Below are 144,179 nucleotides of genomic sequence, written 5' to 3' on the forward strand. Positions count from 1 at the left end.
CAGAACATCTTTAACATCCCACCAGTCAGTGTTCCAGAACATCTTTAACATCCCACCAGTCAGTTACAGAACATCTTTAACATCCCACCAGCCAGTGTTCTAGAACATCTTTAACATCCCACCAACCAGTGTTACAGAACATCTTTAACATCCCACCAGCCAGTGTTCCAGAACATCTTTAACATCCCACCAGCCAGTGTTCCAGAACATCTTTAACATCCCACCAGCCAGTGTTCCAGAACATCTTTAACATCCCACCAGTCAGTGTTCCAGAACATCTTTAACATCCCACCAGTCAGTGTTCCAGAACATCTTTAACATCCCACCAGCCAGTGTTCCAGAACATCTTTAACATCCCACCAGTCAGTGTTCCAGAACATCTTTAACATCCCACCAGTCAGTGTTCCAGAACGTCTTTAACATCCCACCAGCCAGTGTTCCAGAACATCTTTAACATCCCACCAGTCAGTGTTACAGAACATCTTTAACATCCCACCAGCCAGTGTTCCAGAACGTCTTTAACATCCCACCAGCCAGTGTTCCAGAACATCTTTAACATCCCACCAGCCAGTGTTCCAGAACATCTTTAACATCCCACCAGTCAGTGTTCCAGAACATCTTTAACATCCCACCAGTCAGTTACAGAACATCTTTAACATCCCACCAGCCAGTGTTCTAGAACATCTTTAACATCCCACCAACCAGTGTTACAGAACATCTTTAACATCCCACCAGCCAGTGTTCCAGAACATCTTTAACATCCCACCAGTCAGTGTTCCAGAACATCTTTAACATCCCACCAGCCAGTGTTCCAGAACGTCTTTAACATCCCACCAGCCAGTGTTCCAGAACATCTTTAACATCCCACCAGTCAGTGTTACAGAACATCTTTAACATCCCACCAGTCAGTGTTCCAGAACATCTTTAACATCCCACCAGTCAGTGTTCCAGAACATCTTTAACATCCCACCAGCCAGTGTTCCAGAACATCTTTAACATCCCACCAGCCAGTGTTCCAGAACATCTTTAACATCCCACCAGCCAGTGTTATAGAACATCTTTAACATCCCACCAGCCAGTGTTCCAGAACATCTTTAACATCCCACCAGTCAGTGTTCCAGAACATCTTTAACATCCCACCAGCCAGTGTTCCAGAACATCTTTAACATCCCACCAGTCAGTGTTACAGAACATCTTTAACATCCCACCAGTCAGTGTTCCAGAACATCTTTAACATCCCACCAGTCAGTGTTCCAGAACATCTTTAACATCCCACCAGCCAGTGTTCCAGAACGTCTTTAACATCCCACCAGTCAGTGTTACAGAACATCTTTAACATCCCACCAGCCAGTGTTCCAGAACATCTTTAACATCCCACCAGTCAGTGTTCCAGAACATCTTTAACATCCCACCAGCCAGTGTTCCAGAACGTCTTTAACATCCCACCAGTCAGTGTTACAGAACATCTTTAACATCCCACCAGTCAGTGTTCCAGAACATCTTTAACATCCCACCAGTCAGTGTTCCAGAACATCTTTAACATCCCACCAGCCAGTGTTCCAGAACGTCTTTAACATCCCACCAGTCAGTGTTACAGAACATCTTTAACATCCCACCAGTCAGTGTTCCAGAACATCTTTAACATCCCACCAGTCAGTGTTACAGAACATCTTTAACATCCCACCAGCCAGTGTTCCAGAACATCTTTAACATCCCAACTGTCTACATCTCAGAAAAGAGAAAAGAGTTATGGTTTTAAAGCTGATATTGTTCAAATATATAGAAAAAAGAACGAGACGACTCACAGAGCAGAGCTTTCAGGAGGTTGCATCATCAGCTAGGAGAGGTAAGGTACTTGCTTTACAGTCTATATCGCACAGATAGGGGTAGAGAGCTTAGAGGGAACTGTCCTCGCTGTTCTATTTCACTATATATGTTCGTTATTATGTCATTAACATATCACACGTGTCATAAAAAAAATGCAAATATGTGCATTTCTGCATCAAAGCTACAATGCTTGGTTGGAAGCACCACAATATCCTAAATGTATGCATGATCTATTAACATGGTGGGGGGGGTATAGTACGTTGGGGATGGTGTGGTATGCATGATCTATTAACATGGTGGGGGGGGTATAGTACGTTGGGGATGGTGTGGTATGCATGATCTATTAACATGGTGGGGGGGGGGTATAGTACGTTGGGGATGGTGTGGTATGCATGATCTATTAACATGGTGGGGGGGGGGGGTATAGTACGTTGGGGATGGTGTAGTATGCATGATCTATTAACATGGTGGGGGGGGGGGTATAGTACGTTGGGGATGGTGTAGTATGCATGATCTATTAACATGGTGGGGGGGGGTATAGTACGTTGGGGATGGTGTGGTATGCATGATCTATTAACATGGTGGGGGGGGGGTATAGTACGTTGGGGATGGTGTGGTATGCATGATCTATTAACATGGTGGGGGGGTATAGTACGTTGGGGATGGTGTGGTATGCATGATCTATTGACATGGTGGGGGGGGGGGGGGGGTATAGTACGTTGGGGATGGTGTGGTATGCATGATCTATTGACATGCTGGGGGGGGGGGTATAGTACGTTGGGGATGGTGTGGTATGCATGATCTATTAACATGGTGGGGGGGGGGGGGTATAGTACGTTGGGGATGGTGTGGTATGCATGATCTATTAACATGGTGGGGGGGGGGTATAGTACGTTGGGGATGGTGTGGTATGCATGATCTATTAACATGGTGGGGGAGGGGGGGTATAGTACGTTGGGGATGGTGTGGTATGCATGATCTATTAACATGGTGGGGGGGTATAGTACGTTGGGGATGGTGTGATACGCATGATCTATTAACATGGTGGGGGGGGGGGTATAGTACGTTGGGGATGGTGTGGTATGCATGATCTATTAACATGGTGGGGGGGGTATAGTACGTTGGGGATGGTGTGATATGCATGATCTATTAACATGGTGGGGGGGGGGGGTATAGTACGTTGGGGATGGTGTGATATGCATGATCTATTAACATGGTGGGGGGGGGTATAGTACGTTGGGGATGGTGTGATATGCATGATCTATTAACATGGTGGGGGGGGGGGGTATAGTACGTTGGGGATGGTGTGATATGCATGATCTATTAACATGGTGGGGGGGGGGTATAGTACGTTGGGATGGTGTGGTATGCATGATCTATTAACATGGTGGGGGGGGGGTATAGTACGTTGGGGATGGTGTGGTATGCATGATCTATTAACATGGTGGGGGGGGGTATAGTACGTTGGGGATGGTGTGGTATGCATGATCTATTAACATGGGGGGGGGGGGGTATAGTACGTTGGGGATGGTGTGGTATGCATGATCTATTAACATGGGGGGGGGGGTATAGTACGTTGGGGATGGTGTGGTATGCATGATCTATTAACATGGTGGGGGGGGGTATAGTACGTTGGGGATGGTGTGGTATGCATGATCTATTAACATGGTGGGGGGGGGGGGGTATAGTACGTTGGGGATGGTGTGGTATGCATGATCTATTAACATGGTGGGGGGGGGTATAGTACGTTGGGGATGGTGTGATATGCATGATCTATTAACATGGTGGGGGGGGGGTATAGTACGTTGGGGATGGTGTGGTATGCATGATCTATTAACATGGTGGGGGGGGGGGTATAGTACGTTGGGGATGGTGTAGTATGCATGATCTATTAACATGGTGGGGGGGGGGGTATAGTACGTTGGGGATGGTGTAGTATGCATGATCTATTAACATGGTGGGGGGGGGTATAGTACGTTGGGGATGGTGTGGTATGCATGATCTATTAACATGGTGGGGGGGGGGTATAGTACGTTGGGGATGGTGTGGTATGCATGATCTATTAACATGGTGGGGGGGTATAGTACGTTGGGGATGGTGTGGTATGCATGATCTATTGACATGGTGGGGGGGGGGGGGTATAGTACGTTGGGGATGGTGTGGTATGCATGATCTATTGACATGCTGGGGGGGGGGGTATAGTACGTTGGGGATGGTGTGGTATGCATGATCTATTAACATGGTGGGGGGGGGGGGTATAGTACGTTGGGGATGGTGTGGTATGCATGATCTATTAACATGGTGGGGGGGGGGGGTATAGTACGTTGGGGATGGTGTGGTATGCATGATCTATTAACATGGTGGGGGAGGGGGGGTATAGTACGTTGGGGATGGTGTGGTATGCATGATCTATTAACATGGTGGGGGGGTATAGTACGTTGGGGATGGTGTGATACGCATGATCTATTAACATGGTGGGGGGGGGGGGGTATAGTACGTTGGGGATGGTGTGGTATGCATGATCTATTAACATGGTGGGGGGGGTATAGTACGTTGGGGATGGTGTGATATGCATGATCTATTAACATGGTGGGGGGGGGGGGGGTATAGTACGTTGGGGATGGTGTGATATGCATGATCTATTAACATGGTGGGGGGGGGTATAGTACGTTGGGGATGGTGTGATATGCATGATCTATTAACATGGTGGGGGGGGGGGGTATAGTACGTTGGGGATGGTGTGATATGCATGATCTATTAACATGGTGGGGGGGGGGTATAGTACGTTGGGATGGTGTGGTATGCATGATCTATTAACATGGTGGGGGGGGGGTATAGTACGTTGGGGATGGTGTGGTATGCATGATCTATTAACATGGTGGGGGGGGGTATAGTACGTTGGGGATGGTGTGGTATGCATGATCTATTAACATGGGGGGGGGGGTATAGTACGTTGGGGATGGTGTGGTATGCATGATCTATTAACATGGGGGGGGGGGGTATAGTACGTTGGGGATGGTGTGGTATGCATGATCTATTAACATGGTGGGGGGGGTATAGTACGTTGGGGATGGTGTGGTATGCATGATCTATTAACATGGTGGGGGGGGGGGGTATAGTACGTTGGGGATGGTGTGGTATGCATGATCTATTAACATGGTGGGGGGGGGTATAGTACGTTGGGGATGGTGTGGTATGCATGATCTATTAACATGGTGGGGGGGGTATAGTACGTTGGGGATGGTGTGGTATGCATGATCTATTAACATGGTGGGGGGGGGTATAGTACGTTGGGGATGGTGTGGTATGCATGATCTATTAACATGGTGGGGGGGGGGGGGGGTATAGTACGTTGGGGATGGTGTGGTATGCATGATCTATTAACATGGTGGGGGGGGGTATAGTACGTTGGGGATGGTGTGGTATGCATGATCTATTAACATGGTGGGGGGGGGGTATAGTACGTTGGGGATGGTGTGGTGTGCATGATCTACTAACATGGTGGGGGGGGTATAGTACGTTGGGGATGGTGTAGTATGCATGATCTATTAACATGGTGGGGGGGGGGGGTATAGTACGTTGGGGATGGTGTGGTATGCATGATCTATTAACATGGTGGGGGGGGGGGTATAGTACGTTGGGGATGGTGTGGTATGCATGATCTATTAACATGGTGGGGGGGGGGTATAGTACGTTGGGGAGGGTGTGGTATGCATGATCTATTAACATGGTGGGGGGGGGTATAGTACGTTGGGGATGGTGTGGTATGCATGATCTATTAACATGGTGGGGGGGGGGGGTATAGTACGTTGGGGATGGTGTGGTATGCATGATCTATTAACATGGTGGGGGGGGGGTATAGTACGTTGGGGATGGTGTGGTATGCATGATCTATTGACATGGTGGGGGGGGGGGGGTATAGTACGTTGGGGATGGTGTGGTATGCATGATCTATTAACATGGTGGGGGGGGGGGTATAGTACGTTGGGGATGGTGTGGTATGCATGATCTATTAACATGGTGGGGGGGGTATAGTACGTTGGGGATTGTGTGGTATGCATGATCTATTAACATGGTGGGGGGGGGGGGTATAGTACGTTGGGGATGGTGTGGTATGCATGATCTATTAACATGGTGGGGGGGTATAGTACGTTGGGGATGGTGTGGTATGCATGATCTATTAACATGGTGGGGGGGTATAGTACGTTGGGGATGGTGTGGTATGCATGATCTATTAACATGGTGAGGGGGTATAGTACGTTGGGGATGGTGTGGTATGCATGATCTATTAACATGGTGGGGGGGGGGGTATAGTACGTTGGGGATGGTGTGGTATGCATGATCTATTGACATGGTGGGGGGGGGGTATAGTACGTTGGGGATGGTGTGGTATGCATGATCTATTGACATGGTGGGGGGGGGGGTATAGTACGTTGGGGATGGTGTGGTATGCATGATCTATTGACATGGTGGGGGGGGGGGGGGTATAGTACGTTGGGGATGGTGTGGTATGCATGATCTATTGACATGGTGGGGGGGGGGTATAGTACATTGTTTGAGTGTGTATTAATGGGGACAAAGTCGTAAAATGTTGGCTTATCACCAGAGGTGTGGACTCGAGTCACAAATATGATGCCTCCCCAACCCTCCCCACGCCTCCCCAACCCTCCCCAAGCCTCCTCAACCCTCCCAAGCCTCCCCAAACCCTCCCCAAGCCTCCTCAAGCCTCCTCAACCCTCCCCAAGCCTCCCCAACCCTTCCCACGCCTCCCCAACCCTCCCCAACCCTTCCCACGCCTCCCCAACCCTCCCCACGCCTCCCCAACCCTCCCCAAGCCTCCCCACGCCTCCCCAAGCCTCCCCAACCCTCCCCAAGCCTCCCCAAGCCTCCCCAACCCTCCCCAAGCCTCCCCAACCCTCCCCGAGCCTCCCAAACCCTCCCCAAGCCTCCTCAAGCCTCCTCAACCCTCCCCAAGCCTCCCCAACCCTTCCCACGCCTCCCCAACCCTCCCCAACCCTTCCCACGCCTCCCCAACCCTCCCCACGCCTCCCCAACCCTCCCCAAGCCTCCCCACGCCTCCCCAAGCCTCCCCAACCCTCCCCAAGCCTCCCCAAGCCTCCCCAGCCCTCCCCAAGCCTCCCCAACCCTCCCCGAGCCCCAATATTAAATGATGCTATTAAAAAGTGTACAGGGCATCAAACTCTACATTTAACGGATTACAGTTTGAATCGGACAGCAGCCAATCAAATTGTGTCAGCTGAGAAAAAGTTGTGCGTGGCAGTGCAGAGGAACGTTGGAGCCCTTGGAAAGATGATACCCAAAATATTTATTTTCAGATATAAAGACAACAAGACAAAAAAGATCAACAAAAAACGGATTTGTTAAGGGAATTTTGATCAATAATGACTAATTATGTATACATTTCAATCAGGACTGACTAATCAGAATACTATTATGTTACTGTATCTGTACTAATCAGAATACTATTATGTTGCTGTATCTGTACTAATCAGAATACTATTATGTTACTGTATATGTACTAATCAGAATACTATTATGTTACTGTATATGTACTAATCAGAATACTATTATGTTACTGTATATGTACTAATCAGAATACTATTATGTTACTGTATATGTACTAATCAGAATACTATTATGTTACTGTATATGTACTAATCAGAATACTATTATGTTACTGTATATGTACTAATCAGAATACTATTATGTTGCTGTATATGTACTAATCAGAATACTATTATGTTACTGTATATGTACTAATCAGAATACTATTATGTTACTGTATATGTATGCATTTTCTTGTTAATCCTAGTACTGAATATAATGTGTGTAAATATAATCAAGAATTAGAACAATGACTGTCTGTTCCTTGGTAGAAATGAATGAACTATATAACTACACAGGCTGGTCTTGGCTCGGTCGTAAATGATCTAAATTAGGAGAGAGGATGTGGGAAGGCTTGAGATACTGCCTTTGTACCAGTGTCAAGAAGAGACGGGACAGTTAGAAAACTAATGGCGTCATTTTCAGTTTATAACCTGTGGTGTTAGGGTTACCCTAACCCTGTGGTAAACTGTATCATGTTCAGTACTCTCCAGAATAAACGCTAGTGCAGTTTATAACCTGTGGTGTTAGGGTTACCCTAACCCTGTGGTAAACTGTATCGTGTTCAGTACTCTCCAGAATAAACGCTAGTGCAGTTTATAACCTGTGGTGTTAGGGTTACCCTAACCCTGTGGTAAACTGTATCGTGTTCAGTACTCTGGAGAATAAACACTAGAGCAGTTTATAACCTGTGGTGTTAGGGTTACCCTAACCCTGTGGTAAACTGTATCGTGTTCAGTACTCTCCAGAATAAACGCTAGTGCAGTTTATAACCTGTGGTGTTAGGGTTACCCTAACCCTGTGGTAAACTGTATCGTGTTCAGTACTCTGGAGAATAAACACTAGAGCAGTTTATAACCTGTGGTGTTAGGGTTACCCTATCCCTGTGGTAAACTGTATTGTGTTCAGTACTCTCCAGAATAAACACTAGAGCAGTTTATAACCTGTGGTGTTAGGGTTACCCTAACCCTGTGGTAAACTGTATCATGTTCAGTACTCTCCAGAATAAACGCTAGTGCAGTTTATAACCTGTGGTGTTAGGGTTACCCTAACCCTGTGGTAAACCGTATCATGTTCAGTACTCTCCAGAATAAACACTAGAGCAGTTTATAACCTGTGGTGTTAGGGTTACCCTAACCCTGTGGTAAACTGTATAATGTTCAGTACTCTCCAGAATAAACACTAGAGCAGTTTATAACCTGTGGTGTTAGGGTTACCCTAACCCTGTGGTAAACTGTATCGTGTTCAGTACTCTCCAGAATAAACGCTAGTGCAGTTTATAACCTGTGGTGTTAGGGTTACCCTAACCCTGTGGTAAACTGTATAATGTTCAGTACTCTCCAGAATAAACACTAGAGCAGTTTATAACCTGTGGTGTTAGGGTTACCCTAACCCTGTGGTAAACTGTATCGTGTTCAGTACTCTCCAGAATAAACGCTAGTGCAGTTTATAACCTGTGGTGTTAGAGTTTCCCTAACCCTGTGGTAAACTGTATCGTGTTCAGTACTCTCCAGAATAAACGCTAGTGCAGTTTATAACCTGTGGTGTTAGGGTTACCCTAACCCTGTGGTAAACTGTATCGTGTTCAGTACTCTCCAGAATAAACACTAGAGCAGTTTATAACCTGTGGTGTTAGGGTTACCATAACCCTGTGGTAAACTGTATCGTGTTCAGTACTCTGGAGAATAAACACTAGAGCAGTTTATAACCTGTGGTGTTAGGGTTACCCTAACCCTGTGGTAAACTGTATCGTGTTCAGTACTCTCCAGAATAAACACTAGTTCAGTTTATAACCCTGTGGTAAACTGTATCGTGTTCAGTACTCTCCAGAATAAACACTAGTGCAGTTTATAACCTGTGGTGTTAGGGTTACCATAACCCTGTGGTAAACTGTATCGTGTTCAGTACTCTGGAGAATAAACACTGCTGGTTGATTTTGAGACTGGTCTCTGTCCATTTCATGCAAATAAGAGTCTCACCAATCCTTATGAATTGACAGTGTGTTTCATTTTAATTGGGTATTAAAACATATAGCAATTTAATTCCTGTAACAGGATTGCAACATGCAAAACATGCAGGAAGAAAATTACAGACGGAGGCGCAACAATTTCCAACTTTGTTCGACATTTGAAGCTGCACAAAGAATGGTAAGTCGTGATTAATACAGCCGACAGCTATATATTTTATTACTTTGCTAGTGTATCATGTAGGCTAACGTTAAATAACATTAAATCAATGAGCCTCAACACAGTCAGCCAATGCAGGAACGTGATCATTGCATCCAGATTGAGCTACAACTGGCTAGGCAGTTGGTAGCCTAAGTCCTGCCTGATGTTACTGCTGTTCCTAAAACCATTGACGTAAGTCAGCCTACTGTAACCACACACAGAGAGAAAGAGAGTGTGAGTGTGAGTGTGTGTGTGTGTGTGTGTGTGAAGGTTGGGCGATTTGTGTACAAGCCTACATCGCCCGATTGGGCCACATAGCGATCCTCGTTCACTTTCTCATGGCTTCCCATGGAAATATATTGTTTATTTGGAAAGTAATAAATATATAGATATTTTTAAAAGTATTCATGATTTGCGTAAATGTAATATACGATTACTCTTGTTGAAAATATGAAATGGTATTACATTTGGTGACACATTGTGACTTGTTTTCGGACTTGACTTGGGACTAAGACTAAGACTTGAGACTTACTTGTGACTTGTAAAACAATGACTTGGTCCCACCTCTGCTAATCATTGACTGCTGTGTGTGCTACAGACTAATCCTGCTACTGATGACCTTGACGCCAGCTTTAGGAGTACAGAGCCTGTAGACACATTAGATGAAAGCTTTCAGCCTGGAATCAAGATCAAGTTCAACATCATCTGACTTTGAAACCAGCCAGGAGAGTCGAAGGTACAAATTTATAGAAGCACAATACCCTCTTGAGAAAACAAAATCACAGTGGTGCGTGGGTAAAATCACAGGGGAAGCCAATCCAGAAAAAACAGCCACATTACAACCTGTGTGTTGTGATAATTGCGTTGTTTGCTCTATAAACCTTTAGTTCATATGCCTTGACAAAGTGATATACAGGCCTAAAGGCAGATACAATAAGGAGACAGTGATATATAGACCTAAAGGCCGAGACAATAAGACACAGTGATATATAGACCTAAAGGCAGAGACAATAAGACACAGTGATATACAGACCTAAAGGCAGAGACAATAAGACACAGTGATATATAGACCTAAAGGCAGAGACAATAAGACACAATGATATACAGGCCTAAAGGCAGAGACAATAAGAAGACACAGTGATATAGAGGCCTAAAGGCAGAGACGATAAGACACAGTGATATATAGACCTAAAGGCAGAGACAATAAGACACATTGATATACAGGCCTAAAGGCAGAGACAATAAGAAGACACAGTGATATAGAGGCCTAAAGGCAGAGACGATAAGACACAGTGATATACAGACCTAAAGGCAGAGACAATAAGACACAGTGGCAGAATGAAATTCAACCACACATTCGTTTCATTACAAAACTGTCTGTCCGGTGAAGTCTATAAAACAAATTGTCATGTAACAGCTACATGACCTACAGCATGGGTCAAGCAGGGTAATGTTAATGTATTACATCTAGCTAAATGTTGAACTGCCATCCTCTCAGACCAGGGACACAATGTATGAATTAACGGTTGGATCAGAATCACCGTTGTAATCTTTGGCCAGTACGGAGATTTAAATAAAACCACAAGTCCAAATCACTATCTAAGTCGATGGCTAATTTAGAAAAAGGGACAATTTTTAGCTAGCTAGTCACTAGAGGACAACAAAACAACAAGATGCAACAATTAAAGTTTTTTTTCTGTCAATAATGATGTTTGGCTTTTGATGTGATTGGTTCTGAAGCCAAATCTAAACTGGCTTCCCGTGGCACTTTTTTTTTTGTTGGTGCACCAGGACCAATCACAGCTGAGCTCCCTCAGTTTAGCTCAACGCTGATTGGCTATTATTATTTCAAAAATGTAATCAAGGGAGGCCAAATGCTCGCTGGCTTTCTTTGCAGTCAATGTCATACTCTTTCTGACCAGACAGCATCAGATAAATAAGCTACGTATACTGAGACAGAGGGGCGCTGGTTTCAGTCCCTCTGATTATTTCACCGCTGAGATACATTCAGCCTCTTGCGAATTGAAGGACATTTATGAGTGGCTGTTACGGTACTCTTTGCATGGGGAGAGTGGCTGTTACGGTACTCTTTGCATGGGGAGAGTGGCTGTTACGGTACTCTTTGCATGGGGAGAGTGGCTGTTACGGTACTCTTTGCATGGGGAGAGTGGCTATTACGGTACTCTTTGCATGGGGAGAGTGGCTATTACGGTACTCTTTGCATGGGGAGAGTGGCTATTACGGTACTCTTTGCATGGGGAGAGTGGCTATTACGGTACTCTTTGCATGGGGAGAGTGGCTATTACGGTACTCTTTGCATGGGGAGAGTGGCTATTACGGTACTCTTTGCATGGGGAGAGTGGCTGTTACGGTACTCTTTGCATGGGGAGAGTGGCTGTTACGGTACTCTTTGCATGGGGAGAGTGGCTGTTACGGTACTCTTTGCATGGGGAGAGTGGCTATTACGGTACTCTTTGCATGGGGAGAGTGGCTATTACGGTACTCGTTGCATGGGGAGAGTGGCTGTTACGGTACTCGTTGCATGGGGAGAGTGGCTGTTACGGTACTCTTTGCATGGGGAGAGTGGCTGTTACGGTACTCTTTGCATGGGGAGAGTGGCTGTTACGGTACTCTTTGCATGGGGAGAGTGGCTGTTACGGTACTCTTTGCATGGGGAGAGTGGCTGTTACGGTACTCTTTGCATGGGGAGAGTGGCTATTACGGTACTTGTCTACTCAATAGCACAACTACAAGTCAACCCCCCCCCCTCCTCAAACCTTTCACATCTTGGCTAACAGCCCATCTCAATGCCCCATTATGGACTCTGAGTGTAACCAAACACACCAGTCTACTGTGCCCTGACTGTGCATCTGATTACAGATGAACATGGCTTATTGCATGGTTAGACGTAATGTTATTCACATCCTCATGATCAGACTTCATGTTATTCACATCCTCATGATCAGACGTAATGTTATTCACATCCTCATGATCAGTCTTCATGTCTTTCCAGGAGACTTGCAGTACTAACAAATCTTCTGTAAGAGGTCGAAGCAGTTGGGGGTGAAGAAAGAGAGGCTTGTCCACCTGGCTGTGGAGTACAGAAAGTATCCCCCCCCCAAACCCAATATGTATATAACCATGTTATTGTCTACTTCCTGTATATAACCATGTTATTGACTTATCCCTGTATATAACCATGTTATTGACTTCTCCCTGTATATAACCATGTTATTGACTACTTCCTGTATATAACCATGTTATTGACTTCTCCCTGTATATAACCATGTTATTGACTACTTCCTGTATATAACCATGTTATTGACTACTTCCTGTATATAACCATGTTATTGACTTCTCCCTGTATATAACCATGTTATTGACTACTTCCTGTATATAACCATGTTATTGACTACTTCCTGCATATAACCATGTTATTGACTACTTCCTGTATATAACCATGTTATATTTTCTCCCTGTATATAACCATGTTATATTTTCTCCCTGTATATAACCATGTTATTGACTTCTCCCTGTATATAACCATGTTATTGACTACTTCCTGTATATAACCATGTTATTGACTTCTCCCTGTATATAACCATGTTATTGACTACTTCCTGTATATAACCATGTTATTGACTACTTCCTGCATGTAACCATGTTATTGACTACTCCCTGTATATAACCATGTTATTGACTACTTCCTGTATATAACCATGTTATTGACTACTTCCTGTATATAAAAAGTTATTGACTTCTCCCTGTATATAACCATGTTATTGACTACTCTCTGTATATAACCATGTTATTGACTTCTCCCTGTATATAACCATGTTATTGACTACTTCCTGTATATAACCATGTTATTGACTTCTCCCTGTATATAACCATGTTATTGACTACTTCCTGTATATAACCATGTTATTGACTTCTCCCTGTATATAACCATGTTATTGACTTCTCCCTGTATATAACCATGTTATTGACTACTTCCTGTATATAACCATGTTATTGACTACTCCCTGTATATAACCATGTTATCGACTACTTCCTGTATACAACCATGTTATTGACTACTTCCTGTATATAACCATGTTATTGACTTCTCCCTGTATATAACCATGTTATTGACTACTCCCTTTATATAACCATGTTATTGACTTCTCAAAGTATATAACCATGTTATTGACTACTTCCTGTATATAACCATGTTATCTTTTCTCCCTGTATATAACCATGTTATCTCTACTCCCTGTATATAACCATGTTATTGACTTCTCCCTGTATATAACCATGTTATTGACTACTTCCTGTATATAACCATGTTATTGACTACTTCCTGTATATAACCATGTTATTGTCTACTTCCTGTATATAGCCATGTTATTGACTTCTTCCTGTATATAACCATGTTATTGACTACTTCCTGTATATAACCATGTTATTGACTACTTCCTGTATATAACCATGTTATTGACTTCTCCCTGTATATAACCATGTTATTGACTACTCCCTGTATATAACCATGTTATTGACTACTTCCTGTATATAACCATGTTATTGACTTCTCCCTGTATATAACCATGTTATTGACTACTTCCTGTATATAACCATGTTATTGACTACTTCCTGTATATAACCATGTTATTGACTTCTCCCTGTATATAACCATGTTATTGACTTCTCCCTGTATATAACCATGTTATTGACTACTTCCTGTATATAACCATGTTATTGACTTCTCCCTGTATATAACCATGTTATTGACTTCTCCCTGTATATAACCATGTTATCTCTACTCCCTGTATATAACCATGTTATTGACTTTTCCCTGTATATAACCATGTTGTTGACTACTTCCTGTATATAACCCTGTTATTGAATACTCCCTGTATATAACCATGTTATTGACTACTTCCTGTATATAACCATGTTATTGACTTCTCTCTGTATATAACCATGTTATATTTTATCCCTGTATATAACCATGTTGTTGACTACTTCCTGTATATAACCATGTTATTGACTTCTCCCTGTATATAACCATGTTATTGACTACTTCCTGTATATAACCATGTTATTGACTTCTCTCTGTATATAACCATGTTATATTTTCTCCCTGTATATAACCATGTTATTGACTACTTCCTGTATATAACCATGTTATTGACTACTTCCTGTATATAACCATGTTATTGACTTCTCTCTGTACATAACCATGTTATATTTTCTCCCTGTATATAACCATGTTATTGACTACTTCCTGTATATAACCATGTTATTGACTTCTCCCTGTATATAACCATGTTATTGACTTCTCCCTGTATATAACCATGTTATTGACTTCTCCCTGTATATAACCATGTTATTGACTACTTCCTGTATATAACCATGTTATTGACTACTTCCTGTATATAACCATGTTATTGACTTCTCCCTGTATATAACCATGTTATTGACTTCTCCCTGTATATAACCATGTTATTGACTTCTCCCTGTATATAACCATGTTATTGACTACTTCCTGTATATAACCATGTTATTGACTACTCCCTGTATATAACCATGTTATCTCTACTCCCTGTATATAACCATGTTATTGACTACTTCCTGTATATAACCATGTTATTGACTACTTCCTGTATATAACCATGTTATTGACTTCTCCCTGTATATAACCATGTTATTGACTTCTCCCTGTATATAACCATGTTATTGACTTCTCCCTGTATATAACCATGTTATTGACTACTTCCTGTATATAACCATGTTATTGACTACTCCCTGTATATAACCATGTTATCTCTACTCCCTGTATATAACCATGTTATTGACTACTTCCTGTATATAACCATGTTATTGACTACTTCCTGTATATAACCATGTTATTGACTTCTCCCTGTATATAACCATGTTATTGACTTCTCCCTGTATATAACCATGTTATTGACTTCTCCCTGTATATAACCATGTTATTGACTTCTCCCTGTATATAACCATGTTATTGACTACTTCCTGTATATAACCATGTTATTGACTTCTCCCTGTATATAACCATGTTATTGACTACTTCCTGTATATAACCATGTTATTGACTACTTCCTGTATATAACCATGTTATTGACTACTTCCTGTATATAACCATGTTATTGACTTCTCCCTGTATATAACCATGTTATTGACTTCTCCCTGTATATAACCATGTTATTGACTTCTCCCTGTATATAACCATGTTATTGACTTCTCCCTGTATATAACCATGTTATTGACTACTTCCTGTATATAACCATGTTATTGACTACTTCCTGTATATAACCATGTTATCTATTTGCGTTTTAATGTTTCATCTTGAACTCTGTTGTAAATGGACCCATAAATCAGCAGCATTTCACTGTTAAATCTACATGTGTTGTCTATGAAGCATGTGACAAATACATTTAGATTTGAGATTATGCACCAAAAATATTTCAGGAATGGGCTTTTTAAGTTTAATAAAATAAAATAAAAAATAATTCGGGAGAAAAAAAATAAAGGGGATAAAAATAAATTAAACAACCCGTTTGCCATAATTCCCTCAATCCAATCAGGAAGGAGACGCAAAGGAAAACAAACCCTGTGATTAGTCGGGAGACCCCATGGTTTTCAGGCGCCCCGCCCTTACATTGTGGCTTGTGAATGAGGGGTAACTAGAAACCGACGTCACATCATCGTGTGCTCTTTTGTGTGCCACAGCTCCAACTTTGTAGTGTCCAGCAAGGCACCGCTATGGACAGTGTGCACGATAAGAAAACTGCAACTTTAATTTAACAATATTTAATACATTTACATGCGTAACGATCTCCAACACAAGCGAGGAGATGCGCGCTGTGGAACCTTCATTTTAACTAAGGAGACAGTGAATAACTTTTTACGCTGCTGATCCCGAGAAGGAAACGCAAAGGAGAACATTTTTCTAACTCAAATGAGTACCTTTTTCTACAGCTATTTACAAAGACCTGAGACCAAGAAGTCATGAGAATACGGAGACCATGCGCACGGTTTTGTGAACTTGTACAAGCAGTGTAGGCTCGAGACAGAAAAGCGAAAACCGTTTTATATGTAAGAGATCATTTTTCTGGTATATATGAATCTCGAGTTTTTGAAAAGGAGCATTTTTTACATTTAGGATTTTATTCAATGTTTTTTATTTTAACTATGGTGGAATCGGCTCATTGGGCAGGCACGGCGCGTTGTGCGCTGGTGATCTTGTGTGCGCTTTTCCCATTGTGTTCAGGCCAGTCCCACGGTGAGAAGGGCATCTCTATACCCGAACACGGCTTCTGCCAGCCCATCTCCATACCCCTCTGTACGGACATCGCCTATAACCAGACCATCATGCCGAATCTCCTCGGTCACACGAACCAGGAAGACGCCGGGCTTGAGGTGCACCAGTTCTACCCGCTCGTCAAGGTCCAGTGTTCCATGGACCTGAAGTTCTTCCTGTGTTCTATGTACGCGCCGGTCTGTACGGTGCTCGAGCAGGCTATCCCGCCGTGCAGGTCTCTGTGTGAGCGGGCGAGACAAGGCTGCGAGGCCCTGATGAATAAGTTCGGTTTCCAGTGGCCGGAGAGGCTCCGCTGTGAGAACTTCCCCGTCCACGGAGCGGGAGAGATCTGTGTGGGTCAAAACACCTCGGACACCGGTAGCGCCACCTCGTACCCAACACCCTACCTTCCTGAGCTCATGACTCTACCCCCCAATATGGGTCGACCGAGCCAGCAACAGGAGTTCTCCTGCCCGCTACAACTGCAGGTGCCCAACTATCTGAACTACTATTTTATGGGGGTTAAGGACTGCGGCGCGCCTTGCGAGCCCACCAAGATCAACGGGTTGATGTATTTTCGGGAGGAGGAGGTGAAGTTTGGCCGGCTCTGGGTCGGGATCTGGTCCATTCTGTGCTGTGTGAGCACCCTGTTCACAGTGCTGACCTATCTAGTGGACATGAGACGGTTCTGCTACCCGGAGAGGCCTATCATCTTCCTCTCCGGCTGTTACTTCATGGTGGCCACTGCCTACGCCGCCGGGTTCATCTTAGAGGAGAAAGTGGTATGTGTTGATAAATTCAAGGATACTGGTTATAAGACTGTAGCTCAGGGAACTAAGAAGGAGGGCTGTACAATTCTCTTTATGATTCTGTATTTCTTCGGCATGGCCAGCTCTATATGGTGGGTGATTCTGTCCTTCACATGGTTCCTCTCTGCCGGCATGAAGTGGGGGCATGAAGCCATTGAGGCCAACTCTCCGTATTTCCACCTCGCTGCCTGGGCTGTACCCGCTGTTAAAACGATTACCATCCTGGCCATGGGACAGGTGGATGGAGATCTACTCACAGGGGTGTGTTATGTGGGCATCAACAGTGTGGATTCCTTGCGTGGTTTTGTTCTGGCACCTCTTTTTGTCTACTTGTTTATAGGGACGTCGTTCCTTCTCGCAGGATTTGTCTCTCTGTTCCGGATCAGAACTATCATGAAACACGACGGAACCAAGACGGAGAAGCTGGAGAAGCTTATGGTTCGGATCGGAGTGTTCAGTGTCCTCTACACCGTTCCTGCCACGATCATCATAGCCTGTTACTTCTACGAGCAGGCGTTCCGTGAACAGTGGGAGAAAACTTGGCATACACAGATCTGTAAAAGGTTTGCTGTGCCTTGTCCACCAAACAATTTTGCGCTCATGACCCCAGACTTTACTGTCTTCATGATCAAGTATTTGATGACTTTGATTGTCGGCATCACCTCCGGGTTTTGGATATGGTCAGGCAAAACACTGCAGTCATGGCGCAGGTTCTATAAGAGACTGAGTACCAGCAACGAGGGAGAAACGACAGTATGAACATCAATGACAGACCGAGTACCAGCAACCAGGGAATGATAATATAATAGACTGTGTCCCAAATGGCACCCTACGCCCTATTTAGTGCACTACTTTTTGGCCAGGGCCCATATAGTAGTGCACTATTAAGGGAGTAGGGTGCCATTTGGGATCAGAACATAACGCATGGAATAAGACCTATGATGAGTTCAATACGGGGGTCCGTGGCTCGTGCAGCCCCTCCCGAACTGGACGATCAGAATCCTTTCGGGAGCCAATAAAAAGCCATTGTGGCTTCCCAGATCCCAGGGTTGTTGTTACGAAAACAAGCTCATACGGACACTATGTTGTGTAATGATCATCTGAAAACGGATCGTTCCTAACGTATCGTTACCGGCACGTAGGTCAAATTCTGAATCATGTAGAGCCCCTGGGTGTTTGTAAGAAAGTGTTTTTCATTTACAGAGGTGATCCTGTAACAATTGTATACAATGAATGAGCCTATTCACACTATAGAGCTACGACGACATCATATAACGAACGCTACTGGCTTCAGTTGAAGAAAGAACACGTTTGACCTGATGAATTTATACTGCATTCACAGCCAACCAGTGACAATCATGCATATTTTTTGTGGCACAGTAAGACTGACAGACATTGCATTTAGAAATAGGATAGAATATGCATGTGTGTAGCAGTGGAATTATGCAAGATACTGCAGTATACATAACTTGCAAAAACATATATTTTTTTTCTCCAAAAAATTAAATATATTTTGGATAAAAAAATCATGCAATTTTTTTACAAATGCTTTTTAATGCTGTAAACAGTTTGTAGGCTACCTGTACAATTTCACAGATTAAAATTATTATTATTATTATTTTAAATGTCTTGCTTTTGTGGTCAATGTGTAGCCTATGAGAATAGTTTATATTTAGAGGAATAAGTTATTGTAAGTCGATGATTTAAGGGATAGTTCACTCAAACCCTCACCCTGTAAGCAGTCTATGGAGGTAGGACAGCAATCCATGCTGTGGTTTAGTTTCCCTGGCACGGTTTACAAATGCTAACGTTTTAGCATTTCTGGACGCAAATCCCATTCAAGTCCTGGTACCGATATTAGCATTTTTTTCGCGCCTCACGTTCACAACATTGAAAAGTATTTCAAATTGATTGTGAAGCTCAACTAAGTCACTTATACATGGTGTTGAACATGATACGGGAAAAATGCAGTTATCCAACAATGTGTATGCCACCATTTTGGTCTATTTAAAATCTTCTCTCGTTGATTGAGACAGGTGGGTGTCCACTCCAAAGTCCCGCCCCCTGCAACGAGACGTGGGCGGTAGTGGTTAGAGGAGGCAGGTAGCCTAGTGGTTAGAGGAGGCAGGTAGCCTAGTGGTTAGAGGAGGCAGGTAGCCTAGTGGTTAGAGGAGGCAGGTAGTCTAGTGGTTAGAGGAGGGAGGTATCCTAGTAGTTAGAGGAGGCAGGTAGCCTAGTGGTTAGAGGAGGGAGGTATCCTAGTGGTTAGAGGAGGCAGGTAGCCTAGTGGTTAGAGGAGGCAGGTAGCCTAGTGGTTAGAGGAGGCAGGTAGCCTAGTGGTTAGAGGAGGCAGGTAGCCTAGTGGTTAGAGGAGGCAGGTAGCCTAGTGGTTAGAGGAGGCAGGTAGTCTAGTGGTTAGAGGAGGCAGTGTAGCCTAGTGGTTAGAGGAGGCAGGTAGCCTAGTGGTTAGAGGAGGCAGGTAGCCTAGTGGTTAGAGGAGACAGGTAGCCTAGTGGTTAGAGGAGGCAGGTAGTCTAGTGGTTAGAGGAGGCAGTGTAGCCTAGTGGTTAGAGGAGGCAGGTAGTCTAGTGGTTAGAGGAGGCAGTGTAGCCTAGTGGTTAGAGGAGGCAGGTAGCCTAGTGGTTAGAGGAGGCAGTGTAGCCTAGTGGTTAGAGGAGGCAGTGTAGCCTAGTGGTTAGAGGAGGCAGGTAGCCTAGTGGTTAGAGGAGGCAGGTAGCCTAGTGGTTAGAGGAGGCAGGTAGCCTAGTGGTTAGAGGAGGCAGTGTAGCCTAGTGGTTAGAGGAGGCAGGTAGCCTAGTGGTTAGAGGAGGGAGGCAGGTAGCCTAGTGGTTAGAGCGTTGGAATCCCCCAGCTGACAAGGTACAAATCTGTCATTGAAAATAAGAATTTGTTCTTAACTGACTTGCCTCGTTAGATAAAGGTACAATAAAACATAAATAAAAAAAGTTGTGTTTTGTTCCAAGTTGGGAGTTGAGGAGGTATGAATAATTAAAGGATGGTCAAAAATATTCTGTGCTAAGCTTTTTACATGACCTACTTAATAATGCCTATCAGCATCTTAATTAGAACAATCAGCCTATCAGCATCTTAATTAGAACAATCAGCCTATCAGCATCTTAATTAGAACAATCAGCCTATCAGCATCTTAATTAGAACAATCAGCCTATCAGCATCTTAATTAGAACAATCAGCCTATCAGCATCTTAATTAGAACAATCAGCCTATCAGCATCTTAATTAGAACAGCCTATCAGCATCTTAATTAGAACAATCAGCCTATCAGCATCTTAATTAGAACAATCAGCCTATCAGCATCTTAATTAGAACAATCAGCCTATCAGCATCTTAATTAGAACAATCAGCCTATCAGCATCTTAATTAGAACAATCAGCCTATCAGCATCTTCATTAGAACAATCAGCCTATCAGCATCTTAATTAGAACAATCAGCCTATCAGCATCTTAATTAGAACAATCAGCCTATCAGCATCTTAATTAGAACAATCAGCCTATCAGCATCTTAATTAGAACAATCAGCCTATCAGCATCTTCATTAGAACAATCAGCCTATCAGCATCTTAATTAGAACAATCAGCCTATCAGCATCTTAATTAGAACAATCAGCCTATCAGCATCTTAATTAGAACAATCAGCCTATCAGCCTGCAAGAACAGTAATGATGGTCTGTCTATGTGATATTTCTAATAGCTGAGTCTATTGTTCTCCCAACATACGATGTCAGAATATAAAAAGGTGAGCATAGGTTTGTTGGGCCGTGTCCAACATGGAAATGACCTGAAACAGTCCCATTGTCATGGTAGAAGCACAACCTACATAGGTTTGTTGGGCCGTGTCCAACATGGCCTGAAATGACCTGAAACAGTCCCATTGTCATGTTTGAAGCACAACCTACATGGGCATAGGGAACTTACATTTATGTAGATTAAATCTGTGCTGTGATTGACCTTTCCAATGCCATCTGTATTTTGTTTTGACCTTAAAATCAACATGGATTTTTGTCACTTCCTGATACGTTGCCGCCACCTATCTGCAGTTTGGCGTGTGTCAGATTTGACTACCAGCTAATAGAGTATTAAGAAAAACAAGATAAAAAAAAACTGACAGCTCAGGTATAAAATAAAAAATGTTTGTAAAGATCACAGTTATCTTATTCTTCAGTCCCACTGGCAGATACTGAAACGAAAATGAGATGCAATTTGTACGCTTCCTCTAAAACTGTCTGGACTTCTAAACAGGGCCTGTTCTGTTGGACTACAACTGTCTGGACTTCTAAACAGGGCCTGTTCTGTTGGACTACAACTGTCTGGACTTCTAAACGGGACCGGTTCTGTTGGACTACAACTGTCTGGACTTCTAAACAGGGCCTGTTCTGTTGGACTACAACTGTCTGGACTTCTAAACGGGGCCTGTTCTGTTGGACTACAACTGTCTGGACTTCTAAACAGGGCCTGTTCTGTTGGACTACAACTGTCTGGACTTCTAAACGGGGCCTGTTCTGTTGGACTACTGGACGAGTCATATAAATCAAATCAACGTTTATTTGTCACGTGCTGAATACAACAGGTGTAGTAGACCTTACAGTGAAATGCTGAATACAACAGGTGTAGTAGACCTTACAGTGAAATGCTGAATACAACAGGTGTAGTAGACCTTACAGTGAAATGCTGAATACAACAGGTGTAGTAGACTTTAACAGTGAAATGCTGAATACAACAGGTGTAGTAGACATCACAGTGAAATGCTGAATACAACAGGTGTAGTAGACCTCACAGTGAAATGCTGAATACAACAGGTGTAGTAGACCTCACAGTGAAATGCTGAATACAACAGGTGTAGTAGACCTTACAGTGAAATGCTGAATACAACAGGTGTAGTAGACTTTAACAGTGAAATGCTGAATACAACAGGTGTAGTAGACCTTACAGTGAAATGCTGAATACAACAGGTGTAGTAGACCTTACAGTGAAATGCTGAATTACAACAGGTGTAGTAGACCTTACAGTGAAATGCTGAATACAACAGGTGTAGTAGACCTTACAGTGAAATGCTGAATACAACAGGTGTAGTAGACTTTAACAGTGAAATGCTGAATACAACAGGTGTAGTAGACCTCACAGTGAAATGCTGAATACAACAGGTGTAGTAGACCTCACAGTGAAATGCTGAATACAACAGGTGTAGTAGACCTTACAGTGAAATGCTGAATACAACAGGTGTAGTAGACTTTAACAGTGAAATGCTGAATACAACAGGTGTAGTAGACCTTACAGTGAAATGCTGAATACAACAGGTGTAGTAGACCTTACAGTGAAATGCTGAATACAACAGGTGTAGTAGACCTTACAGTGAAATGCTGAATACAACAGGTGTAGTAGACCTTACAGTGAAATGCTGAATACAACAGGTGTAGTAGACCTGACAGTGAAATGCTGAATACAACAGGTGTAGTAGACCTTACAGTGAAATGCTGAATACAACAGGTGTAGTAGACTTTAACAGTGAAATGCTGAATACAACAGGTGTAGTAGACCTCAGTGAAATGCTGAATACAACAGGTGTAGTAGACCTGACAGTGAAATGCTGAATACAACAGGTGTAGTAGACCTTACAGTGAAATGCTGAATACAACAGGTGTAGTAGACCTTACAGTGAAATGTTGAATACAACAGGTGTAGTAGACCTCACAGTGAAATGCTGAATACAACAGGTGTAGTAGACCTTACAGTGAAATGCTGAATACAACAGGTGTAGTAGACCTTACAGTGAAATGCTGAATACAACAGGGGTAGTAGACCTCACAGTGAAATGCTGAATACAACAGGTGTAGTAGACCTTACAGTGAAATGCTGAATACAACAGGTGTAGTAGACCTTACAGTGAAATGCTGAATACAACAGGTGTAGTAGACCTTACAGTGAAATGCTGAATACAACAGGTGTAGTAGACCTTACAGTGAAATGCTGAATACAACAGGTGTAGTAGACCTTACAGTGAAATGCTGAATACAACAGGTGTAGTAGACCTTACAGTGAAATGCTGAATACAACAGGGGTAGTAGACCTCACAGTGAAATGCTGAATACAACAGGTGTAGTAGACCTTACAGTGAAATGCTGAATACAACAGGTGTAGTAGACCTTACAGTGAAATGCTGAATACAACAGGTGTAGTAGACCTTACAGTGAAATGCTGAATACAACAGGTGTAGTAGACCTTACAGTGAAATGCTGAATACAACAGGTGTAGTAGACCTTACAGTGAAATGCTGAATACAACAGGTGTAGTAGACCTTACAGTGAAATGCTGAATACAACAGGTGTAGTAGACCTCACAGTGAAATGCTGAATACAACAGGTGTAGTAGACCTCACAGTGAAATGCTGAATACAACAGGTGTAGTAGACTTTACAGTGAAATGCTGAATACAACAGGTGAGAGGCTATATACAGTAGAGGGGCTATATACAGTAGAGGGGCTATATACAGTAGAGAGACTATATACAGTAGAGAGGCTGTATACAGTAGAGAGGCTATATACAGTAGTTAGGCTATATACAGTAGCGAGGTTATATACAGTAGAACGACTATATACAGTAGAGGCTATAAAAGTAGCAAGGCTATAAAAGTAGCAAGGCTATAAAAGTAGCGAGGCTATAAAAGTAGCGAGGCTATATACAGTAGAGGCTATATACAGTAGAGAGGCTGTATACAGTAGAGGCTATAAAAGTAGCAAGGCTATAAAAGTAGCGAGGCTATATACAGTAGAGGCTCTATACAGTAGTGAGGCTATATACAGTAGAGAGGCTATATACAGTAGAGGCTATATACAGTAGAGAGGCTATATACAGTAGAGAGGCTCTATACAGTAGAGGGGCTATATACAGTAGAGAGGCTATATACAGTAGAGAGGCTCTATACAGTAGAGGGGCTATATACAGTAGAGAGGCTATATACAGTAGAGAGGTTATAACAGTAGAGGGGCTATATACAGTAGAGAGGCTACATACAGTAGTGAGGCTATATACAGTAGAGGCTATATACAGTAGAGAGGCTATATACAGTAGAGGGGCTATATACAGTAGAGAGGCTGTATACAGTAGAGGGGCTATATACAGTAGAGAGGCTATATACAGTAGAGAGGCTACATACAGTAGGGAGGCTATATACAGTAGAGGGGCTATATACAGTAGCGAGGTTATATACAGTAGGGAGGCTATATACAGTAGAGGGGCTATATACAGTAGAGAGGCTATATACAGTAGTGAGGCTATATACAATAGAGGCTATATACAGTAGCGAGGTTATAAACAGTAGGGAGGTTATATACAGTAGAGGGGCTATATACAGTAGTGAGGCTATATACAGTAGTGAGGCTATATATAGTAGAGACTATATACAGTAGAGGCTATATACAGTAGCGAGGTTATAAACAGTAGGGAGGTTATATACAGTAGAGGGGCTATATACAGTAGAGACTATATACAGTAGAGGCTATATACAGTAGCGAGGTTATAAACAGTAGGGAGGTTATATACAGTAGTGAGGCTATATACAGTAGTGAGGCTATATACAATAGAGGCTATATACAGTAGCGAGGTTATAAACAGTAGGGAGGTTATATACAGTAGAGGGGCTATATACAGTAGGGAGGCTATATACAGTAGTGAGGCTATATACAGTAGTGAGGCTATATACAGTAGAGACTATATACAGTAGCGAGGTTATATACAGTAGGGAGGCTATATACAGTAGTGAGGCTATATACAGTAGTGAGGCTATATACAGTAGAGGGGCTATATACAGTAGAGGGGCTATATACAGTAGAGGCTATATACAGTAGAGGCTATATACAGTAGCGAGGTTATAAACAGTAGGGAGGTTATATACAGTAGAGGGGCTATATACAGTAGTGAGGCTATATACAGTAGTGAGGCTATATACAGTAGAGACTATATACAGTAGCGAGGTTATATACAGTAGGGAGGCTATATACAGTAGAGGGGCTATATACAGTAGAGGCTATATACAGTAGTGAGGCTATATACAGTAGTGAGGCTATATACAGTAGAGGGGCTATATACAGTAGAGGCTATATACAGTAGAGGCTATATACAGTAGAGAGGCTATATACAGTAGAGGGGCTACATACAGTAGGGAGGCTATATACAGTAGAGGGGCTATATACAGTAGAGGGGCTATATACAGTAGAGGGGCTATATACAGTAGAGAGGCTATATACAGACACCGGTTAGTTGGCCCAATTGAGGTAGTTTGTACATGAATGTATAGTTAAAGTGACTATGCATATTTGATAAACAGAGAGTAGCAGCAGTGTAAAAGAGGGGTTGGGGGGGGACACACACAATGCAGATAGTCCGGGTCTTATGGTTTGGGGGTAAAAACGGTTGAGAAGCCTCCGGTACCGCTTGCCCTGCGGTAGGAGAGAGAACCATCTATGACTGGGGTCTTTGACAATTTTTAGGGCCTTCCTCTGACAATGCCTGGTATAGAGGTCCTGGAAGCTTGGCCCCAGTGATGTACTGGGCCGTATGCACTACCCTCTGTAGTGCCTTGTGGTCGGAGGCTGAGCAGTTGCTATACCAGGCAGTGATGCAACCAGTTAGGATGCTCTCGATGGTGCAACTGTATTTGGACCATGATAGTTTGTTGGTGATGTGGACACCAAGGAACTTGAAGCTCTCAACCTGCTCCACTACGGCCCCTTTGATGAGAATGGGGGCGTGCTCGGTCCTCCTTTCCCTGTAGTCCACAATCATCTCTTTAGTCTTCAGTTTAGAGGAAATTAACAAAACCGATGAAGAATACATACCGTTTATCAAAAAGGAACATTCACTCTGTTTACAGTAACAAGCAGTGACGGTCTGTTTACAGTAACAACTTAGTTAGGGTCTGTTTACAATAACAAGCGGTGACGGTCTTTTTACAGTAACAAGCAGTGACGGTCTGTTTACAGTAACAACTTAGTTAGGGTCTGTTTACAATAACAAGCAGTGACGGTCTTTTTACAGTAACAAGCAGTGACGGTCTGTTTACAGTAACAACTTAGTTAGGGTCTGTTTACAGTAACAAGCAGTGACGGTCTGTTTACAGTAACAAGCAGTGACGGTCTGTTTACAGTAACAACTTAGTTAGGGTCTGTTTACAGTAACAAGCAGTGACGGTCTGTTTACAGTAACAAGCAGTGACGGTCTGTTTACAATAACAAGCAGTGACGGTCTGTTTACAGTAACAAGCAGTGACGGTCTGTTTACAGTAACAAGCAGTGACGGTCTGTTTACAGTAACAAGCAGTGACGGTCTGTTTACAGTAACAACTTAGTTAGGGTCTGTTTACAGTAACAAGCAGTGACGGTCTGTTTACAGTAACAAGCAGTGACGGTCTGTTTACAATAACAAGCAGTGACGGTCTGTTTACAGTAACAAGCAGTGACGGTCTGTTTACAGTAACAAGCAGTGACGGTCTGTTTACAGTAACAAGCAGTGACGGTTGTTTACAGTAACAAGCAGTGACGGTCTGTTTACAATAACAAGCAGTGACGGTCTGTTTACAGTAACAAGCAGTGACGGTCTGTTTACAGTAACAAGCAGTTAGGGTCTGTTTACAGTAACAAGCAGTTAGGGTCTGTTTACAATAACAAGCAGTGACGGTCTGTTTACAGTAACAAGCAGTGACGGTCTGTTTACAGTAACAAGCAGTTAGGGTCTGTTTACAGTAACAAGCAGTGACGGTCTGTTTACAGTAACAAGCAGTGAGGCTCAGGGCCGGATTAAGAAATCCAGGGCTCCATTTTTTTTAGTAGCGCCTGTAGATAGATATATCTTAATTGATCCATCTATAACGAGTCTGGACTATAATCAATTAAGACATAACTACAACGAGTCTGGACTATAATCAATTAAGACATATCTATAACGAGTCTGGACTATAATCAATTAAGACATATCTATAACGAGTCTGGACTATAATCAATTAAGAAATAACTATAATGCGCTTGGACTATAATCAATTAAACCACATCTATAACCAGTCTGGACTATGATCAATTAAACCATATCAATGCATATCAGTGATAAATGATCAGATGGTTATGTACAAGTAGAGATATTGGTGTGCAAAAGAGCAGAAAAATAAATAAATAAAAACAGTATGGGGATGAGGTAGGTGAAAATGGGTGGGCTATTTACCAATAGACTATGTACAGCTGCAGCGATCGGTTAGCTGCTCAGATAGCAGATGTTTGAAGTTGGTGAGGGAGATAAAAGTCTCCAACTTCAGCGATTTTTGCAATTCGTTCCAATCACAGGCAGCAGAGAACTGGAACGAAAGGCGGCCAAATGAGGTGTTGGCTTTAGGGATGATCAGTGAGATACACCTGCTGGAGCGCGTGCTACGGATGGGTGTTGCCATCGTAACCAGTGAACTGAGATAAGGCGGAGCTTTACCTAGCATGGACTTGTAGATGACCTGGAGCCAGTGGGTCTGGCGACGAATATGTAGCGAGGGCCAGCCGACTAGAGCATACAAGTCGCAGTGGTGGGTGGTATAAGGTGCTTTAGTGACAAAACGGATGGCACTGTGATAAACTGCATCCAGTTTGCTGAGTAGAGTGTTGGAAGCAATTTTGTAGATGACATCGCCGAAGTCGAGGATCGGTAGGATAGTCAGTTTTACTAGGGTAAGTTTGGCGGCGTGAGTGAAGGAGGCTTTGTTGCGGAATAGAAAGCCGACTCTTGATTTGATTTTCGATTGGAGATGTTTGATATGGGTCTGGAAGGAGAGTTTAGAGTCTAGCCAGACACCTAGGTACTTATAGATGTCCACATATTCAAGGTCGGAACCATCCAGGGTGGTGATGCTGGTCAGGCGTGCGGGTGCAGGCAGCGAACGGTTGAAAAGCATGCATTTGGTTTTACTAGCGTTTAAGAGCAGTTGGAGGCCACGGAAGGAGTGCTGTATGGCATTGAAGCTCGTTTGGAGGTTAGATAGCACAGTGTCCAAGGACGGGCCGGAAGTATATAGAATGGTGTCGTCTGCGTAGAGGTGGATCAGGGAATCGCCCGCAGCATGAGAAACATCATTGATATATACAGAGAAAAGAGTCGGCCCGAGAATTGAACCCTGTGGCACCCCCATAGAGACTGCCAGAGGACTGCCAGAGGACCGGACAGCATGCCCTCCGATTTGACACACTGAACTCTGTCTGCAAAGTAATTGGTGAACCAGGCAAGGCAGTCATCCGAAAAACCGAGGCTACTGAGTCTGCCGATAAGAATACGGTGATTGACAGAGTCGAAAGCCTTGGCAAGGCTTATACCCTTTGTTGGCAATGACAGAGGTCAAACGTTTTCTGTAAGTCTTCACAAGGTTCACACACTGTTGCTGGTATTTTGGCCCACTCCTCCATGCAGATCTCCTCTAGAGCAGTGATGTTTTGGGGCTGTTGCTGGGCAACACGGACTTTCAACTCCCTCCAAAGATTTTCTATGGGGTTGAGATCTGGAGACTAGCTAGGCCACTCCAGGACCTTGAAATGCTTTTTACGAAGCCACTCCTTCGTTGCCCGGGCGGTGTGTTTGGGATCATTGTCATGCTGAAAGACCCAGCCACGTTTCATCTTCAATGCCCTTGTTGATGGAAGGAGGTTTTCACTCAAAATCTCACGATACATGGCCCCATTCATTCTTTCCTTTACACGGATCAGTCGTCCTGGTCCCTTTGCAGAAAAACAGCCCCAAATACAGGTAATGAGTGGAGGACAGAGGAGCCTCTTAAAGAAGAAGTTACAGATCTGTGGGAGCCAGAAGTCTTGCTTGTTTGTAGGTGACCAAATACTTACTCTCCTATACCACTTTGCCACAACATGTTATACCCCCCAGAGGTTACAAAATAAACCCTTAAGGTGATTATAACCGATTATTATCGGGCTGTGAAACCCACATCCGTATTATCGGGTTGTGAAACCCACATCCGTATTATCGGGCTGTGAAACCCACATCCGTATTATCGGGCTGTGAAAACCCGCATCCGTATTATCGGGCTGTGAAACCCACATCCGTATTATCGGGCTGTGAAACCCACATCCGTATTATCGGGCTGTGAAACCCACATCCGTATTATCGGGCTGTGAAACCCACATCTGTATTATCGGGCTGTGAAAACCCGCATCCGTATTATCGGGCTGTGAAACCCACATCCGTATTATCGGGCTGTAAAACCCACATCTGTATTATCGGGCTGTGAAAACCCACATCCGTATTATCGGGCTGTGAAAACCCACATCCGTATTATCGGGCTGTGAAAACCCACATCCGTATTATCGGGCTGTGAAAACCCACATCTGTATTATCGGGCTGTGAAACCCACATCTGTATTATCGGGCTGTGAAACCCACATCTGTATTATCGGGCTGTGAAACCCACATCCGTATTATCGGGCTGTGAAACCCACATCTGTATTATCGGGCTGTGAAAACCCACATCCGTATTATCTGGCTGTGAAACCCACATCCGTATTATCGGGCTGTGAAACCCACATCTGTATTATCGGGCTGTGAAAACCCACATCCGTATTATCTGGCTGTGAAAACCCACATCTGTATTATCGGGCTGTGAAAACCCACATCCGTATTATCGGGCTGTGAAAACCCACATCCGTATTATCGGGCTGTGAAAACCACAGCCGAATGGCTTCAGACTGAGCATTTCTCACCATTTATTGCATTGCTTTCTTCAGTGAAATACAGACTGTATAAAATGCCAAATATACCAAAAGCTAAATGAAGCACGACTATTTAACCGTGTTAATCATTACTGAAACATACAAACTACAAACATTTAACCAGTTAAACATAATGAATACATGACAACTAGATACAAACATTTTATAAAAAATAATTCATACAAAAAGTCAAGAGTTGGCTATAACATGAGTACAACAAAAGTGTGTGTTTGTGTACATTATAAATTCTCCATTCCCCAATCAAACACCTTCACCAAAAACCAAAAACAAACAAAAAAAATGTGTACTTTTTCTCCAATCTGGCAACCCATAAAATTCTACATAGCTTTGTATAAAATGCATAATGAAGAAAATGGTGTAGGTCATTTGAGGCTTGACCTCTGCTTTGCTTCAGCAGAGGAGAAGAGCATATATCTGAGTAGCTTTAGGTACGATCATCCACGTACGGCATACCCAAACGGATCATCCACGTACGGCATACCCAAACTGATCACCCACGTGCGGCATACCCAAACGGATCACCCACGTACGGCATACCCAAACGGATCATCCACGTGCGGCATACCCAAACGGATCATCCACGTGCGGCATACCCAAACGGATCACCCACGTACGGCATACCCAAACGGATCATCCACGTGCGGCATACCCAAACGGATCATCCACGTGCGGCATACCCAAACGGATCATCCACGTACGGCATACCCAAACTGATCACCCACGTGCGGCATACCCAAACGGATCATCCACGTACGGCATACACAAACGGATCATCCACGTACGGCATGCCCAAACGGATCATCCACGTACGGCATACCCAAACTGATCATCCACGTACGGCATACCCAAACTGATCATCCACGTACGGCATACCCAAACTGATCATCCACGTACGGCATACCCAAACTGATCATCCACGTACGGCATACCCAAACGGATCATCCACGTGCGGCATACCCAAACGGATCATCCACGTGCGGCATACCCAAACGGATCATCCACGTACGGCATACCCAAACTGATCACCCACGTACGGCATACCCAAACTGATCATCCACGTACGGCATACCCAAACGGATCATCCACGTACGGCATACCCAAACTGATCATCCACGTACGGCATACCCAAACTGATCATCCACGTACGGCATACCCAAACGGATCAACCACGTGCGGCATACCCAAACGGATCATCCACGTACGGCATACCCAAACGGATCATCCACGTACGGCATACCCAAACTGATCATTCACGTACAGCATACCCAAACTGATCATCCACGTACGGCATACCCAAACTGATCATCCACGTACAGCATACCCAAACTGATCATCCACGTACGGCATACCCAAACTGACAAACTGATCATCCAAGTACAGCATACCCAAACTGCCTATCGTAGTTTCCCCTCCTGAATTGAGACAACTAATAACATGAGATCCCGTGCAATAATACAATTAAAAAACTGTCTTACTCAAATAAAATATATTTTAAAAAGACGTATCCAAAATATACAAAGAGGGGTAACATTTGAATGAATGATTTTCTTTTAGAAAATAATCGAACTGTGTACGATGCTAACTTTTGCTATACAAGGTTTGTCAGAATTAAAACTGGGAACTCACGGCAGCCTTTATCCTGCCATGAATAAGTACAATAGTGATGGGCATTGTGGGATTGAAAGGTATGTCAATATGTTACATTTACCAGTCATTTTTTTTACAAAAATTAACATAGATGTAAGGCAATGTCAAAATCAGTTCAGGGTAACAATGGAGTAACTAACTGATTGGTTTTGAATTAAAAATGGTTAAAAAAAAAATCTAAAATCTTCTTTGCAAAGAGCAATTGCTCAAGCAAGAATTTTGCAAGGACTAGGAGTGGTCTGAGTGGAGGAGGGGAACCTAGCGGTTATTGGCACAGAGGGTCTGAGTGGGGCGGGAACCTAGCTGTTATTGGCACAGAGGGTCTGAGTGGAGGAGGGGAACCTAGCTGTTATTGGCAGAGAGGGTCTGAGTGGGGAGGGAACCTAGCTGTTATTGGCAGAGAGGGTCTGAGTGGGGAGGGAACCTAGCTGTTATTGGCAGAGAGGGTCTGAGTGGGGAGGGAACCTAGCTGTTATTGGCACAGAGGGTCTGAGTGGGGAGGGAACCTAGCTGTTATTGGTAGAGAGGGTCTGAGTGGGGAGGGAACCTAGCTGTTATTGGCAGAGAGGGTCTGAGTGGGGCGGGAACCTAGCTGTTATTGGCAGAGAGGGTCTGAGTGGGGAGGGAACCTAGCTGTTATTGGCAGAGAGGGTCTGAGTGGGGAGGGAACCTAGCTGTTATTGGCAGAGAGGGTCTGAGTGGGGAAGGGAACATTGAAAACTATTGGCAGAGGTTTGAAACTCTCATTTCAGGTCTAATAACTAATTTACTAGGTCAAAACTCCATCCCACCAAAACAAAAACAGGCTGGAATTTCAAGTGGGCGGTCTTTCCAATCAGCTCTGACACTAAAAGAGCATTATCTTCACAATATTAATACAGCCTCGGTGTGGAAATATATACACAGAACAAAGAAAAATCTGCACTGGGCCTTTAACGTGATCAATGTACAGTAATCAGTACTACAGAGTACTACACAGTTCAGATTAATGTACAGTAATCAGTACTACAGAGTACTACACAGTTCAGATTAATGTACAGTAATCAGTACTACACAGTTCAGATTAATGTACAGTAATCAGTACTACAGAGTACTACACAGTTCAGATTAATGTACAGTAATCAGTACTACAGAGTACTACAGAGTTCAGATTAATGTACAGTAATCAGTACTACAGAGTACTACACAGTTCAGATTAATGTACAGTAATCAGTACTACAGAGTACTACACAGTTCAGATGAATGTACAGTAATCAGTACTACAGAGTACTACACAGTTCAGATTAATGTACAGTAATCAGTACTACACAGTTCAGATGAATGTACAGTAATCAGTACTACAGAGTACTACACGGTTCAGATTAATGTACAGTAATCAGTACTACAGAGTGGGAACGTTGTCTTTATATTATGTAAAGCTGAACTTGGACGATGCAGATTGAACAGAGCACTTTAGTAAGGTATTTTACAAGTTCTCTAACAGAAAGAGACAGGCAGTGAATGAGAACTTGGTTATTAAATACCCCGGGTGTGTTACTGAAGACTGTGGACAAGCGTTTTGAATGAACCGAGGAGGAGACATTAGTGACGTCGTATTACATGCCACCTGTAAAGTAACAGCTGGGTAACACACAGACCTGAAGTCAGGAATTAACAGTGGCATGCTAGCTACAGGTAACTGCCAAAACACCTCCTGAGTAAACGAGGGGATACAAAGTATATTGAAAGCAGGTGCTTCCACACAGGTGTTGTTTCCAAATTAATTAAGCAATTAACATCCCATCATGCTTAGGGTCACGGGGGGAAAAAATGCTGAGCATGGCCATTATTTTGGCTACCATGACCATGCCCTCCATAGGATGACAATGAACCCATCCACAGGGCTTGAGATCATTTGAAGAGTATTAAAATGATAAAACCCATATACCACGACCATCTCAGGTCCCCAGATCTCAACCCGATGGAACACTTACGGGAGAATCTGGAGCGGCGCCCGAGACCACGTTTCCAGAGTCCCAGACACGTGTAGTATCTATGTCATGGTGCGTTGAAGCAGCTCTGGCTGGTGGTCACCCAACACCCTCTATTAAAGACACGGTGTTCGCGTTTCCTTTACTTTGGCCGTTACCTGGATGTTCAATAAACGGTGTGGATCTACAGCTAGTAAAAATATATACTGTGGAAATATGTATATGGGGACGGATACCAATCAACCAAACTGAAGCTAGGTGGGGGGGGGGGGGGGGGGGGGTCTGAAGAAAAACTATCATTCTGATGTCATCTATCCAACCAATGAGTCTTCTGATGGACCACATGGCTGGACCATGGTGGCCGTAAACATCAAGCAGTAGGAGTGCTGATCTAGGATCAGGTCACCCTTGTCCATGTGGTCAATGGGGCGGCAGGGTAGCCTAGTGGTTAGACCGAAAGGTTACTGGATCGAATCCCCGAGCTGACAAGGTAGAATTTTTTTTTATTTGTTGTTCTGCCCCTGAACAAGGCACCGTTTCCTGGTATGCCGTCGTTCGAAATAAGAATTTGTTCTTAACTGGCTTGCCTGGTTACATTTTTTTTTTTTTTTAAATACCCAAAACTGATCTCCGATCAGCACTCCTACTCTGAAATGCATTCAGACCCTGTTTGTGCTGTCTTGCCAGCTCCTACAGTCATTGTCACGCCTTCATACGAGTTTTCAAAACAGCACAAACAGACCAGGTAAGAGAACAGGAGATGTATCAGACAGTTATTCTCTCCTCTCTGGCAGAGATCTCTACCACTGAGAGGAACACAAAGCCAAAACAAATCACTCAGTAATTGTACAAATATAAAATACAATATTATCATCAACAACAAAAAAGTTAAATCCAGGAAGACTAATTATTCCGAAGTCCTCCAGTCTGTTCCTGATAGACCTCGATGACGTCCTCGTCTTCCATCCCCAGCTACAAGAGATAGGGAGGACAGAGATGTTTAGATGGAGACACAATAGCTGTGTTTACAAAGGCAGCCCAGTTCTGATCTTTTGCCCAATTATGTGATTGCTCTCAATACCAATAAATGGATGGAAATAATCAGTATCGGGCTCATATGGTGCAATTTTCACCCCCCCCCCCGGCCGAATTTCTGCCTGCTGGAACGGCTCAGATACACCAAGAAAACATGAAATCACCCCGGGATTTGATAGAACAGCACTTAGAGATGAACAACATAACATTTATAATGGGTGAATCTTTCCTTTAAACCAGAGGAGGCTTGATACCCAAACCACCAGGTCCTGCAAGGATATGGATCAGACAGAACACCACCAGGTCCTGCAAGGATATGGATCAGACAGAACACAACAGAACCCAACCAGGAAGAGGCTAAATGACGTGGCTATGGGTCAGACAGAACACAACAGAACCCAACCAGGAAGAGGCTAAATGACGTGGCTATGGATCAGACAGAACACCACCAGGTCCTGCAAGGATATGGATCAGACAGAACACAACAGAACCCAACCAGGAAGAGGCTAAATGATGTGGCTATGGGTCAGACAGAACACAACAGAACCCAACCAGGAAGAGGCTAAATGACGTGGCTATGGGTCAGACAGAACACAACAGAACCCAACCAGGAAGAGGCTAGATAAATGACGTGGTTATGGGTCAGACAGAACACAACAGAACCCAACCAGGAAGAGGCTAAATGACGTGGCTATGGGTCAGACAAAACACAACAGAACCCAACCAAGAAGAGGCTAAATGACGTGGCTATGGGTCAGACAGAACACAACAGAACCCAACCATGAAGAGGCTAAATGACGTGGCTATGGATCAGACAGAACACAACAGAACCCAACCATGAAGAGGCTAAATTATGTGGCTACGGGTCAGACAGAACAACGTGGCTACGGGTCAGACAGAACGACGTGGCTACGGGTCAGACAGAACGACGTGGCTACGGGTCAGACAGAACGACGTGGCTACGGGTCAGACAGAACGACGTGGCTACGGGTCAGACAGAACGACGTGGCTACGGGTCAGACAGAACGACGTGGCTACGGGTCAGACAGAACGACGTGGCTACGGGTCAGACAGAACGACGTGGTTACGGATCAGACAGAACTACGTGGTTACGGATCAGACAGACCGACGTGGTTACGGATCAGACAGAACGACGTGGTTACGGATCAGGCAGAACGACGTGGTTACGGATCAGGCAGAACGACGTGGTTACGGATCAGACAGAATGACGACGTGGTTATGGGTCAGACAGAATGACGACGTGGTTATGGATCAGACAGAACGACGACGTGGTTATGGATCAGACAGAACGACGACGTGGTTATGGATCAGACAGAACGACGACGTGGTTATGGATCAGACAGAATGACGACGTGGTTATGGATCAGACAGAATGACGACGTGGTTATGGGTCAGACAGAATGACGACGTGGTTATGGGTCAGACAGAACGACGACGTGGTTATGGATCAGACAGAACGACGACGTGGTTATGGATCAGACAGAATGACGACGTGGTTATGGATCAGACAGAATGACGACGTGGTTACGGATCAGACAGAACGACGTGGTTATGGATCAGACAGAATGACGACGTGGTTATGGATCAGACAGAATGACGACGTGGTTATGGATCAGACAGAACAACGTGGTTATGGATCAGACAGAATGACGACGTGGTTATGGATCAGACAGAATGACGACGTGGTTATGGATCAGACAGAACGACGTGGCTACGGATCAGACAGAACGACGTGGCTACGGATCAGACAGAACGACGTGGCTACGGATCAGACAGAACGACGTGGTTATGGATCAGACAGAACGACGTGGTTATGGATCAGACAGAACGACGTGGTTATGGATCAGACAGAATGACGTGGTTATGGATCAGACAGAACGACGTGGTTATGGATCAGACAGAACGACGTGGTTATGGATCAGACAGAACGACGTGGTTATGGAGCAGACAGAACGACGTGGCTATGGGTCAGACAGAACGACGTGGCTACGGGTCAGACAGAACGACGTGGCTACGGGTCAGACAGAATGACGACGCTATGGGTCAGACAGAAAAACAGAACCCAACCAGGAAGAGGCTAAATGACGTGGCTATCCGACAGAACGACGACGTGGTTATGGATCAGACAGAACGACGACGTGGTTATGGATCAGACAGAACGACGTGGTTATGGATCAGACAGAACGACGTGGTTATGGATCAGACAGAACGACGTGGCTACGGGTCAGACAGAACGACGTGGCTACGGGTCAGACAGAACGACGCGGCTATGGAGCAGACAGAATGACGTGGCTATGGGTCAGACAGAACGACGTGGCTACGGGTCAGACAGAACGACGCGGCTATGGAGCAGACAGAATGACGTGGCTATGGAGCAGACAGAATGACGTGGCTATGGAGCAGACAGAACGACGTGGCTATGGAGCAGACAGAACGACGTGGCTATGGGTCAGACAGAACGACGCGGCTACGGGTCAGACAGAACGACGTGGCTATGGGTCAGACAGAACGACGTGGCTACGGGTCAGACAGAACGACGTGGCTACGGGTCAGACAGAACGACGTGGCTACGGGTCAGACAGAACGACGCGGCTATGGAGCAGACAGAATGACGTGGCTACGGGTCAGACAGAACGACGTGGCTACGGGTCAGACAGAACGACGTGGCTACGGGTCAGACAGAACGACGTGGCTACGGGTCAGACAGAACGACGTGGCTACGGGTCAGACAGAACGACGTGGCTACGGGTCAGACAGAACGACGTGGCTACGGGTCAGACAGAACGACGTGGCTACGGGTCAGACAGAATGACGTGGCTACGGGTCAGACAGAACGACGTGGCTACGGGTCAGACAGAACGACGTGGCTACGGGTCAGACAGAACGACGTGGTTACGGGTCAGACAGAACGACGTGGTTACGGGTCAGACAGAACGACGTGGCTACGGGTCAGACAGAATGACGACGCTATGGGTCAGACAGAAAAACAGAACCCAACCAGGAAGAGGCTAAATGACGTGGCTATCCGACAGAACGACGACGTGGTTATGGATCAGACAGAATAACAGGAAGCATAGCTACCTCTTTTGGAGTGTGGTTGTCTGAGATTCTTTGTCCCTCAAATAGAAACCGTAAGGTACTCATATGAACACCCTACAGAGAGAGGAGGAAAGAAACGCTGAGTGAAAACACAGCTTTGGGTAAGGGGCACACAGCGTTGGGTAAGGGGCACACAGCGTTGGGTAAGGAACACAAAGCGTTGGGTAAGGAACACACAGCGTTGGGTAAGGAACACACAGCGTTGGGTAAGGAACACACAGCGTTGGGTAAGGAACACACAGCGTTGGGTAAGGAACACACAGCGTTGGGTAGGGAACACACAGCGTTGGGTAAGGAACACACAGCGTTGGGTAGGGAACACACAGCGTTGGGTAAGGAACACACAGCGTTGGGTAAGGAACACACAGCGTTGGGTAGGGAACACACAGCGTTGGGTAAGGAACACACAGCGTTGGGTAAGGAACACACAGCGTTGGGTAAGGAACACACAGCGTTGGGTAAGGAACACACAGCGTTGGGTAAGGAACACACAGCGTTGGGTAAGTGGCACACAGCGTTGGGTAAGGGGCACACAGAGTTGGGTAAGGGGCACACAGCGTTGGGTAAGGAACACACAGCGTTGGGTAAGGAACACACAGCGTTGGGTAAGGAACACACAGCGTTGGGTAAGGAACACACAGCGTTGGGTAAGGAACACACAGCGTTGGGTAAGGAACACACAGCGTTGGGTAGGGAACACACAGCGTTGGGTAAGGAACACACAGCGTTGGGTAAGGAACACAAAGCGTTGGGTAAGGGGCACACAGCGTTGGGTAGGGAACACACAGCGTTGGGTAAGGAACACACAGCGTTGGGTAAGTGGCACACAGCGTTGGGTAAGGGGCACACAGCGTTGGGTAAGGAACACACAGCGTTGGGTAAGGAACACACAGCGTTGGGTAAGGAACACACAGCGTTGGGTAAGGAACACACAGCGTTGGGTAGGGAACACACAGCGTTGGGTAAGGAACACACAGCGTTGGGTAGGGAACACACAGCGTTGGGTAGGGAACACACAGCGTTGGGTAGGGAACACACAGCGTTGGGTAAGGAACACACAGCGTTGGGTAAGGAACACACAGCGTTGGGTAAGGAACACACAGCGTTGGGTAAGGAACACACAGCGTTGGGTAAGGAACACACAGCGTAGGGTAAGGAACACACAGCGTTGGGTAAGGAGCACAAAGCGTTGGGTAAGGAGCACACAGCGTTAGGTAAGGAACACACAGCATTGGGTAGGGAACACACAGCGTTGGGTAAGGAACACACAGCGTTGGGTAAGGAGCACACAGCGTTGGGTAAGGAGCACACAGCGTTGGGTAAGGGGCACACAGCGTTGGGTAAGGGGCACACAGCGTTGGGTAAGGAACACACAGCGTTGGGTAGGGAACACACAGCGTTGGGTAGGGAACACACAGCGTTGGGTAAGGAGCACACAGCGTTGGGTAAGGAACACACAGCGTTGGGTAAGGAACACACAGCGTTGGGTAAGGAACACACAGCGTTGGGTAAGGGGCACACAGCGTTGGGTAAGGAACACACAGCGTTGGGTAAGGAACACACAGCATTGGGTAGGGAACACACAGCGTTGGGTAAGGAACACACAGCGTTGGGTAGGGAACACACAGCGTTGGGTAAGGGGCACACAGCGTTGGGTAAGGAACACACAGCGTTGGGTAGGGAACACACAGCGTTGGGTAAGGAACACACAGCGTTGGGTAAGGAACACACAGCGTTGGGTAAGGAACACACAGCGTTGGGTAAGGAACACACAGCGTTGGGTAGGGAACACACAGCGTTGGGTAAGGAACACACAGCGTTGGGTAGGGAACACACAGCGTTGGGTAAGGGGCACACAGCGTTGGGTAAGGGGCACACAGCGTTGGGTAGGGAACACACAGCGTTGGGTAAGGAACACACAGCGTTGGGTAAGGAACACACAGCGTTGGGTAAGGAACACACAGCGTTGCATAAGGAACACACAGCGTTGGGTAAGGAACACACAGCGTTGGGTAAGGAACACACAGCGTTGGGTAAGGAACACACAGCGTTGCATAAGGAACACACAGCGTAGGGTAAGGGGCACACAGCGTTGGGTAGGGAACACACAGCGTTGGGTAAGGAACACACATCGTTGGGTAAGGAACACACAGCGTTGGGTAAGGAACACACAGCGTTGGGTAAGGAACACACAGCGTTGGGTAAGGAACACACAGCGTTGGGTAAGGAGCACACAGCTTTGGGTAAGGAACACACAGCGTTGGGTAGGGAACACACAGCGTTGGGTAAGGGGCACACAGCGTTGGGTAAGGAACACACAGCGTTGGGTAGGGAACACACAGCGTTGGGTAGGGAACACACAGCGTTGGGTAAGTGGCACACAGCGTTGGGTAAGGAACACACAGCGTTGGGTAAGGAACACACAGCGTTGGGTAAGGAACACACAGCGTTGGGTAAGGAACACACAGCGTTGGGTAAGGGGCACACAGCGTTGGGTAAGGGGCACACAGCGTTGGGTAGGGAACACACAGCGTTGGGTAAGGAACACACAGCGTTGGGTAGGGAACACACAGCGTTGGGTAAGGAACACACAGCGTTGGGTAGGGAACACACAGCGTTGGGTAGGGAACACACAGCGTTGGGTAGGGAACACACAGCGTTGGGTAGGGAACACACAGCGTTGGGTAAGGAACACACAGCGTTGGGTAAGGAACACACAGCGTTGGGTAAGGAACACACAGCGTTGGGTAGGGAACACACAGCGTTGGGTAGGGAACACACAGCGTTGGGTAAGGAACACACAGCGTTGGGTAAGGAACACACAGCGTTGGGTAAGGAACACACAGCGTTGGGTAAGGGGCACACAGCGTTGGGTAAGGAACACACAGCGTTGGGTAAGGAACACACAGCGTTGGGTAAGGAACACACAGCGTTGGGTAAGGAACACACAGCGTTGGGTAAGGAACACACAGCGTTGGGTAAGGAACACACAGCGTAGGGTAAGGAACACACATTGTGAGTCCCAATTGGCACCCTATTCCCTATAGAGTGCACTACTTTATACTAGATGCCAAATGGCTCCCTATTCCCTAATAGTATCCCTATGGGCCCTGGTCTAAAGTAGTGCACTACATAGGGAATAGGGTTCCATTTGAGACTCACACACAAAAACTAGTTGCTCACTAAGAACGGCCAGAAAACCTCAAGTGAGGTTGCGAATGAGATGCGATTGTTACCTGTCTCTGGCTATAAGATTCCTTCAGCTTCTTCAGATGGGTCGTCATTTTCACTTTGAAGTGAATTTCACTGTTGTCCTGAGGTTGGAAAAGAATGAATAGATTCCAAGTTTAAACGTTTTCAAATTTGTAGGTCAACTGATATAAAAATCGGATAAATAATTGACTGTGATAAACCATCCTAGCTATGTAAACTCACAGAGCTACTTTTCACCAGCATCTTCACCATACTTTTCCTTCTCCAAACTTCTTCCTTACCTGACCGATCACTTTCAGTTTGATGTACTCTCCATCTTTTTGGTCTCCTCCATCCTGACCTGAAGGTTTCGTGTCCTTCAAGAGAAAGGACATGAAGCTGGGATTGTATTTTAACACAACGGTGACTGTTTTAGTTTGGTCTGCAGACGTTATCGCCCGATGGCTTTTGTTTCTATAATGGACCAGGTCATAAATCCTCAAATGAGCTCTTTCCTTTATAGGAAACATCATCACAGCATGTTGTTGACAGTTTGATAACATCATCTATCTCTGGGCAAAGGAGCGTTATGGGGAAGGGAATTACAGATAACATAGCTAGCTAATTAGTTTTTTTGGTCTGGTCTCCTTCATTCCTTCTGTGCACCTTCCTATTTATACACACAAGCTCCTCCCCTGCCCCACCCACACACACCAAGCCCCTCCCCCTAAAAGCATAATTAAAACATAAAAAATAAATGTTTTGTCATACCCATGGTATACGATCTCATTTAACACAGCTGTCAACCAATCATCATTCAGGGCTCGAACCACCCAGTTTCTAAAGGGAATTATGAACTAGGTGGTTGGAGCCCTGAATGCCTGACATATTTATATTTATTATTCCATTAGCTACAAGTCATCTTTCAGTTACATATCTTAAAAACATTACAATACATTCACAACAGATTTCAAAATATATTAAGTGTGTGCCCTCAGGCCTCTACTCTACTACCACATATCTATAACACAAAATCCATGTGTACGTGTGTGTATAGTCAGTATGTTATCGTGTGTTTGTACGCGTGTCTATGTTTGTGTTGTTTCACAGTCCCCGCTGTTCCATGAGGTGTGTTTTTATCTGTTTTTTCAATCTAATTTGACTGTTGGCATGAATTACTTGATGTGGAATAGAGTTCCATGTAGTCGTGGCTCTATGTAGTACTGTGGAATAGAGTTCCATGTAGTCATGGCTCTATGTAGTACTGTGGAATAGAGTTCCATGTAGTCATGGCTCTATGTAGTACTGTGGAATAGAGTTCCATGTAGTCATGGCTCTATGTAGTACTGTGGAATAGAGTTCCATGTAGTCATGGCTCTATGTAGTACTGTGGAATAGAGTTCCATGTAGTCATGGTTCTATGTAGTACTGTGGAATAGAGTTCCATGTAGTCATGGCTCTATGTAGTACTGTGGAATAGAGTTCCATGTAGTCATGGTTCTATGTAGTACTGTGGAATAGAGTTCCATGTAGTCATGGCTCTATGTAGTACTGTGGAATAGAGTTCCATGTAGTCATGGCTCTATTTTATTTTATTTATTTTTATTTCACCTTTATTTAACCAGGTAGGCAAGTTGAGAACAAGTTCTCATTTACAATTGCGACCTGGCCAAGATAAAGCAAAGCAGTTTGACAGATACAACGACAGAGTTACACATGGAGTAAAACAAACATACAGTCAATAATACAGTATAAACAAGTCTATATACAATGTGAGCAAATGAGGTGAGAAGGGAGGTAAAGGCAAAAAAGACCATGGTGGCAAGGTAAATACAATATAGCAAGTAAAACAGTGGAATGGTAGTTTTGCAATGGAAGAATGTGCAAAGTAGAAATAAAAATAATGGGGTGCAAAGGAGCAAAATAAATAAATTTATTAAATACAGTAGGGAAAGAGGTAGTTGTTTGGGCTAAATTATAGGTGGGCTATGTACAGGTGCAGTAATCTGTGAGCTGCTCTGACAGTTGGTGCTTAAAGCTAGTGAGGGAGATAAGTGTTTCCAGTTTCAGAGATTTTTGTAGTTCGTTCCAGTCATTGGCAGCAGAGAACTGGAAAGAGAGGCGGCCAAAGAAAGAATTGGTTTTGGGGGTGACTAGAGAGATATACCTGCTGGAGCGTGTGCTACAGGTGGGAGATGCTATGGTGACCAGCGAGCTGAGATAAGGGGGAACTTTACCTAGCAGGGTCTTGTAGATGACATGGAGCCAGTGGGTTTGGCGACGAGTATGAAGCGAGGGCCAGCCAACGAGAGCGTACAGGTCGCAATGGTGGGTAGTATATGGGGCTTTGGTGACAAAACGGATTGCACTGTGATAGACTGCATCCAATTTGTTGAGTAGGGTATTGGAGGCTATTTTGTAAATGACATCGCCAAAGTCGAGGATTGGTAGGATGGTCAGTTTTACAAGGGTATGTTTGGCAGCATGAGTGAAGGATGCTTTGTTGCGAAATAGGAAGCCAATTCTAGATTTAACTTTGGATTGGAGATGTTTGATATGGGTCTGGAAGGAGAGTTTACAGTCTAACCAGACACCTAAGTATTTGTAGTTATGTAGTACTGTGGAATAGAGTTCCATGTAGTCATGGCTCTATGTGGTACTGTGGAATAGAGTTCCATGTAGTCATGTCTCTATGTGGTACTGTGGAATAGAGTTCCATGTAGTCATGACTCTATGTGGTACTGTGGAATAGAGTTCCATGTAGTCATGGCTCTATGTAGTACTGTGGAATAGAGTTCCATGTAGTCATGGCTCTATGTAGTACTGTGCACCTCCCATAGTCTGTTCTGGACTCGGGGACTGTGAAGAGACCTCTGGTGGCATGTCTTGTGGGGTATGCATGGGTGTCTGAACTGTGTGCTAGTAATTTAGACAGACAGCTCTATGTATTCAACATGCCAATACAAGTAGTGATGAAGTCAATCTCTCCTCCACTTTGAGCCAGGAGAGATCGACATGCATATTATAAATATTAGATCTCTGTGTACATCTAAGGGCCAGCTGTGCTGCCCTGTTCTGAGACAATTGCAATTGTCCTACGTCCCTCTTTATGGCACCTGACTGAACAGTAGCCCAGGTGCAACAAAACTAGGGCCATATCAGACCGTATACCACAGATATGACCCAATTTTTTTGTTGTTGTTTTAATTAAGTTTGTAACCAGTTTATAATAGCAATAAGGCATCTCTGGGCGGTTGTGGTATATGGCCAATATATCGCAGCTAAGGGCTGTGTCCAGGCACATTGTGCTTAAGAACAGCCTTTAGCTAGGCATGGTATTTTGGCCCTATACCACACCCCCTCTGCCTGTACACTCTCGAATGCCCTTCAAGCCAATCAGATATGAGTATTCAACAATGCCATGGTATAAAGTACTTTAGAAACTGGGTTGTTCGAGCCCTGAATGCTAATTGGCTGACAGCCATGGTATCGGTAGGCCTTCATTGTAAATAAGAATGTGTTCTTAACTGACTTGCCTAGTTAAATATCAGACCATTTACCAGGTCTGATATATCATGGCAGGTTGCAGGCCTAAGAATAGCCTACATTATGAGATTATGGACAATAGAGCGATATTATTTTACATTTTTTTAAATGGCAGCCAAGCATCGATGATCAAGTCACCAGAATAAGACCCTCAATATTTATTGGAAAGAAGCAAAGTCATCACCTTGCACTTTCACCACCCCTTGAAGTTCATTATAACTTATTTAATCTGTAGCCTAATAAACTACACGCTTTCCGATCCACACAAAGTTAACTTAGGTTGTGTGATGGTTGTGTGAATATTTGCGCATAAAGGCGTTTCCACCTAAATTTATCACATAATTAATTTTACTGATGAAAAAAAGAATAATCTAATATTTTCTAACATATTTTGTTTTGTCGACATTTGGAAAGTTTACCAGGAAAAAACATGTAGTTTCCATCAGGCCCGTCAATACTTTTGTATCCGACATGCACTTTACTCTCGCATAAAAGGATTGGATGGAAACATGGTGATGCAACGATATGCATTACTAACAATGGACCTGCTGTCCCCTCTCAAAACTCTTCACTTCAGCCGAAACATATAGCTAAGTTGGGTATTTACGTCCTCTAGTTGAAAACTAACTTGGCTAACTAGCTAAAATCACAAAAACTATAATGAGCCCACCGCTTTAACTACCTAGTTAAAAGTTATCTAGCTACTATCGAACTAGCAGCAATGTATTTGTCTGACGCTAACGTTAGCTGCTAACACGACAGCTACCATGGTGGTTAAACAATGTTAGCGGTCTGTGCGAACTGCTATAAGTTTTGTGACTCACTCGTGGTGTAAATGTACTGTTTGGTTGATAAGTGGTATAGGTTAATAGTTATTATCACTTACTGTATCTGACATCTTGTTATTTTTTGTGAAATTAGCCAGGGCAGTGTAGAAACCCGTGTTGTTGACAACAATCTCTTCGCTTTTCTTCAAATAACCCCCCCCCCTTCCGCCTCCCAGAACGGTAGCTACGCGACGACGTCAGGAAGAGGAGGATCTCCCGGAAAAGGATATTACGTACACGCCTGGTGTCCAAATTGAAGACGTTTTGTCGCGCTGCGAGAGTCGAGTGGAGATGAACGGGTTCAGTCAGTCCTGATGGGGAGAGGCTAAATAGGCACACGCTTTGTAGTGGTGCGCAGGTCAGCTGTTTGTTCACCCGCAACCGACCACAATAGCTAATAACTTATCAGTAACCTTCCGACTATAGCCTATGTGATAAAGTGAAAATCCGAGGCCTACACACCACCCTAAACCGCTAATATAAAAAAATGCCCTGTAGTCTACAGTCAGAGAAGGCTAAACGAATTTTTTTCCCTGATTTAGATATGTTTATGTTAGTCAACTTGTCTGTAAAAGCCTTCTACAGGCCCATGTTGACTCCAATGGCTCCTCTGTACGCGAAAGAAACCCACACCTGTTTAGCCGAGGTGTTCACAGAACACTTGAAAAGAAAAAGAGAGCCACAAACTCTAGGAGCTCAAATGCAATAATTTAATGACCTAATAACTCTTTAATACTGTGCCGCTGTTCTGGACCTGGGGACTGTGAAGAGACCTCTGGTTGCATGTCTTGTTTTGTACTGAGTGTCTGAACTGTGTGCCAACTGCAGTACGGTACCTCCCAACACATCTACCATCACCAGACCAATAGCGATGCAGTCAATCTCTCCTCAACCTTGAGCCAGGAGAGATTGACATGAATGTCACTGATATTCACCCTCTGTGTACATCTAAATGCAGTACGTGCTGCTCTGTTCTGGACCAACTGCAGTTTACCTACAGTGTGTCCTTTGCCACACATGACAACACAGCCGGGCAGCAGTATGCCAGGTGCGACAAAACTAGGGCCTGTAGGACCTGTCTGGTCGACTGAGCTGTTCAGAAGGCAAAGCAAAGCTCAATCATGGACAAACCTCTTCCCATTTTAGCAACCATTGAGTATATATGTTTTGACCATGACAGCTTGCTATCTAGGGTTACACCCAGCAGTTTACTTCTCCACTTGCTCAATAGCCACATTATTCAATAATAGTTCAGCGTTGAGCGAGTGATTTGTTCCAAAAATGATGATTTAAGTTTTGGAGATATTTAGCATCAGTCTGTTTCTAGTTACCCATTCTAAAACTGACTGGAGCTCTATGTTAAGGCTGTTGGTTATTTTACTGTCGTAGTCGAGGTGAATACTGTTGAGTCATCAACGTACATAGACACGCAGGCTTTATTCAAGGGCAGTGGATGGTCATTTGTAAAAACAGGAAACAGTAATGGCCCTAGCCGGCTGCCCTGCGGTAAACCACACTCAACTGAATTTGCATTAAAGAGGATTCCATTAACGAAAACACTCAGTGTTCTAATAGATACAGTTGGAAGTTTACATACACTTTAGCCAAATACATTTAAACTCAGTTTTTCCACAATTCCTGACATTTAATCCTAGTAAAAAATTCCCTGTCTCACATCTGTTAGGATCATCACTTTATTTTAAGAATGTGAAATGTCAGAATAATAGTAGAGAGAATGATTTATTTCAGCTTTTATTTCTTTCATCACATTCCCAGTGGGTTAGACGTTTACATACACTCAATTAGTATTTGGTAGCATTGCCTTCAAATTGTTTAACTTGGGTCAAACATTTCGGGTAGCCTTACACAAGCTTCCTACAATAAGTTGGGTGCATTTTGGCCCATTCCTCCTGACAGAGCTGGTATAATATATATATATATATATACTCTGTGTTCTATTAGACAGGTATTATCTATTAGACAGGTAACTCTGTGTTCTATTAGATAGGTAACTCTCTGTGTTCTATTAGATAGGTAACTCTCTGTGTTCTATTAGATAGGTAACTCTCTGTGTTCTATTAGATAGGTAACCCTCTGTGTTCTATTAGATAGGTAACTCTGTGTTCTATTAGATAGGTAACTCAATAAACCTGCTGTGTTCTATTAGATAGGTAACTCTGTGTTCTATTAGATAGGTAACTCTCTGTGTTCTATTAGATGGGAAACCGGAAAGATCCAGACTGTTGATTGGGAAACCGGAAAGATCCAGACTGTTGATTGGGAAACCGGAAAGATCCAGACTGTTAATTTGGAAACCGGAAAGATCCAGACTGTTGATTGGGAAACCGGAAAGATCCAGACTGTTGATTGGGAAACCGGAAAGATCCAGACTGTTGATTGGGAAACCGGAAAGATCCAGACTGTTGATTGGGAAACCGGAAAGATCCAGACTGTTGATTGGGAAACCGGAAAGATCCAGACTGTTGATAGGGAAACCAGAAAGATCCAGACTGTTGATTGGGAAACCAGAAAGATCCAGACTCATCCACCGTGACAGAAGAGGAAGATCCAGACTCATCCACCGTGACAGAAGAGGAGGATCCAGATTCATCCACCTTGACAGAAGAGGAGGATCCAGACTCATCCACATTGACAGAAGAGGAGGATCCAGACTCATCCACATTGACAGAAGAGGAGGATCCAGACTCATCCACCTTGACAGAAGAGGATCCAGACTCATCCAGCATGAGAGAAGAGGAGGACCCAGACTCATCCACCATGACAGAATAGGAGGATCCAGACTCATCCACCTTGACAGAAGAGGAGGATCCAGACTCATCCACCTTGACAGAAGAGGAGGATCCAGACTCATCCAACTTGACAGAAGAGGAGGATCCAGACTCATCCAACTTGACAGAAGAGGAGGATCCAGACTCATCCAGCATGAGAGAGGAGGACCCAGACTCATCCACCATGACAGAAGAGGAGGACCCAGACTCATCCACCTTGACAGAAGAGGAGGATCCAGACTCATCCACCATGACAGAAGAGGAGGATCCAGACTCATCCACCATGACAGAAGAGGAGAAACCAGACTCATCCACCATATTAGAAGAGGAAGATCCAGACTCATCCACTGTGACAGAAGAGGAGGATCCAGACTCATCCACCATGACAGAATAGGAAGATCCAGACTCATCCACCTTGACAGAAGAGGAGGATCCAGACTCATCCACCTTGACAGAAGAGGAGGATCCAGACTCATCCACCTTGACAGAAGAGGAGGATCCAGACTCATCCACTGTGACAGAAGAGGGAGATCCAGACTCATCCACCTTGACAGAAGAGGAGGATCCAGACTCATCCACCGTGACAGAAGAGGAGGATCCAGACTCATCCACCATGACAGAAGAGGGAGATCCAGACTCATCCACCGTGACAGAAGAGGAGGATCCAGACTCATCCACTGTGACAGAAGAGGAGGATCCAGACTCATCAACCGTGACAGAGGAGGAGGATCCAGACTCATCCACCATGACAGAAGAGGGAGATCCCAACTCATCCACCATGACAGAAGAGGGAGATCAAGACTCATCCACCATGACAGAAGAGGAGGATCCAGACTCATCCACTGTGACAGAAGAGGAGGATCCAGACTCATCCACCGTGACAGAAGAGGCGGATCCAGACTCATCCACCATGACAGAAGAGGAGGATCCAGACTCATCCACTGTGACAGAAGAGGAGGATCCAGACTCATCAACCGTGACAGAGGAGGAGGATCCAGACTCATCCACCATGACAGAAGAGGGAGATCCCGACTCATCCACCATGACAGAAGAGGGAGATCAAGACTCATCCACCATGACAGAAGAGGAGGATCCAGACTCATCCACTGTGACAGAAGAGGAGGATCCAGACTCATCCACCGTGACAGAAGAGGCGGATCCAGACTCATCCACCATGACAGAAGAGGAGGATCCAGACTCATCCACCGTGACAGAAGAGGGAGACCCAGACTCATCCACCTTGACAGAAGAGGAAGATCCAGACTGTTGATTGGGAAACAAGAACAAACAATGAGTTATGAGGAAGGGTGTTGAGGGACCACCTGTCACATTCTCCAAGGTGTGTTTGTGTTATAATAAACAAATGCATTTTCTGTCCAGATAAAGGTGGTGATACGGCATTGGAAAAATACCCACCACTGACAGGAGCGTCTCCCTCAGGCCATCCGGTGCATGGACATCCTGTTCCAGTGGGATCCGAGCGCCAGCGTCCAGTTGTGGAGACAACAGGAGAACGAACCTGTGGACGGACAGGTCAGTTATCACGCCCTGATCTGTGTCACCGGTCTTTGTGATTGTGTCACGCCCTGATCTGTGTCACCTGTCTTTGTGATTGTCTCCACCCACTTCCAGGTGTCACGCCCTGATCTGTGTCACCTGTCTTTGTGATTGTCTCCACCCACTTCCAGGTGTCACGCCCTGATCTGTGTCACCTGTCTTTGTCTCCACCCACTTCCAGGTGTCACCAGTGTTCCTCATTAGTCCCTCTGTATTTATTCCCAGTTTGTCTGTTGCCACTTCGTCTTGTTTTTCCGTGCTGCTGCTGTTTCTTCTCTCTCTTTTGCTAGTTGTCCCGGTTTTGACCCTTGCCTGCTTCGACTCTGAACCCTTCCTGCCTGCCCTGACCTTCAGCCTGCCTGCCACTAATTTTCCACCATAATTTGCAAATAAATTCATTAAAAATCCTACAATGTGATTTTCTGGATTTTTTCCCCCTCATTTTGTCTGTCATAGTTGAAGTGTACCTTTGATGAAGATTACAGGCCTCTCATCTTTTTAAGTGGGAGAACTTGCACAATTGGTGGCTGACTAAATACTTTTTTGCCCCACTGTACGCCTTTCATACTTGAAATATAATCAAAGCTGGTGATAAATACTACAAGTTATTTATCATCACTTTATTTGACCAGTTTTAATAACTAGCGCCATGTTTACGGTTGTTACCGGCTTAAACTAGCAGCATTAAGGTATCACTAGCCACTTTAAACAATGCCACTTCATAATGTTTACATACCCTACATTACTCATCTCATATGTAAATACTGTACTCTATACCATCTACTGCATCTTGCCATCTTGATGTAATGTATCACTAGCCACTTTAACTATGCCACTTTAGATACTCTACTCATCTCATATGTATATACTGTACTCGACACCATCTACTGCATCTTGCCCATGCCGTTCTGTTGCATCACTCATTCATATATTTTTTAATGTACATATTCTTATTCATTCCTTTACACTTGTGTGTATAAGATAGTTGTGAAATTGTTAGATTTACTCGTTAGCTATTACTGCATTGTCGGAACTAGAAGCACAAGCATTTCGCTACACTCGCATTAACATCTGCTAACCATGTGTATGTGACCAATAACATCTGCTAACCATGTGTATGTGACCATTAACATCTGCTAACCATGTGTATGTGACCATTAACATCTGCTAACCATGTGTATGTGACCAATAACATCTGCTAACCATGTGTATGTGACCAATAACATCTGCTAACCATGTGTATGTGACCAATAACATCTGCTAACCATGTGTATGTGACCAATAACATCTGCTAACCATGTGTATGTGACCATTAACATCTGCTAACCATGTGTATGTGACCAATAACATCTGCTAACCATGTGTATGTGACCAATAACATCTGCTAACCATGTGTGTGACCAATAACATCTGCTAACCATGTGTATGTGACCATTAACATCTGCTAACCATGTGTATGTGACCATTAACATCTGCTAACCATGTGTATGTGACCAATAACCTGTGATTTGAAACTAGCGGAGAAGGGCTCTCAGGACTACTGACTGAACCGGCTCTATTCGTCATCCATTTGGGCACCAGGCGTGTCCGTATAACCAGCGTCTTACGGATCTCCAGTTTCCACTCGACACCAAAGCCACAAAGTCAACATGGGGCTTAATCGTGCAGGAATTTGTTGCCTTCATTTAAGTTTAAGGTTAGCAGTGTGGTTAAGGTTATCTTTAAAAATGCATTTGAAGAAGAGCAATTGTAGAAATTGGTGTATGACTTTGGCAACTAGTGAGGACCCGATCACGTTCGCGCAAAGCATCCTGGGTAAATCATTTGTAGCTGGTGGGGTTCTGTTCAAACACCTCGAAGTGGCGGATTTTCAGTCTTGCGGAATATACCCAAACTAGTGTTACATTTTGACCTTTTTTATTTTATGGGAATAAATTCAAAATCTGACTACTGTCCTTCTGGCAAAGTCCCACTAGAATGGATGGATCTGTATTGGCAAATGAACAGCATAGTCCGTAAACCACTTAAAACAATTGAATTAAGAAATAAACTTAAGGAATGAATTCATTTAAACAAATAAAATAAACATTTATTGAAGTACATGATCATCTCAGAAGACTATGCAACAGGGTTAATCTATTAAAAAGACATTTCCTACGCACTAATATATACACATGATATTAAGTTAATACATCCAGGGTTCTCCTAGTTGTCTTTTTTTATTTTTAAATCTGTAATTATACAATATTCGTTGGATTCCATGATTTTAAAGCGATAGCAAACAAGTTCCTCGTGATGATATCAGAAAGCATTAACAAGGAGAAAACACTGGATAAATTGCACTTTCAGTCAATTGTACAATAAACGTGATCAATAAACATGACCGTCCTGAGGTAAAACCAACCGCTCTTACAGTAAGTATATGGTAAAGATGGGATACACCCCTGTGAGGAATGAGATACACCCCTGTGAGGAACGAGATACACCCCTGTGAGGAATGAGATACACCCCTGTGAGGAATGAGATACACCCCTGTGAGGGCTGAAGTACACCCCTGTGAGGAACGAGATACACCCCAAGAATACACCCCTGTGAGGAATGAGATACACCACTGGAGCACAACCCTGGGGTACCTGGAGTACAACCCCTGTAGGTCCTGGTGTCAATCTACAGGGTTGACAGTGTCCTCCTCCGTCCTCATCTCCTCCTTGACCTCAACTGGACTGTTCAGAGCTGAGGAATAGAACACAGCAAACAGGAAGAGAAAAACAAGTTAGTATATCTTAGTTTTAATAGAAGTCTGTGATCTGTAGTGTACCAGTCACCATGGTTACCTACTCCTGAGACTCTCAGCCTGTGATCTGTAGTGTACCAGTCACCATGGTTACCTACTCCTGAGACTCTCAGCCTGTGATCTGTAGTGTACCAGTCACCATGGTTACCTACTCCTGAGACTCTCAGCCTGTGATCTGTAGTGTACCCAGTCACCATGGTTACCTACTCCTGAGACTCTCAGCCTGTGATCTGTAGTGTACCCAGTCACCATGGTTACCTACTCCTGAGACTCTCAGCCTGTGATCTGTAGTGTACCCAGTCACCATGGTTACCTACTCCTGAGACTCTCAGCCTGTGATCTGTAGTGTACCCAGTCACCATGGTTACCTACTCCTGAGACTCTCAGCCTGTGATCTGTAGTGTACCCAGTCACCATGGTTACCTACTCCTGAGACTCTCAGCCTGTGATCTGTAGTGTACCCAGTCACCATGGTTACCTACTCCTGAGACTCTCAGCCTGTGATCTGTAGTGTACCCAGTCACCATGGTTACCTACTCCTGAGACTCTCAGCCTGTGATCTGTAGTGTACCCAGTCACCATGGTTACCTACTCCTGAGACTCTCAGCCTGTGATCTGTAGTGTACCCAGTCACCATGGTTACCTACTCCTGAGACTCTCAGCCTGTGATCTGTAGTGTACCCAGTCACCATGGTTACCTACTCCTGAGACTCTCAGCCTGTGATCTGTAGTGTACCAGTCACCATGGTTACCTACTCCTGAGACTCTCAGCCTGTGATCTGTAGTGTACCCAGTCACCATGGTTACCTACTCCTGAGACTCTCAGCCTGTGATCTGTAGTGTACCAGTCACCATGGTTACCTACTCCTGAGACTCTCAGCCTGTGATCTGTAGTGTACCAGTCACCATGGCTACCTACTCCTGAGACTCTCAGCCTGTGATCTGTAGTGTACCCAGTCACCATGGTTACCTACTCCTGAGACTCTCAGCCTGTGATCTGTAGTGTACCAGTCACCATGGTTACCTACTCCTGAGACTCTCAGCCTGTGATCTGTAGTGTACCCAGTCACCATGGTTACCTACTCCTGAGACTCTCAGCCTGTGATCTGTAGTGTACCAGTCACCATGGTTACCTACTCCTGAGACTCTCAGCCTGTGATCTGTAGTGTACCCAGTCACCATGGTTACCTACTCCTGAGACTCTCAGCCTGTGATCTGTAGTGTACCAGTCACCATGGTTACCTACTCCTGAGACTCTCAGCCTGTGATCTGTAGTGTACCAGTCACCATGGTTACCTACTCCTGAGACTCTCAGCCTGTGATCTGTAGTGTACCAGTCACCATGGCTACCTACTCCTGAGACTCTCAGCCTGTGATCTGTAGTGTACCAGTCACCATGGTTACCTACTCCTGAGACTCTCAGCCTGTGATCTGTAGTGTACCCAGTCACCATGGTTACCTACTCCTGAGACTCTCAGCCTGTGATCTGTAGTGTACCAGTCACCATGGTTACCTACTCCTGAGACTCTCAGCCTGTGATCTGTAGTGTACCAGTCACCATGGTTACCTACTCCTGAGACTCTCAGCCTGTGATCTGTAGTGTACCAGTCACCATGGCTACCTACTCCTGAGACTCTCAGCCTGTGATCTGTAGTGTACCAGTCACCATGGCTACCTACTCCTGAGACTCTCAGCCTGTGATCTGTAGTGTACCAGTCACCATGGTTACCTACTCCTGAGACTCTCAGCCTGTGATCTGTAGTGTACCAGTCACCATGGTTACCTACTCCTGAGACTCTCAGCCTGTGATCTGTAGTGTACCCAGTCACCATGGCTACCTACTCCTGAGACTCTCAGCCTGTGATCTGTAGTGTACCAGTCACCATGGTTACCTACTCCTGAGACTCTCAGCCTGTGATCTGTAGTGTACCAGTCACCATGGTTACCTACTCCTGAGACTCTCAGCCTGTGATCTGTAGTGTACCAGTCACCATGGTTACCTACTCCTGAGACTCTCAGCCTGTGATCTGTAGTGTACCAGTCACCATGGTTACCTACTCCTGAGACTCTCAGCCTGTGATCTGTAGTGTACCAGTCACCATGGCTACCTACTCCTGAGACTCTCAGCCTGTGATCTGTAGTGTACCAGTCACCATGGTTACCTACTCCTGAGACTCTCAGCCTGTGATCTGTAGTGTACCCAGTCACCATGGCTACCTACTCCTGAGACTCTCAGCCTGTGATCTGTAGTGTACCAGTCACCATGGTTACCTACTCCTGAGACTCTCAGCCTGTGATCTGTAGTGTACCCAGTCACCATGGTTACCTACTCCTGAGACTCTCAGCCTGTGATCTGTAGTGTACCAGTCACCATGGTTACCTACTCCTGAGACTCTCAGCCTGTGATCTGTAGTGTACCAGTCACCATGGTTACCTACTCCTGAGACTCTCAGCCTGTGATCTGTAGTGTACCAGTCACCATGGTTACCTACTCCTGAGACTCTCAGCCTGTGATCTGTAGTGTACCAGTCACCATGGCTACCTACTCCTGAGACTCTCAGCCTGTGCTCTGTAGTGTACCCAGTCACCATGGTTACCTACTCCTGAGACTCTCAGCCTGTGATCTGTAGTGTACCAGTCACCATGGCTACCTACTCCTGAGACTCTCAGCCTGTGATCTGTAGTGTACCAGTCACCATGGCTACCTACTCCTGAGACTCTCAGCCTGTGATCTGTAGTGTACCAGTCACCATGGTTACCTACTCCTGAGACTCTCAGCCTGTGATCTGTAGTGTACCAGTCACCATGGTTACCTACTCCTGACTTTGCCCTGAGACTCCCTGCAACCCAAATGGAATCCTATTCCATATATAGTGCAATACTTTCGATCAGGGCTCTCATCAATAGTAGTGCACTATATAGGGAATAGGGTGCTATTTGGGACGCAACAGACACACCACAGGAAGTCAACAGACACACCACATGAAGTCAACAGACACACCACAGGAAGTCAACAGACACACCACAGGAAGTCAACAGCAGCAGTATCTCAGGTCAACTCCCGACTGTCTCACCAATATTAGCAGGAGCCACTATCTGGAAAGGGATGGTCTGTCCGTCCTCCAACAGTATCTGGTGTGTCCCCACGCTCTCGTCCCCTAGAGATGACACGCTGACCACCTGTCCGTCCCCTAACGATGACACCATGACCACCTGACCCATGCCCAGAACCACTGAGGGGTCAGCTAGGGTCATAGCTTCCCCCGGAGAGGGGCTGGACTGGAGGAACTGTGTGGGGCTGACCAGGAGGGGCTGTGGGGGGCTGGGCAGCTCCAGGAAGTCTGTAGTGACTGTAGACGACTGAGACAAACCTCCGTCAAAAGAACACAGGCCTGGTTGGAGCTGGATACCCTGGAAATGAAACAGACAGTTGGTTTGCCGAGTGCCTAAGAAAACAGACATATAACTCTGTCTGATTCAATTCAATTGGATAGGAATTCATCAGTGTGTAAGACACACGCAGAACATCAGACAGTAGTCCTCTCACCTGTAGCTGGGCAAAGATCTTAGGTTGCAGGGAGGTGAGAGAGCTGAAGAGCTGTACGGCCTCAGGAATGAACGTGTCAGTCCCCTCCAACACTCCTACTCTCTGGAAGGCACCCGAACAGACTGAATAAAGTTGGGGAAAAACAGAGCTAGTAAGATAACTATTGGAGCTGGACTTTCACGGTGACTAGAGGTGACCAGTCATTACCTTCAGCAGGGGCTGGCGTGAGGGTCAGAGTCACAGTCATTGGGTCCACTTCAGTCCACTGGAGGTGAAGCAGCGAACATCACACATGACAAGGAGAAAAACACGTTTTAGATGAAAGAGCTGGGAACACATAAGAAGCAGTGGTGACCTCCCCCCCCCACCCAGCCTGCTGGAAGGTCTTCCTAGTTACCTGTGTTATATCAGTGGTGACCCCCCCCCCCCCCCCCCAGCTGGAAGGTCTTCCTAGTTACCTGTGTTATATCAGTGGTGACCCCCCCCCCCCCCCACCCAGCCTGCTGGAAGGTCTTCCTAGTTACCTGTGTTATATCAGTGGTGACCCCCCCCCCCCAGCTGGAAGGTCTTCCTAGTTACCTGTGTTATATCAGTGGTGACCCCCCCCCCCAGCCAGCTGGAAGGTCTTCCTAGTTACCTGTGTTATATCAGTGGTGACCCCCCCCCCCCCCACCCAGCCTGCTGGAAGGTCTTCCTAGTTACCTGTGTTATATCAGTGGTGACCCCCCCCCCCAGCTGGAAGGTCTTCCTAGTTACCTGTGTTATATCAGTGGTGAACCCCCCCCAGCCCAGCCTGCTGGAAGGTCTTCCTAGTTACCTGTGTTATATCAGTGGTGACCCCCCCAGCTGGAAAGTCTTCCTAGTTACCTGTGTTATATCAGTGGTGACCCCCCCCCAGCTGGAAGGTCTTCCTAGTTACCTGTGTTATATCAGTGGTGCCCCCCCAGCCAGCTAGAAGGTCTTCCTAGTTACCTGTGTTATATCAGTGGTGACCCCCCCCAGCTGGAAAGTCTTCCTAGTTACCTGTGTTATATCAGTGGTGCCCCCCCCAGCCAGCTAGAAGGTCTTCCTAGTTACCTGTGTTATATCAGTGGTGCCCCCCCCCAGCTGGAAGGTCTTCCTAGTTACCTGTGTTATATCAGTGGTGACCCCCCCCCCCCAGCTGGAAGGTCTTCCTAGTTACCTGTGTTATATCAGTGGTGACCCCCCCCCAGCTGGAAGGTCTTCCTAGTTACCTGTGTTATATCAGTGGTGCCCCCCCCCAGCTGGAAGGTCTTCCTAGTTACCTGTGTTATATCAGTGGTGACCCCCCCCAGCTGGAAGGTCTTCCTAGTTACCTGTGTTATATCAGTGGTGCCCCCCCCAGCCAGCTAGAAGGTCTTCCTAGTTACCTGTGTTATATCAGTGGTGACCCCCCCCCCCCAACTGGAAGGTCTTCCTAGTTACCTGTGTTATATCAGTGGTGACCCCCCCCAGCTGGAAGGTCTTCCTAGTTACCTGTGTTATATCAGTGGTGACCCCCCTCAGCTGGAAGGTCTTCCTAGTTACCTGTGTTATATCAGTGGTGACCCCCCCAGCTGGAAAGTCTTTATTGTTACCTGTGTTATATCAGTGGTGACCCCCCCAGCTGGAAGGTCTTCCTAGTTACCTGTGTTATATCAGTGGTGACCCCCCCCCCCCCCCAGCTGGAAGGTCTTCCTAGTTACCTGTGTTATATCAGTGGTGACCCCCCCCCCAGCCAGCTGGAAGGTCTTCCTAGTTACCTGTGTTATATCAGTGGTGACCCCCCCCCCCCACCCAGCCTGCTGGAAGGTCTTCCTAGTTACCTGTGTTATATCAGTGGTGAACCCCCCCCAGCCCAGCCTGCTGGAAGGTCTTCCTAGTTACCTGTGTTATATCAGTGGTGACCCCCCCAGCTGGAAAGTCTTCCTAGTTACCTGTGTTATATCAGTGGTGAACCCCCCCCAGCCCAGCCTGCTGGAAGGTCTTCCTAGTTACCTGTGTTATATCAGTGGTGACCCCCCCAGCTGGAAAGTCTTCCTAGTTACCTGTGTTATATCAGTGGTGACCCCCCCCCCAGCTGGAAGGTCTTCCTAGTTACCTGTGTTATATCAGTGGTGCCCCCCCAGCCAGCTAGAAGGTCTTCCTAGTTACCTGTGTTATATCAGTGGTGACCCCCCCCAGCTGGAAAGTCTTCCTAGTTACCTGTGTTATATCAGTGGTGCCCCCCCCAGCCAGCTAGAAGGTCTTCCTAGTTACCTGTGTTATATCAGTGGTGCCCCCCCCCAGCTGGAAGGTCTTCCTAGTTACCTGTGTTATATCAGTGGTGACCCCCCCCCCCCAGCTGGAAGGTCTTCCTAGTTACCTGTGTTATATCAGTGGTGACCCCCCCCAGCTGGAAGGTCTTCCTAGTTACCTGTGTTATATCAGTGGTGACCCCCCCCAACTGGAAGGTCTTCCTAGTTACCTGTGTTATATCAGTGGTGACCCCCCCTCAGAAGGTCTTCCTAGTTACCTGTGTTGTATCAGTGGTGACCCCCCCTCAGAAGGTCTTCCTAGTTACCTGTGTTATATCAGTGGTGACCCCCCCTCAGAAGGTCTTCCTAGTTACCTGTGTTATATCAGTGGTGACCCCCCCCAGCTGGAAGGTCTTCCTAGTTACCTGTGTTATATCAGTGGTGACCCCCCCCAACTGGAAGGTCTTCCTAGTTACCTGTGTTATATCAGTGGTGACCCCCCCTCAGAAGGTCTTCCTAGTTACCTGTGTTATATCAGTGGTGACCCCCCCCAACTGGAAGGTCTTCCTAGTTACCTGTGTTATATCAGTGGTGACCCCCCCTCAGAAGGTCTTCCTAGTTACCTGTTTTATATCAGTGGTGACCCCCCCCCCAGCTGGAAGGTCTTCCTAGTTACCTGTGTTATATCAGTGGTGACCCCCCCCAGCTGGAAGGTCTTCCTAGTTACCTGTGTTATATCAGTGGTGCCCCCCCCCAACTGGAAGGTCTTCCTAGTTACCTGTGTTATATCAGTGGTGACCCCCCCCAACTGGAAGGTCTTCCTAGTTACCTGTGTTATATCAGTGGTGACCCCCCCTCAGAAGGTCTTCCTAGTTACCTGTGTTGTATCAGTGGTGACCCCCCCAGCCTGCTGGAAGGTCTTCTGGGCCTCGTGGATGTGGTTCTTTATGTCGTTGACGGTTGGGAAGTAGCAGAGGTTATGTCTCTCTGGGACCTCCTCTGATTTAAACATCTCCCGCTCCACAAACCGCCTGGCAGGACAGGAAACAAGACAGGAAGACAGGTTAACACCAGGGACAGTGGTAATACAGGAGACCATGATAGAGGTTAACACCAGGGACAGTGGTAATACTGGGGACCATGATAGAGGTTAACACCAGGGACAGTGGTAATACTGGGGACCATGATAGAGGTTAACACCAGGGACAGTGGTAATACAGGGGACCATGATAGAGGTTAACACCAGGGACAGTGGTAATACTGGGGACCATGATAGAGGTTAACACCAGGGACAGTGGTAATACAGGGGACCATGATAGAGGTTAACACCAGGGACAGTGGTAATACAGGAGACCATAATAGAGGTTAACACCAGGGACAGTGGTAATACTGGGGACCATGATAGAGGTTAACACCAGGGACAGTGGTAATACAGGGGACCATGATAGAGGTTAGCACCAGGGACAGTGGTAATACTGGGGACCATGATAGAGGTTAACACCAGGGACAGTGGTAATACTGGGGACCATAATATAGGTAATACAGGGGACCATGATAGAGGTTAACACAAGGGACAGTGGTAATACAGGGGACCATGATAGAGGTTAACACCAGGGACAGCGGTAATACTGGGGACCATGATAGAGGTTAGCACCAGGGACAGTGGTAATACTGGGTACCATGATAGAGGTTAGCACCAGGGACAGTGGTAATACTGGGTACCATGATAGAGGTTAACACCAGGGACAGTGGTAATACTGGGGACCATGATAGAGGTTAGCACCAGGGACAGTGGTAATACTGGGGACCATGATAGAGGTTAGCACCAGGGACAGTGGTAATACTGGGGACCATGATAGAGGTTAACACCAGGGACAGTGGTAATACTGGGGACCATGATAGAGGTTAACACAAGGGACAGTAGTAATACTGGGGACCATAATATAGGTAATACAGGGGACCATGATAGAGGTTAACACCAGGGATAGTGGTAATACTGGGGACCATGATAGAGGTAATACAGGGGACCATGATAGAGGTTAACACCAGGGACAGTGGTAATACTGGGGACCATGATAGAGGTTAACACCAGGGACAGTGGTAATACTGGGGACCATGATAGAGGTTAACACCAGGGACAGTGGTAATACTGGGGACCATGATAGAGGTTAGCACCAGGGACAGTGGTAATACTGGGGACCATGATAGAGGTTAGCACCAGGGACAGTGGTAATACTGGGGACCATGATAGAGGTTAACACCAGGGACAGTGGTAATACTGGGGACCATGATAGAGGTTAACACCAGGGACAGTAGTAATACTGGGGACCATAATATAGGTAATACAGGGGACCATGATAGAGGTTAACACCAGGGATAGTGGTAATACTGGGGACCATGATAGAGGTAATACAGGGGACCATGATAGAGGTTAACACCAGGGACAGTGGTAATACTGGGGACCATGATAGAGGTTAACACCAGGGACAGTGGTAATACTGGGGACCATGATAGACGTTAACACCAGGGACAGTGGTAATACTGGGGACCATGATAGAGGTTAACACCAGGGACAGTGGTAATACTGGGGACCATGATAGAGGTTAGCACCAGGGACAGTGGTAATACTGGGTACCATGATAGAGGTTAACACCAGGGACAGTGGTAATACTGGGGACCATGATAGAGGTTAACACCAGGGACAGTGGTAATACTGGGGACCATGATAGAGGTTAACACCAGGGACAGTGGTAATACTGGGGACCATGATAGAAGTTAGCACCAGGGACAGTGGTAATACTGGGGACCATGATAGAGGTTAACACCAGGGACAGTGGTAATACTGGGGACCATGATAGAGGTTTACACCAGGGACAGTGGTAATACTGGGGACCATGATAGAGGTAATACAGGGGACCATGATAGAGGTTAGCACCAGGGACAGTGGTAATACTGGGGACCATGATAGAGGTTAACACCAGGGACAGTGGTAATACTGGGGACCATGATAGAGGTTAGCACCAGGGACAGTGGTAATACTGGGGACCATGATAGAGGTTAACACCAGGGACAGTGGTAATACTGGGGATCATGATAGAGGTTAACACCAGGGACAGTAGTAATACTGGGGACCATAATATAGGTAATACAGGGGACCATGATAGAGGTTAACACCAGGGACAGTAGTAATACAGGGGACCATGATAGAGGTAATACAGGGGACCATGATAGAGGTTAACACAAGGGACAGTGGTAATACTGGGGACCATGATAGAGGTTAACAACAGGGACAGTGGTAATACTGGGGACCATGATAGAGGTTAACACCAGGGACAGTGGTAATACTGGGGACCATGATAGAGGTTAACACCAGGGACAGTGGTAATACTGGGGACCATGATAGAGGTTAACACCAGGGACAGTGGTAATACAGGGTACCATAATAGAGGTAATACAGGGGACCATGATAGAGGTTAACACCAGGGACAGTGGTAATACTGGGGACCATGATAGAGGTTAGCACCAGGGACAGTGGTAATACTGGGTACCATGATAGAGGTTAACACCAGGGACAGTGGTAATACTGGGGACCATGATAGAGGTTAGCACCAGGGACAGTGGTAATACTGGGTACCATGATAGAGGTTAACACCAGGGACAGTGGTAATACTGGGGACCATGATAGAGGTTAACACCAGGGACAGTGGTAATACTGGGGACCATGATAGAGGTTAGCACCAGGGACAGTGGTAATACTGGGGACCATGATAGAGGTTAACACCAGGGACAGTGGTAATACTGGGGACCATGATAGAGGTTAACACCAGGGACAGTAGTAATACTGGGGACCATAATATAGGTAATACAGGGGACCATGATAGAGGTTAACACCAGGGATAGTGGTAATACTGGGGACCATGATATAGGTAATACAGGGGACCATGATAGAGGTTAACACCAGGGACAGTGGTAATACTGGGGACCATGATAGAGGTTAACACCAGGGACAGTGGTAATACTGGGGACCATGATAGAGGTTAACACCAGGGACAGTGGTAATACTGGGGACCATGATAAGAGGTTAGCACCAGGGACAGTAGTAATACTGGGTACCATGATAGAGGTCAACACCAGGGACAGTGGTAACACTGGGGACCATGATAGAGGTTAGCACCAGGGACAGTGGTAATACTGGGGACCATGATAGAGGTTAGCACCAGGGACAGTGGTAATACTGGGGACCATGATAGAGGTTAACACCAGGGACAGTGGTAATACTGGGGACCATGATAGAGGTTTACACCAGGGACAGTGGTAATACTGGGGACCATGATAGAGGTAATACAGGGGACCATGATAGAGGTTAACACCAGGGACAGTGGTAATACTGGGGACCATGATAGAGGTTAGCACCAGGGACAGTGGTAATACTGGGGACCATGATAGAGGTTAGCACCAGGGACAGTGGTAATACTGGGGACCATGATAGAGGTTAACACCAGGGACAGTGGTAATACTGGGGACCATGATAGAGGTTAACACCAGGGACAGTGGTAATACAGGGGACCATGATAGAGGTTAACACCAGGGACAGTGGTAATACTGGGGACCATGATAGAGGTTAACACCAGGGACAGTAGTAATACTGGGGACCATAATATAGGTAATACTGGGGACCATGATAGAGGTTAACACCAGGGACAGTGGTAATACTGGGGACCATGATAGAGGTTAACAACAGGGACAGTAGTAATACAGGGGACTATGATAGAGGTAATACAGGGGACCATGATAGAGGTTAACACCAGGGACAGTGGTAATACTGGGGACCATGATAGAGGTTAACAACAGGGACAGTGGTAATACTGGGGACCATGATAGAGGTTAACACCAGGGACAGTGGTAATACTGGGGACCATGATAGAGGTTAACACCAGGGACAGTGGTAATACAGGGTACCATAATAGAGGTAATACAGGGGACCATGATAGAGGTTAACACCAGGGACAGTGGTAATACTGGGGACCATGATAGAGGTTAACACCAGGGATAGTGGTAATACTGGGGACCATGATAGAGGTAATACAGGGGACCATGATAGAGGTTAACACCAGGGACAGTGGTAATACTGGGGACCATGATAGAGGTTAACACCAGGGACAGTGGTAATACTGGGGACCATGATAGAGGTTAGCACCAGGGACAGTGGTAATACTGGGGACCATGATAGAGGTTAGCACCAGGGACAGTGGTAATACTGGGGACCATGATAGAGGTAATACAGGGGACCATGATAGAGGTTAACACCAGGGACAGTAGTAATACTGGGGACCATAATATAGGTAATACAGGGGACCATGATAGAGGTTAACACCAGGGATAGTGGTAATACTGGGGACCATGATAGAGGTAATACAGGGGACCATGATAGAGGTAATACAGGGGACCATGATAGAGGTTAACACCAGGGACAGTGGTAATACAGGGGACCATGATAGAGGTTAACACCAGGGACAGTGGTAATACTGGGGACCATGATAGAGGTTAACACCAGGGACAGTGGTAATACTGGGGACCATGATAGAGGTTAACACCAGGGACAGTGGTAATACTGGGGACCATGATAGAGGTTAACACCAGGGACAGTGGTAATACTGGGTACCATGATAGAGGTCAACACCAGGGACAGTGGTAATACTGGGGACCATGATAGAGGTTAACTGTTTGATATGGTCCCTGAGGGCCTCCTTACCTGAGCTGTTTGATACGACCCCTGAGGGCCTCCTTACCTGAGCTGTTTGATACGGCCCCTGAGGGCCTCCTACTCTGAGCTGTTTGATACGGCCCCTGAGGGCCTCCTACTCTGAGCTGTTTGATATGGTCCCTGAGGGCCTCCTACTCTGAACTGTTTGATACGGCCACTGAGGGCCTCCTACTCTGAGCTGTTTTATACGGCCCCTGAGGGCCTCCTACTCTGAGCTGTTTGATATGGTCCCTGAGGGCCTCCTACTCTGAACTGTTTGATACGGCCCCTGAGGGCCTCCTTACCTGAGCTGTTTGATACGGCCCCTGAGGGCCTCCTACTCTGAGCTGTTTGATACGGCCCCTGAGGGCCTCCTACTCTGAGCTGTTTGATATGGTCCCTGAGGGCCTCCTACTCTGAGGGCCTCCTTACCTGAGCTGTTTGATACGGCCCCTGAGGGCCTCCTACTCTGAGCTGTTTGATACGGCCCCTGAGGGCCTCCTTACCTGAGCTGTTTGATACGGCCCCTGAGGGCCTCCTACTCTGAGCTGTTTGATATGGTCCCTGAGGGCCTCCTTACCTGAGCTGTTTGATACGGCCCCTGAGGGCCTCCTACTCTGAGCTGTTTGATATGGTCCCTGAGGGCCTCCTTACCTGAGCTGTTTGCGGACCTGGTACACCTGATGGTACCCCTGCTCCACCAACTCCCTGATCTTCTCTGCCACCCTGGGGTGGAGACGAGATGGCATGGTTCCACCATCCTCCGCACCTTCATCACAGACACATCCCCTCTCCTCCTCCTCCTCCTCCTGCTTCACCTCCTCCTCCATGGGGAGGAAGAGGAGGTCTGGAGGAGGAGGCAGGAGGAGAGCCTCCATGTCATGATAGAGGTGAGCTTTCTGGGTGGGGAGCTGCATATAGTACCTGTTAACGGGAGAGAATAAACAAAGGAACCGATGTCAATCAACCACAAGGTTTACTTATTTAAACATTCAGTGTGTTATAAGCCCATACGGGCTGAGCATCCGCAAGGAACTTTAATAATATATATAAAATCCAAGTGTAAATAGCAGAATCCATCAATGCCTCAGGACTCCGCCCACGTCCCACAGGGTCTTCCGGAGGTTGAAGAAGGCTTTCTCCTGTTCCTGACGAACAACCCTCTTGTCTACGTTAGGATCCGTAGGCACCCGGTGCTGAGGAAACTTACACACCTTCTTGATATAGATCCTGAAGAATGAGAGCAATGTCAGAAAATACTAACTGAAAAACACACAGCTCTTATCTCCACAGAGTTGGTAGCATATTGTTCTGTTAGCATTGATAGATGGGGTTTGTGTGGATGCGTGTCTACCTGGCAGGGCATGTAGCTTTGTAATCAATGTTCGGACTGATGTTCTGCTCTGCAGTCTTCTTGGGCTGGAGGCCTTTCCTCCTTGGACCATACTGACATTCCATCACTATAGCTCTACTGCCTGGATACAGATGGAGAGAGTAGATGATTCCATCACTATAGCTCTACTGCCTGGATACAGATGGAGAGAGTAGATGATTCCATCACTATAGCTCTACTGCCTGGATACAGATGGAGAGAGTAGATGATTCCATCACTATAGCTCTACTGCCTGGATACAGATGGAGAGAGTAGATGATTCCATCACTATAGCTCTACTGCCTGGATACAGATGGAGAGAGTAGATGATTCCATCACTATAGCTCTACTGCCTGGATACAGATGGAGAAAGTAGATGATTCCATCATTATAGCTCTACTGCCTGGATACAGATGGAGAAAGTAGATGATTCCATCACTATAGCTCTACTGCCTGGATACAGATGGAGAAAGTAGATGATTCCATCACTATAGCTCTACTGCCTGGATACAGATGGAGAAAGGAGGATGATTCCATCACTATAGCTCTACTGCCTGGATACAGATGGAGAAAGTAGATATGACCTGGTTTCCATTATAACTCTGAATATGACCTGGTTTCCATTATAACTCTGAATATGACCTGAGAAACCATTATAACTCTGAATATGACCTGAGAAACCATTATAACTCTGAATATGACCTGGTTTCCATTATAACTCTGAATATGACCTAAGAAACCATTATAACTCTGAATATGACCTGAGAAACCATTATAACTCTGAATATGACCTGATAAACCATTATAACTCTGAATATGACCTGGTTTCCATTATAACTCTGAATATGACCTGGTTTCCATTATAACTCTGAATATGACCTGGTTTCCATTATAACTCTGAATATGACCTGGTTTCCATTATAACTCTGAATATGACCTGGTTTCCATTATAACTCTGAATATGGCCTGGTTTCCATTATAACTCTGAATATGACCTGGTTCCCATTATAACTCTGAATATATATTTACCTTTATTTAACTAGGCAAGTCAGATAAGAACGAATTCTTATTTTCAATGACGGCCTAGGAACAGTGGGTTAACTGCCTGTTCAGGGGCAGAACGACAGATTTGTACCTTGTCAGCTCGGGGATTTGAACTTGCAACCTTCCGGTTACTAGCCCAACGCTCTAACCACTAGGCTACCCTATCCGGCTACCCTCCATTATAACTCTGAATATGGTCTGACAAACCATTCATTCATATGATCTAGTTATTACATTGGTAACACTTTCCTGAAAGCCTGCAGGTATAAGGCTTTATTACTTGTTAAAAGCATGTATGAGTGTCCATCTCCTCTCTCTCTCTCTCTCCTCTCCTTCATTCCTCTAGCTACAGAATATCTCACCACTGTGAGTGTCCATCTCCCCCCTCTCTCTCTCTCTCTCTCTCTCTCTCTCTCTCTCTCTCTCTCTCTCTCTCTCCTTCATTCGTTTCTCGTACCAGAATAGGAAAAATATGGTTTCAATTTTAGTCATATAAGTTCAATTATATTGTTCTTCCTAGAAAATCATATAATATAAAATAATGGCAGAGGACTTATAAGCCTATCTAGTCAGATAACATACAGTATCTAGTCAGATAACATACAGTATCTAGTCAGATAACATACAGTATCTAGTCAGATAACATACATCTAGTCTACTAAATGAACAAGCCTACAGTCTATAGTCAGATAACATACAGTATCTAGTCTACTAAATGAACAAGCCTACAGTCTATAGCCAGATAACATACATCTAGTCTGATAAATGAACAAGCCTACAGTCTATAGTCAGATAACATACAGTATCTAGTCTACTAAATGAACAAGCCTACAGTCTATAGCCAGATAACATACAGTATCTAGTCTGATAAATGAACAAGCCTACAGTCTATAGCCAGATAACATACAGTATCTAGTCTGATAAATGAACAAGCCTACAGCCAGATAACATACAGTATCTAGTCTGATTATCATAGCCAGATAACATACAGTATCTAGTCTGATAAATGAACAAGCCTACAGTCTATAGCCAGATAACATACAGTATCTAGTCTACTAAATGAACAAGCCTACAGTCTATAGCCAGATAACATACAGTATCTAGTCTGATAAATGAACAAGCCTACAGTCTATAGCCAGATAACATACAGTATCTAGTCTGATAAATGAACAAGCCTACAGTCTATAGCCAGATAACATACAGTATCTAGTCTACTAAATGAACAAGCCTACAGTCTATAGCCAGATAACATACAGTATCTAGTCTGATAAATGAACAAGCCTACAGTCTATAGCCAGATAACATACAGTATCTAGTCTGATAAATGAACAAGCCTACAGTCTATAGCCAGATAACATACAGTATCTAGTCTACTAAATGAACAAGCCTACAGTCTATAGCCAGATAACATACAGTATCTAGTCTACTAAATGAACAAGCCTACAGTCTATAGCCAGATAACATACAGTATCTAGTCTGATAAATGAACAAGCCTACAGTCTATAGCCAGATAACATACAGTATCTAGTCTGATAAATGAACAAGCCTACAGTCTATAGCCAGATAACATACAGTATCTAGTCTGATAAATGAACAAGCCTACAGTCTATAGCCAGATAACATACAGTATCTAGTCTGATAAATGAACAAGCCTACAGTCTATAGCCAGATAACATACAGTATCTAGTCTGATAAATGAACAAGCCTACAGTCTATAGCCAGATAACATACAGTATCTAGTCTGATAAATGAACAAGCCTACAGTCTATAGTCTGAGAACATACAGTATCTAGTCTGATAAATGAACAAGCCTACAGTCTATAGCCAGATAACATACAGTATCTAGTCTACTAAATGAACAAGCCTACAGTCTATAGTCAGATAACATACAGTATCTAGTCTGATAAATGAACAAGCCTACAGTCTATAGCCAGATAACATACAGTATCTAGTCTGATAAATGAACAAGCCTACAGTCTATAGCCAGATAACATACAGTATCTAGTCTGATAAATGAACAAGCCTACAGTCTATAGCCAGATAACATACAGTATCTAGTCTGATAAATGAACAAGCCTACAGTCTATAGTCTGAGAACATACAGTATCTAGTCTGATAAATGAACAAGCCTACAGTCTATAGCCAGATAACATACAGTATCTAGTCTGATTATCATAGCCAGATAACATACAGTATCTAGTCTGATAAATTAACAAGTCTACAGTCTATAGCCAGATTACATACAGATTCTTACAGATATATATATACATGTTCATATCATGTTTCTTTATATCTGCCTAAAAGAAACCATGGCTTTATTGTGATGGTCTATATTCAATAGATGTATTAGACTTTAAATGTAGATGTTCCAAAGGCACGTATCAGAGGCCTGGAGATGCATACCAGGTTTATGTTCAGGGACGCCATCGTAGACTACTGAACCAGTACTGTGACTGTATACCTGCATTGACAAAAGGGACGCCATCGTAAGGTACGTATTGGGACTTCCACATCAGACGGCTGGCAGGCTTGGCAGGGGAGGGGGACTGGCGTGTCCCAAACACACTGTTGGTCTGCTGCTTGTGGAGCAGGAGGATGGTCTCCAGCTCTGTGTCGGTGTTACAGTAGCCACGGTATGAGTCACCTATCTTCTGCTCCAGGAGACACAGAGAGAGAGGGGATAGACAGAGACAGAGAGAGAAAAGGAGGACAAGAAGAAATCAAAGAGTCAACATGGAGGACTGTTGAGGCCCTTCCTTCCCAGAAATGTGCAAAGCTATAAGCCTGAGGACGCTAACTATCACAAGCCTTTCCTGTTAGCATCCTCAGGCAACAGAGCTGTGTCTTAGGGTGTCAATGTGTGTTAGGGTGTCAACGTGTCTTAGGGTGTCAACGTGTCTTAGGGTGTCAACATACCTTAAGGGAACATTTTGACATTTGCCATATGGTTAGTGAGAAAGTCCACATTGCAAATGTACGGTCCCTTACTAGACGTCCTCCAACGCTTCTAAAATTTGCGGACGGCGTCGGGCCGTGCGGCAGGGCAGGATCTTCCGGGAAGTCATCGAACGAAGTCTCTCTGACATTCGATTTCCGTTTTATAGAATTTTCAAATTTTTGTCATTTTTGATACGTTTTTGAATTTTTTCTCTCACATTTTCGACTTTTGACTTTCTATGAAATCATATTGCAAATGGACAAAACATATGCCTTATGGACAAGTAAAAAAAAAAATGATGATAATAAAATATGACTAAAGTATGTTGATACATGTGTAATTGACAAAAAAATCAAAAGAATTTCAAAAAACTGTCCAGAAAGCACTTTTTTAAGAGGGTGATAAGTTGACAAATAGTTCATATTTTAAAAATTTTACTCTTGGGTCTTTACTTGTGTTACATTTGCAATATGAAAAATTACGGTGGAGCGCAATTGCCATCTATTAGATTTTTGCAGTGTTACACTTGGCATTTGCCATATGGCATTTGCAATCAACTTTGAATGAAACAACGTCCAATTGAGTGGTATTGGACACCGTGTATATGGTTCGTACAGTGCCAATATGTTCCCATTAATTTTTGTACATTTCAGGGGGGTGGTCCCTTACTTCCTGAAGGGCCGCCCTCAGGTGGTGAGGTTAGGTAACAACACATCCTCAACACAAGGGATCCTCAACACAGGGGCCCCTCAGGGTTGTGTGCTTATTCCCCTCCTGTACTCCCTGTTCACCCATGACTGCATGGCCAGGCACGACTCCAACACCATCATTAAGTTTGCTGATGATACGAGACAGCCAATAGGGAGGAGGTCAGTGACCTGGCCGTGTGGTGGCAGGACAACAACCTCTCCCTCAATGTGATCAAGACAAAGGAGAGGACTACAGGAAAAGGAGCACCGAGCACAACCCCATTGTCATCGACGGGGCTGTAGTGGAGCAGGTTGAGAGCTTCAAGTTCCTTGGCGTCCACGTCACCAACAAACTAGAATGGTCCAAACACACCAAGACAGTCGTGAAGAGGGCAGGACAAACCTATTCCCCCTCAGGAGACTGAAAGGATTTGGCATTGGTCCTCAGATCCTCAAAAGGTTCTACAGCTGCACCATCGAGAGCATCCTGACTGCTTGCATCACTGCCTCGTATGGCAACTGCTCGGCCTCCGACCGCAAGGCACTACAGAGGGTAGTGCTAACGGCCCAGTACATCACTGGGGTCAAGCTTCCTGCCATCCAGGACTTCTATACCAGGCGGTGTCAGAGGAAGGCCCTAAAAATTGTCAAAGACTCCAGTTACCCAAGTCATAGACTGTTCTCTCTGCTACCGCACGGCAAGAGGTAGCGGAGCGCCAAGTCTAGGTCCAAAAGGCATCTGAACAGCTTCTACCCCCCAAGCCATAAGACTGCTGAACATCTAATCAAATGGCCACCGGACTATTTACATTGACCCCCCCCCGCCCCTTTTACACTGCTGCTACTCGCTGTTAATTATCTATGCATAGTCACTTTACCCCTACCTACATGTACAAATTACCTCGACTAACCTGTGTATAAAGTCTTGTTATTGTTATTTTATTGTTGCTCTATTTTTTTACTTTAGTTTATTAAGTACATCTGTTCTTAACTCTTATTTTTCATAAAACTGCATTGTTGGTTAAGGGCTTGTCAGTAAGCATTTCACGGTAAGGTCTACTGTTGTATTTGGCGCATGTGACAAATAAAATTAGATTTGATGTGTTAGAATGTGTTAGGTTGGGAGCAGTGTAATGCAGTTTAGTGTATGAAGCCTCAGGGCCCAGTTGGTAGACGTACCTCAGCATTATGAAGCCTCAGGGCCCAGTTGGTATCCGTACCTCAGCATTATGAAGCCTCAGGGCCCAGTTGGTATCCGTACCTCAGCATTATGAAGCCTCAGGGCCCAGTTGGTAGACGTACCTCAGCATTATGAAGCCTCAGGGCCCAGTTGGTAGACGTACCTCAGCATTATGAAGCCTCAGGGCCCAGTTGGTAGACGTACCTCAGCATTATGAAGCCTCAGGGCCCAGTTGGTATCCGTACCTCAGCATTATGAAGCCTCAGGGCCCAGTTGGTATCCATACCTCAGCATTATGAAGCCTCAAGGCCTAGTTGATAGACGTACCTCAGCATTATGAAGCCTCAGGGCCCAGTTGGTAGACGTACCTCAGCATTATGAAGCCTCAGGGCCCAGTTGGTAGACGTACCTCAGCATTATGAAGCCTCAGGACCCAGTTGGTAGACGTACCTAAGCATTATGAAGCCTCAGGGCCCAGTTGGTAGACGTACCTCAGCATTATGAAGCCTCAGGGCCCAGTTGGTATCCGTACCTCAGCATTATGAAGCCTCAGGGCCCAGTTGGTATCCGTACCTCAGCATCACGAAGCCTCAGGGCCCAGTTGGTAGACGTACCTCAGCATTATGAAGCCTCAGGGCCCAGTTGGTAGACATACCTCAGCATTATTGAAGCCTCAGGGCCCAGTTGGTATCCGTAACTCAGCATTATGAAGCCTCAGGGCCCAGTTGGTAGACATACCTCAGCATTATTGAAGCCTCAGGGCCCAGTTGGTATCCGTAACTCAGCATTATGAAGCCTCAGGGCCCAGTTGGTAGACGTACCTCAGCATTATGAAGCCTCAGGGCCCAGTTGGTATACGTACCTCAGCATTATGAAGCCTCAGGGCCCAGTTGGTAGACGTACCTCAGCATTATGAAGCCTCAGGGCCCAGTTGGTAGATGTACCTCAGCATTATGAAGCCTCAGGGCCCAGTTGGTAGACGTACCTCGGCATTATGAAGCCTCAGGGCCCAGTTGGTAGACGTACCTCAGCATTATGAAGCCTCAGGGCCCAGTTGGTAGACGTACCTCAGCATTATGAAGCCTCAGGGCCCAGTTGGTAGATGTACCTCAGCATTATGAAGCCTCAGGGCCCAGTTGGTAGACGTACCTCAGCATTATGAAGCCTCAGGGCCCAGTTGGTAGACGTACCTCAGCATTATGAAGCCTCAGGGCCCAGTTGGTAGACGTACCTCAGCATTATGAAGCCTCAGGGCCCAGTTGGTATACGTACCTCAGCATTATGAAGCCTCAGGGCCCAGTTGGTAGACGTACCTCAGCATTATGAAGCCTCAGGGCCCAGTTGGTAGACGTACCTCAGCATTATGAAGCCTCAGGGCCCAGTTGGTAGACGTACCTCAGCATTATGAAGCCTCAGGACCCAGTTGGTAGACGTACCTAAGCATTATGAAGCCTCAGGGCCCAGTTGGTAGACGTACCTCAGCATTATGAAGCCTCAGGGCCCAGTTGGTAGACGTACCTCAGCATTATGAAGCCTCAGGGCCCAGTTGGTAGATGTACCTCAGCATTATGAAGCCTCAGGGCCCAGTTGGTAGATGTACCTCAGCATTATGAAGCCTCAGGGCCCAGTTGGTAGACGTACCTCAGCATTATGAAGCCTCAGGGCCCAGTTGGTAGACGTACCTCAGCATTATGAAGCCTCAGGGCCCAGTTGGTATACGTACCTCAGCATTATGAAGCCTCAGGGCCCAGTTGGTAGACGGACCTCAGCATTATGAAGCCTCAGGGCCCAGTTGGTAGACGTACCTCAGCATTATGAAGCCTCAGGGCCCAGTTGGTAGACGTACCTCAGCATTATGAAGCCTCAGGGCCCAGTTGGTATACGTACCTCAGCATTATGAAGCCTCAGGGCCCAGTTGGTAGACGTACCTCAGCATTATGAAGCCTCAGGGCCCAGTTGGTAGACGTACCTCAGCATTATGAAGCCTCAGGGCCCAGTTGGTAGACGTACCTCAGCATTATGAAGCCTCAGGGCCCAGTTGGTAGACGTACCTCAGCATTATGAAGCCTCAGGGCCCAGTTGGTAGACGTACCTCAGCATTATGAAGCCTCAGGGCCCAGTTGGTAGACGTACCTCAGCATTATGAAGCCTCAGGACCCAGTTGGTAGACGTACCTAAGCATTATGAAGCCTCAGGGCCCAGTTGGTAGACGTACCTCAGCATTATGAAGCCTCAGGGCCCAGTTGGTAGACGTACCTCAGCATTATGAAGCCTCAGGGCCCAGTTGGTAGACGTACCTCAGCATTATGAAGCCTCAGGGCCCAGTTGGTAGATGTACCTCAGCATTATGAAGCCTCAGGGCCCAGTTGGTAGACGTACCTCAGCATTATGAAGCCTCAGGGCCCAGTTGGTAGACGTACCTCAGCATTATGAAGCCTCAGGGCCCAGTTGGTAGACGTACCTCAGCATTATGAAGCCTCAGGGCCCAGTTGGTAGACGGACCTCAGCATTATGAAGCCTCAGGGCCCAGTTGGTAGATGTACCTCAGCATTATGAAGCCTCAGGGCCCAGTTGGTAGACGTACCTCAGCATTATGAAGCCTCAGGGCCCAGTTGGTAGACGTACCTCAGCATTATGAAGCCTCAGGGCCCAGTTGGTAGACGTACCTCAGCATTATGAAGCCTCAGGGCCCAGTTGGTAGACGTACCTCAGCATTATGAAGCCTCAGGGCCCAGTTGGTATACGTACCTCAGCATTATGAAGCCTCAGGGCCCAGTTGGTAGACGTACCTCAGCATTATGAAGCCTCAGGGCCCAGTTGGTAGACGTACCTCAGCATTATGAAGCCTCAGGGCCCAGTTGGTAGACGTACCTCAGCATTATGAAGCCTCAGGGCCCAGTTGGTAGACGTACCTCAGCATTATGAAGCCTCAGGGCCCAGTTGGGGGCGTTGGCTGGGAGAGGTTTCAGAGAGGTGAAACAGACCTGAGAGCTACACACAACAGTAACATGGGAAGAGGGACAGTAACAGTTACATCTATTGTCAAATGAACCCAATAATCCTTAAACAGTTACCGAGTGTAACACTAAGAAGATGTGAGCCCACCTCTGTGCCGAGCTCTTAGCCGCAGCTACTGTAGTCAAACTGCCGCTGTCATCCGTAACAGCCGATGTTACTGTAGTCAAGCTGCCGCTGTCATCCGTAACAGTCGATGGTACTGTAGTCAAACTGCCGCTGTCATCCGTAACAGCCGATGTTACTGTAGTCAAACTGCCGCTGTCATCCGTAACAGCCGATGTTACTGTAGTCAAACTGCCGCTGTCATCCGTAACAGCCGATGTTACTGTAGTCAAACTGCCTCTGTCATCCGTAACAGTCGATGCTACTGTAGTCAAGCTGCCGCTGTCATCCGTAACAGCCGATGGTACTATAGTCAAACTGCCTCTGTCATCCGTAACAGCCGATGGTACTATAGTCAAACTGCCGCTGTCATCCGTAACAGCCGATGGTACTATAGTCAAACTGCCTCTGTCATCCGTAACAGCCGATGGTACTATAGTCAAACTGCCTCTGTCATCCGTAACAGCCGATGGTACTGTAGTCAAACTGCCGCTGTCATCCGTAACAGCTGTTAACGTGATGGTGTGAAGCTCTTTCTCATCAGCAGTCTTCTCCCCGCAGGATCCTAAACAGATCAGACAATCTCAGCTTCATACACCAAACTATAGAAAGCACAGGAGGCTGGTGGCACCTTAATTGGGGAGGACTGGCTCGTGGTAATGACTGGAGCGGAATTAGTGGAATGGGATCAAATACATCAAACACATTGGTCTCCATGGTTTCACATTGGTCTCCATGGTTTCACATTGGTCTCCATGGTTTCACATTGGTCTCCATGTGTTTGATGCCGTTCCATTTGCTCCGTTCCAGACATTATTATGAGCCTTCCTCCCCTCACCAGCCTCCTCTGATAGAGATAGTGTTCTATTCAATTCTGTAGCACCAAACACTGTACAAGGAATTTGAGCAATTTCTGTTAAAATTCCTTGACATTGTCTAACAAGAAATAGAATATAATAACTAATATATTTCCAGAGGGAACGTCAAAAATGCAGACTTCTGTTTGCCTGACGACTCATCCTGAATTTAATTCTGCTGCTCTGTCGATCGCCCCACACAACAGTCTGACCTGAAGTCATTTGTAGGCCAGCTCTGGTCAAAAGTAGTAATAGTAATACTATAATAGGGAATAGGGTGCACTATAATAGGGAATAGGGTGCTGGTATCTGTAGAAGCAGGTGAGTTCAGGTTAATAATACCTGTAGGGTCTATGATGTCCAGTAGGTGTCCTCTAGGAAGTAACACCTGAGCCCCTCCTAGCTGATTAGAGGGGATAACATACATCTCTCCGTTGTCTGACTGACTGGTCACTAGCACCTAGGGGAGCAAAGATGTTTAGGGTACACGAAGACCGTAAACCCAACAGTTCATAGCCTGTTTTTAAGAAGCATGGAACAAAAATGAATTGACTAGTCTAGCCTGATGCTGCCAGATGTGTTTGTGATGACTAGCCAACCAGGCTATAACAAGTTGGCTATTCAGCATAAACAGATCTGGGATCACCAGGGTACCATTTGGCAGCTGCCTGGACCTGTTTCTATGCTCTTGTGAAACCCTCTCTACTCACCATGCGTTCACACTGTAGGGGCTGTCCATTCTGATCAAGTATGATAAACTCATCTGTCTGTGATAATGTCTGTGTCTGTATCGCTGCCTGATTCTCTGTCTGTGACAGTATCAGCATTTCTGTCTTTGTCAGTTCCTCAAGTTTGATATCAGTGTGGACTGGTTCCCAGCTGTCTGGAGGAGCTAGGCTGTTGATAACAAGCAGCTCTGAGAACTGTGGCTTCGTCTCCTTCTCTTCAGGTGCAGGTTCCCTGGGCTCCTGGAACACAATGCATGTGATTATGCTAATTGCCATTGATTTGGTCTCCTGATATCTGCACTGTATTATTCTTTCTCATCACAAATCATTTAGAAACGTATAGGGTCAAGTCCCACTGACTCCTAGGGTCAAGTCCCACTGACTCCTAGGGTCAAGTCCCACTGACTCCTAGGGTCAAGTCCCACTGACTCCTAGGGTCAAGTCCCACCGACTCCTAGGGTCAAGTCCCACCGACTTCTAGGGTCAAGTCCCACCGACTCCTAGGGTCAAGTCCCAACGACTCCTAGGGTCAAGTCCCACCGACTCCTAGGGTCAAGTCCCACCGACTCATAGGGTCAAGTCCCACCGACTCTACATGATCTCCTGCCCACTCCACCACTCCACATGATCTCCTGCCCACTGCCCACTCCACATGATCTCCTGCCCAGACCATCCACTCCACCCACTTGAAGTGGATGAGTGGGTGGTCTGGAGATCTGGTGGAGTGGGTGGAGTCAAGTCTCGCCAACTCTCGCCGACTCATAGGGTCAAGTCTCGCCGACTCATAGGGTCAAGTCCCGCCGACTCATAGGGTCAAGTCCCGCCGACTCCTAGGGTCAAGTCCCACCGACTCATAGGGACAAGTCTCACCGACTCATAGGGTCAAGTCCCACCGACTCATAGGGTCAAGTCCCACCGACTCATAGGGTCAAGTCCCACCGACTCATAGGGTCAAGTCCCACCGACTCATAGGGTCAAGTCCCACCGACTCCTAGGGCCAAGTCCCACCGACTACTAGGGTCAAGTCCCACCGACTCATAGGGTCAAGTCTCACCGACTCATAGGGTCAAGTCCCGCCGACTCCTAGGGTCAAGTCCCGCCGACTCCTAGGGTCAAGTCCCACCGACTCATAGGGACAAGTCTCACCGACTCATAGGGTCAAGTCCCACCGACTCATAGGGTCAAGTCCCACCGACTCATAGGGTCAAGTCCCACCGACTCATAGGGTCAAGTCCCACCGACTCCTAGGGCCAAGTCCCACCGACTACTAGGGTCAAGTCCCACCGACTCATAGGGTCAAGTCTCACCGACTCATAGGGTCAAGTCCCGCCGACTCCTAGGGTCAAGTCCCGCCGACTCCTAGGGTCAAGTCTCATCGACTCATAGGGTCAAGTCTCACCGACTCATAGGGTCAAGTCCCACCGACTCATAGGGTCAAGTCCCACCGACTCATAGGGTCAAGTCCCACCGACTCATAGGGTCAAGTCCCACCGACTCCTAGGGCCAAGTCCCACCGACTCCTAGGGTCAAGTCCCACCGACTCATAGGGTCAAGTCTCACCGACTCATAGGGTCAAGTCTCACCGACTCCTAGGGTCAAGTCTCACCGACTCATAGGGTCAAGTCCCACCAACTCATATTTAAGTCCCACCTGTTGTGTTTCAGTGATATGAGACCCGTGGAGGACGGTGTGTTTGGGCTCATCCTCTTCAGTGGTCAGTGGAGGCTTTGAGTCCAGAGCATCCTCTTCCATAGCTCTCTCCTGCTCCTCCATCTCCCAAGCAGACAGACAGCTAACTAGCTACATACACAAACAAATATAACCCTATTAGAGTGACCAGGTACAGGTATTTAATTGGGTGCAAGTGTGTCGTCATCAATCAGTATTGTAATTGCAAATCCATTCATTGGCATTTTCAGAATGGTCACTGGATCTATAGATTGCTAGCTAGTTAACCATAAGGAAGACAGCTGGTGCACAGTAAGACGCTTTATTCAATGCTAGACTCTGGGGCCATTTCTACAAGAGTCGTTTGTGATTGTTTTGATGAATTGCAGGAGTAGAGTCTCCTAGTTACCCAAACAAATCATCATCCCTGATCTTGGTCATAAAACGTTCTTTAAAGCGCCATGTTGGATTAAAATGTCTGTATAGCAAGCTAGCTATCGTTAGCTTGTTTGGCTAGCTTAGCTAGTAAAGGAGAATTATCTGGTTGAGTCAAACAATTCTCATGATTTAGGGTAGTCTACCTCTTTACATAGCCCTCTCTAGTCTGACTGTGTAGCTACAGCGTTGTGGGTATAAGGGGGGACAAGGATTGGAAATTCAAAACGAGTCTACTCAACCTCGTCTTCGCCCAGACTTCTGCTCGCCTCGTTCTCAAACAACAAACGCGTTTTTTTTTCTTCTATTCATCCGCCATGAAACATTTTTGATCCTGGCAGGACACCGTGGAAGGCATATTTTACTTCTGGTATTTTATAGATTTTCACCACAGAGAGGCGCAATTTCCACCTCTTTCAGGAAGTGACGCCAGGGTTGCTGATTTCCACCTAAAGAACAGAGAATTAACTGGTGGTGATGGTTGGAAGGGATACCGATTTTTGTAAAAGTTACGTTAAAGTCCGGTTCACACACATCGAGTTTCTGTTTTACAGCAGACTGGACTTGATTTCCACGTAAATAATTTGCTAGTTAACGGAACCATTTGGGGAAAATCTTGCTACGCTACAATTCACCAATAAATATACTTTCTCCAGAGCACTACATTACATGATGTAAATACGAACATTAATTGTGTAATCAGCTAGTAATTTTGCTCCAGTGGAATTTAGAAGACAGCGGCCAATGGTCCATGTATGGAGGTTCTGAGTATTGATGTTTTTCTGTTCTACTTGATAATTATTGCACCCACCTGGTGTCACAGCTCTACCAGTCCGTGATGGGAAGAATGGAAATATTTTTTATCTTCTTTCTTTTCATAAACTAACTGGTCACCAGACTACAGAAACTATAGCAATGGAATAACTATAACGCTAACAATGGGAATATGGCATGAGAGATTACAAAAAGAACAAAGTCAAACGGCTGTTAAGATTGCATTTTTTAAAATGGTTTTCCTTTAAAAAAGCAAAAAACAACAAATAAGTGGAACTTTTAAGAGTGGAATCCTCTCTCACCTAATATAGAGTGGAATCCTCTCTCACCTAATATAGAGTGGAACCCTCTCTCACCTAATATAGAGTGGAATCCTCTCTCACCTAATATAGAGTGGAATCCTCTCTCACCTAATATAGAGTGGAATCCTCTCTCACCTAATATAGAGTGGAATCCTCTCTCACCTAATATAGAGTGGAACCCTCTCTCACCTAATATAGAGTGGAATCCTCTCTCACCTAATATAGAGTGGAATCCTCTCTCACCTAATATAGAGTGGAACCCTCTCTCACCTAATATAGAGTGGAATCCTCTCTCACCTAATATAGAGTGGAACCCTCTCTCACCTAATATAGAGTGGAACCCTCTCTCACCTAAATAGAGTGGAATCCTCGCTCACCTAATATAGAGTGGAATCCTCAATCACCTAATATAGAGTGGAATCCTCGCTCACCTAATATAGAGTGGAATCCTCGCTCACCTAATATAGAGTGGAATCCTCTCTCACCTAATATAGAGTGGAATCCTCTCTCACCTAATATAGAGTGGAATCCTCTCTCACCTAATATAGAGTGGAATCCTCTCTCACCTAATATAGAGTGGAATCCTCTCTCACCTAATATAGAGTGGAATCCTCGCTCACCTAATATAGAGTGGAATCCTCGCTCACCTAATATAGAGTGGAATCCTCGCTCACCTAATATAGAGTGGAATCCTCGCTCACCTAATATAAAGTGGAATCCTCTCTCACCTAATATAGAGTGGAACCCTCTCTCACCTAATATAGAGTGGAATCCTCTCTCACCTAATATAGAGTGGAACCCTCTCTCACCTAAATAGAGTGGAATCCTCGCTCACCTAATAGAGAGTGGAATCCTCAATCACCTAATATAGAGTGGAATCCTCGCTCACCTAATATAGAGTGGAATCCTCTCTCACCTAATATAGAGTGGAATCCTCTCTCACCTAATATAGAGTGGAACCCTCTCTCACCTAATATAGAGTGGAACCCTCTCTCACCTAATATAGAGTGGAACCCTCTCTCACCTAATATAGAGTGGAACCCTCTCTCACCTAATATAGAGTGGAATCCTCGCTCACCTAATATAAAGTGGAGTCCTCTCTCACCTAATATAGAGTGGAATCCTCGCTCACCTAATATAGAGTGGAATCCTCGCTCACCTAAATAGAGTGGAATCCTCGCTCAACTAATATAAAGTGGAATCCTCTCTCACCTAATATAAAGTGGAATCCTCTCTCACCTAATATAAAGTGGAATCCTCTCTCACCTAATATAGAGTGGAATCCTCGCTCACCTAATATAGAGTGGAATCCTCGCTCACCTAATATAGAGTGGAATCCTCTCTCACCTAATATAGAGTGGAATCCTCGCTCACCTAATATAGAGTGGAATCCTCGCTCACCTAATATAGAGTGGAACCCTCTCTCACCTAATATAGAGTGGAACCCTCTCTCACCTAATATAGAGTGGAATCCTCTCTCACCTAATATAGAGTGGAACCCTCTCTCACCTAATATAGAGTGGAATCCTCTCTCACCTAATATAGAGTGGAATCCTCTCTCACCTAATATAGAGTGGAATCCTCTCTCACCTAATATAGAGTGGAATCCTCTCTCACCTAATATAGAGTGGAATCCTCTCTCACCTAATATAGAGTGGAATCCTCTCTCACCTAATATAGAGTGGAATCCTCTCTCACCTAATATAGAGTGGAATCCTCTCTCACCTAATATAGAGTGGAATCCTCTCTCACCTAATATAGAGTGGAATCCTCGCTCACCTAATATAGAGTGGAACCCTCGCTCACCTAATATAGAGTGGAACCCTCTCTCACCTAATATAGAGTGGAACCCTCTCTCACCTAATATAGAGTGGAATCCTCGCTCACCTAATATAGAGTGGAATCCTCGCTCACCTAATATAGAGTGGAATCCTCGCTCACCTAATATAGAGTGGAATCCTCTCTCACCTAATATAGAGTGGAACCCTCTCTCACCTAATATAGAGTGGAATCCTCGCTCACCTAATATAGAGTGGAATCCTCGCTCACCTAATATAGAGTGGAATCCTCGCTCACCTAATATAGAGTGGAATCCTCGCTCACCTAATATAAAGTGGAACCCTCGCTCACCTAATATAAAGTGGAATCCTCTCTCACCTAATATAAAGTGGAATCCTCTCTCACCTAATATAAAGTGGAATCCTCTCTCACCTAATATAAAGTGGAACCCTCGCTCACCTAATATAAAGTGGAACCCTCGCTCACCTAATATAGAGTGGAATCCTCGCTCACCTAATATAAAGTGGAATCCTCTCTCACCTAATATAGAGTGGAATCCTCGCTCACCTAATATAGAGTGGAATCCTCGCTCACCTAATATAGAGTGGAATCCTCGCTCACCTAATATAGAGTGGAATCCTCTCTCACCTAATATAGAGTGGAACCCTCGCTCACCTAATATAGAGTGGAACCCTCTCTCACCTAATATAGAGTGGAATCCTCGCTCACCTAATATAGAGTGGAATCCTCTCTCACCTAATATAAAGTGGAATCCTCTCTCACCTAATATAGAGTGGAATCCTCGCTCACCTAAATAGAGTGGAATCCTCTCTCACCTAATATAGAGTGGAATCCTCTCTCACCTAATATAGAGTGGAATCCTCGCTCACCTAATATAAAGTGGAATCCTCTCTCACCTAATATAGAGTGGAATCCTCTCTCACCTAATATAAAGTGGAATCCTCTCTCACCTAATATAGAGTGGAATCCTCTCTCACCTAATATAAAGTGGAACCCTCGCTCACCTAATATAGAGTGGAACCCTCTCTCACCTAATATAGAGTGGAATCCTCTCTCACCTAATATAGAGTGGAATCCTCGCTCACCTAAATAGAGTGGAATCCTCTCTCACCTAATATAAAGTGGAATCCTCTCTCACCTAATATAGAGTGGAATCCTCTCTCACCTAATATAGAGTGGAACCCTCTCTCACCTAATATAGAGTGGAATCCTCGCTCACCTAATATAAAGTGGAATCCTCTCTCACCTAATATAGAGTGGAATCCTCGCTCACCTAATATAAAGTGGAATCCTCTCTCACCTAATATAGAGTGGAACCCTCTCTCACCTAATATAAAGTGGAATCCTCTCTCACCTAATATAAAGTGGAATCCTCTCTCACCTAATATAAAGTGGAACCCTCTCTCACCTAATATAGAGTGGAATCCTCGCTCACCTAATATAGAGTGGAATCCTCGCTCACCTAATATAGAGTGGAACCCTCTCTCACCTAATATAGAGTGGAATCCTCTCTCACCTAATATAGAGTGGAATCCTCTCTCACCTAATATAGAGTGGAACCCTCTCTCACCTAATATAGAGTGGAATCCTCGCTCACCTAATATAGAGTGGAATCCTCGCTCACCTAATATAAAGTGGAACCCTCTCCCTTTGTCCTTTTCTCTCTGTCTCAATATTCCTTTACAATGATCTGTAGCAAATAGAGAGGACAAATACCCATCACATCTAACCCTATGATAATGAAGTCCCCATTTTGGGTCTGGGTTGGGAAGGTGTGAAACGCAGCTATTGCTTTCCTCATGCTTTTGAGCTATTGCACTCCTCGTGCCATGAAGGAGAAAACAATACCAACATTAAACTTGCATTCGTTCATTGAACTATATTAATAATGCATTTCTATCATGACGGTCATATGATGGAAAACTGAAGACAATTCAGATTCACGTTAAATCTTAGCACTTGTCACACATCAGGCCTGAACAAAACATAGAAAACAGAGCAGGAAACAAACAATAGGAACAGTCAGACAGATACCTTTCCTACCCTCCTATCCCACGCCACCACACACCTGCCCATATGAGGAGTTGCTCATAATAGTGATAACCCTTGGGATGAAACTATTCCCGAAGCGCCATTCAGATTTCTGATTTCTCCGACCTGATGGCTGATCAAAGCAGTGGTGGAGTGGTCTGGAGATCTGGTGGAGTGGGTGGTCTGGAGATCTGGTGGAGTGGGTGGTCTGGAGATCTGGTGGAGTGGGTGGTCTGGAGATCTGGTGGAGTGGGTGGTCTGGAGATCTGGTGGAGTGGGTGGTCTGGAGATCTGGTGGAGTGGTGGAGTGGTGGAGTGGATGGAGTGGTGGAGTGGTGGAGTGGTGGAGTGGTGGTCTGGAGATCTGGTGGAGTGGTGGAGTGGATGGAGTGGTGGAGTGGATGGAGTGGTGGAGTGGTGGAGTGGTGGAGTGGATGGAGTGGGTGGTCTGGAGATCTGGTGGAGTGGGTGGTCTGGAGATCTGGTGGAGTGGTGGAGTGGTGGAGTGGTGGAGTGGGTGGTCTGGAGATCTGGTGGAGTGGTGGAGTGGTGGAGTGGTGGAGTGGGTGGTCTGGAGATCTGGTGGAGTGGGTGGTCTGGAGATCTGGTGGAGTGGTGGAGTGGTGGAGTGGTGGAGTGGTGGAGTGGGTGGTCTGGAGATCTGGTGGAGTGGTGGAGTGGTGGAGTGGTGGAGTGGTGGAGTGGATGGAGTGGGTGGTCTGGAGATCTGGTGGAGTGGGTGGTCTGGAGATCTGGTGGAGTGGGTGGTCTGGAGATCTGGTGGAGTGGGTGGTCTGGAGATCTGGTGGAGTGGTGGAGTGGTGGAGTGGTGGAGTGGATGGAGTGGGTGGTCTGGATATCTGGTGGAGTGGTGGAGTGGGTGGTCTGGAGATCTGGTGGAGTGGTGGAGTGGGTGGTCTGGAGATCTGGTGGAGTGGTGGAGTGGGTGGTCTGGAGATCTGGTGGAGTGGTGGAGTGGGTGGTCTGGAGATCTGGTGGAGTGGTGGAGTGGTGGAGTGGGTGGTCTGGAGATCTGGTGGAGTGGTGGAGTGGGTGGTCTGGAGATCTGGTGGAGTGGTGGAGTGGGTGGTCTGGAGATCTGGTGGAGTGGTGGAGTGGGTGGTCTGGAGATCATGTGGAGTGGTGGAGTGGGTGGTCTGGAGATCTGGTGGAGTGGTGGAGTGGGTGGTCTGGAGATCTGGTGGAGTGGTGGAGTGGGTGGTCTGGAGATCTGGTGGAGTGGTGGAGTGGGTGGTCTGGAGATCTGGTGGAGTGGTGGAGTGGGTGGTCTGGAGATCTGGTGGAGTGGTGGAGTGGATGGTCTGGGTGGTCTGGAGATCTGGTGGAGTGGGTGGTCTGGAGATCTGGTGGAGTGGGTGGTCTGGAGATCTGGTGGAGTGGGTGGTCTGGAGATCTGGTGGAGTGGGTGGTCTGGAGATCTGGTGGAGTGGTGGAGTGGTGGAGTGGTGGAGTGGATGGAGTGGGTGGTCTGGAGATCTGGTGGAGTGGGTGGTCTGGAGATCTGGTGGAGTGGGTGGTCTGGAGATCTGGTGGAGTGGGTGGTCTGGAGATCTGGTGGAGTGGTGGAGTGGTGGAGTGGTGGAGTGGATGGAGTGGGTGGTCTGGAGATCTGGTGGAGTGGGTGGTCTGGAGATCTGGTGGAGTGGGTGGTCTGGAGATCTGGTGGAGTGGGTGGTCTGGAGATCTGGTGGAGTGGTGGAGTGGTGGAGTGGTGGAGTGGATGGAGTGGGTGGTCTGGATATCTGGTGGAGTGGTGGAGTGGGTGGTCTGGAGATCTGGTGGAGTGGTGGAGTGGGTGGTCTGGAGATCTGGTGGAGTGGTGGAGTGGGTGGTCTGGAGATCTGGTGGAGTGGTGGAGTGGGTGGTCTGGAGATCTGGTGGAGTGGTGGAGTGGTGGAGTGGGTGGTCTGGAGATCTGGTGGAGTGGTGGAGTGGGTGGTCTGGAGATCTGGTGGAGTGGTGGAGTGGGTGGTCTGGAGATCTGGTGGAGTGGTGGAGTGGGTGGTCTGGAGATCATGTGGAGTGGTGGAGTGGGTGGTCTGGAGATCTGGTGGAGTGGTGGAGTGGGTGGTCTGGAGATCTGGTGGAGTGGTGGAGTGGATGGTCTGGAGATCTGGTGGAGTGGTGGAGTGGGCAGGAGATCCTGTGGAGTGGTGGAGTGGGCAGGAGATCCTGTGGAGTGGTGGAGTGGTGGAGTGGGCAGGAGATCCTGTGGAGTGGTGGAGTGGTGGAGTGGGCAGGAGATCCTGTGGAGTGGTGGAGTGGTGGAGTGGGCAGGAGATCCTGTGGAGTGGTGGAGTGGATGGTCTGGAGATCTGGTGGAGTGGTGGAGTGGATGGTCTGGAGATCTGGTGGAGTGGTGGAGTGGGTGGTCTGGAGATCTGGTGGAGTGGTGGAGTGGGTGGTCTGGAGATCTGGTGGAGTGGTGGAGTGGGTGGTCTGGAGATCTGGTGGAGTGGTGGAGTGGATGGTCTGGAGATCTGGTGGAGTGGTGGAGTGGGTGGTCTGGAGATCTGGTGGAGTGGTGGAGTGGGTGGTCTGGAGATCTGGTGGAGTGGTGGAGTGGGTGGTCTGGAGATCTGGTGGAGTGGTGGAGTGGGTGGTCTGGAGATCTGGTGGAGTGGTGGAGCGGGCTGGAGATCACGTGGAGTGGTGGAGTGGTGGAGTGGTGGAGTGGTGGAGTGGGTGGTCTGGAGATCTGGTGGAGTGGGTGGTCTGGAGATCTGGTGGAGTGGTGGAGTGGGTGGTCTGGAGATCTGGTGGAGTGGTGGAGTGGGTGGTCTGGAGATCTGGTGGAGTGGTGGAGTGGGTGGTCTGGAGATCTGGTGGAGTGGTGGAGTGGATGGTCTGGAGATCTGGTGGAGTGGTGGAGTGGGTGGTCTGGAGATCTGGCGGAGTGGTGGAGTGGGTGGTCTGGAGATCTGGTGGAGTGGTGGAGTGGGTGGTCTGGAGATCTGGCGGAGTGGTGGAGTGGGTGGTCTGGAGATCTGGTGGAGTGGTGGAGTGGGTGGTCTGGAGATCTGGTGGAGTGGTGGAGTGGGTGGTCTGGAGATCTGGTGGAGTGGTGGAGTGGGTGGTCTGGAGATCTGGTGGAGTGGTGGAGTGGGTGGTCTGGAGATCTGGTGGAGTGGTGGAGTGGGTGGTCTGGAGATCTGGTGGAGTGGGTGGTCTGGAGATCTGGTGGAGTGGTGGAGTGGGTGGTCTGGAGATCTGGTGGAGTGGTGGAGTGGGTGGTCTGGAGATCTGGTGGAGTGGTGGAGTGGGTGGTCTGGAGATCTGGTGGAGTGGTGGAGTGGGTGGTCTGGAGATCTGGTGGAGTGGTGGAGTGGGTGGTCTGGAGATCTGGTGGAGTGGTGGAGTGGGTGGTCTGGAGATCTGGCGGAGTGGTGGAGTGGATGGTCTGGAGATCTGGTGGAGTGGTGGAGTGGGTGGTCTGGAGATCTGGCGGAGTGGTGGAGTGGATGGTCTGGAGATCTGGTGGAGTGGTGGAGTGGATGGTCTGGAGATTTGGTGGAGTGGTGGAGTGGATGGTCTGGGCAGGAGATCATGTGGAGTGGTGGAGTGGGCAGGAGATCATGTCGAGTGGTGGAGTGGATGGTCTGGGCAGGAGATCATGTAGAGTGGTGGAGTGGGCAGGAGATCATGTGGAGTGGGTGGTCTGGGCAGGAGATCATGTGGAGTGGGTGGTCTGGGCAGGAGATCATGTGGAGTGGTGGAGTGGGCAGGAGATCATGTAGAGTGGTGGAGTGGGTGGTCTGGAGATCTGGCGGAGTGGTGGAGTGGATGGTCTGGAGATCTGGTGGAGTGGTGGAGTGGGTGGTCTGGAGATCTGGCGGAGTGGTGGAGTGGATGGTCTGGAGATCTGGTGGAGTGGTGGAGTGGATGGTCTGGGCAGGAGATCATGTGGAGTGGTGGAGTGGGCAGGAGATCATGTCGAGTGGTGGAGTGGATGGTCTGGGCAGGAGATCATGTAGAGTGGTGGAGTGGGCAGGAGATCATGTGGAGTGGGTGGTCTGGGCAGGAGATCATGTGGAGTGGGTGGTCTGGGCAGGAGATGATGTGGAGTGGTGGAGTGGGCAGGAGATCATGTAGAGTGGTGGAGTGGGCAGGAGATCATGTAGAGTGGGTGGTCTGGGCAGGAGATCATGTGGAGTGGGTGGTCTGGGCAGGATATCATGTAGAGTGGGTGGTCTGGGCTGGAGATCATGAGGAGTGGTGGAGTGGGTGGTCTGGAGATCCTGTGGAGTGGGTGGTCTGGAGATCATGTGGAGTGGGTGGTCTGGGCAGGAGATCCTGTGGAGTGGGCGGTCTGGGCTGGAGATCATGTGGAGTGGGTGGTCTGGGCAGGAGATCCTGTGGAGTGGGTGGAGTGGATGGTCTGGAGATCATGTGGAGTGGGTTGTCTGGGCAGGAGATCCTGCGGAGTGGGTGGTCTGGGCTGGAGATCATGTGGAGTGGCTGGTCTGGGCAGGAGATCCTGTGGAGTGGGTGGTCTGGGCAGTCGATCATGTGGAGTGGGTGGTCTGGAGATCATGTGGAGTCGGTGGTCTGGAGATCATGTGGAGTGGGTGGTCTGGAGATCATGTGGAGTGGCTGGTCTGGACAGGAGATCATGTGGAGTGGGTGGAGTGGATGGTCTGGTCAGGAGATCCTGTGGAGTGGGTGGTCTGGGCAGGAGATCATGTGGAGTGGGTGGTCTGGAGATCATGTGGAGTGGTGGAGTGGGTGGTCTGGAGATCATGTAGAGTGGTGGAGCGGGTGGTCTGGGCTGGAGATCCTGTGGAGTGGGTGGTCTGGAGATCATGTGGAGTGGTGGAGTGGGTGGTCTGGAGACCATGTAGAGTGGTGGAGCGGGTGGTCTGGGCTAGAGATCCTGTGGAGTGGGTGGTCTGGGCTGGAGATCCTGTGGAGTGGGTGATCTGGAGATCATGTGGAGTGGTGGAGTGGGTGGTCTGGGCTGGAGATCCTGTGGAGTGGGTGGTCTGGGCAGGAGATCATGTGGAGTGGGTGGTCTGGAGATCATGTGGAGTGGTGGAGTGGGTGGTCTGGGCAGGAGATCATGTGGAGTGGGTGGTCTGGGCTGGAAATCCTGTGGAGTGGTGGAGTGGGTGGTCTGGAGGTCATGTGGAATGGGTGGTCTGGGCTGGAGATCACGTGGAGTGGTGGAGTGGGTGGTCTGGGCAGGAGATCATGTGGAGTGGGTGGTCTGGAGATCATGTGGCGTGGGTGGTCTGGGCTGGAGATCACGTGGAGTGGTGGAGTGGGTGGTCTGGGCAGGAGATCATGTGGAGTGGGTGGTCTGGAGATCATGTGGAGTGGTGGAGTGGGTGGTCTGGAGATCATGTGGAGTGGTGGAGTGGGTGGTCTGGGCAGGAGATCATGTGGAGTGGTGGAGTGGGTGGTCTGGGCTGGAGATCACGTGGAGTGGGTGGTCTCGAGATCATGTGGAGTGGTGGAGTGGGTGGTCTGGAGATCATGTGGAGTGGTGGAGTGGGTGGTCTGGCTGGAGATCATGTTGAGTGGGTGGTCTGGGCTGGAGATCACGTGGAGTGGGTGGTCTGGGCTGGAGATCCTGTGGAGTGGGTGGTCTGGGCAGGAGATCATGTGGAGTGGGTGGTCTGGGCTGGAGATCACGTGGAGTGGATGGTCTGGGCTGGAGATCACGTGGAGTGGGTGGTCTGGGCTGGAGATCACGTGGAGTGGGTGGTCTGGCTGGAGATCATGTGGATTGGGTGGTCTGGGCAGGAGATCATGTGGAGTGGTGGAGTGGGTGGTCTGGAGATCATGTGGATTGGTGGAGTGCGTGGTCTGGGCTGGAGATCATGTGGAGTAGGTGGTCTGGAGATCATGTGGAGTGGGCTGGAGATCATGTGGAGTGGTGGAGTGGGTGGTCTGGGCTGGAGATCATGTGGAGTGGGTGGTCTGGAGATCATGTGGAGTGGGCTGGAGATCATGTGGAGTGGGTGGTCTGGAGATCATGTGGAGTGGGCTGGAGATCATGTGGATTGGGAGGTCTGGGCAGGAGATCATGTGGAGTGGTGGAGTGGGTGGTCTGGAGATCATGTGGAGTGGTGGAGTGGGTGGTCTGGCTGGAGATCATGTGGAGTGGGTGGTCTGGAGATCATGTGGAGTGGGCTGGAGATCATGTGGAGTGTTGGAGTGGGTGGTCTGGGCTGGAGATCATGTGGAGTGGGTGGTCTGGAGATCATGTGGAGTGGGCTGGAGATCATGTGGAGTGGGTGGTCTGGAGATCATGTGGAGTGGGCTGGAGATCATGTGGAGTGGTGGAGAGGGTGGTCTGGGCTGGAGATCACGTGGCAGGCTTTGCGCTGTAGTGCACTCCTTCAGAAGGTTAAGGGGATCCAATCAGTTTAGATGCCATAAAAACAATGAAATATAGGCCTCAACTTGTCTACAAGTAGGATGAGCCCCCCCAAAATTGGTTTTACTTGCCCATGCACACAATCATGTGCACACACACAGAAATCAGTACTATGATATTTAACAACATTGATTGTACTAAATTGTTTTTGGTATCTTTAAGTTTGTTTTCAGTGTATTCATCTAAGCATATATAGCCTTGTTGATTTGTCGTCTAGACAGTGCTCCTGTCGTCTAGACAGTGCTCCTGTCGTCTAGACAGTGCTAATGTCGTCTAGACAGTGCTCCTGTCGTCTAGACAGTGCTCCTGTCGTCTAGACAGTGCTAATGTCGTCTAGACAGTGCTCCTGTCGTCTAGACAGTGCTCCTGTCGTCTAGACAGTGCTAATGTCGTCTAGACAGTGCTCCTGTCGTCTAGACAGTGCTCCTGTCGTCTAGACAGTACTCCTGTCATCTAGACAGTGCTCCTGTCATCTAGACAGTGCTCCTGTCATCTAGACAGTGCTTGTGTCGTCTTTGTGCTTACTTTCTGCATTTTTCCAAAACACCCAATAAATCACCATTAATTTCCCCGTAGGCTTTGTCCAACGAACCGAAGTGGAGTTAGTAGCTACAAAAAGACGCCATTACTAATGTTATCGATATGGCTGAACCAATAGAGTCAGAGCCTGTTATGCATGTTTATATTCATTTGAGACCGAGCAAACTAAATTCCCATTAACAGCCGTCAGATAGAGGAGATATGGATGATTGTCGAAGGGGACGTGTTGTTTTATTGTTGTCTCCAGTCCCCATGGCTGTCCCTCTCCCCATGGCTGTCCCTCTCCCCATGGCTGTCCCTCTACCCATGGCTGTCCCTCTCCCCAATGTCCCTCTCCCCATGGCTGTCCCTCTCCCCATGGCTGTCCCTCTCCCCATGGCTGTCCCTCTCCCCATGGCTGTCCCTCTCCCCATGGCTGTCCCTCTACCCATGGCTGTCCCTCTCCCCAATGTCCCTCTCCCCATGGCTGTCCCTCTCCCCATGGCTGTCCCTCTCCCCATGGCTGTCCTTCTCCCCATGGCTGTCCCTCTCCCCACTGTCCCTCTCCCCATGGCTGTCCCTCTCCCCATGGCTGTCCTTCTCCCCATGGCTGTCCCTCTCCCCATGGCTGTCCCTCTCCCCATTGCTGTCCCTCTCTCCATGGCTGTCCCTCTCCCCACTGTCCCTCTCCCTATGGCTGTCCCTCTCCCCACTGTCCCTCTCCCTATGGCTGTCCCTCTCCCCATGGCTGTCCCTCTCCCCATGGCTGTCCTTCTCCCCATGGCTGTCCCTCTCCCCATGGCTGTCCCTCTCCCCATGGCTGTCCCTCTCTCCATGGCTGTCCCTCTCCCTATGGCTGTCCCTCTCCCCATGGCTGTCCCTCTCCCCATGGCTGTCCCTCTCCCCATGGCTGTCCCTCTCTCCATGGCTGTCCCTCTCCCCAATGTCCCTCTCCCCATGGCTGTCCCTCTCCCCATGGCTGTCCCTCTCCCCATGGCTGTCCCTCTCCCCATGGCTGTCCTTCTCCCCATGGCTGTCCCTCTCCCCACTGTCCCTCTCCCCATGGCTGTCCCTCTCCCCATGGCTGTCCTTCTCCCCATGGCTGTCCCTCTCCCCATGGCTGTCCCTCTCCCCATGGCTGTCCCTCTCTCCATGGCTGTCCCTCTCCCCACTGTCCCTCTCCCTATGGCTGTCCCTCTCCCCATGGCTGTCCCTCTCCCCATGGCTGTCCCTCTCCCCATGGCTGTCCCTCTCCCCATGGCTGTCCTTCTCCCCATGGCTGTCCCTCTCCCCATGGCTGTCCCTCTCCCCATGGCTGTCCCTCTCCCCATGCCTGTCCCTCTCCCCACTGTCCCTCTCCCCATGGCTGTCCCTCTCCCCATAGCTGTCCCTCTCCCCATGGCTGTCCCTCTCCCCATGGCTGTCCTTCTCCCCATGGCTGTCCTTCTCCCCATGGCTGTCCCTCTCCCCACTGTCCCTCTCCCCATGGCTGTCCCTCTCCCCATGGCTGTCCCTCTCCCCACTGTCCCTCTCCCCATGGCTGTCCCTCTCCCCATGGCTGTCCCTCTCCCCACTGTCCCTCTCCCCATGGCTGTCCCTCTCCCCATGGCTGTTCCTCTCCCCATGCCTGTCCCTCTCCCCATGGCTGTCCCTCTCCCCACTGTCCCTCTCCCCATGGCTGTCCCTCTCCCCATGGCTGTCCCTCTCCCCATGGCTGTCCCTCTCCCCATGCCTGTCCCTCTCCCCATGGCTGTCCCTCTCCCCATGGCTGTCCCTCTCCCCATGGCTGTCCCTCTCCCCACTGTCCCTCTCCCCATGGCTGTCCCTCTCCCCATGGCTGTCCCTCTCCCCACTGTCCCTCTCCCCATGGCTGTCCCTCTCCCCATGGCTGTCCCTCTCCCCATAGCTGTCCCTCTCCCCATGGCTGTCCTTCTCCCCATGGCTGTCCCTCTCCCCATGGCTGTCCCTCTCCCCATGGCTGTCCCTCTCTCCATGGCTGTCCCTCTCCCCACTGTCCCTCTCCCTATGGCTGTCCCTCTCCCCATGGCTGTCCCTCTCCCCATGGCTGTCCTTCTCCCCATGGCTGCCCCTCTCCCCATGGCTGTCCCTCTCCCCATGGCTGTCCCTCTCTCCATGGCTGTCCCTCTCCCCACTGTCCCTCTCCCTATGGCTGTCCCTCTCCCCATGGCTGTCCCTCTCCCTATGGCTGTCCCTCTCCCCATGGCTGTCCCTCTCCCCATGGCTGTCCCTCTCCCCATGGCTGTCCCTCTCTCCATGGCTGTCCCTCTCCCCACTGTCCCTCTCCCTATGGCTGTCCCTCTCCCCATGGCTGTCCCTCTCCCCATGGCTGTCCTTCTCCCCATGGCTGTCCCTCTCCCCATGGCTGTCCCTCTCTGCATGGCTGTCCCTCTCCCCAATGTCCCTCTCCCCATGGCTGTCCCTCTCCCCATGGCTGTCCCTCTCCCCATGGCTGTCCCTCTCCCCATGGCTGTCCTTCTCCCCATGGCTGTCCCTCTCCCCACTGTCCCTCTCCCCATGGCTGTCCCTCTCCCCATGGCTGTCCTTCTCCCCATGGCTGTCCCTCTCCCCATGGCTGTCCCTCTCCCCATGGCTGTCCCTCTCTCCATGGCTGTCCCTCTCCCCATGGCTGTCCCTCTCCCCATGGCTGTCCCTCTCTCCATGGCTGTCCCTCTCCCCACTGTCCCTCTCCCTATGGCTGTCCCTCTCCCCATGGCTGTCCCTCTCCCCATGGCTGTCCTTCTCCCCATGGCTGTCCCTCTCCCCATGGCTGTCCCTCTCCCCATGGCTGTCCCTCTCTCCATGGCTGTCCCTCTCCCCACTGTCCCTCTCCCTATGGCTGTCCCTCTCCCCATGGCTGTCCCTCTCCCTATGGCTGTCCCTCTCCCCATGGCTGTCCCTCTCCCCATGGCTGTCCCTCTCCCCATGGCTGTCCCTCTCTCCATGGCTGTCCCTCTCCACACTGTCCCTCTCCCTATGGCTGTCCCTCTCCCCATGGCTGTCCCTCTCCCCATGGCTGTCCTTCTCCCCATGGCTGTCCCTCTCCCCATGGCTGTCCCTCTCCCCATGGCTGTCCCTCTCTCCATGGCTGTCCCTCTCCCCACTGTCCCTCTCCCTATGGCTGTCCCTCTCCCCATGGCTGTCCCTCTCCCCATGGCTGTCCTTCTCCCCATGGCTGTCCCTCTCCCCATGGCTGTCCCTCTCCCCATGGCTGTCCCTCTCCCCATGCCTGTCCCTCTCCCCACTGTCCCTCTCCCCATGGCTGTCCCTCTCCCCATAGCTGTCCCTCTCCCCATGGCTGTCCCTCTCCCCATGGCTGTCCTTCTCCCCATGGCTGTCCTTCTCCCTATGGCTGTCCCTCTCCCCACTGTCCCTCTCCCCATGGCTGTTCCTCTCCCCATGGCTGTCCCTCTCCCCACTGTCCCTCTCCCCATGGCTGTCCCTCTCCCCATGGCTGTTCCTCTCCCCATGCCTGTACCTCTCCCCATGGCTGTCCCTCTCCCCACTGTCCCTCTCCCCATGGCTGTCCCTCTCCCCATGGCTGTCCCTCTCCCCATGGCTGTCCCTCTCCCCATGGCTGTCCCTCTCCCCATGGCTGTCCCTCTCCCCATGGCTGTCCCTCTCCCCATGGCTGTCCCTCTCCCCACTGTCCCTCTCCCCATGGCTGTCCCTCTCCCCATGGCTGTCCCTCTCCCCAATGTCCCTCTCCCCATGGCTGTCCCTCTCCCCATGGCTGTCCCTCTCCCCATAGCTGTCCCTCTCCCCATGGCTGTCCTTCTCCCCATGGCTGTCCCTCTCCCCATGGCTGTCCCTCTCCCCATGGCTGTCCCTCTCTCCATGGCTGTCCCTCTCCCCACTGTCCCTCTCCCTATGGCTGTCCCTCTCCGCATGGCTGTCCCTCTCCCCATGGCTGTCCTTCTCCCCATGGCTGTCCCTCTCTCCATGGCTGTCCCTCTCCACACTGTCCCTCTCCCTATGGCTGTCCCTCTCCCCATGGCTGTCCCTCTCCCCATGGCTGTCCTTCTCCCCATGGCTGTCCCTCTCCCCATGGCTGTCCCTCTCCCCATGGCTGTCCCTCTCTCCATGGCTGTCCCTCTCCCCACTGTCCCTCTCCCTATGGCTGTCCCTCTCCCCATGGCTGTCCCTCTCCCCATGGCTGTCCTTCTCCCCATGGCTGTCCCTCTCCCCATGGCTGTCCCTCTCCCCATGGCTGTCCCTCTCCCCATGCCTGTCCCTCTCCCCACTGTCCCTCTCCCCATGGCTGTCCCTCTCCCCATAGCTGTCCCTCTCCCCATGGCTGTCCCTCTCCCCATGGCTGTCCTTCTCCCCATGGCTGTCCTTCTCCCTATGGCTGTCCCTCTCCCCACTGTCCCTCTCCCCATGGCTGTTCCTCTCCCCATGGCTGTCCCTCTCCCCACTGTCCCTCTCCCCATGGCTGTCCCTCTCCCCATGGCTGTTCCTCTCCCCATGCCTGTACCTCTCCCCATGGCTGTCCCTCTCCCCACTGTCCCTCTCCCCATGGCTGTCCCTCTCCCCATGGCTGTCCCTCTCCCCATGGCTGTCCCTCTCCCCATGCCTGTCCCTCTCCCCATGGCTGTCCCTCTCCCCATGGCTGTCCCTCTCCCCATGACTGTCCCTCTCCCCACTGTCCCTCTCCCCATGGCTGTCCCTCTCCCCATGGCTGTCCCTCTCCCCAATGTCCCTCTCCCCATGGCTGTCCCTCTCCCCATGGCTGTCCCTCTCCCCATAGCTGTCCCTCTCCCCATGGCTGTCCTTCTCCCCATGGCTGTCCCTCTCCCCATGGCTGTCCCTCTCCCCATGGCTGTCCCTCTCTCCATGGCTGTCCCTCTCCCCACTGTCCCTCTCCCTATGGCTGTCCCTCTCCGCATGGCTGTCCCTCTCCCCATGGCTGTCCTTCTCCCCATGGCTGTCCCTCTCCCCATGGCTGTCCCTCTCCCCATGGCTGTCCCTCTCTCCATGGCTGTCCCTCTCCCCAATGTCCCTCTCCCTATGGCTGTCCCTCTCCCCATGGCTGTCCCTCTCCCCATGGCTGTCCCTCTCCCCATGGCTGTCCCTCTCCCCATGGCTGTCCTTCTCCCCATGGCTGTCCCTCTCCCCATGGCTGTCCCTCTCCCCATGCCTGTCCCTCTCCCCACTGTCCCTCTCCCCATGGCTGTCCCTCTCCCCATAGCTGTCCCTCTCCCCATGGCTGTCCCTCTCCCCATGGCTGTCCTTCTCCCCATGGCTGTCCTTCTCCCCATGGCTGTCCCTCTCCCCACTGTCCCTCTCCCCATGGCTGTCCCTCTCCCCATGGCTGTCCCTCTCCCCACTGTCCCTCTCCCCATGGCTGTCCCTCTCCCCATGGCTGTTCCTCTCCCCATGCCTGTCCCTCTCCCCATGGCTGTCCCTCTCCCCACTGTCCCTCTCCCCATGGCTGTCCCTCTCCCAATGGCTGTCCCTCTCCCCATGGCTGTCCCTCTCCCCATGCCTGTCCCTCTCCCCATGGCTGTCCCTCTCCCCATGGCTGTCCCTCTCCCCATGGCTGTCCCTCTCCCCACTGTCCCTCTCCCCATGGCTGTCCCTCTCCCCATGGCTGTCCCTCTCCCCATAGCTGTCCCTCTCCCCATGGCTGTCCCTCTCCCCATGCCTGTCCCTCTCCCCATGGCTGTCCCTCTCCCCATGGCTGTCCCTCTCCCCACTGTCCCTCCCCCCATGGCTGTTCCTCTCTAATGACCCTTCAGTCATATGTTATTCTGTGTGCAGTGAAAGCTCTCTGGCCCAGCACTTATCTCCTGTAAGGAAAACAGGAACAGCTCAGTGGATGCCTGGACCTGGTGGAGAGAGTTCTGTACGACATACTAGGTCCCTCCCAAATGCACCCTATTCCCTTCATTGTGCACTACTAGCACTATGGGTCCTCGTGGAAACAGTAGTGCACTGTATAGGGGGGGGGGGGGGGGGGGGGGTCATTTGGGACACACACACTGTGTTGAACCAGCTGATCCTTTTGTGCGGTCTAAACCAACTGCACTTTATCTGAGCTGAGCCGCTAACAATGAGACACGCTAGGGTGCACGGAAGAGAGGAATCTGAGAGCTGCGATCCCATGGGCTGGGGGGTAAAGGTCTGTCTGTCCCTGACTGACCCAGCAGGCAGCCACAGAGATTAGGCAAACAAAATTAGGCTTAATATCAAACAGAACCTACCCAGAACGTGGTTGCCACCTGAGTGGCCTGGCTTTTTTGGCACAATAGACCAAACCACCTGCTGGGCTAAACACATGCTGGGCTAAACACATGCTGGGCTAAACACATGCTGGGCTAAACACATGCTGGGCTAAACACATGCTGGGCTAACCACCTGCTGGGCTAACCACCTGCTGGGCTAACCACCTGCTGGGCTAACCACCTGCTGGGCTAACCACATGCTGGGCTAAACACATGCTGGGCTAACCACATGCTGGGCTAACCACCTGCTGGGCTAAACACATGCTGGGCTAAACACATGCTGGGCTAAACACATGCTGGGCTAAACACCGCAGGGAAGGAGGGTATCAGGCAGCAGGGTAGCAAGGAGGATGGTAGAAGGGTATCAGGCAGCAGGGTAGAGGGTATCAGGCAGCAAGGTAGAAGGGTATCAGGCAGCAGGGTAGCAGTCAGCAAGGTAGCAGGCAGCAGGGTAGAATGGTATCAGTCAGCAGGTTCGAAGGGTATCAGGCAGCAGGGTATCAGGCAGCAGGGTAGCAGTCAGCAGGGTAGAAGGGTATCAGTCAGCAGGGTAGAGGTGTAACCTGTTGTGTTTTTGGACACAACAGCTGGTCTAGCTGGTCTGTTGATAGGGGAATCTAGCTGGTCTGTCGATAGGGGACTCTAGCTGGTCTGTTGATAGGGGACTCTAGCTGGTCTGTTGATAGGGGACTCTAGCTGGTCTGTTGATAGGGGACTCTAGCTGGTCTGTTGATAGGAGACTCTAGCTGGTCTGTCGGTACGGGACTCTAGCTGGTCTGTCGATAGGGGACTCTAGCTGGTCTGTCGATAGGGGACTCTAGCTGGTCTGTCGATAGGGGACTCTAGCTGGTCTGTCGATAGGGGACTCTAGCTGGTCTGTTGGTAGGGGACTCTAGCTGGTCTGTTGATAGGGGACTCTAGCTGGTCTGTTGGTAGGGGACTCTAACTGGTCTGTTGGTAGGGGACTCTAGCTGGTCTGTTGATAGGGGACTCTAGCTGGTCTGTTGATAGGGGACTCTAGCTGGTTTGTTGGTAGGGGACTCTAGCTGGTCTGTTTATAGGGGACTCTAGCTGGTCTGTTGGTAGGGGACTCTAGCTGGTCTGTTTATAGGGGACTCTAGCTGGTTTGTTGGTAGGGGACTCTAGCTGGTCTGTCGATAGGGGACTCTAGCTGGTCTGTTGGTACGGGACTCTAGCTGGTCTGTTGATAGGGGACTCTAGCTGGTCTGTCGATAGGGGACTCTAGCTGGTCTGTCGATAGGGGACTAGCTGGTCTGTTGATAGGGGACTCTAGCTGGTTTGTTGGTAGGGGACTCTAGCTGGTCTGTTGATAGGGGACTCTGACTGATCTATTGATTCTGTTTCTTCGTGACAGAGTCGGCACAGAGCTGACTGATCTATTGATTCTGTTTCTTCGTGGCAGAGTCTGCACAGGGCTGACTGATCTATTGATTCTGTTTCTTCGTGACAGAGTCGGCACAGGGCTGACTGATCTATTGATTCTGTTTCTTCGTGACAGAGTCGGCACAGGGCTGACTGATCTATTGATTCTGTTTCTTCGTGACAGAGTCTGCACAGGGCTGACTGATCAATGACCCACAAATGTACCCTTGTTTTTGTATCACGTACTTTATATAATAACTTAATTTGAAAAGAACGAATTGATGCGTCACGCGTTTTGTTTATCAGTTCATAAACCCGTTGCCATGGTATTGGGACATGAACAATCTGTTCCAACTATCCTGAATTCTATGTGGTACAGTTGTCAAACCTCTCAACCTCTCGTGAAGCTGATCCATTTTACAATTTATACTAGTCATTTTAAGCCATGCATGGTTTTGATTGGCAGCAGACAAACACATTCATTCCTTTGTCTTTTGAGTAATTGTCTATTGAGTAATTGTCTATTGAGTAATTGTCTATTGAGTAATTGACTATTGAGTAATTGTCTATTGAGTAATTGACTATTGAGTAATTGTCTATTGAGTAATTGTCTATTGAGTAATTGTCTATTGAGTAATTGTCTATTGAGTAATTGTCTATTGAGTAATTGACTATTGAGTAATTGTCTATTGAGTAATTGACTATTGAGTAATTGTCTATTGAGTAATTGCCTATTGAGTAATTGACTATTGAGTAATTGACTATTGAGTAATTGTCTATTGAGTAATTGTCTATTGAGTAATTGTCTATTGAGTAATTGACTATTGAGTAATTGACTATTGAGTAATTGTCTATTGAGTAATTGTCTATTGAGTAATTGTCTATTGAGTAATTGACTATTGAGTAATTGACTATTGAGTAATTGTCTATTGAGTAATTGACTATTGAGTAATTGTCTATTGAGTAATTGTCTATTGAGTAATTGTCTATTGAGTAATTGACTATTGAGTAATTGACTATTGAGTAATTGTCTATTGAGTAATTGTCTATTGAGTAATTGTCTATTGAGTAATTGACTATTGAGTAATTGTCTATTGAGTAATTGTCTATTGAGTAATTGACTATTGAGTAATTGTCTATTGAGTAATTGTCTATTGAGTAATTGACTATTGAGTAATTGACTATTGAGTAATTGTCTATTGAGTAATTGACTATTGAGTAATTGTCTATTGAGTAATTGACTATTGAGTAATTGTCTATTGAGTAATTGTCTATTGAGTAATTGTCTATTGAGTAATTGTCTATTGAGTAATTGTCTATTGAGTAATTGACTATTGAGTAATTGTCTATTGAGTAATTGACTATTGAGTAATTGTCTATTGAGTAATTGACTATTGAGTAATTGTCTATTGAGTAATTGTCTATTGAGTAATTGTCTATTGAGTAATTGTCTATTGAGTAATTGTCTATTGAGTAATTGACTATTGAGTAATTGTCTATTGAGTAATTGTCTATTGAGTAATTGTCTATTGAGTAATTGTCTTTTGAGTAATTGTCTATTGAGTAATTGTCTATTGAGTAATTGTCTATTGAGTAATTGACTATTGAGTAATTGTCTATTGAGTAATTGTCTATTGAGTAATTGACTATTGAGTAATTGTCTATTGAGTAATTGACTATTGAGTAATTGTCTATTGAGTAATTGACTATTGAGTAATTGTCTATTGAGTAATTGTCTATTGAGTAATTGACTATTGAGTAATTGTCTATTGAGTAATTGTCTATTGAGTAATTGTCTATTGAGTAATTGACTATTGAGTAATTGACTATTGAGTAATTGTCTATTGAGTAATTGACTATTGAGTAATTGTCTATTGAGTAATTGTCTATTGAGTAATTGACTATTGAGTAATTGACTATTGAGTAATTGACTATTGAGTAATTGTCTATTGAGTAATTGACTATTGAGTAATTGTCTATTGAGTAATTGTCTATTGAGTAATTGTCTATTGAGTAATTGTCTATTGAGTAATTGTCTATTGAGTAATTGTCTATTGAGTAATTGACTATTGAGTAATTGTCTATTGAGTAATTGTCTATTGAGTAATTGTCTATTGAGTAATTGACTATTGAGTAATTGTCTATTGAGTAATTGCCTATTGAGTAATTGTCAATTGAGTAATTGACTATTGAGTAATTGACTATTGAGTAATTGTCTATTGAGTAATTGTCTATTGAGTAATTGTCTATTGAGTAATTGACTATTGAGTAATTGTCTATTGAGTAATTGTCTATTGAGTAATTGACTATTGAGTAATTGTCTATTGAGTAATTGTCTATTGAGTATTTGACTATTGAGTAATTGTCTATTGAGTAATTTACTATTGAGTAATTGTCTATTGAGTAATTGACTATTGAGTAATTGTCTATTGAGTAATTGTCTATTGAGTAATTGACTATTGAGTAATTGTCTATTGAATAATTGTCTATTGAGTAATTGTCTATTGAGTAATTGTCTATTGAGTAATTGTCTATTGAGTAATTGACTATTGAGTAATTGTCTATTGAGTAATTGTCTATTGAGTAATTGTCTATTGAGTAATTGTCTATTGAGTAATTGACTATTGAGTAATTGTCTATTGAGTAATTGTCTATTGAGTAATTGACTATTGAGTAATTGTCTATTGAGTAATTGACTATTGAGTAATTGACTATTGAGTAATTGACTATTGAGTAATTGTCTATTGAGTAATTGTCTATTGAGTAATTGTCTATTGAGTAATTGTCTATTGAGTAATTGACTATTGAGTAATTGTCTATTGAGTAATTGTCTATTGAGTAATTGTCTATTGAGTAATTGTCTATTGAGTAATTGTCTATTGAGTAATTGACTATTGAGTAATTGACTATTGAGTAATTGACTATTGAGTAATTGTCTATTGAGTAATTGACTATTGAGTAATTGTCTATTGAGTAATTGTCTATTGAGTAATTGACTATTGAGTAATTGACTATTGAGTAATTGTCTATTGAGTAATTGTCTATTGAGTAATTGTCTATTGAGTAATTGTCTATTGAGTAATTGTCTATTGAGTAATTGTCTATTGAGTAATTGACTATTGAGTAATTGTCTATTGAGTAATTGTCTATTGAGTAATTGACTATTGAGTAATTGCCTCTTCCATTTTTATGGCAGAGTATTGTATTCGTTACATACACCAGAATGGTGTAGGGTGAAGTTTCTCCTTGATGCTGATCTTGGAGTTTCCCCCACAGACTGGTTAAGGTTAGGATTAAGGTTAGGATTAAGGTGAGGGGAAGCTGATCCTAGATCTGTACATAGGGGGAACTTCATCCTGGAGGCATTGGAATCTGGTTAGTTAGAGCAACAACAGCCACATGTCCTGTTAAATCTAATTGGTTACTTATCATACAAATTGTTACGGCTGAACCATATTCTATATTCTTTATTTCTCCAAGGCAGGCTTTCTCTCGTTGTGTGGAGGTACCTTCCATTCCTTCCTTTATTTTCTATTCCCTGTTAGATCAACAGAAGAAACGTGTGGAGTTCTATGCTGCTCTGCTACTCCCCATCTCTTTCTTTGTTCCCTGATGTATCTGAAAGGTCAGCATGCGTCATGAATGGAGCACTATTCCCTATACGGTGCACTCCCCTATGGGCTCTCGTCAAAAGTAGTGCACTACATAGGGAATAGGGTACCGTCCAGCACGGTGACACTGGTTGTGTGTCCAACAGATAAGACAGACACTATTCAAACAACTGGGTTCCTCTCCCTGTCCACAGACAGACAGACAGACAGGCAGACAGGCAGACAGACAGACAGACAGACAGACAGACAGGCAGACAGACATACAGACAGACAGACAGACAGACAGACAGACACTATTCAAACAACTGGGTTCTTCTCCCTGTCCACAGACAGACAGACAGACAGACAGACAGACAAGAGATGAGGCTAAGGACATTGTAGACTCTTGACCCTGATGAGCCAGGTTGGAAAACAGGCACATTCACTTTCCTCTTTACTTCTCTTGGAAGTTTGTAGAACACTTGGAACTCTTGAAAGGTTCTAGAACTCTTGGAACTCTTGAAAGGTTCTAAAACTCTTGGAACTCTTGAAAGGTTCTAAAACTCTTGGAACTCTTGAAAGGTTCTAGAACTCTTGGAAAGTTATGGAACCACCTCCACCACATAATATGCCCCTCTGCATCTGAGTCACTGAGGAGATCTAGGACCTTTGTCAACCTGAGAGCATTGTGATCGTAACCAGGTCTCTTGGTCTCACTGAGAACTGAACTGGGAAAAATCATTGTTTGTTTATTACACGCATTACATAAAAATACATTTCTGATAAAAAGCTCCACTGCAAAAAAATATGACAAAATACAGACTACTTATTTTCTTTCCAGGAAAGATGCAGATGGATACTACCACTGTCACAGGTAAACATGAATGGGGTACGGAAACAATCTTTAGGTTTAGATTCATCTCTGAGATCAATGAGAATCTCGGTTGTTGAGATCAGTTCACTTCAAACCACTGGCTGTGGGGTGTCCATTTTGTCTGCTCCCTACGAGGAGTGAGAAGGGAGAGGAGTGGCAGGGCCATGCGTCCGCTGTCCTGTCAACACTCAGAGGTTACAGGGTCAGAGGTTATAGGGTGGTAGTAGTAAACATATCTAACTCTATATCAACTACAAAGCTGCAGAGGTCCAGGAGGAGCATTTCAAAAGACATGTTATTCTGCCATATGATTAGAAAAGGATCCGCTGGGAGTTTGTGCACCGGGATTCTGGTGGTTCTGATCTGAAGGGGTCTGGTGTTCATTTGTTGTTGTGGTTGTCTGCTGGTTATTGTGGGGCTGGTTTGGGGCCTGTAGTTATGGTGGACTCTAGCTGGTTTGTTGGTAGGGACTCTAGCTGGTCTGTTGATAGGGACTCTAGCTGGTCTGTTGGTCCAGGGTCAGGGGAGAAAGGCTGAGGGAAGCCCCAGTAAGAGGTGTGCTGAGGGGGGACAAGGTAAGGTTTGGCCCGGCCACGGGGCTCTTCAGGCTGAGCTCCTGGGTGGTCGTGGGGAGGACGGGCTCGAGGTTTCGTTCCTGTATGGTCGTGGGTAGGAGGGGCTTGAGGATGCTGACGAGGCAGAAGGCAGAGCCACTGTTGGGGATGAAGTTGACCTTGTTCCTGTCTGGACCTGTGAGGAACTGAGGGACCTGCTGGGGAGGCTTGGACCTGGGGGAGGGGAGGGGAAAGAACAGGAGAGGAGAGGAGGGGAGGGGAGAGGAAAAGAGAGGAGAGGAGGGTAGAAGAGAGGAGAGGGGAGAGGAAAAGAGAGGGGAGAGGAAAAGAGAGGGGAGAGGAAAAGAGAGGAGAGGAAAAGAGGAGAGGAGAGGAAAAGAGGAGAGGAGGGTAGAAGAGAGGAGAGTAGAAGAGAGGAGGGGGGGTAGAAGAGAGGAGGGGAGAGGAGGGGAGAAGAGAGGAGAGGAGGGTAGAAGAGAGGAGAGTAGGGTAGAAGAGAGGAGAGGGGGGTAGAAGAGAGGAGGGGAGAGGAGGGGAGAGGAGGGGAGAGGAGAGGAGAGGAGGGGAGAGGGGAGGAGAGGACGAGAGGAGGAGGGGAGAGGGGAGGAGAGGACGAGAGGAGGGGAGGAGAGGAGAGGAGGAGAGGAGGAGAGGAGAGGAGGGGAGAGGAGAGGAGAGGAGAGGAGAGGAGAGGAGAGGAGAGGAGAGGAGAGGAGAGGAGTGGAGAAGAGGGGAGAGGAGGGGAGAAGGGAGGAGGGGGGAGAGGAGGGGAGGGGAGGAGGGGGGAGAAGAGGGGAGGAGGGGGAGAAGAGGGGAGAAGGGGGGAGAAGAGAGGAGAGGAGGGGAGGAGAGGAGAGGAGGGTAGAAGAGAGGAGAGGGGGAGAGGAGGAGAGAGGAGAGGGGGGAGAAGAGAGGAGGACAACCGCGAACACACAGAGAGAACAGAAGTGTCACTAAACATAACAGCACATTCTGACTCAGCTAGTCTGGGGTCATTATCATCATCTCAAGGTTTAATGCTCTGCACTCTCAGGCAGAGAGATAAAGGCAGAACAAGAGGAGAAGGATGTTAAGAAACAACAACATGATCATTGATATGAGAGTAAAAAGTACTGACTGTGTTTCCTCAGTGAAGACCTTGACTCTCTCGCAGCCCTCAGGAGGCTCTCGTTTGAACATGTAGCTGTTGTTGGGTTTAGGAGAGGAGGCGTATTTAGGGAGCGGAGAGCTGGGCCCGAGGTCTGGGAAAAGTCATTATTATTATGAGTAATTATTGTTACGGTGCGTGAATGAGGACCCAAAAGCGAATTAACTTAAACAGAGCTTCTTTAATTACCAAACATAGGTAGGCTCAGACGGACCGGCAGATTCCGACAGGACAAGACAAGGTTACAGCAAACATGACGACAGTCTGGTTCAGGCATGAAACACAACAAACAAGAATCCGACAAGGACAGGAGCAGAAACAGAGAGAGATATAGGGACCTAATCAGAGGGAAAAAGGGAACAGGTGGGAAAAGGGGTGACGAGGTGGTTAGGAGGAGACAAGGCACAGCTGGGGGAAAGAGGGGGAGAAAAGGTAACCTAACAACGACCAGCAGAGGGAGACAGGGTGAAGGGAAAGGACAGAGACAAGACACAACATGACAGTACATGACAGTACCCCCCCACTCACCGAGCGCCTCCTGGCGCACTCGAGGAGGAAACCTGGCGGCAACGGAGGAAATCCTCGATCAGCGCACGGTCCAGCACGTCCCGAGAGGGAACCCAACTCCTCTCCTCAGGACCGTACCCCTCCCAATCTACGAGGTACTGGTGACCACGGCCCCGAGGACGCATGTCCAAAATTCTACGGACCCTGTAGATGGGTGCGCCCTCGACAAGGATGGGGGGGGGGGGGGGGGAAGACGAGCGGGGGCGCGAAGGACGGGCTTGATGCAGGAGACATGGAAGACCGGGTGGACGCGACGAAGGTATCGCGGAATAAGAAGTCGAACTGCGACAGGATTAATGACCCGAGAAATACGGAACGGACCAATGAACCGCGGGGTCAACTTGCGAGAAGCCGTCTTAAGGGGAAGGTTCTGAGTGGAGAGCCAAACTCTCTGACCGCGACAATATCTAGGACTCTTAGTTCTACGCTTATTAGCAGCCCTCACAGTCTGCGTCCTATAACGGCAAAGTGCAGACCTGACCCTCTTCCAGGTGCGCTCGCAACGTTGGACAAAAGCCTGAGCGGAGGGGACGCTGGACTCGGCGAACTGAGATGAGAACAGCGGAGGCTGGTACCCGAGGCTACTCTGAAAAGGAGATAGCCCGGTCGCAGACGAAGGAAGCGAGTTGTGGGCGTATTCTGCCCAGGGGAGCTGTTCTGACCAAGACGCAGGGTTGCGAAAAGAAAGACTGCGTAAGATGCGACCAATAGTCTGATTGGCCCGTTCTGCTTGACCGTTAGACTGGGGGTGAAAGCCGGAAGAGAGACTGACGGAAGCCCCAATCAAACGGCAAAACTCCCTCCAAAATTGAGACGTGAATTGCGGACCTCTGTCCGAAACGACGTCTGACGGAAGGCCATGAATTCTGAAAACATTCTCGATGATGATTTGTGCCGTCTCTTTAGCAGAAGGAAGCTTAGCAAGGGGAATGAAATGAGCCGCCTTAGAGAACCTATCGACAACCGTAAGAATAACAGTCTTCCCCGCTGACGAAGGCAGTCCGGTGACAAAATCTAAGGCGATGTGAGACCACGGTCGAGAGGGAATAGGAAGCGGCCTGAGACGGCCGGCAGGAGGAGAGTTACCGGACTTAGTCTGCGCGCAGACCGAACAAGCAGCCACGAAACGACGCGTGTCATGCTCCCGGGTGGGCCACCAAAAACGCTGGCGAATGGAAGCAAGCGTACCCCGAACGCCAGGGTGGCCGGCTAACTTGGCAGAGTGAGCCCACTGAAGAACGGCCAGACGAGTAGGAACGGGAACGAAAAGAAGGTTCCTAGGACAAGCGCGCGGCGACGGAGTGTGAGTGAGCGCTTGCTTTACCTGCCTCTCAATTCCCCAGACAGTCAACCCGACAACACGCCCCTCAGGGAGAATCCCCTCGGGGTCAGTGGAGGCTACTGAAGAACTGAAGAGACGAGACAAAGCATCAGGCTTGGTGTTCTTAGAGCCCGGACGATAAGAAATCACGAACTCGAAACGAGCGAAAAACAGCGCCCAACGCGCCTGACGCGCATTAAGTCGTTTGGCAGAACGGATGTACTCAAGGTTCCTATGGTCAGTCCAAACGACAAAAGGAACGGTCGCCCCCTCCAACCACTGTCGCCATTCGCCTAGGGCTAACCGGATGGCGAGCAGTTCGCGGTTACCCACATCATAGTTACGTTCCGACGGCGACAGGCGATGAGAAAAATACGCGCATGGGTGGACCTTGTCGTCAGAGAGGGAGCGCTGAGAAAGAATGGCTCCCACGCCCACCTCTGACGCGTCAACCTCGACAACGAACTGTCTAGAGACGTCAGGTGTAACAAGGATAGGAGCGGATGTAAAACGATTCTTGAGGAGATCAAAAGCTCCCTGGGCGGAAACTGACCACTTAAAGCACGTCTTGACAGAAGTAAGGGCTGTGAGAGGAGCTGCCACCTGACCGAAATTACGGATGAAACGACGATAGAAGTTCGCGAAGCCGAGAAAGCGCTGCAGCTCGACGCGTGACTTAGGGACGGGCCAATCAATGACAGCTTGGACCTTAGCGGGATCCATCTTAATGCCTTCAGCGGAAATAACAGAACCGAGAAATGTGACGGAGGAGGCATGAAAAGTGCACTTCTCAGCCTTCACAAAAAGACAATTCTCTAAAAGGCGCTGGAGGACACGTCGACCGTGCTGAACATGAATCTGGAGTGACGGTGAAAAAATCAGGATATCGTCAAGGTAAACGAAAACAAAGATGTTCAGCATGTCTCTCAGGACATCATTGACTAATGCCTGAAAGACAGCTGGAGCGTTAGCGAGGCCGAAAGGAAGAACCCGGTATTCAAAGTGCCCTAACGGAGTGTTAAACGCCGTCTTCCACTCGTCCCCCTCCCTGATGCGCACGAGATGGTAAGCGTTACGAAGGTCCAACTTAGTGAAAAACCTGGCTCCCTGCAGGATCTCGAAGGCTGAAGACATAAGAGGAAGCGGATAACGATTCTTCACTGTTATGTCATTCAGCCCTCGATAATCTATGCAGGGGCGCAGAGACCCGTCCTTCTTCTTGACAAAAAAAAACCCCGCGCCGGCGGAAGAGGAGGAGGGGACTATGGTACCGGCGTCAAGAGCTACAGACAAATAATCTTCGAGAGCCTTACGTTCGGGAGCCGACAGAGAGTATAGTCTACCCCGGGGGGGGGTGGTTCCCGGAAGGAGATCAATACTACAATCATACGACCGGTGTGGAGGAAGAGAGGTGGCCCTGGACCGACTGAACACCGTGCGCAGATCGTGATATTCCTCCGGCACCCCTGTCAAATCACCCGGCTCCTCCTGTGAAGAAGAGACAGAGGAAACAGGAGGGATAGCAGACATTAAACATTTCACATGACAAGAGACGTTCCAGGAGAGGATAGAATTACTAGACCAATTAATGGAAGGATTATGACAAACTAGCCAGGGATGGCCCAAAACAACAGGTGTAAAAGGTGAACGAAAAATTAAAAAAGAAATGGTTTCACTATGATTACCAGAAACAGTGAGGGTTAAAGGTAGCGTCTCACGCTGAATCCTGGGGAGAGGACTACCATCCAGGGCGAACAAGGCCGTGGGCTCCTTTAACTGTCTGAGAGGAATGTCATGTTCCCGAGCCCAGGTCTCGTCCATAAAACAGCCCTCCGCCCCAGAGTCTATTAAGGCACTGCAGGAAGCTGACGAACCGGTCCAGCGTAGATGGACCGACAAGGTAGTGCAGGATCTTGAAGGAGAGACAGGAGTAGTAGCGCTCACCAGTAGCCCTCCGCTTACTGATGAGCTCTGGCCTTTTACTGGACATGAAGTGACAAAATGACCAGCGGAACCGCAATAGAGACAGAGGCGGTTGGTGATTCTCCGTTCCCTCTCCTTAGTCGAGATGCGGATACCTCCCAGCTGCATGGGCTCAGCACCCGAGCCGGCAGAGGAAGATGGTAGTGATGCGGAGAGGGGGGCAACGGAGAACGCGAGCTCCTTTCCACGAGCTCGGTGACGAAGATCAACCCGTCGCTCAATGCGAATAGCGAGTTCAATCAAGGAATCCACGCTGGAAGGAACCTCCCGGGAGAGAATCTCATCCTTTACCTCTGCGCGGAGACCCTCCAGAAAACGAGCGAGCAAAGCCGGCTCGTTCCAGCCACTGGAGGCAGCAAGAGTGCGAAACTCAATAGAGTAGTCTGTTATGGATCGATTACCTTGACATAGGGAAGACAGGGCCCTGGAAGCCTCCTCCCCAAAAACAGATCGATCAAAAACCCGTATCATCTCCTCCTTAAAGTCCTGATACTGGTTAGTACACTCAGCCCTTGCCTCCCAGATTGCCGTGCCCCACTCACGAGCCCGTCCAATAAGGAGAGATATGACGTAGGCGACACGAGCAGTGCTCCTGGAGAAAGTGTAGGGCTGGAGAGAAAACACAATATCACACTGGGTGAGGAACGAGCGGCATTCAGTGGGCTCCCCAGAGTAACACGGCGGGTTATTGATTCTGGGCTCCGGAGATTCGAAAGCCCTGGAAGTGGCCGGTGGATCGAGGCGGAGATGGTGAACCTGTTCTGTGAGGTTGGAGACTTGGGTGGCCAGGGTCTCAACGGCATGTCGAGCAGCAGACAATTCCTGCTCGTGTCTGCCTAGCATCGCTCCCTGGATCCCGACGGCTGAGTGGAGAGGATCCGAAGTCGCTGGGTCCATTCTTGGTCGGATTCTTCTGTTACGGTGCGTGAATGAGGACCCAAAAGCGAATTAACTTAAACAGAGCTTCTTTAATTACCAAACATAGGTAGGCTCAGACGGACCGGCAGATTCCGACAGGACAAGACAAGGTTACAGCAAACATGACGACAGTCTGGTTCAGGCATGAAACACAACAAACAAGAATCCGACAAGGACAGGAGCAGAAACAGAGAGAGATATAGGGACCTAATCAGAGGGAAAAAGGGAACAGGTGGGAAAAGGGGTGACGAGGTGGTTAGGAGGAGACAAGGCACAGCTGGGGGAAAGAGGGGGAGAAAAGGTAACCTAACAACGACCAGCAGAGGGAGACAGGGTGAAGGGAAAGGACAGAGACAAGACACAACATGACAGTACATGACAATTATAACACACATGATCAGTTATCAGCCTGGGCGGCACAGTGTTTTCCATAATAAATAATAATAATAAATAAATAAACCATAATTTGCAAATAAATTCATTAAAAATCCTACAATGTGATTTTCTGGATTTTTTCCCCCTCATTTTGTCTGTCATAGTTGAAGTGTACATATGATGAAAATTACAGGCCTCTCTCATGTTTTAAAGTGGGAGAACTTGCACAATTGGTGGCTGACTAAATACTTTTTTGCCCCACTGTAGATACTTTTGTACCGGTTTCCTCCAGCATCTCCACAAGGCCCTCAGCATATGAAACAGATTAAATACAATAAATGAATGTGCCATTAAAACAAAACTAAGTGGATTTCGACTTGTTACCACATTACGGAGTACCACAATATGAGTCTTAATTTGAACGCTAGGTTTTATGGGTACTATGAAACCTCCACCGTGGGGCTCTATACGCGACGTTCAAATTGACTCACAGGGACGTGGAAGGAGCATCTCTCCCTCATGTAAAGACATTTGACTGGTACCACAGCGCACGCAACACAAATACCCAGGTACCAGGAGGCGGGACACGCAGCAGACTGTCAAACCAGTAGTAGTTCCCTGTCATTACTCACTTTATGAATGACAGGTGGCTGACCTATCAATAGATTGCTAAAGATGCAAATCGTTCATTCTAGTGTAGCCTATGCAAGTTCGCAAGAAATGGCTAACATCCGGATTTCAGGGACACAGTATTTCCAACCAAAGTTTCCCTGAAAAACGGTTGTATGTTTTTTTTATGCCTACTACGTCTGGTTCATTCTAGTGGAAGAGGGCTCACCTGCTACGTCTGGCTCATTCTAGTGGAAGAGGGCTCACCTGCTACGTCTGGCTCATTCTAGTGGAAGAGGGCTCACCTGCTACGTCTGGCTCATTCTAGTGGAAGAGGGCTCACCTGCTACGTCTGGCTCACTCTAGTGGAAGAGGGCTCACCTGCTACGTCTGGCTCATTCTAGTGGAAGAGGGCTCACCTGCTACGTCTGGCTCATTCTAGTGGAAGAGGGCTCACCTGCTACGTCTGGCTCATTCTAGTGGAAGAGGACTCACCTGCTACGTCTGGCTCATTCTAGTGGAAGAGGGCTCACCTGCTACGTCTGGCTCATTCTAGTGGAAGAGGACTCACCTGCTACGTCTGGCTCATTCTAGTGGAAGAGGGCTCACCTGCTACGTCTGGCTCATTCTAGTGGAAGAGGGCTCACCTGCTACGTCTGGCTCATTCTAGTGGAAGAGGGCTCACCTGCTACGTCTGGTTCATTCTAGTGGAAGAGGACTCACCTGCTACGTCTGGCTCATTCTAGTGGAAGAGGACTCACCTGCTACGTCTGGCTCATTCTAGTGGAAGAGGGCTCACCTGCTACGTCTGGCTCATTCTAGTGGAAGAGGACTTGGCTAACTAGTCTGGTTCATTCTAGTGGAAGAGGGCTCACCTGCTACGTCTGGCTCATTCTAGTGGTAGAGGACTCGGCTAACTAGTCTGGTTCATTCTAGTGGTAGAGGACTCGGCTAACTAGTCTGGTTCATTCTAGTGGAAGAGGACTCGGCTGACTAGTCTGGTTCATTCTAGTGGTAGAGGACTCGGCTAACTAGTCTGGTTCATTCTAGTGGTAGAGGACTCGGCTAACTAGTCTGGTTCATTCTAGTGGAAGAGGACTCGGCTAACTAGTCTGGTTCATTCTAGTGGAAGAGGACTCGGCTAACTAGTCTGGTTCATTCTAGTGGTAGAGGACTCGGCTAACTAGTCTGGTTCATTCTAGTGGAAGAGGACTCGGCTAACTAGTCTGGTTCATTCTAGTGGTAGAGGACTCGGCTAACTAGTCTGGTTCATTCTAGTGGAAGAGGACTCGGCTAACTAGTCTGGTTCATTCTAGTGGAAGAGGACTCGGCTAACTAGTCTGGTTCATTCTAGTGGAAGAGTGCTCACCTGCTACGTCTGGCTCATTCTAGTGGTAGAGGACTCGGCTAACTAGTCTGGTTCATTCTAGTGGTAGAGGACTCGGCTAACTAGTCTGGTTCATTCTAGTGGAAGAGGACTCGGCTGACTAGTCTGGTTCATTCTAGTGGTAGAGGACTCGGCTAACTAGTCTGGTTCATTCTAGTGGTAGAGGACTCGGCTAACTAGTCTGGTTCATTCTAGTGGAAGAGGACTCGGCTGACTAGTCTGGTTCATTCTAGTGGTAGAGGACTCGGCTAACTAGTCTGGTTCATTCTAGTGGAAGAGGACTCGGCTGACTAGTCTGGTTCATTCTAGTGGTAGAGGACTCGGCTAACTAGTCTGGTTCATTCTAGTGGAAGAGGACTCGGCTAACTAGTCTGGTTCATTCTAGTGGAAGAGGACTCGGCTAACTAGTCTGGTTCATTCTAGTGGTAGAGGACTCGGCTAACTAGTCTGGTTAATTCTAGTGGAAGAGGACTCGGCTAACTAGTCTGGTTCATTCTAGTGGTAGAGGACTCGGCTAACTAGTCTGGTTCATTCTAGTGGAAGAGGACTCGGCTAACTAGTCTGGTTCATTCTAGTGGTAGAGGACTCGGCTAACTAGTCTGGTTCATTCTAGTGGAAGAGGACTCGGCTAACTAGTCTGGTTCATAAAAAAAAAAAATCTGTATAAATACAATTGTATTTATTGACCAGTAGGGAGGTAGGGAGAGAGGGAGGGTCTCTGCTATGTATCTGATGTTCCCTAGGGCAGTCCTCACCTTTTTCTCTGCAGTCCGTTAGCAGCTCATCACTATTAGGCAAGGGGCTCTCTCCCACTCCGTCTCCCCCTCTCTCCCCCGTCATCTCTGTGTCGGTGGGGACAGTCAGGAAAGAGGGGGAGACGGACTCGGAGCGGCTGCTGTTACTGACCGCGCCACCTCCACAGGCCCCTCTCCCACCCTGGGGTGTCTGGGTGTTGATGCTGCGGAAAGCAGAGCTACTGTAGCACTGTGATATGATTGAAGGAGAGGAGGGGCGTTGGGACAGCGGAGGGGGGGCACGGCGTCCGTCTGGGACATGGTGGGGGTCGTCCCTCTCTCCTGCGTCACAGATGATGATCCTCTCTATTTCTTGGTTCAGCCCTTCCACACTGTTCCGGAACCGAGACACATAGGACTTGATGGGAATCAGGACAGTCTTTGGGATTGGAGCCTGGAGAGAGAGTTGAGTGAGAGTGAGTGAGTGAGTGAGTGAGTGAGTGAGTGAGTGAGTGAGTGAGTGAGAGAGAGAGACAGAGACAGAGAGAGTGTGAGAGATAGACAGAGAGAAAGAGAGAGTGTGAGAGAGAGAGAGAGTGTGAGAGAGAGAGAGAGAGAGAGAGGAAAGTGTTGGTGGTTTAGGAGGGCAACTCCAAAGGGCTTGACAAGGAGGACCTGAATCCCCTTTATAACACACATTCTTCTCTTCGACATCAGAAACCTCAACAACCACTTATCCCTTAACACTCAACATGAAGCAGCAACACAACTCCACTGAACTATTCCTGCTGCTCTCTCTCTGTGTGTGTGTGTGTGTGTGTGTGTGTGTGTGTGTGTGTGTCTGTGTGTGTGTGTGTGTGTGTGTGTGTGTGTGTGTGTAGTCTAAATACAAGTCAACCACACACTCACCTTGTAAATTGACTTACGCAAATACCACTCATAGACAGTGTCTAAACACAGACAGATGTTTAATCAACAATACCAATAAGAAGGTCTTTAACAACAAAGTAATAAAACCCAACTCTGAGGTCTAGTGACCTTGGGATCAACAGCATCTCAGTTGGAGGAGATAAATTAGGTGCAAAGTCAATCCCATCCAGCCCAGTCTCTCTGGGGAGGAACGGCCCCATCCAGCCCTGTCTCTCTGGGGAGGAACGGCCCCATCCAGCCCAGTCTCTCTGGGGAGGAACGGCCCCATCCAGTCTCTCTGGGGAGGAACGGCCCCATCCAGTGTCTCTGGGGAGGAACGGCCCCATCCAGCCCTGTCTCTCTGGGGAGGAACAGCCCCATCCAGCCCTGTCTCTCTGGGGAGGAACGGCCCCATCCAGTCTCTCTGGGGAGGAACAGCCCCATCCAGTCTCTCTGGGGAGGAACGGCCCCATCCAGTCTCTCTGGGGAGGAACGGCCCCATCCAGCCCAGTCTCTCTGGGGAGGAACGGCCCGATCCAGCCCTGTCTCTCTGGGGAGGAACGGCCCCATCCAGCCCAGTCTCTCTGGGGAGGAACGGCCCCATCCAGCCCAGTCTCTCTGGGGAGGAACGGCCCCATCCAGCCCAGTCTCTCTGGGGAGGAACGGCCCCATCCAGCCCAGTCTCTCTGGGGAGGAACGGCCCCATCCAGCCCAGTCTCTCTGGGGAGGAACGGCCCCATCCAGCCCAATCTCTCTGGGGAGGAACGGCCCCATCCAGCCCCTCTGGGGAGGAACGGCCCCATCCAGCCCAGTCTCTCTGGGGAGGAACGGCCCCATCCAGTCTCTCTGTGGAGGAACGGCCCCATCCAGCCCAGTCTCTCTGGGGAGGAACGGCCCCATCCAGCCCTGTCTCTCTGGGGAGGAACGGCCCCATCCAGCCCAGTCTCTCTGGGGAGGAACGGCCCCATCCAGTCTCTCTGGGGAGGAACGGCCCCATCCAGTCTCTCTGGGGAGGAACAGCCCCATCCAGCCCAGTCTCTCTGGGGAGGAATGGCCCCATCCAGCCCTGTCTCTCTGGGGAGGAACGGCCCCATCCAGCCCTGTCTCTCTGTGGAGGAACGGCCCCATCCTGTCTCTCTGGGGAGGAACAGCCCCATCCAGCCTCTCTGGGGAGGAACAGCCCCATCCAGTCTCTCTGGGGAGGAACGGCCCCATCCAGCCTGGTCTCTCTGGGGAGGAACGTCCCCATCCAGTCTCTCTGGGGAAGAACGGCCCCATCCTGTCTCTCTGGGGAGGAACGGCCCCATCCTGTCTCTCCGGGGAGGAACAGCCCCATCCAGTCTCTCTGGGGAGGAACGGCCCCATCCAGCCCGGTCTCTCTGGGGAGGAACGTCCCCATCCAGTCTCTCTGGGGAGGAACGTCCCCATCCAGTCTCTCTGGGGAGGAACGGCCCCATCCAGTCTCTCTGGGGAGGAACGGCCCCATCCAGCCCAGTCTCTCTGGGGAGGAACGGCCCCATCCAGTCTCTCTGGGGAGGAACGGCCCCATCCAGCCCAGTCTCTCTGGGGAGGAACGGCCCCATCCAGTCTCTCTGGGGAGGAACGGCCCCATCCAGCCCAGTCTCTCTGGGGAGGAACGGCCCCATCCAGCCCAGTCTCTCTGGGGAGGAACGGCCCCATCCAGTCTCTCTGGGGAGGAACGGCCCCATCCAGTCTCTCTGGGGAGGAACGGCCCCATCCAGCCCAGTCTCTCTGGGGAGGAACGGCCCCATCCAGCCTCTCTGGGGAGGAACGGCCCCATCCAGCCCTGTCTCTCTGAGGAGGAACGGCCCCATCCAGCCCAGTCTCTCTAGATCGTGTGTTATTCCTTGTCTCTTTTTAGAAGCAAACAACTGCTTTTTTTACAACAAAAAAACACGATTCACAACACGGGGGACCACACTGGTCTGGAGAGGCTGTTTGTTAATGCAATATTGGCAACAAAATTGTGCGACTGGGTTTGACTGGTTCTCTCAAATGTTATTTTCTCGTTGGCTGGCCCTCGCTTCATACTTGTCGCCAAACCCACTGGCTCCAGGTCATCTACAAGTCTTTGCTAAGTAAAGCCCCGCCTTATCACAGCTCACTGGTCACCATAGCAGCACCCACCCGTAGCACGCGCTCCAGCAGGTATATCTCACTTGTCATCTCCAAAGCAACATCCTCCTTTGGTCGTCTTTCCTTCCAGTTCTCTGCTGCCAATGACTGGAACAAACTGCAAAAATCACTGGAGCTGTATACTCATATCTCCCTCACTAACTTTAAGCACCAGCTGTCAGAGCAGCTCACAGATCACTGCACCTGTACATAGCCTATCTGTAAATAGCCCATCCAACTACCTCATCCCCATACTGTTATTTATTTATCTTGCTCTTTTGCACCCCAGTATCTCTACTTGCACATTCATCTTCTGCACATCTATCACTCCAGTGTTTAATTGGTATATTGTAATTACTTCACCACTATTGGCCTATTTTATTGTCTTACTTCATTTGCACACACTGTATATATATTTTTTTCTACTGTGTTATTGACTGTACGTTTGTTTATTCCATGTGTAACTCTGTGTTGTCTGTTCACACTGCTATGCTTTATCTTGGCCAGGTCGCAGTTGCAAATGAGAACTTGTTCTCAACTAGCCTACCTGGTTAAATAAAGGTGAAATAAATATATTAATCATTTTAAAAAAGATCAGAGGGTCCTTCACTGACAAAATCGTATTTTCAACTCTACTGATGGTTTTGTCACAAAGTGTTGAGTTATACGTATACGCAAACGTGCCCACTCTGGTCTTGGCACTGGCGCTCTAGCCAACAGCTCACAGATACGATACAACGGGGGGGGGGGGGCTAGGATATCTACAATAATGAGATTATTATGGGTAACAGCGATATTATTTTGTATTTGTCAAACTGCAGCCAAGCATCAATCGTCATGTCACCAGAATAAGACCCTTGATATTGATTAGAAAGGACTGGATCATTAAGCTCATCGCCGTGCTCTTTCACCACCCTGTGAAGTTCATCAGAATTTTCACTTCCTAGGGCTTCCAGTAGATGTCAACCGTCTTTAGAAACTTGAATGAGGCTTCTACTATGTTGTGGGACTGAATAAGAGCTGAATGAGTCAGGTCACTGGCAGAGAGCCATTTCCTGGTCATGCGCATTCCACATGATATCGCCCTGCGTTCCGTTGCTCCTGTAGACACAAAGGATTTTTCCAGATGGAACTTTATTGAAGATTTATGATAAAAACATCCTAATGATTCATTCTATACTTAGTTTGAAATGTTTCTTAATATATATATATTTTTTCAATTTAAAGTTTTATTAAGTTTTCTTGTTTTTCAATCAACCAACAAAACACATTCCACATTCACAGATGTGACAGGCTTAATATAACTTTTTAACGTTTTTTGTCAGAAGTAATGCACGAGCGTTTAGATATGTGTACCTAACGCTAACAAAAGTAGCTACTTGGACATACAGTGCCTTGCGAAAGTATTCGGCCCCCTTGAACTTTGCGACCTTTTGCCACATTTCAGGCTTCAAACATAAAGATATAAAACTGTATTTTTTTGTGAAGAATCAACAACAAGTGGGACACAATCATGAAGTGGAACGACATTTATTGGATATTTCAAACTTTTTTAACAAATCAAAAACTGAAAAATTGGGCGTGCAAAATTATTCAGCCCCCTTAAGTTAATACTTTGTAGCGCCACCTTTTGCTGCGATTACAGCTGTAAGTCGCTTGGGGTATGTCTCTATCAGTTTTACACATCGAGAGACTGAATTTTTTTCCCATTCCTCCTTGCAAAACAGCTCGAGCTCAGTGAGGTTGGATGGAGAGCATTTGTGAACAGCAGTTTTCAGTTCTTTCCACAGATTCTCGATTGGATTCAGGTCTGGACTTTGACTTGGCCATTCTAACACCTGGATATGTTTATTTTTGAACCATTCCATTGTAGATTTTGCTTTATGTTTTGGATCATTGTCTTGTTGGAAGACAAATCTCCGTCCCAGTCTCAGGTCTTTTGCAGACTCCATCAGGTTTTCTTCCAGAATGGTCCTGTATTTGGCTTCATCCATCTTCCCATCAATTTTAACCATCTTCCCTGTCCCTGCTGAAGACAAGCAGGCCCAAACCATGATGCTGCCACCACCATGTTTGACAGTGGGGATGGTGTGTTCAGCTGTGTTGCTTTTACGCCAAACATAACGTTTTGCAAAGCCGCCAAAAAGTTCAATTTTGGTTTCATCTGACCAGAGCACCTTCTTCCACATGTTTGGTGTGTCTCCCAGGTGGCTTGTGGCAAACTTTAAACAACACTTTTTATGGATATCTTTAAGAAATGGCTTTCTTCTTGCCACTCTTCCATAAAGGCCAGATTTGTGCAATATACGACTGATTGTTGTCCTATGGACAGAGTCTCCCACCTCAGCTGTAGAGCTCTGCAGTTCATCCAGAGTGATCATGGGCCTCTTGGCTGCATCTCTGATCAGTCTTCTCCTTGTATGAGCTGAAAGTTTAGAGGGACGGCCAGGTCTTGGTAGATTTGCAGTGGTCTGATACTCCTTCCATTTCAATATTATCGCTTGCACAGTGCTCCTTGGGATGTTTAAAGCTTGGGAAATCGTTTTGTATCCAAATCCGGCTTTAAACTTCTTCACAACAGTATCTCGGACCTGCCTGGTGTGTTCCTTGTTCTTCATGATGCTCTCTGCGCTTTTAACGGACCTCTGAGACTATCACAGTGCAGGTGCATTTATACGGAGACTTTATTACACACAGGTGGATTGTATTTATCATCATTAGTCATTTAAGTCAACATTGGATCATTCAGAGATCCTCACTGAACTTCTGGAGAGAGTTTGCTGCACTGAAAGTAAAGGGGCTGAATAATTTTGCACGCCCAATTTTTCAGTTTTTGATTTGTTAAAAAAGTTTGAAATATCCAATAAATGTCGTTCCACTTCGTGATTGTGTCCCACTTGTTTTTTGATTCTTCACAAAAAAATACAGTTTTATATCTTTATGTTTGAAGCCTGAAATGTGGCAAAAGGTCGCAAAGTTCAAGGGGGCCGAATACTTTCGCAAGGCACTGTATATAATCGACATTATCGAACAAATCAAGCATTTATTGTGGATCTGCGATTCCTGGGAGTGCTTTCTGATGAAGATCATCAAAGGTAAGGGATTTGATCATTTATCTGAGCGCCGTCTCAGATTATTGCATGGTTTGCTTTTTCCGTAAAGTTTTTTTAAAATCTGACACAGCGGTTGCATTAAGGTATATCTATAATTCCATGTGTAGAACTTGTATTATCATCTACATTTATGATGAGTATTTCTGTTGAATCGATGTGGCTATGCAAAATCACTGGATGTTTTTGGAACTAGTGAACTTGCTCTTTTGCCAATGTAAAATCAGATTTCTTTATATAAATATGAACTTTATCAAAAGAAACATACATGTATTGTGTAACATGAAGTCCTATGAGTGTCATCTGATGAAGATCATCAAAGGTTAGTGATTAATTTTATCTCTATTTGTGCTTTTTGTGACTACTCTCTTTGGCTGGAAAAATGGCTGTGTTTTTCTGTGACTTGGCTGTAAAGCCTATTTGAAAATCGGACGCTGTGGTGGGATTAACAACACGATTACCTTTAAAACAGTATAAGATACATGTATGTCTGAGGAATTTTAATGATGAGATTTCTGTTGTTTTGAATTTGGAGCCCTGCACTTTCACTGACTGTTGTCATATCACCCGTTAACGGGATTGCAGCCATAAGAAGTTTTAAGAGGGCTACTTTTATTTTTACTTGAGTAAATTACAATACAAGTACCAGTAGTTTTACTTAAGTAACGGGACAGATCTTTAGTACATCTCTACACGCACGCACACACACACTTATAAACAACAAAAAACTCTTTTTTGGGGGGGGGGGGGGGCAAGACATTGTTTTCCCATAATCCTGTACAGAAATGTTTCAATCCCAAAGTAAACTGCAGAGTTCAGACAAATAATGAATAGCTTAAAAACCTGTTTTAAACAAGTACTGTATATCATAGAGCTATACCTAGGGCCACACCACGCCACTGGACTGGATCTGGTAGATAGATAGAGAGATGTTAGAGAAGTGTGTTTTTGAAGTCCTCACAAGAATAGTAAATCAAACGTGTGTGTAAATAAGATTCAGTAGAGGAGGACTGAGCCCAGCACAGCGACAGATGGTGCTCGAGTCTGGGACATGCACACACACACACTGACGCGTGCACACACACACACACACGCACACACACACTGACGCGTGCACACACACACACACGCACGCACACACACACTGACGCATGCACACACACACTAGGGGACAGCTGAACAGAGTGTGGCTGTTAATTGTCTCCCTGGCAAAGTTGAGGAGAGACAGAGGGATACATTCACCACATGCTGCACTAATTCATGGACAAACACAAAACAGGAGAGAGAGGAGAAGGGAAAGAAAGAGAGAGAAAAGAGAGGAGAGAGAGAGTAGAGAGAAAGTGGAGAGAGGAAAGCGGAAAGAGTGAGGAGAGAGAAAGGGGAGAGAGGAAAGAGAGAGAGGAAAGAGAGAGGAGAGAGAAAGGGGAGAGAGAGGAGAGAGAAATGGAAAGAGGAAAGTGGAAAGAGAGAGGAGAGAGAAAGGGGAGAGAGAGGAGAGAGGGGAAAGAGAAAGGGGAAAGAGGAAAGTGGAAAGAGAGAGGAGAGAGAAAGGAGAGAGAGGGGAGAGAGAAAGGGGAAAGAGGAAAGTGGAAAGAGAGAGGAGAGAGAAAGGGGAGAGAGAGGAGAGAGAGGGGAGAGAGAAAGGGGAAAGTGGAAAGAGAGAGGAGAGAGAAAGGGGAGAGAGAGGGGAGAGAGAAAGGGGAAAGAGGAAAGCGGAAAGAGAGAGGAGAGAGAAAGGGGATAGAGAGGAGAGAGAAAGGGGAGAGAGAGGAAAGAGAGAGAGGAAAGAGAGGAAAGAGAGAGGAGAGAGAAAGGGGAGAGAAGAGAGAGGAAAGAAAGAGGGAGGGAGAGAGGAAAGAGAGGAGAGGGGGAGAGTCTGTCAGACTCCACTGCTCCACCTGACGAGTTCACCCCTCATGAAGAGAGATCTGTCCACCTGGCTAGTTCACCCCTCATGAAGAGAGATCTGTCCACCTGGCTAGTTCACCCCTCATGAAGAGAGATCTGTCCACCTGGCTAGTTCACCCCTCATGAAGAGAGATCTGTCCACCTGGCTAGTTCACCCCTCATGAAGAGAGGTCTGTCCACCTGGCTAGTTCACCCCTCATGAAGAGAGGTCTGTCCACCTGGCTAGTTCACCCCTCATGAAGAGAGGTCTGTCCACCTGGCTAGTTCACCCCTCATGAAGAGAGGTCTGTCCACCTGGCTAGTTCACCCCTCATGAAGAGAGATCTGTCCATCTGGCTAGTTCACCCCTCATGAAGAGAGATCTGTCCACCTGGCTAGTTCACCCCTCATGAAGAGAGATCTGTCCATCTGGCTAGTTCACCCCTCATGAAGAGAGGTCTGTCCACCTGGCTAGTTCACCCCTCATGAAGACAAAATGTTATGGTCACATGCTTGGTAAACAACAGGTGTAGACTAACAGTGAAATGCTAGCTTACGGGCCCAACAACGCAGCGAGAAATAACAGAGAAATAATAAAAATATAATAACCCATAATAAAAAATCGATAGCTTGGCTATATACACGGGGTACCAGGCTATATACACAGGGTACCAGGCTATATACACAGGGTACCAGGCTATATACACGGGGTACCAGGCTATATACACAGGGTACCAGGCTATATACACAGGGTACCAGGCTATATACACAGGGTACCAGGCTATATACACAGGGTACCAGGCTATATACACAGGGTACCAGGCTATATACACAGGGTACCAAGCTAAATACACAGGGTACCAGGCTATATACACGGGTACCAGGCTATATACACAGGGTACCAGGCTATATACACAGGGTACCAGGCTATATACACAGGGTACCAGGCTATATACACAGGGTACCAGGCTAATTACACAGGGTACCAGGCTATATACACAGGGTACCAGGCTATATACACAGGGTACCAGGCTATATACACAGGGTACCAGGCTATATACACAGGGTACCAGGCTATATACACAGGGTACCAGGCTATATACACAGGGTACCAGGCTATATACACAGGGTACCAGGCTATATACACAGGGTACCAGGCTATATACACAGGGTACCAGGCTATATACACAGGGTACCAGGCTAAATACACAGGGTACCAGGCTATATACACAGGGTACCAGGCTATATACACAGGGTACCAGGCTAATTACACAGGGTACCAGGCTATATACACAGGGTACCAGGCTATATACACAGGGTACCAGGCTAAAAACACAGGGTACCAGGCTATATACACGGGTACCAGGCTATATACACAGGGTACCAGGCTATATACACAGGGTACCAGGCTATATACACAGGGTACCAGGCTATATACACAGGGTACCAGGCTAATTACACAGGGTACCAGGCTATATACACAGGGTACCAGGCTATATACACAGGGTACCAGGCTAAAAACACAGGGTACCAGGCTATATACATGGGTACCAGGCTATATACACAGGGTACCAGGCTATATACACAGGGTACCAGGCTATATACAAAGGGTACCAGGCTATATACACAGGGTACCAGGCTATATACACAGGGTACCAGGCTATATACACAGGGTACCAGGCTATATACACAGGGTACCAGGCTATATACACAGGGTACCAGGCTATATACACAGGGTACCAGGCTAAATACACAGGGTACCAGGCTATATACACAGGGTACCAGGCTAATTACACAGGGTACCAGGCTATATACACAGGGTACCAGGCTATATACACAGGGTACCAGGCTATATATACAGGGTACCAGGCTATATACACAGGGTACCAGGCTAAATACACAGGGTACCAGGCTATGTACACAGGGTACCAGGCTATATACACAGGGTACCAGGCTATATACACAGGGTACCAGGCTATATACACAGGGTACCAGGCTATATACACAGGGTACCAGGCTATATACACAGGGTACCAGGCTATATACACAGGCTACCAGGCTATATACACAGGGTACCAGGCTATATACACAGGGTACCAGGCTATATACACAGGGTACCAGGCTATATACACAGGGTACTAGGCTATATACACAGGGTACCAGGCTATATACACAGGGTACCAGGCTATATACACAGGGTACCAGGCTATATACACGGGGTACCAGGCTATATACACGGGGTGCCAGGCTATATACACAGGGTACCAGGCTATATACACAGGGTACCAGGCTATATACACAGGGTACCAGGCTATATACACAGGGTACCAGGCTATATACACAGGGTACCAGGCTATATACACAGGGTACCATGCTATATACACGGGGTACCAGGCTATATACACAGGTTACCAGGCTAAATACACAGGGTACCAGGCTATATACACAGGGTACCAGGCTATATACACAGGGTACCAGGCTTTATACACAGGGTACCAGGCTATATACACAGGGTACCAGGCTATATACACAGGGTACCAGGCTATATACACAGAGTACCAGGCTATATACACAGGGTACCAGGCTATATACACAGGGTACCATGCTATATACACAGGGTACCAGGCTATATACACAGGGTACCAGGCTATATACACAGGGTACCAGGCTATATACACAGGGTACCAGGCTATATACACGGGGTACCAGGCTATATACACGGGGTACCAGGCTATATACACGGGGTACCAGGCTATATACACGGGGTACCAGGCTATATACACGGGGTACCAGGCTATATACACGGGGTGCCAGGCTATATACACGGGGTGCCAGGCTATATACACGGGGTACCAGGCTATATACACGGGGTACCAGGCTATATACACGGGGTACCAGGCTATATACACAGGGTACCAGGCTATATACACGGGGTACCAGGCTATATACACAGGGTACCAGACTAAATACACAGGGTACCAGGCTATATACACAGGGTACCAGGCTATATACACAGGGTACCATGCTATATACACAGGGTACCAGGCTAAATACACAGGGTACCAGGCTAAATACACAGGGTACCAGGCTAAATACACAGGGTACCAGGCTATATACACCGGGTACCAGGCTATATACACAGGGTACCAGGCTATATACACAGGGTACCAGGCTATATACACTGGGTACCAGGCTATATACACAGGGTACCAGGCTATATACACAGGGTACCAGGCTATATACACAGGGTACCAGGCTATATACACAGGGTACCAGGCTATATACACAGGGTACCAGGCTATGTACACAGGGTACCAGGCTATATACACAGGGTACCAGGCTATATACACAGGGTACCAGGCTAAATACACAGGGTACCAGGCTAAATACACAGGGTACCAGGCTATATACACCGGGTACCAGGCTATATACACAGGGTACCAGGCTATATACACAGGGTACCAGGCTATATACACAGGGTACCAGGCTATATACACTGGGTACCAGGCTATATACACAGGGTACCAGGCAATATACACAGGGTACCAGGCTATATACACAGGGTACCAGGCTATATACACAGGGTATCAGGCTAAATACACAGGGTACCATGCTATATACACAGGGTACCAGGCTATATACACAGGGTATCAGGCTAAATACACAGCGTACCATGCTATATACACAGGGTACCAGGCTATATACACAGGGTACCAGGCTAAATACACAGGGTACCAGGCTAAATACACAGGGTACAAGGCTAAATACACAGGGTACCAGGCTATATACACAGGGTACCAGGCTATATACACAGGGTACCAGGCTATATACACAGGGTAACATGCTATATACACTGGGTACCAGGCTATATACACAGGGTACCAGGCTATATACACAGGGTACCAGGCTAAATACACAGGGTACCAGGCTATATACACAGGGTACCAGGCTATATACACAGGGTATCAGGCTAATTACACAGGGTACCAGGCTATATACACGGGGTACCAGGCTATATACACGGGGTACCAGGCTATATACACGGGGTACCAGGCTATATACACGGGTACCAGGCTATATACACAGGGTACCAGGCTATATACACCGGGTACCAGGCTATATACACGGGGTACCAGGCTATATACACAACAGTATACTGTAGGTAGGGGTAAAGGATAGATAATAGACAGTAGCAGCAGTATACTGTAGGTAGGGGTAAAGGATTGATAATAGACAGTAGCAGCAGTATACTGTAGGCAGGGATAGATAATAGACAGTAACAGCAGTATACTGTAGGTAGGGGTAAATGATAGATAATAGACAGTAGCAGCAGTATACTGTAGGTAGGGATAGATAATAGACAGTAACAGCAGTATACTGTAGGTAGGGGTAAAGGATAGATAATAGACAGTAACAGCAGTATACTGTAGGTAGGGGTAAAGGATAGATAATAGACAGTAACAGCAGTATACTGTAGGAAGGGGTAAAGGATAGATAATAGACAGTAACAGTATACTGTAGGTAGGGATAGATAATAGACAGTAACAGCAGTATACTGTAGGTAGGGGTAAAGGATAGATAATAGACAGTAACAGTATACTGTAGGTAGGGGTAAAGGATAGATAATAGACAGTAACAGCAGTATACTGTAGGTAGGGGTAAAGGATAGATAATAGACAGTAACAGCAGTATACTGTAGGTAGGGGTAAAGGATAGATAATAGACAGTAACAGCAGTATACTGTAGGTAGGGGTAAAGGATAGATAATAGACAGTAACAGCAGTATACTGTAGGTAGGGGTAAAGGATAGATAATAGACAGTAGCAGCAGTATACTGTAGGTAGGGGTAAAGGATAGATAATAGACAGTAACAGCAGTATACTGTAGGTAGGGGTAAAGGATAGATAATAGACAGTAACAGCAGTATACTGTAGGTAGGGGTAAAGGATAGATAATAGACAGTAACAGCAGTATACTATAGGTAGGGGTAAAGGATAGATAATAGTTAAATAATTAACCAAAGAACTACTCAGACTAACTATTTAGTAGTCCTATGGCTTCAGGATGGAAGCTGTTCAGGGTCCTGTTGGTTCCAGACTAGGTTCTCCGGTACCGCTTTCTGTGCTGTAGCAGAACAATCTATGACTTAGGTGGCTGGAGCCTGACAATTTTGGGGCTTTCCTCTGAGACCGCCCGGGATAGAGGTCCTGGATGGCAGGGAGCTCAGACCCAGTGATGTAATGTGCCGTATGCACTACCCCAGAGAATGCCTTGCTGTCGGAGGCTGAACGGTTGCCATACCAGGCGGTGATGCAGCCAATCAAGATGCTCTCGATGGCGCAGCTGTAGAACTGTTTGAGGATCTGAGGACCCATGGCAAATCTTTTCAGCCTCCTGAGGGGAAAAGGCGTTGTCGTGCCCCCTACACAACTGTGTTGGCGTGTGTGGACCATGTTAATTCCTTAGTGATGCACTACAGCCTCATCGATGTGTATGGGGGGAGCGTGCTCGGTCCCCCTTTTCCTACAGTCCACAATCAGCCCCCTGAGGGGCCCCCATGTTGAGGGTCAGAGTGGCGGAGGTGTTGTTGTCTACCCTCACCACCTGGGGGCGGCCCGTCAGGAAGTCCAGGTTCCAGTTGCAGCGGGAGGTGTTCAGTCCCAGGGTCCTGAGCTTAGTGATGAGCTTTAAGGGGCACTATGGTGTTGAATGCTGAGCTGTAGTCAATGAATAACATTCTCACATAGGTGTTCCTTTTGTCCAGGTGGAAAAGGACAGTGTGGAGTGCAATAGGAGGTTGTGTCATCTGTGGATCTGTATGTGAATTGGAGTGGGTTTAGGGTTTCTGGGATTATGGTGTTTATGTGAGCCATGACCAGCCTTTCAAAGCATTTCATGGCTCCAGATGTGAATGCTACAGGACGTTAGTAATTTAGGCAGGTTGCCTTTGTGTTCCTGGGCACAGGGACTATGGTGGTCTGTTTAAAACATGTTGGTATTACAGTCTGGGTCAGGGAAAGGTTGAAAATGTCAATGAAGACACTTGCCAGCTGGTCAGAGCATGCTCTGAGTACACGTCCTGGTAATCCGTCTGGCCCTGCGTCCTTGTGAATGTTGACCAGTTTAAAGGTCTTACTTATATCGGCTACACAGTCGTCCAGAACAGCTGGTGCTCTCATTCATGGTTCAGTGATGCTTTCCACAAAGTGTGTGTAGTAAAGGTGATCTAGAGTTTTTTCGCCTCTAGTTGCACAGGCGACAAAGAAATGAGGTAGGTATTTCAGTTTCCCTGCATGAAAGCCATTAGGCCCTGACACACACAATTCAAGGCACGCTTTACTCTCCCCACTGACTATAAGCCTCTTAGCAGGTGGCATCTGTGACTCCAGAGCTCCACAAGTGAAAACTTAACACTAGTAATACAGTTTACTGAAAGAGGAAGGCTTGACCTTTAAACAAGCATGTTCAAGTTCATCTGCAACTATTATGCCAATTGTCACGACTCCGACCGACGGTGGCTCCCCTTCCCGTTCGGGTGGCGCTCGGCGGTCGTCGTCGCCGGCCTACTAGCTGCCACTGATTCTTTCCTCCCCCTCCTTATGTGTTTATTGAGTACACCTGTTTTGAGTTGGGTATAATTAGTGAGGCTTTATTAGTTAATTATTAATTTGTTATTATTATTATTATTTATTAGTCAGCCGGCCCGCCTGGTTCTTTGTGAGGGATTGATTATTGTGACCTTCTGTTTTGTACGTAGAGGAGCGTGTTTGTTCCTGGTCGTATATTTTGGTTGTGAGCACCCTGTGTTGCGTTTTTTGGACATTAAACAGCACAGCCTCGCTCTCTCTGTTTCCTGCATCTGACTCCACACCCACGACACCAATAGTCTAAACCTAAATCTGAATCTGAATCTGAATTTAAATCTGAATCAATCTGCTTTGGGTCCTTTTGTAACAGTGGAGATCTAGATTTAATGTAAATAATCCCAATTACAGCAGTTTAATCAGGCCTAGACCATTTCTATCTATTCTCTATGGCTTTATGGGTCCCTCGCCTCGCCCTGCTCACACCTGGTAGAGAGCAGCATGGTTCCCATTGAATGGTGATTTGCGTTCCTTGTCTCTATGGTGACGGCTGCTGTGCTTACTGCGCTGGAGCTGCTGCCTCAGCTTGGCAATCTGGAGAGAGAGAGACAACAGAGAGATGAGACGGGTCAGAGGGAGGAGAGGGAAGAACTGGTCCAAAATGACCACACCTGAACCGAGAACAGTGATAAAGCCTGAACCATTTCATTACATGTATAATGCTATGTGTGCTAATGCTATGTGGAAACAACTTCTGGCCAGTGGATGAATGTAATATCGTTCACCTAGACAGTGACAGCGAGTGACAAGCCACATTGATACAATAGACAATCCCCTACATAGACAAGTGCAGTAAACTGGGAAATGAGGCCCGACAGGATATAACAGTTTCTGTTCCTGTGTAATTAGACTAGATGAGCTCCCAGACCCCACGCAGACCCGTCTCTAATTAGACTAGATGAGCTCCCAGACCCCACACAGACCCGTCTCTAATTAGACTAGATGAGCTCCCAGACCCCACGCAGACCCGTCTCTAATTAGACTAGATGAGCTCCCAGACCCCACGCAGACCCGTCCCAAATTAGACTAGATGAGCTCCCTGACCCCATGCAGACCAATCTCTAATTAGACTAGATGAACTCCCTGACCACACGCAGACCCGTCTCTAATTAGACTAGATGAACTCCCTGACCCAGCCACACACACCACTACTCTGACCCAGCCACTCACCTCTACCCTGACCCAGCCACACCTCTACCCTGACCCAGCCACACCTCTACCCTGACCCAGCCACACCTCTACCCTGACCCAGCCACACACCTCTATCCTGACCCAGCCACACCTCTACCCTGACCCAGCCACACCTCTACCCTGACCCAGCCACACACCTCTATCCTGACCCAGCCACTCACCTCTACCCTGACCCAGCCACACCTCTACCCTGACCCAGCCACACCTCTACCCTGACCCAGCCACATCTCTACCCTGACCCAGCCACACCTCTACCCTGACCCAGCCACACCTCTACCTTGACCCAGCCACACCTCTACCCTGACCCAGCCACACCACTACCCTGACCCAGCCACACCTCTACCCTGACCCAGCCACACCACTACCCTGACCCAGCCACAACCTCTACCCTGACCCAGCCACAACCTCTACCCTGACCCAGCCACTCACCACTACCCTGGCCCAGCCACACACATTTATGCTGCAGTAGTTTATGTGTCGGGGGGGCTAGGGTCAGTTTGTTATATCTGGAGTACTTCTCCTGTCCTATTCTGTGTGAAGTTTAAGTATGCTCTCTCTAATTTTCTCTTTCTTTCTCTCTTTCTTTCTCTCTCTCGGAGGACCTGAGCCCTAGGACCATGCCTCAGGACTACCTGACATGATGACTCCTTGCTGTCCCCAGTCCACCTGGCCGTGCTGCTGCTCCAGTTTCAACTGTTCTGCCTTATTATTATTCGACCATGCTGGTCATTTATGAACATTTGAACATCTTGGCCATGTTCTGTTATAATCTCCACCTGGCACAGCCAGAAGAGGACTGGCCACCCCTCATAGCCTGGTTCCTCTCTAGGTTTCTTCCTAGGTTTTGGCCGTTCCAGGGAGTTTTTCCAGCTGGGCGAGGGTGTAGCTGGGCGAGGGGGCAGCCCTGTGAGGGGGCAGCTGGGTGAGGAGGGGAGGAGGTGGGGAAGAGGAAGAGGGGAGGAGGAGAGGGAGGGGGTGGGGAGGAGTGCATACCTCTTTAAGTTGGTCAGTGCTTCCCCAGGAGGCTGAACGTTGGTGAGAAGCCCTCCTCTTCTCCACAAACTCCTCTGCCCAGGCACTGGGGGTCTGGGGAACGAGAGAGACACACACAGATACATAAACACAACAAATGAACCATTTTAACCAATGTAGTGCATAAAAAAGGCTTAAGTCTTATGTATGTGAACAGTTCATGTACTGTACACACACAGTGATAACTCCCAGAGGAATCATGTATAACAAGTTTGTTTATATTTGTTTAAATGTTTGTTTGAACAGTTGCAGGACATTTTGTTGATGAGGACTTCCATTACCACTGGCCGTCCACATAAAGGAAAACCAACAGCTCTCAGATCCAGCCAGAGAGGGAGTGACCCTCGCCCTCTAATCTCCAACAGCTCTCAGATCCAGCCAGAGAGGGAGTGACCCTCGCCCTCTAATCTCCAACAGCTCTCAGATCCAGCCAGAGAGGGAGTGACCCTCGCCCTCTAATCTCCAACAGCTCTCAGATCCAGCCAGAGAGGGAGTGACCCTCGCCCTCTAATCTCCAACAGCTCTCAGATCCAGCCAGAGAGGGAGTGACCCTCGCCCTCTAATCTCCAACAGCTCTCAGATCCAGCCAGAGAGGGAGTGACCCTCGCCCTCTAATCTCCAACAGCTCTCAGATCCAGCCAGAGAGGGAGTGACCCTCGCCCTCTAATCTCCAACAGCTCTCAGATCCAGCCAGAGAGGGAGTGACCCTCGCCCTCTAATCTCCAACAGCTCTCAGATCCAGCCAGAGAGGTAGTGACCCTCGCCCTCTAATCTCCAACAGCTCTCAGATCCAGCCAGAGAGGGAGTGACCCTCACCCTCGAATCTCCAACAGCTCTCAGATCCAGCCAGAGAGGGAGTGACCCTCGCCCTCTAATCTCCAACAGCTCTCAGATCCAGCCAGAGAGGGAGTGACCCTCGCCCTCTAATCTCCAACAGCTCTCAGATCCAGCCAGAGAGGGAGTGACCCTCACCCTCTAATCTCCAACAGCTCTCAGATCCAGCCAGAGAGGGAGTGACCCTCGCCCTCTAATCTCCAACAGCTCTCAGATCCAGCCAGAGAGGTAGTGACCATCACCCTCTAATCTCCAACAGCTCTCAGATCCAGCCAGAGAGGGAGTGACCCTCGCCCTCTAATCTCCAACAGCTCTCAGATCCAGCCAGAGAGGGAGTGACCCTCGCCCTCTAATCTCCAACAGCTCTCAGATCCAGCCAGAGAGGGAGTGACCCTCGCCCTCTAATCTCCAACAGCTCTCAGATCCAGCCAGAGAGGGAGTGACCCTCGCCCTCTAATCTCCAACAGCTCTCAGATCCAGCCAGAGAGGGAGTGACCCTCGCCCTCTAATCTCCAACAGCTCTCAGATCCAGCCAGAGAGGGAGTGACCCTCGCCCTCTAATCTCCAACAGCTCTCAGATCCAGCCAGAGAGGGAGTGACCCTCGCCCTCTAATCTCCAACAGCTCTCAGATCCAGCCAGAGAGGGAGTGACCCTCGCCCTCTAATCTCCAACAGCTCTCGGATCCAGCCAGAGAGGGAGTGACCCTCGCCCTCTAATCTCCAACAGCTCTCAGATCCAGCCAGAGAGGGAGTGACACTCGCCCTCTAATCTCCAACAGCTCTCAGATCCAGCCAGAGAGGGAGTGACCCTCGCCCTCTAATCTCCAACAGCTCTCAGATCCAGCCAGAGAGGGAGTGACCCTCACCCTCTAATCTCCAACAGCTCTCAGATCCAGCCAGAGAGGGAGTGACCCTCTCCCTCTAATCTCCAACAGCTCTCAGATCCAGCCAGAGAGGGAGTGACCCTCGCCCTCTAATCTCCAACAGCTCTCAGATCCAGCCAGAGAGGGAGTGACCCTCTCCCTCTAATCTCCAACAGCTCTCCGATCCAGCCAGAGAGGGAGTGACCCTCACCCTCTAATCTCCAACAGCTCTCAGATCCAGCCAGAGAGGGAGTGACCCTCACCCTCTAATCTCCAAAAGCTCTGTAACGATCCACACCATAACCCAGCCTGCTGCTGTAACGACCCATACCATAACCCAGCCTGCTGCTGTAACAACCCACAACGGATCATCAGCCTGTATTTAGTGAAATACCACACCCTGATCATCAGCCCTGACCATCAGCCTGTATCTAGGGAAATACCACACCCTGATCATCAGCCCTGACCATCAGCCTGTATCTAGTGAAATACCACGCCCTGATCATCAGCCCTGATCATCAGCCTGTATCTAGTGAAATACCACACCCTGATCATCAGCCCTGATCATCAGCCCTGATCATCAGCCCTGACCATCAGCCTGTATCTAGTGAAATACTACACCCTGATCACCAGCCCTGATCATCAGCCTGTATCTAGGGAAATACCACACCCTGATCATCAGCCCTGACCATCAGCCTGTATCTAGTGAAATACCACACCCTGATCATCAGCCCTGATCATCAGCCTGTATCTAGGGAAATACCACACCCTGATCATCAGCCCTGATCATCAACCTGTATCTAGGGAAATACCACACCCTGATCATCAGCCCTGACCATCAGCCTGTATCTAGGGAAATACTACACCCTGATCATCAGCCTGTATCTAGGGAAATACCACACCCTGATCATCAGCCTGTATCTAGTGAAATACTACACCCTGATCATCAGCCCTGATCATCAGCCTGTATCTAGGGAAATACCACACCCTGATCATCAGCCCTGATCATCAGCCCTGATCATCAGCCCTGATCATCAGCCCTGATCATCAGCCTGTATCTAGTGAAATACCACACCCTGATCATCAGCCCTGACCATCAGCCTGTATCTAGGGAAATACCACACCCTGATCATCAGCCCTGACCATCAGCCTGTATCTAGTGAAATACCACACCCTGATCATCAGCCCTGATCATCAGCCTGTATCTAGGGAAATACCACACCCTGATCATCAGCCCTGATCATCAGCCCTGATCATCAGCCCTGATCATCAGCCCTGACCATCAGCCTGTATCTAGTGAAATACTACACCCTGATCATCAGCCCTGATCATCAGCCTGTATCTAGTGAAATACCACACCCTGATCATCAGCCTGTATCTAGTGAAATACTACACCCTGATCATCAGCCCTGATCATCAGCCTGTATCTAGGGAAATACCACACCCTGATCATCAGCCCTGATCATCAGCCCTGATCATCAGCCCTGATCATCAGCCTGTATCTAGGGAAATACCACACCCTGATCATCAGCCCTGATCATCAACCTGTATCTAGGGAAATACCACACCCTGATCATCAGCCCTGACCATCAGCCTGTATCTAGGGAAATACTACACCCTGATCATCAGCCTGTATCTAGGGAAATACCACACCCTGATCATCAGCCTGTATCTAGTGAAATACTACACCCTGATCATCAGCCCTGATCATCAGCCTGTATCTAGGGAAATACCACACCCTGATCATCAGCCCTGACCATCAGCCTGTATCTAGTGAAATACCACACCCTGATCATCAGCCCTGATCATCAGCCTGTATCTAGGGAAATACCACACCCTGATCATCAGCCCTGATCATCAACCTGTATCTAGGGAAATACCACACCCTGATCATCAGCCCTGACCATCAGCCTGTATCTAGGGAAATACTACACCCTGATCATCAGCCTGTATCTAGGGAAATACCACACCCTGATCATCAGCCTGTATCTAGTGAAATACTACACCCTGATCATCAGCCCTGATCATCAGCCTGTATCTAGGGAAATACCACACCCTGATCATCAGCCCTGATCATCAGCCCTGATCATCAGCCCTGATCATCAGCCCTGATCATCAGCCTGTATCTAGTGAAATACCACACCCTGATCATCAGCCCTGACCATCAGCCTGTATCTAGGGAAATACCACACCCTGATCATCAGCCCTGACCATCAGCCTGTATCTAGTGAAATACCACACCCTGATCATCAGCCCTGATCATCAGCCTGTATCTAGGGAAATACCACACCCTGATCATCAGCCCTGATCATCAGCCCTGATCATCAGCCCTGATCATCAGCCCTGACCATCAGCCTGTATCTAGTGAAATACTACACCCTGATCATCAGCCCTGATCATCAGCCTGTATCTAGTGAAATACCACACCCTGATCATCAGCCTGTATCTAGTGAAATACTACACCCTGATCATCAGCCCTGATCATCAGCCTGTATCTAGGGAAATACCACACCCTGATCATCAGCCCTGATCATCAGCCCTGATCATCAGCCCTGATCATCAGCCTGTATCTAGGGAAATACCACACCCTGATCATCAGCCCTGATCATCAACCTGTATCTAGGGAAATACCACACCCTGATCATCAGCCCTGATCATCAGCCCTGATCATCAACCTGTATCTAGGGAAATACTACACCCTGATCATCAGCCTGTATCTAGGGAAATACCACACCCTGATCATCAGCCTGTATCTAGTGAAATACTACACCCTGATCATCAGCCCTGATCATCAGCCTGTATCTAGGGAAATACCACACCCTGATCATCAGCCCTGATCATCAGCCCTGATCATCAGCCCTGATCATCAGCCCTGATCATCAGCCTGTATCTAGTGAAATACCACACCCTGATCATCAGCCCTGACCATCAGCCTGTATCTAGGGAAATACCACACCCTGATCATCAGCCCTGACCATCAGCCTGTATCTAGTGAAATACCACACCCTGATCATCAGCCCTGATCATCAGCCTGTATCTAGGGAAATACCACACCCTGATCATCAGCCCTGATCATCAGCCCTGATCATCAGCCCTGATCATCAGCCCTGACCATCAGCCTGTATCTAGTGAAATACTACACCCTGATCATCAGCCCTGATCATCAGCCTGTATCTAGTGAAATACCACACCCTGATCATCAGCCTGTATCTAGTGAAATACTACACCCTGATCATCAGCCCTGATCATCAGCCTGTATCTAGGGAAATACCACACCCTGATCATCAGCCCTGATCACCAGCCTGTATCTAGGGAAATACCACACCCTGATCATCAGCCCTGATCATCAGCCTGTATCTAGTGAAATACTACACCCTGATCATCAGCCCTGATCATCAGCCTGTATCTAGTGAAATACCACACCCTGATCATCAGCCTGTATCTAGTGAAATACCACACCCTGACCATCAGCCTGTATCTAGTGAAATACTACACCCTGATCATCAGCCCTGATAATCAGCCTGTATCTAGGGAAATACCACACCCTGATCATCAGCCCTGATCACCAGCCTGTATCTAGGGAAATACCACACCCTGATCATCAGCCCTGATCATCAGCCTGTATCTAGTGAAATACCACACCCTGATCATCAGCCCTGATCACCAGCCTTGATCATCAGCCTGTATCTAGGGAAATACTACACCCTGATCATCAGCCTGTATCTAGTGAAATACCACACCCTGATCATCAGCCCTGATCATCAGCCTGTATCTAGGGAAATACCACACCCTGATCATCAGCCCTGATCATCAGCCTGTATCTAGGGAAATACCACACCCTGATCATCAGCCCTGATCATCAGCCTGTATCTAGGGAAATACCACACCCTGATCATCAGCCCTGATCATCAGCCCTGATCATCAGCCTGTATCTAGTGAAATACTACACCCTGATCATCAGCCCTGATCATCAGCCTGTATCTAGTGAAATACTACACCCTGATCATCAGCCCTGATCACCAGCCTTGATCATCAGCCTGTATCTAGGGAAATACTACACCCTGATCATCAGCCTGTATCTAGTGAAATACCACACCCTGATCATCAGCCCTGATCATCAGCCTGTATCTAGGGAAATACCACACCCTGATCATCAGCCCTGATCATCAGCCCTGATCATCAGCCCTGATCATCAGCCCTGACCATCAGCCTGTATCTAGTGAAATTCTACACCCTGATCATCAGCCCTGATCATCAGCCTGTATCTAGTGAAATACCACACCCTGATCATCAGCCTGTATCTAGTGAAATACTACACCCTGATCATCAGCCCTGATCATCAGCCTGTATCTAGGGAAATACCACACCCTGATCATCAGCCCTGATCACCAGCCTGTATCTAGGGAAATACCACACCCTGATCATCAGCCCTGATCATCAGCCTGTATCTAGTGAAATACTACACCCTGATCATCAGCCCTGATCATCAGCCTGTATCTAGTGAAATACCACACCCTGATCATCAGCCTGTATCTAGTGAAATACCACACCCTGACCATCAGCCTGTATCTAGTGAAATACTACACCCTGATCATCAGCCCTGATAATCAGCCTGTATCTAGGGAAATACCACACCCTGATCATCAGCCCTGATCACCAGCCTGTATCTAGGGAAATACCACACCCTGATCATCAGCCCTGATCATCAGCCTGTATCTAGTGAAATACCACACCCTGATCATCAGCCCTGATCACCAGCCTTGATCATCAGCCTGTATCTAGGGAAATACTACACCCTGATCATCAGCCTGTATCTAGTGAAATACCACACCCTGATCATCAGCCCTGATCATCAGCCTGTATCTAGGGAAATACCACACCCTGATCATCAGCCCTGATCATCAGCCTGTATCTAGGGAAATACCACACCCTGATCATCAGCCCTGATCATCAGCCTGTATCTAGGGAAATACCACACCCTGATCATCAGCCCTGATCATCAGCCCTGATCATCAGCCTGTATCTAGTGAAATACTACACCCTGATCATCAGCCCTGATCATCAGCCTGTATCTAGTGAAATACTACACCCTGATCATCAGCCCTGATCACCAGCCTTGATCATCAGCCTGTATCTAGGGAAATACTACACCCTGATCATCAGCCTGTATCTAGTGAAATACCACACCCTGATCATCAGCCCTGATCATCAGCCTGTATCTAGTGAAATACCACACCCTGATCATCAGCCCTGATCATCAGCCTGTATCTAGGGAAATACCACACCCTGATCATCAGCCCTGATCATCAGCCTGTATCTAGGGAAATACCACGCCCTGATCATCAGCCCTGATCATCAGCCTGTATCTAGTGAAATACTACACCCTGATCACCAGCCCTGACCATCAGCCTGTATCTAGGGAAATACCACACCCTGATCATCAGCCCTGATCACCAGCCTGTATCTAGTGAAATACCACACCCTGATCATCAGCCCTGATCATCAGCCTGTATCTAGTGAAATACTACACCCTGATCATCAGCCCTGATCATCAGCCCTGATCATCAGCCTGTATCTAGTGAAATACTACACCCTGATCATCAGCCCTGACCATCAGCCTGTATCTAGTGAAATACTACACCCTGATCATCAGCCCTGACCATCAGCCTGTATCTAGGGAAATACTACACCCTGATCACCAGCCCTGACCATCAGCCTGTATCTAGTGAAATACCACACCCTGATCATCAGCCCTGATCATCAGCCTGTATTTAATGAAATACCACACCCTGATCACCAGCCCTGATCATCAGCCTGTATCTAGGGAAATACTACACCCTGATCACCAGCCCTGATCATCAGCCTGTATCTAGGGAAATACCACACCCTGATCATCAGCCCTGATCATCAGCCCTGGTCATCAGCCTGTATCTAGTGAAATACTACACCCTGATCACCAGCCCTGACCATCAGCCTGTATCTAGGGAAATACCACACCCTGATCATCAGCCCTGACCATCAGCCTGTATCTAGTGAAATACCACACCCTGATCATCAGCCCTGATCATCAGCCCTGATCATCAGCCTGTATCTAGTGAAATACCACACCCTCCCAGGTAGGTAGGTAGGTAGGTAGGTAAGTAAGTAGGTAGGTCGGTAGGGAGGTAAGTAGGTAGGTAGCTAGGTAGGTAGGTAGGGAGGTAGGTAGGTAAGTAGGTAGGTCGGTAGGGAGGTAAGTAGGTAGGCAGGTAGCTAGCTAGCTAGCTAGGTAGGAAGGGAGGGAGGTAGGTAGGTAGGTAGGTAGGTAGGTAGGTAGGTAGGTAGGTAGGTAGGTAGGTAGGTAGGTAGGTAGGTAGGTAGGTAGGTAGGTAGGTAGGTAGGTAGGTAGGCAGGCAGGCAGGTAGGTAGATAGGTAGGTAGGTAGGTAGGTATATAGGTAGGTAGGTAGGTAGGTAGGTAGGTAGGTAGGTAGGTAGGTTGGTAGGTAGGTAGGGAGGTAGGTAGGTAGGTAGATAGGTAGGTAGATAGGTAGGTAGATAGGTAGGGAGGTAAGTAGGGGGCTAGGTACTCCTTCAACTTTTAAAAATGTTTATGGGTGGGGGAATTGCTCATTATTATTTATTTGGGGGGTGGGTGAACGTAGCTGTACCTGACCCAGTACACATACCAGAAGTCCACCTGCACGCTCTGATCATTAAATGATGTGCATTGCTAGCAAATTCAGTTCTGGCCAGTTAGCTCACAGCAGTAAGGTCCTGACCAGTTCTGACCAGTTCTGACCAGTTAGCTCACAGCAGCAAGGTCCTGACCAGTTCTGACCAGTTAGCTCACAGCAGTAAGGTCCTGACCAGTTAGCTCACAGCAGTAAGGTCCTGACCAGTTAGCTCACAGCAGTAAGGTCCTGACCAGTTCTGACCAGTTAGCTCACAGCAGTACGGTCCTGACCAGTTAGTTCACAGCAGTAAGGTCCTGACCAGTTCTGACCAGTTAGCTCACAGCAGTAAGGTCCTGACCAGTTCTGACCAGTTAGCTCACAGCAGTAAGGTCCTGACCAGTTAGCTCACAGCAGTAAGGTCCTGACCAGTTCTGACCAGTTAGCTCACAGCAGTACGGTCCTGACCAGTTGGCACACAGCAGTAAGGTCCTGACCAGTTAGCTCACAGCAGTACGGTCCTGACCAGTCCTGACCAGTTAGCTCACAGCAGTAAGGTCCTGACCAGTTAGCTCACAGCAGTAAGGCTCAGTTAGCTCACAGCAGTAAGGTCCTGACCAGTTCTGGCCAGTTAGCTCACAGCGGTAAGGTCCTGAACAGTTCTGACCAGTTAGCTCACAGCAGTAAGGTCCTGACCAGTTCTGACCAGTTAGCTCACAGCAGTAAGGTCCTGACCAGTTAGCTCACAGCAGTAAGGTCCTGACCAGTTAGCTCACAGCAGTAAGGCTCAGTTAGCTCACAGCAGTAAGGTCCTGACCAGTTCTGGCCAGTTAGCTCACAGCGGTAAGGTCCTGACCAGTTCTGACCAGTTAGCTCACAGCAGTAAGGTCCTGACCAGTTAGCTCACAGCAGTAAGGTCCTGACCAGTTCTGACCAGTTAGCTCACAGCAGTGAGGTCCTGAACAGTTCTGGCCAGTTAGCTCACAGCAGTAAGGTCCTGACCAGTTAGCTCACAGCAGTAAGGTCCTGACCAGTTAGCTCACAGCAGTAAGGTCCTGACCAGTTCTGACCAGTTAGCTCACAGCAGTGAGGTCCTGACCAGTTCTGACCAGTTAGCTCACAGCAGTAAGGTCCTGACCAGTTCTGACCAGTTATCTCACAGCATTAAGGTCCTGACCAGTTCTGGCCAGTTAGCTCACAGCAGTAAGGCTCAGTTAGCTCACAGCAGTAAGGTCCTGACCAGTTCTGACCAGTTAGCTCACAGCAGTAAGGTCCTGACCAGTTCTGACCAGTTAGCTCACAGCAGTAAGGTCCTGACCAGTTCTGACCAGTTAGCTCACAGCAGTAAGGTCCTGACCAGTTCTGACCAGTTATCTCACAGCATTAAGGTCCTGACCAGTTAGCTCACAGCGGTAAGGTCCTGACCAGTTCTGACCAGTTAGCTCACAGCAGTAAGGCTCACACCAGTTAGCTCACAGCAGTAAGGTCCTGACCAGTTAGCTCACAGCAGTAAGGTCCTGACCAGTTCTGACCAGTTAGCTCACAGCAGTAAGGTCCTGACCAGTTAGCTCACAGCAGTAAGGTCCTGACCAGTTCTGACCAGTTAGCTCACAGCAGTACGGTCCTGACCAGTTCTGACCAGTTAGCTCACAGCAGTACGGTCCTGACCAGTTGGCACACAGCAGTAAAGTCCTGACCAGATAGCTCACAGCAGTACGGTCCTGACCAGTTCTGGCCAGTTAGCTCACAGCAGTAAGGTTCTGACCAGTTCTGACCAGTTAGCTCACAGCAGTAAGGTCCTGACCAGTTAGCTCACAGCAGTAAGGTCCTGACCAGTTAGCTCACAGCAGTAAGGTCCTGACCAGTTAGCTCACAGCAGTAAGGTCCTGACCAGTTCTGGCCAGTTAGCTCACAGCAGTAAGGTCCTGACCAGTTCTGGCCAGTTAGCTCACAGCAGTAAGGTCCTGACCAGTTAGCTCACAGCAGTAAGGTCCTGACCAGTTCTGGCCAGTTAGCTCACAGCAGTAAGGTCCTGACCAGTTCTGACCAGTTAGCTCACAGCAGTACGGTCCTGACCAGTTAGTTCACAGCAGTAAGGTCCTGACCAGTTAGCTCACAGCAGTAAGGTCCTGACCAGTTAGCTCACAGCAGTACGGTCCTGACCAGTCCTGACCAGTTAGCTCACAGCAGGAAGGCTCAGTTAGCTCACAGCAGTAAGGTCCTGACCAGTTCTGGCCAGTTAGCTCACAGCGGTAAGGTCCTGACCAGTTCTGACCAGTTAGCTCACAGCAGTACGGTCCTGACCAGTTCTGACCAGTTAGCTCACAGCAGTACGGTTCTGACCAGTTAGTTCACAGCAGTAAGGTCCTGACCAGTTAGCTCACAGCAGTAAGGTCCTGACCAGTTCTGACCAGTTAGCTCACAGCAGTAAGGTCCTGACCAGTTCTGACCAGTTAGCTCACAGCAGTACGGTCCTGACCAGTTCTGACCAGTTAGCTCACAGCAGTAAGGTCCTGACCAGTTAGCTCACAGCAGTACGGTCCTGACCAGTTCTGACCAGTTAGCTCACAGCAGTAAGGTCCTGACCAGTTGGCACACAGCAGTAAGGTCCTGACCAGTTAGCTCACAGCAGTACGGTCCTGACCAGTCCTGACCAGTTAGCTCACAGCAGTAAGGTCCTGACCAGTTAGCTCACAGCAGTAAGGCTCAGTTAGCTCACAGCAGTAAGGTCCTGACCAGTTCTGACCAGTTAGCTCACAGCAGTGAGGTCCTGAACAGTTCTGGCCAGTTAGCTCACAGCGGTAAGGTCCTGACCAGTTCTGACCAGTTAGCTCACAGCAGTAAGGTCCTGACCAGTTCTGACCAGTTAGCTCACAGCAGTAAGGCTCAGTTAGCTCACAGCAGTAAGGTCCTGACCAGTTCTGACCAGTTATCTCACAGCAGTGAGGTCCTGAACAGTTCTGACCAGTTAGCTCACAGCAGTAAGGTCCTGACCAGTTCTGACCAGTTAGCTCACAGCAGTAAGGTCCTGACCAGTTCTGACCAGTTAGCTCACAGCGGTAAGGTCCTGACATCTATTGCCACTAGCGGTGTAAATTCCAATCCCCCATGGGATGTATTGTGAGGTCCAATCCCCCATGGGATGTATTGTGAGGTCCAATCCCGCATGGGATGTATTGTGAGTTCCAATCCCCCATGGGATTTATTGTGTTATTGTGTTGGGGAGAAAAATGCAATCAATTGAAGATTAGCGGCTCAATTCAAACCAACCCACATTGCAGTATTTACACAGTAGCTCATTTTCCAATGCAATTGTCAAACGAAGTCAAATATTGATTAGAGCCAAGAGTAGAGCCCAGAGCAGAGTAGAGCCCAGAGCAGAGCCCAGAACTGAGTAGAGCCCAGAGTAGAGCCCAGAATTGAGTAGAGCCCAGAGCAGATTAGAGCCCAGAGCAGAGCCCAGAACTGATTAGAGCCCAGAGTAGAGCCCAGAGCAGAGTAGGGCCCAGAGCAGAGCCCAGAGCAGAGTAGAGCTCAGAGTAGAGCCTAGAACTGAGTAGAGCCCAGAGTAGAGCCCAGAACTGAGTAGAGCCCGGAGCAGAGCCCAGAACTGAGTAGAGCCCAGAGCAGAGTAGAGTCCAGAGCAGAGTAGAGCCCAGAGCAGAGCTCAGAGCAGAGTAGAGCCCAGAGCAGAGTAGAGTCCAGAGCAGAGTAGAGCCCAGAACTGATTAGAGCCCAGAGTAGAGCCCAGAGCAGAGTAGAGCCCAGAGCAGAGCCCAGAGCAGAGTAGAGCCCAGAGCAGAGCCCAGAGTAGAGTCAAGTTCAGAGAAGAACAGAATAGTGACCAGAGCAGAGTACAACCCAGATCAGAGTAGAGCCCAGATCAGAGTAGAGCCCAGAGAATAGCAAAGTAGAGCCCAAAGAAAAGCAAAGTAGAGCCTAGAGAAAAGAAAAGTAGAGCCCAGGGCAGAGCAAAGCAGAGAAGAGAAAAGTAGAGCCCAGAGCATAACAGAGCAGAGTAGAGCCCAAAGTAGAGTTCAGAGAAGAGCAGAATAGAGCCCAGAGTTGAATAGAGCCCAGAGTAGAGCCCAGAGCAGAGTAGTGCCCAGAGCAGAGTAGAGTAGAGCCCAGAGCAGAGTAGAGCCCAGAGCAGAGTAGAGTAGAGCCCAGAGCAGAGTAGAGCACAGAGCAGAGTAGAGCCCAGGGCAGAGTAAAGCCCAGAGCAGAGTAGAGAGAGTCCAGAGCAGACTAGAGCCCAGAGCAGAGTAGAGCCCATAGCAGAGTAGAGCCCAGAGCAGAGCAGAGTAGAGCCCAGATCAGAGTCCAGAGCAGAGCAGAGTAGAGCCCAGAGCAGAGTAGAGCCCAGAGCAGAGTAGAGCCCAGAGCAGATTAGAGTAAAGCCCAGAGCGGAGTAGATCAGAGTTGAGCCCAGAGCAGAGTAACGTCCAGATCAGAGTAGAGCAGAGCACCATGACTGGGACTGTTGTATACATGAAGAGACGACTGGAGGCTGGAGAGGTCTGGTGGCAGATCTGGGTTCAAATACAATTGAAAATAATTTTAAAGTACTTTTGTCTGTGTTTGATTGAGTGCTTGACTGGTTTAGTAGGACCAATAGAATAGTCCCAAAACTGCCAACCCCCCTCATCTGACACCCCAGACAGGCCAGAGAAAACACCCCAGACAGGCCAGAGAAAACACCCCAGACAGGCCAGAGAAAACACCCCAGACAGGTCAGAGAAAACACCCCAGACAGGCCAGAGAAAACACCCCAGACAGGCCAGAGAAAACACCCCAGACAGGCCAGAGAAAACACCCCAGACAGGCCAGAGAAAACACCCCAGACAGGCCAGAGAAAACACCCCAGACTAGCCAGAGAAAACACCCCAGACAGGCCAGAGAAAACACCCCAGACAAGCCAGAGAAAACACCCCAGACAGGTCAGAGAAAACACCCCAGACAGGCCAGAGAAAACACCCCAGACAGGCCAGAGAAAACACCCCAGACAGGTCAGAGAAAACACACCAGACAGGTCAGAGAAAACACCCCAGACAGGCCAGAGAAAACACCCCAGACAGGCCAGAGAAAACACCCCAGACAGGCCAGAGAAAACACCCCAGACAGGCCAGAGAAAACACCCCAGACAGGCCAGAGAAAACACCCCAGAAAGGCCAGAGAAAACACCCCGGACAGGCCAGAGAAAACACCACGGACAGGCCAGAGAAAACACCCCAGACAGGTCAGAGAAAACACCCCAGACAGGCCAGAGAAAACACCCCAGACAGGCCAGAGAAAACACCCCAGACAGGTCAGAGAAAACACCCCAGACAGGCCAGAGAAAACACCCCAGACAGGCCAGAGAAAACACCCCAGACAGGCCAGAGAAAACACCCCAGACAGGTCAGAGAAAACACCCCAGACAGGCCAGAGAAAACACCCCAGACAGGCCAGAGAAAACACCCCAGACAGGCCAGAGAAAACACCCCAGACAGGCCAGAGAAAACACCCCAGACAGGCCAGAGAAAACACCCCAGACAGGCCAGAGAAAACACCCCAGACAGGTCAGAGAAAACACCCCAGACAGGTCAGAGAAAACACCCCAGACAGGCCAGAGAAAACACTCCAGACAGGCCAGAGAAAACACCCCAGACAGGTCAGAGAAAACACCCCAGACAGGCCAGAGAAAACACTGAAGGTAACGTGTTGAGTAGTATTTGAACCCAGGGGGGTCTGGTCCTGCCTGGGTCTTTGCCAAGGATCACTTCCTCCTTCTCAGGAGTTTAAGATTACCAGCTGAGCCAGAGACCAGGACAGACACAGCTCTGTTCTACAGCTGTGGGGACTGACTGGAGGGGGAGAGGTGGGCAGGCACAGGGAAAGAAGAGGAGTATGGGGGACAGGGAGAGGAGAGGTGGGCAGGTAGCGACAGCTGTAAAGGACACGCCACACAGTGCCAACTCACTCACACACAACACGCTGTGTCATCTGTGCCGAAAGGTCTGGAGAGGGAGAGGCCATGTTGCTGGAGCCCAATGAGTCTTTCATTACGTTAGTCAGTATTCAATGTGTTCATTATCCATGACACACTGAGTAACAATGTGTTCATTATCCCTGACACTGAGTAACAATGTGTTCATTATCCCTGACACACTGAGCAATAATGTGTTCATTATCCCTGACACTGAGTAACAATGTGTTCATTATCCCTGACACTGAGTAACAATGTGTTCATTATCCCTGACACACTGAGTAACAATGTGTTCATTATCCCTGACACACTGAGTAACAATGTGTTCATTATCCCTGACACTGAGTAACAATGTGTTCATTATCCCTGACACACTGAGTAACAATGTGTTCATTATCCCTGACACACTGAGCAACAATGTGTTCATTATCCCTGACACACTGAGTAACAATGTGTTCATTATCCCTGACACTGAGTAACAATGTGTTCATTATCCCTGAGCAACTCATCAGTCTGATTATATAGTACACACCAACAGTCTGATTATATAGTACACACCAACAGAACAGTCTGATTATGTAGTACACACCAACAGAACAGTCTGATTATATAGTACACACCAACAGAACAGTCTGATTATATAGTACACACCAACAGAACAGTCTGATTATGTAGTACACACCAACAGAACAGTCTGATTATGTAGTACACACCAACAGAACAGTCTGATTATGTAGTACACACCAACGGAACAGTCTGATTATATAGTACACACCAACAGAACAGTCTGATTATATAGTACACACCAACAGAACAGTCTGATTATATAGTACACACCAACAGAACAGTC

The 144,179-nt window shown here is 47.7% G+C and overlaps 5 protein-coding genes and 3 long non-coding RNA genes across 58 annotated transcripts in view; 2 read left to right on the plus strand and 6 right to left on the minus strand.

The window, feature by feature from the left end:
* The first annotated feature begins 16,331 nt into the window (after positions 1 to 16,331).
* fzd7a (frizzled class receptor 7a) lies at positions 16,332 to 19,360 on the plus strand. Its single transcript, XM_021595481.2, has one exon. It carries the CDS (start codon positions 16,800 to 16,802, stop codon positions 18,492 to 18,494), a length of 1,695 nt encoding a protein of 564 aa, XP_021451156.2. The 5' UTR covers positions 16,332 to 16,799; the 3' UTR covers positions 18,495 to 19,360.
* Positions 19,361 to 30,490: 11,130 nt separating this feature from the next.
* LOC118943621 lies at positions 30,491 to 32,645 on the minus strand. The gene is made up of 2 exons (XR_005038905.1): positions 32,478 to 32,645; positions 30,491 to 32,436 (listed from the first exon to the last, which is right to left on the minus strand). It is a non-coding gene; the product is annotated as an uncharacterized LOC118943621 (long non-coding RNA).
* A 2,099-nt stretch (positions 32,646 to 34,744) lies between these two features.
* sumo-1 (small ubiquitin-related protein 1) lies at positions 34,745 to 45,987 on the minus strand. Its single transcript, NM_001124584.1, is given in 5 exon segments — positions 34,745 to 35,120; positions 38,286 to 38,357; positions 41,540 to 41,617; positions 41,798 to 41,872; positions 45,928 to 45,987. Coding segments are annotated over 5 exon segments (306 nt in total). The 5' UTR covers positions 45,940 to 45,987; the 3' UTR covers positions 34,745 to 35,051.
* A 2,003-nt stretch (positions 45,988 to 47,990) lies between these two features.
* On the minus strand, positions 47,991 to 50,539 carry LOC118943622 (secreted protein C-like). Its single transcript, XM_036959505.1, has 2 exons — positions 50,074 to 50,539; positions 47,991 to 49,920 (listed from the first exon to the last, which is right to left on the minus strand). Exon 2 carries the CDS (start codon positions 49,435 to 49,437, stop codon positions 48,172 to 48,174), a length of 1,266 nt encoding a protein of 421 aa, XP_036815400.1. The 5' UTR covers positions 49,438 to 49,920; positions 50,074 to 50,539; the 3' UTR covers positions 47,991 to 48,171.
* Positions 50,540 to 52,280: 1,741 nt separating this feature from the next.
* On the minus strand, positions 52,281 to 78,949 carry carf (calcium responsive transcription factor). Its single transcript, XM_036959506.1, has 15 exons — positions 78,809 to 78,949; positions 78,114 to 78,263; positions 76,446 to 76,703; positions 76,078 to 76,195; positions 74,864 to 75,443; positions 74,671 to 74,749; positions 69,413 to 69,602; positions 65,890 to 66,010; positions 65,622 to 65,765; positions 65,190 to 65,459; positions 59,670 to 59,823; positions 56,763 to 56,820; positions 56,556 to 56,677; positions 56,083 to 56,419; positions 52,281 to 52,947 (listed from the first exon to the last, which is right to left on the minus strand). The coding sequence occupies exons 2-15, from the start codon at positions 78,234 to 78,236 to the stop codon at positions 52,877 to 52,879; spliced, it is 2,625 nt and encodes an 874-aa protein (XP_036815401.1). The 5' UTR covers positions 78,237 to 78,263; positions 78,809 to 78,949; the 3' UTR covers positions 52,281 to 52,876.
* On the minus strand, positions 54,683 to 56,076 carry LOC118943624. The gene is made up of 2 exons (XR_005038956.1): positions 55,822 to 56,076; positions 54,683 to 55,767 (listed from the first exon to the last, which is right to left on the minus strand). It is a non-coding gene; the product is annotated as an uncharacterized LOC118943624 (long non-coding RNA).
* On the plus strand, positions 59,847 to 64,628 carry LOC118943623. Of its 50 annotated transcripts, none has more exons than XR_005038944.1 (15): positions 59,847 to 59,984; positions 60,697 to 61,002; positions 61,132 to 61,222; positions 61,481 to 61,652; positions 61,720 to 61,867; positions 61,935 to 62,001; positions 62,112 to 62,197; positions 62,265 to 62,565; positions 62,719 to 63,087; positions 63,155 to 63,412; positions 63,566 to 63,694; positions 63,762 to 63,828; positions 63,896 to 63,981; positions 64,092 to 64,225; positions 64,293 to 64,628. It is a non-coding gene; the product is annotated as an uncharacterized LOC118943623 (long non-coding RNA). The 50 variants fall into 50 exon arrangements; XR_005038910.1 differs by having other exon boundaries at positions 60,697 to 60,830; positions 60,874 to 61,088; positions 63,762 to 63,981; positions 64,068 to 64,225; XR_005038913.1 differs by lacking the exon at positions 59,847 to 59,984 and adding an exon at positions 60,560 to 60,696 and having other exon boundaries at positions 60,740 to 60,830; positions 60,874 to 61,088; positions 63,762 to 63,981; positions 64,068 to 64,225.
* A 23,393-nt stretch (positions 78,950 to 102,342) lies between the features above and the next one.
* Positions 102,343 to 144,179, minus strand: part of fam117bb (family with sequence similarity 117 member Bb) — an 80,421-nt gene continuing 38,584 nt past the window's right edge. For both annotated transcript variants that reach the window (XM_036959508.1, XM_036959509.1), the window contains exons 3-7: positions 128,974 to 129,066; positions 127,216 to 127,323; positions 112,125 to 112,557; positions 104,180 to 104,303; positions 102,343 to 103,275 (exon numbers count right to left, since the gene is read on the minus strand). In XM_036959508.1, coding sequence (XP_036815403.1) covers positions 102,984 to 103,275; positions 104,180 to 104,303; positions 112,125 to 112,557; positions 127,216 to 127,323; positions 128,974 to 129,066 — 1,050 coding nt within the window. In that variant the 3' untranslated portion in view covers positions 102,343 to 102,983. The remainder of the gene's footprint in view (positions 103,276 to 104,179; positions 104,304 to 112,124; positions 112,558 to 127,215; positions 127,324 to 128,973; positions 129,067 to 144,179) is intronic.

The sequence above is a fragment of the Oncorhynchus mykiss genome, chromosome 22 (genome assembly GCF_013265735.2).
Source record: "Oncorhynchus mykiss isolate Arlee chromosome 22, USDA_OmykA_1.1, whole genome shotgun sequence".
Taxonomy (NCBI): Eukaryota; Metazoa; Chordata; class Actinopteri; order Salmoniformes; family Salmonidae; genus Oncorhynchus; species Oncorhynchus mykiss.

Excerpts from the sequence above, each read along its gene's own strand:
- LOC118943622 (XM_036959505.1), bottom strand. The coding sequence starts at position 49,437 with ATGGTGGATGAGTTGGGATCTCCCTCTTCTGTCATGGTGGATGAGTCT.
- fzd7a (XM_021595481.2), top strand. The coding sequence starts at position 16,800 with ATGTTTTTTATTTTAACTATGGTGGAATCGGCTCATTGGGCAGGCACG.
- carf (XM_036959506.1), bottom strand. The coding sequence starts at position 78,236 with ATGGAGGAGCAGGAGAGAGCTATGGAAGAGGATGCTCTGGACTCAAAG. Across the intron at positions 56,678-56,762 it reads CACGCCAGCCCCTGCTGAAG|TCTGTTCGGGTGCCTTCCAG; the intron begins GTAATGACTGGT and ends AACTTTATTCAG. Across the intron at positions 52,948-56,082 it reads AGTGGCTCCTGCTAATATTG|CTCTGAACAGTCCAGTTGAG; the intron begins GTGAGACAGTCG and ends TCTATTCCTCAG.